Source organism: Pelobates fuscus, chromosome 11 (assembly GCF_036172605.1).
Source record: "Pelobates fuscus isolate aPelFus1 chromosome 11, aPelFus1.pri, whole genome shotgun sequence".
Lineage (NCBI taxonomy): Eukaryota > Metazoa > Chordata > Amphibia > Anura > Pelobatidae > Pelobates > Pelobates fuscus.
The window spans coordinates 134,651,588-134,795,766 of record NC_086327.1 but is presented as its reverse complement, the minus strand read 5'-3'; the positions used below and the strand labels follow the sequence as shown (position 1 = coordinate 134,795,766).

General features: G+C 42.6%; 2 protein-coding genes across 5 annotated transcripts; both read right to left on the bottom strand.

Annotated features, from left to right (window-relative positions):
- Window positions 1-22,668: 22,668 nt before the first annotated feature.
- Window positions 22,669-58,065, bottom strand: ST14 (ST14 transmembrane serine protease matriptase). Its single transcript, XM_063437219.1, has 19 exons — window positions 57,712-58,065; window positions 40,313-40,472; window positions 39,108-39,235; window positions 38,011-38,081; window positions 37,698-37,849; window positions 37,444-37,479; window positions 36,296-36,536; window positions 35,907-36,046; window positions 34,971-35,068; window positions 34,471-34,580; window positions 33,693-33,823; window positions 32,690-32,794; window positions 28,981-29,091; window positions 26,532-26,645; window positions 25,882-26,010; window positions 24,804-24,990; window positions 24,059-24,333; window positions 23,428-23,564; window positions 22,669-22,905 (listed from the first exon to the last, which is right to left on the bottom strand). Exons 1-19 carry the CDS (start codon window positions 57,754-57,756, stop codon window positions 22,744-22,746), a joined length of 2,532 nt encoding a protein of 843 aa, XP_063293289.1. The 5' UTR covers window positions 57,757-58,065; the 3' UTR covers window positions 22,669-22,743.
- Window positions 58,066-68,498: 10,433 nt separating this feature from the next.
- APLP2 (amyloid beta precursor like protein 2) lies at window positions 68,499-140,825 on the bottom strand. Of its 4 annotated transcripts, XM_063436155.1 has the most exons (18): window positions 140,706-140,825; window positions 91,165-91,338; window positions 90,830-90,959; window positions 87,775-87,887; window positions 86,656-86,837; window positions 85,718-85,932; window positions 81,320-81,487; window positions 76,578-76,708; window positions 76,411-76,485; window positions 75,385-75,543; window positions 75,086-75,214; window positions 74,653-74,752; window positions 74,144-74,317; window positions 73,223-73,258; window positions 71,669-71,751; window positions 71,169-71,243; window positions 70,882-71,037; window positions 68,499-70,016 (listed from the first exon to the last, which is right to left on the bottom strand). In XM_063436155.1, exons 1-18 carry the CDS (start codon window positions 140,775-140,777, stop codon window positions 69,915-69,917), a joined length of 2,274 nt encoding a protein of 757 aa, XP_063292225.1. In that variant the 5' UTR covers window positions 140,778-140,825; the 3' UTR covers window positions 68,499-69,914. The 4 variants fall into 4 exon arrangements, with proteins under 4 accessions (XP_063292225.1, XP_063292226.1, XP_063292227.1 ...); XM_063436156.1 differs by lacking the exon at window positions 73,223-73,258; XM_063436157.1 differs by lacking the exon at window positions 81,320-81,487.
- Between the last annotated feature and the right edge of the window lie 3,354 nt (window positions 140,826-144,179).

The window sequence follows — 144,179 nt, the reverse complement described above, 5'->3', positions numbered from 1 at the left end:
TTATTCCAGGATCGAAAAGTTTCCCAGATTCTGTGATAGCAAGCCAACACAGAATTCCTTTTGAACTTCAGAAGAGTTTCAACCACTGATTCAGATAATCCTTGTTCCAGGAGTCTTACCCTTTCAAGAACCAGGACCCCAGTTTCAACTGGCTGGGATTGGGATGAACTGCCAAACACTGAATCAGTAAATCCGGTCTCCGAGGAAGTGGCCAAGGATGATGCAGGCATTCTGTTTAGAAGTGAAAACCAAGGTCTCCTTGGCCAAATGGGGATGATGAAAATCACCTTCCTTCCCTTCTTCCAAATTTTCCTCCGTAGTGGTGAATCATCAGTAAAAGAGGAAATTCATACCCCAGAGTACATTTAGAAACATAGAATGTGACGGCAGATAAGAACCATTCGTCCCATCTAGTCTGCCCAATTTTCTAAATACTTGGCCTTATCCCTATCCCACGCATGCTTAAACTCATTCACTGTGTTAAAGGGAAACTCCAGTGCCAGGGAAACAATCCGTTTTCCTGGCACTGCAGGTCCCCTCTCCCTCACACCCCCCCCCCCCCCATCCCCAGTTGCTGAAGGGGTGAAAACCCCTTCAGTAACTTACCTGAGGTAGCGACGATGTCCCTCATCGCTGCTTCCTCCTCTGCGCCGTTCCTCCTTCTGACTCCATCGCCCACCGGCCGAGGAGACCTATTGCGCATGCGCGCCAATGCCGCGCATGCGCATTAGTGCTCCCCTTAGCAAAGCATTGAAAATGAATTTCAATGCTTTCCTATGGGGAAATGAGCGACGCTGGAGGTCCTCACACAGCGTGAGGACGTCCAGCGACGCTCTAGCACAGGTTTTCTGTGCTGTGGACAAGGAAGTGCCCTCTAGTGGCTGTCTAGTAGACAGTCACTAGAGGTGGAGTTAACCCTGCAAGGTAATTATTGCAGTTTATAAAAAACTGCAATAATTACACTTGCAGGGTTGAGTAGTGGGAGTTGGCACCCAGACCACTCCAATGAGCAGAAGTGGTCTGGGTGCCTGGAGTGTCCCTTCAACCTTTACCACTTCAGCTGGAAGGCTATCCCATGCATCCACTACCCTCTCAGTAAGTAAAACTTCCTGATATTTTTAAACCTTTGCCCCTCTAATTTAAGACTATGTCCTCTTGTTGTGGAAGTTTTCCTTCTTTTAAATATAGTCTCCTCCTTTACTGTGTTGATTCCCTTTATGTATTTAAATGTTTCTATAATATCCCCCCTGTCTCGTCTTTCCTCCAAGCTATACATGTTAAGATCCTTTAACCTTTCCTGGTAAGTCTTATCCTGCAATACATGAACCAGTTTAGTAGCCCTTCTCTGAACTCTCTCTAAGGTATCAATATCCTTCTGAAGATACGGTCTCCAGTACTGCGTACTATACTCCAAGTGAGGTCTCACCAGTGTTCTGTACAATGGCATGAGCACTTCCCTCTTTCTACTACTAATACCTCTCCCTATACAACCAAGCATTCTGCTAGCATTTCCTGCTGCTCTATTACATTGTCTGCCTACCTTTAAGTCATCAGCAATAATCACCCCTAAATCCCTTTCCTCAGATGATGAGGTTAGGACTCTATCAAATATTCTGTACTCTGCCCTTGGGTTTTTTACGTCCAAGATGCATTATCACCAGAGCACGTTCAGCGGTGTTTGGTTGTCGAGTGCCTGGAACTCAAATCGGCTACTTGATTTCCAAACACCGCTGGACTTCCATAGTGTTTGGGAAACTCACTCTTTCGGTGAATTAAAGCCGTTGGTGAGTTTTCCCTTTCTAGACCCGGTTCACTAACAATGGTTTTCTCTGTGTCGTTCGCCTATTTCTGCAGGGATCTGAGCGGCAATTCGTGAGATTGTTCATTCAGATCCCTGCAATCTAATGAGGGGTCATTCTCTTGGATTACTTTATTCTACCAGCAGAGATATTGGGATTTAATATTGTAGCTCCGCTACAATTGGTGGCAAGCGACACGATCCAACCTTATAGCCGAAAAGCGTTTTTCGTGCAATTGAAACTGCCGAACGGGAAAGTGAATGGCAATTCGTATGCAACAAAGAAGTTAACGCAGAGGTGAATGGAGACAGATTTTACTGTATTGAAACGGCAAACATTGAAAGAACTATTGGAAGCCAGGGGTAAGATAGCCAGCAATAAGTCGAAAGCTGTACTTATTGCCAAACTGATGGAGGGAGACAGAGCTCTCAGTGCTACACCCCCACCAGACTTGGAAGAGACCCCATTCCAGAAAGAGATGAGAACCCGGCTGGAATTCTTACCCCAGCCAGTGTCTCTGGAAATGCTGACAGCACTAATGGCAGATGTGCAGGAGTATGTGATGGCACACAGACCGCAGGATTTACCCTCCAGAGCAGAATCTACTGCTGCTTCCATCACCAGCCAGGTAAAGCCAAAGATACCGCATCATGCTTTAAAAAATGTTTGTGAGGAGATTGATGGGTACCTACAAGATTTTGAAAGACTGTGTCACCTGCATAATTTGAAGCAGGCAGTGTGGGTACCATTACTGGCAGGCAAATTATCTGGTCGGGCAGCAGAAGCATACCGGGCCATGCCCAGAGAGGACAGCAAAAATTCTGCCACGGTAAAACAGGCCATATTGGAGAGATATGGCATTACCCCAGAAGCATACCGGCGCAAGTTTAGAGGACTGCGCAAACCAGAGAAAGATTCCCATGCAGAATGGGCACACAAGCTAGATCAAGCCTCCCCAGGGGTGGATACAAGCTATTCAAGCTACCACCATGGAGGAGTTCCGCCCTCTGCTATTGTTGGAGCCGTTTTTCAACGGTCTGACACCAGAGGCACAAGAATGGGTGAGAGATAGAAAACCCCCCACCCTAACAGAAGCTGCATGGCTGGCAGACCAACACTATGACGCTAGGAGGCATCATGGCAACCCCAAGCGAGGGTATACTCGACCCACCACTCAGCCACTTACAGCTGCTACCACCGCACCCACAACAACACTCCTACGGACAGCGACTGGGGGACAACCTCCACTGTCTCGATATAATGGCTGGTCCAACATTCAGTGCCATACCTGCAAACAATGGGGCCACATAGCGAGAGAGTGTACCCAAAACCGGAGTCGTCAAGCCTGGAGCCAAGTAAGGCAAAATCCAGTGCCACGAGCTGCCGCTCACCACTACCAGGCAGAGCTCGCACTCCAGGAGCTAATGTTTAATCACACGGAAGAGGCCCTGGGAGTACCACATGACGTGATGTCTATAAAGGCTACAGACAATCGGCATCCTCATCGCCAGATGGTAACCCTGGAGGGGAAAGAAGTGCAAGGACTCCGAGACTCGGGGGCTACTCTGACCCTAGTAGCCCCTCATCTGGTTCCAGGCTCGGCACACACAGGCGGATCCGTGGCAGTCCGGGTAGCAGGGTGAGCGATGTACCGATTGCCAACGGCCAAAGTACACTTGAATTGGGGTGTGGGGGAGGGTATGGTGGAGGTGGGCCTGATGCAAAAACTGCCTGCAGATGTTGTATTGGGGAACGACCTAGGCAGAATGACTTCGGCTTTTGTACCTCAAGCCCCTCTCCAAGGGGCACATCCTGTAACCACAAGGCAACAGGCTCGCATCATTCACCACACACTCTGAGGCTCAGGTAAGAGACAATGTACCCCCTATAACTCGTGTTCCCTGGGATACCCCGACTGAATTTGGGACAGAGGTTAAGGTAGACCCACGTTGAAGGTATATCGAGATAGGGTGACATCTGATCAGGCAGGATTAGAGGGGAAGCGGAATGCCTGGGAAAAGGGGTTATTATACCGTATTGCTGAAAGGGTGGTGGGGGATCTGTAAATGTTACTACTAAACAGCTGGTAGTACCTCAGAAATACCGACAGGAACTCCTTAGGATTGTTCATGATATTCTTTTGTCAGGGCATGTAGGTATGACCCAAACTAGATACCGACTGACCCATGCATTCTTTTGGCCAGGTATATCTAAAGATGTTAGGCAGTATTGTCAGACGTGTGAGATCTGTGAGAGTAGGCAAAAGAGGTGACCGGCACAAAGCCAAATTATGCCCGCAACCCATTATAGAAGAGCCGTTTAGTAAGGTGGCAGAAGACATAGTAGGACACCTACCCAAACCCAGTCCATCCGGCAAGAAGTGCATCTTGACTGTGGTGGATTACGCCACCAGGTACCCCGAGGCAGTGGCCCTCTCTAATATTCACGCAGAGACGGTGGCAGAAGCCCTAATATAAGTCTTTTCCCGTGTGGGGTTCCCACAGGAGATAATCTCAGATAGGGGTTCTCCAATTTACCAGGGTACACTCCGCTGGCCACTAACCGGTAGAGACCCCAGGACAACTACTGATGCGCCAGACCCCATATCGTATCCCTGAAGCAGTCAGAGAACATATGCGGAAGGAGATTGAAGAGATGTTGCAGCTAGGATTTATTGAACATTCCGATAGCCCCTGGGCATCGCCAGTAGCGCTAGTACCCAAGAATGATGGCACGACACGTTTCTGTGTTGACTACTGGAGGCTAAATGACAAAACAGTGTCTGATGCCTACCCAATGCCCCGGATAGACGAGCTGCTAGATAAGATGGCACGAGGCCAGTACCTCACTACGATTGATTTGTGCAAGGGGTACTGGCAGATTCCTTTGGCCGAGGATGCCATCCCCAAGTCGGGTTTTGTCACCAATGTTTGGCCTGTACCAGTTTCGAGTCATGCCATTCGGGATGAAAAATGTTCCGGCTACTTTTCAAAGGATGGTAGATCGGCTACTGGAATGGTTCCAAGAGTATGCATGTGCATACCTGGACGATATGGGCAACTATAGCCAGACGTGATCAGACCATCTGAGACATATTGGAGCTGTCATTGACCGTATTCAGGGCCGACCTTAGGAGTGTGCGAGCTGTGCGGCCGCACAGGGCGCCATGGAGCAGGGGGTGCCCTGCGGCCGCACAGCTCTCACATGGCCGGGATAAAAAAAAAAAATTATCATAATTTGCGGCGGGGCTTACCGTGCGGCGGGAGCAGGGCTTACCGTGCGGCGGGGGCGGAGCTAAAATGCCTTCTAACTGCTGCAGGGGAAGCAGGAAGGAGTCCCTGCTTCCCCCAACAACCAGAATCCACGAGCTGCACTCCTGTCTGCCTCCACAAGGAACAGAGGTAACTATGTGATTGTCTGCTTGTGTGTGTGTCTGTGTGTGTGTGACTGTGTGTTTGACTCTGTGTGTGTGACTGTCTGTGTGTGTGTGTGTGTGTGTCTGTCTGCCTGTGTGTGACTGTGTGTTTGACTCTGTGTGTGTGTGACTGTCTGCCTGTGTGTGTGGCTGCCTGTGTGAGACCAGAGGCGGCTCTCTAATTAGGCGATTTAGGCGGCCGCCTAAGGCCTCGCGCAGTCAGGGGCCTCGCGGCCGCCTAAATCGCCTGAGGGCAGACTGACATGTCGGGTTCTCGGTCTATGACCGAGGACCCGACACAGGAGGGGGCCCGGCGGCTTGCCCTTTGTGCCGCCGGGTGCGAGGCCCCTCCTGTCAGTCCGCCCGGGGAGAGAGCCAGCCTCAGTCTGCAGCTCCGCCGGGTGTGAGCTGCAGACTGAGGTCTCGCGATCTCCAGCCAATCAGAGCGTTGCCGCGGGTTACCACGGCAACGCTCTGAATGGAGATCGCGAGACTTTGCCCATGTGGTCTGCAGCTCTGCATCCGGCGGAGCTGCAGACCGGAAAGCCCACTGGACCACCAGGGAGCCATCCAGGACACTGGACCACCAGGGACAGATTGACCCCACTGGACCACCAGGGATAAAGGTACATTTTGACCCCCCTCACCCTGCCACCCCACCTGTCACCCCCTGCCACTTCACCCTGTCACCCCCTCACCCTATCTCACCCTGTCACTTCACCCTATCACCCCCTGCCACTTCACCCTATCTCACCCTGTCACCCCCTCACCCTATCTCACCCTGTCACCCCCTGCCACTTCACCCTGTCACTTCACCCTATCTCACCCTGTCACCCCCTCACCCTATCTCACCCAGTCACCCCCTGCCACTTCACCCTATCTCACCCTGTCACCCCCTCACCCTATCTCACCCAGTCACCCCCTTCACCCTGTCACCCCCTCACCCTATCTCACCCCCTTCACCCTATCTCACCCTGTCACCCCCTCACCCTGTCACCCCCTCACCCTGTCACCCCCTCACCATATCTCACCCTGTCACCCCCTCACCCTATCACCCCCCTTCACCCTGTCACCCCCCTTCACCCTGCCACCCACCTCACCCTGCCACCCCCCTCACCCTGCCACCCCCCTCACCCTGCCACCCCCCTCACCCTGCCACTTCACCCTGTCACCCCCCCTCACCCTGCCACTTCACCCTGTCACCCCCTCCTCACCCTATCTCACCCTGTCACCCCCTTCACCCTGTCACCCCCTCACCCTGCAACTTCACCCTGTCACCCCCCCTCACCCTGCCACTTCACCCTGTCACCCCCTCATCACCCTACCTCACCCTGTCACCCCCTCCTCACCCTACCTCACCCTGTCACCCCCTTCACCCTGTCACCCCCCTCACCCTGCCACTTCACCCTGTCACTCCCCCTCACACTGCCACTTCACCCTGTCACCCCCCCCACCATGCCACTTCACCCTGTCACCCCTCACCCTATCTTACCCTGTCACCCCCCTCACCCTGCCACTTCACCCTGTCACCCCCCTCACCCTGCCACCCCCTCCTCCCCCTATCACACCCTGTCACCCCCCTTCACCCGGTTACTCCCCCTCTTCCTGCCACTTCACCCAGTCACCCCCTCCTCACCCTATCTCACCCTGTCAACCCCTCTCAATCTGCCACCCCACCTGTCACGCCCTTTCACCCTGCCACCCCACCTGTCGCCCCCTCTCACCCTGCCACCCCACCTGTCACCCCCCCTCACCCTGCCACCCCTCTTGTCACCACCATCTCACCCTGCCACCCCACCTGTCACCCCCTCACCCTGCCACTTCACCCTGTCACCCCCCTCATCCTGCCACCCCACCTGTCACCCCCCTCTCACCCTGTCACCTTGCCACCCAACCTGTCACCCTGCCACCCCACCTGTCACCCCCTAATACTGTCACCCCCTCTCACCCTGCCACCCCACCTGTCACCCCCCTCACCCTGCCTCCCCTCTCACACCACATCTGACCCTGTCACCCCACCTCTCACCCTGCCACCTCACCTGTCACCTCCTCTCACCCTGTTACCCCACCTCTTACTCTGTGACCCCCCACACTACTCTGTCAACTTACCTTGTCACCCCACCTCACACTGTCACCCCACCTCACACTGTCACCCCACCTCACACTGTCACCCCACCTCACACTGTCACTCCCTCCCACCCTGTCACCCCCCCTCTCCCACTATGTCACCCTCCCTCCTCACACTAGGTCTCCCCCCTCTCACACTAAGTCTCCCCCCCCTCACACTAGGTCTCCACCCCTCACACAAGGTTTTCCCCTCCCTCTAGGTCTCCCCCCTCACACATTAGGTCTCCCCCTTCTCACCCTGTTGCCCGCTCTTACTCTGTCGCCCCCTCTTACTCTGTCATCCCCCCTCTCTCTGTCACCCTCCCTCTCATGCTGTCACTCTCCCTCTCACGCTGTCACCCCCTCTCACTCTGTCACCCCTCTCTGTCTCTTCCCTCTTACTCTGTCACACCCCTTACACGAATGTAACCCTCTCACACTAATGTCACCCCCTTCTTACTCTGTCCCCCCCTCACACTATGCCACCTCCCTACACTATGTCATTTTCCCCACACACTCTGTCACCTCTCTCCACACACACTGTTACCTACCTCCATACACTCTATCTCTCCCTCTAAACAAACAGGCACCACTCTCCGCACTCTGGCACCCTCCTGCTCTTTTACACTCACCCTGCCACAGTTACTCCTTTACTGTCATAAAACACAGCTTCGCCATGAACTTAATGCCAAAGGCCACAGGCAGTACACAAACATACACATGCTCAGAGAAACATACATACATGTACAAAGATACTCACTGCCAGACACACACTGGTAGACAATGCAACGATGTATACAAAGACTAGTTCTCTATATCCAGTGCTGCATGCTCTCCCTTCAAAATATCTACAGCTTCTTATACACACACAAGTTAACTGCAATTTTTTTCCAATAATGGTGTTAGTGGGGGCCTCATGGATGAGTTTCGCCTAAGGCCTCACCAAGTCTAGAGCCGCCACTGTGTGTGACTGTCTGGGCAGACTAGATTGGCCGAATGGTTCTTATCTGCCGTCACATTCTATGTCTGTGTGTGTGTTTGTGTGTGGCTGTCTGTGTGTGACTGCCTGTGTGTGTTTGTGTGTGGGAAGGGGGAAGGAGTGGGGAGGGGGGGACGGGAAGGGGGGACGCTGTGAAGATTTTTCGCACAGGGCGCACAAAGGCCTAAGGTCGGCCCTGACCGTATTGGAGAGGCAGGGTTGACACTCAAACCCAGCAAGTGTTACATAGGGATGGGGGAAGTACAATATCTTTGTCACAGGGTAGGGAGTGAGCAACAAAAACCAGAACCCGCCAAAATAGAGGCTGTAGCCAAGTGGCCTGCCCCCGGACAAAAACCCAAGTGTTAGCCTTCCTGGGTACCGCAGGGTACTACTGGAAGTTTGTACCCAATTAGTGCCCTGGCCAAACCCCTCACTAACTTGACCCGTAAAAATCTTCCTCAACAGGTCATCTGGGCCCCAGAGTGTGAGCAGGCATTTCAGCAACTCAAAACTGCTTTGACCAATGCACCTGTACTTGCTGCTCCTGATCCAACTAAACGATTTCTTGTTCACACAGACGCTTCAATGTTTGGATTGGGGGCAGTACTGAGCCAAGTTGGAGCAGATGGCGGAGAACATGCCGTAGCTTACTTAAGCCGGAAGTTATTACCATGAGAAGTAAGCTAAACCGCCATTGAGAAAGAATGCCTGGCCGTGGTGTGGGCCCTCAAAACGTTGCAGCCTTATTTGTATGGACAACCTTTCTCCTTACTCACAGATCACAACCCGTCGGTGTGGCTGGACCGTGTGGCTGGGAACAATGCCAGGCTGCTGCGCTTCGAGCTTGGCGCTGCAGCCATTTGACTTTACAATTCATTACTGCCCTGGAAAGCAAAACGGCAATGCCGACAGGTTATCCAGACAAACTAAACTTGAAAAGTGATCTGTGAGTACTCTGTGAGTACTCCCCCGGACATCCCCAAGCCGATCCGTTGGGATCAGACTGTGTATGCCGGCTTGGTTCTGGGGGAGCATTGTGGCAGACCTAGCCACCTGGGACTGTAAAACACTTTATTACTGTGAACTGTGTTCGGGACTTTAAAATGGCCGTATCCCCTATTGTTCGTCTATGGGAATACAGCATCCGTTTCCCGAACAGTAATCTGCAACACTGCTCGGGAAACTACCTAACGGGAGACCACCCCGGTGAGGTCGTGTGTCTCTCATTAGCCAAGTTGCAACATTGTTGCAAGCGGTTAATTGGTTTTGTGTGTGTGGCCGCCGTTCGTGTACCAAACACATCTTTGTTCTCTAAGAGTTCAGTGGTGTTTGGTTGTCGAGTGCCTGGAACTCAAATCGGCTACTTGATTTCCAAACACCGCTGGACTTCCATAGCGTTCAGGAAACTCACTCTTTCGGTGAATTAAAGCTGTTCGTGAGTTTTCCCTTTCTAGACCTGGTTCACGAACAATGGTTTTCTGTGTGGCGTTCGCCTATTTCTGCAGGTATCTGAGCGGCAGTTCATGAGATTGTTCATTCAGATCCCTGCAATCTGAGGGGTCATTCGTGGAAATATGTTGGAAATTACTGAAGTTATATATTTTAATGTAAAATACCAGATTTCACTGTACCAACTGTTAACATAATTATTTGTGCTTGATGATGTCATTATTGTCCCTGTACAGCAGGGGATGCTGGGAAACGACCTTGCATGGTCAGTTTCCCACACAGTCCACATGAGTAAAACCCCTGCTGTCCCAGTCTGGAAACCCTGTGCAGGGACAACCGTATACATTTGGTGACTTTTCAATAAAGCCTCAATTGACTCCCAGAACTGTGTTTCATCCGGTTACTGGGTGATTTGGGATATTGCCTTCATTCAGCGCTTCTCTTGGATTACTTTATTCTACCAGCGGAGATATTGGGATTTAATATTAAAGCTCCGCTACATTACCCAGTCCAATAAATCAATAAGATTAGTTTGGCATGATCTCCCTGAAGTAAACCCATGTTGTCTCTGATCTTGGAATCCATGTGATTTTAGATGTTCAACAATCCTATTCCTTTAACATGGTTTCCATCACTTTCCCCACTACTGAAGTAAGGCGTACTGGTCTATAGTTGGCCAACTTCTCCCTACTACCTTTCCTGTGAATGGGCACAACATTCGCTAACTTCCAATCTTCTGTGACTTCTCCTGTTAATGATTGGTTAAATAAATCTGTTAATGGTTTTGCTAGTACACCACTATGCTCTTTTAATAACTTTGGGTGTATTTCATCAGGTCCCATTGACTTATTTCATGGAATTTCAATGGAAGAGCTGCTAGATGGTCTGCTTGGAGAGGAAAATATATGGGGACTTGAGTATTGTTGCTCTGGGCCAAAGCATAGCCTTGTAAATTGCTCTGAGCTCTCTGAGATTCCAATTAAGCTCCCTTTCCTTGATAGAGCATATTCCCTGAATCCATCTCTTATCGAGATGTGCACCCCCATCCATGCAGGCTTGCATCTGTAGTGATAGTCTGATATATTGGTTCCTCTAATGGGAATCCTAGTGAAAGGTGTTACTCTGGTCCAACAAGTCAGATTGTCTATTATGCATGAAAGGAGATACCTTTTCTGATCCCAATCACAATTCTTCCTTTTTAACTGGCTTAAAAACTCCATCTCAATTGGATGTATATGGTACACTGGGCACACTTTACCAGTCCTATGGTGGACATGAGTGAGCCCAATATGCTTATAAACTCCCTTGCTGAAATATATTGTTTGAGATGAAGATTTGTGATCTTTCTTATAATTCTCTCTATCCTTTCTGGAGATTGTCTCCATGACAGTGTCTATTATGGTGTATTAAAAATGTAATTTTCTGGGATGGAACCATAAAGCTCTTTTCAATGTTTATCTTCCACCCATGTTCTAGAAGACAATCGATAGTCTGGGTATGTAGAGATTATCGCAATATATAGACACACATCTACAACAGATCGTTCGAGAGTGCCCGAGCTATCTGAAAGACACGATTAGTATCTTACAGATACTCGAAAACATCAAGTGGGATGACGACTTTTATTTAGTCACATCAGACATAACCTCCCTCTACACCATTATCCCTCACGATAGGGGTTGCTTGGCGACCAGGGAATTTTTGAGTAAATTCCAGGGTCTACATCCTGACCAGGTTAATTTCATAGTTGAAGGGATTGAGGGGATACTTCAACACAATTATTTTTGGTTTGGTAATAATTTCTACCTCCAGACATGTGGAAATGCGATGGGCACGAGGTTCGCTCCCAGTTATGCCAACCTCTTTATGTCCCATTGGGAACAGAGGTACATCTATGAGGATGGCAGATGGGAGTCGAGCCTCGTGACCTATCGCAGGTATATTGATGATCTATTTTTTATATGGAAGGGAGATGAGGAATCTCTACAGACATTTCTCTCTCACCTGAATTCGAACGACTGGGTTATTAAATTAACCACACATTACAGTAAGTCACATGTTAACTTTTTGGATTTAAATATTTATGTAGAGAATCAGACACTCAAGACCAAAACCTTTTTTAAAACAGTAGATGTGAATAGTTATATACAGGACAACAGCTGCCATTTTTCACCGTGGCTTTTAAATGCCCCAAGAGCACAATTACTCAGAATAAAGCGTAATTGCATGGAGGAATCTATGTTTCAAGAACAGGCACAAATTATCATAGACAATTTTAAAGAAAAAGGATATAAAGATGAACTGCTTAACGCAGCATACGAAAAGGTTAAAACAGAAGACAGATCCTCCCTTATACGATATAAGGATAAAAAAGATACTAGGAATGAACCAGTTTTTGTGTGTGACTTTAATTGCAAAAGCAAGCAATTAAAAAGGATCCTAAATAAACACTGGCCCATCCTAAGAAATAATGATTCATTGAATTCCATTCTCCCTATCAAACCCATTATAATATATAGAGGGGTTCCAAGTCTTAATCGGACTCTAGTACATAACCATATAAGAGCCAAAGAAAACAAAATTTTTTGAACAAAACAAGAGGCTTTTTTGGTTGTGGCACTTGTGGAGCATGTAGAAATACATAAAAAAAAAAAGACACATCTACCTTCAAACATCCAATAAACCCAAACAGATTTTTAAAATAAAAGAACTAATTACATGCTATTCTAAAAAAGTTATAATAAACCACAAGGGCATGTGATTATGTATATATGTGGGACGCACTATCCGCCCCCTCAATGTACGTATACAAAAACATATTAGAAATGTAAAAAATGGGTTTGAAAAGCATAGTTTATCATCACATTTCCTGAAAAAACACAATAAAGATCCCAATAATTTAAAATTTATGGGTATATACAAATTAACATCAAATTGGAGAGTGGAATATCTGACAAAACGCTGGGGACAGATGGAAATGGCCTCAATAATGATTTCGAACTTTGCCATTTGTTATGATCTCTCCTTGTTTCAATATTCCCTTTTTTTATATAATGGTTTGTCCATTATGACTGTCTATATTTCCTCCCTCTTTCTTATGATACCTAAGTGATTTTGTCAGATGTTTCACTATTGTCACTGCTGTAAACACAAAGATTTCTACCTGTTTTTTTATATATATATATAACTACTTATTGCACTTTACCATATATACACATCTAATGAATTCACCCATTTAAGGGAATATATTAAGTTATTTTAAAATAATAACATTACATTGCTGTATTGATGCAACTATGTCACTGTATATCTATTTCAATCTGAAAAATGATACTCGTTTTTCTTTTCTACTATTGCCCTTACTTATCTGTTCCACATCTCTATTGAACTTCATTTCTATATATTAGACTTTTGCCATTGAGTAAAATGGCGCCGGTGGACTCATTTGGAAGGAAAACGGCACACGCGCGCTACGTCACTTCTGGTTGAAGAAACCGGAAGTAAAGAAACTCAGAGCACAGCTGTCACCAATCAAAAAGGCGGGAATTTGCCCACCAATCAAACGTACAGACACCATGTAAAAAAAGACCGGGAACGTGAATGCAGACACCGATTGAAAAAGCCGTCAAGGTGAAACGCGTCTCGGAACCATACACAGGACTGGACTTTTATTATATATTACCATTTGTTTTTATTGTTAATTTTATATTTAATAAATTTATTTTTAACTACAACCCTACCTGTGGAATCCTACATTCAACAATCAGAGTTCCTGCTGCATTTAAAGAAGGGTATGTGTCCTCTTAAAGACACATAAGCTGTGTAAACTTAGAGCCAAGTCCTAGGCTCTAGATAAGGTGAGCAATTCCATTTATTCACTTACATACATTGGTATCTCAAATTTACTACACTAGAAGTTGGCATTTGTCGTTTTTCCAGAGAGTAAATCAAAGTTATCTACATCCAAAGGATTTGTGTCCTCGTATATACACGTCTACTAAAGTGACCTGAGCCTGTCCTTTTAGGCTCAGAACCACGTGAGTGAATCCTTATCAAGCTATTTCACTCAATTCTTCAAACATCCTACACTATTTGCTTTCTATCCCCCCCCCCCCCCCCCAGGTCACTGAAAGTTCCAAGGGGGGTAAGTTATAAATGGTCTAAAGCGCTCCACCTCACACTGGGATTGGTTTCATATATCACTCAGTTTATCTAATTAACTGGGTATGAAGAGATACTGTATGATTGGATAAGCCTATAATCAGGAAGTCGTCTAGATAATGGTAGATCTTGAAGGTTCTTTATTCAAAGAAAGGGGACCAGGGCAATAATGAAAATGTTCTTGGAGCCAGACTCAATCCAAATGGGAGACCCTTGAATTGGTAATGCTTCCCTGTAATCCAAAATATTAGGAACCTGCATTGATTTTGTGGTTAGGGATCTGATAATATGCGTCCTTTAGATAGGTGGATGTCATCCACTCTCCAATCTTTATATTGGGCAGAATTGTAGCAATTGACTTCAAGTTCTTAATTTCAATTTGGAATTCACGTTCTTTAGGTCCAAAATGAGCTTCAAATTTTCCCTGTGGTTTGGGAGCCAAAAAAAAACTGATTAATGGCACCGTAAGTGTTCTCTGTAAGGGACTTCTATATCTTGGCTTTCCAGAACTTGTGAAATACTACTTTTCATGGCCCTTTCTTTTTCATCTTTTGAGATCTGAAAATGACCGAAGAAATTCTGAGTAGGGAATGTGTTGAATTTTATCCTATAGCCTTCTTTTAGAATCTATAGGACCCAGGAATCTGTAATGCTTTTGGCTCAGCCAGGACAGAAAAGATGACGTCTCCCTCCTATAACTCCGGGCTGGACCTGCAAACATTCAGAAATTCTTATTTGGTCTGGATCCTCTTTCTCTAGAAGTTTTGAATGCGCCAGTTTGATAATTTCTCCAATTAGAGCTTCTGGAATACTTCTGTCCTGGCCTATATGCTCTTTTCGAAAGGAATGATCTATTTTTTTGTGTTTCCAAGTTGATTAACCAAATCTCTGCTTTTCTTGAAGAAGAAATTACTTTTTCCCCCCATTAGCATAAATCTCCACCGGGAGGCTTTCGGAGCATAATCTGCTCCCCAAGAGTGTAGCCATAATGCTCTTCGTGATGCCAGAGAAAGTGCACTATTTTGGCAATGTCCAAGGAAGCCTCAGAGGTTCTTTTTGCAAATTATTGCAGAATTAATGAATGTTTGGAACAGTATTCTATGACTTGCAGTACTCTACAGCATATGGATATATCTTGAACGCTTTGTTCTTTAGAGTAACTTCTCTCTCTGGTTTACTTCATTCTTCATTGAGGATTTCCTTAATGGTAGAGTGTACGAGAAACGTGGGTATGTTTGCTTTGAGATCTTAAGAGATCTCTTTTAAGGTTTAATCAGTTTATCAACTGCTCTTGAATCCAGACATTTGGAAGAACAACCTATCTCCTCTTTTTCTTCTAATATGTCCTTTATCATGTGTGAGTTTTCATCAGAATCTGCAGTAATAGTCTCAATTCTGGGACATTTTGATGATCCTAATCAGGGCCAATGGCCCCAGGCAGCATTTTAACAGGGGATGAATTTTGCCCCTGTTAAATCAGGCGATTTAGGCGGCCACCTAAAATAGCCTTTGGGCAGACTGATCCATCGGGTCCTCGGTGCAACCCCTCCAGCAGTCTGTCCTGCAGAAGAGAGCCTCCGGTCTGCAGCTACGCTGGATGTGAGCTGCAGACCAATGTAATAGAAGGCTGGCGAGCTGCCAGAACGTTGCTGCGGGTTACCACGGCAACACTTACTGGACCGAGCGAGAATGTGGTGTGCAGCTCACACCTGGCGGAGCTGCAGACCAGAGAGCCAGCCCACTGGACCACCAGGGAAAGTAGCACAAAAAAAAAAAAAAAAAGGGTATGCGAGTGTGGGGAGGCGCTCATGATCCTGTCACACTAACATACCTTTTTTTTGTGTGTGTTTCTTTAAATAAAATACAAAAAAATATTACGAGCTGGTCGCACTTTGTACATCTATTGGACCTTTCTTTTGTATTTCCTGGGAGAATCGCCTTACAGTCTATTTGGGCTAATGGAAAGGCCAATATAAAATATAAGATGGGCCTAAAGCGTCACTCCTTTCCCCTCCCCCCCCCCCCACCTTAATTTTTAAAGAGGCTCACCTATGTTTTCTGGACTGAGATCTTGAGACAGAGGGAGAAGCCATCTGACAAAATAACAAGTACTTAATCTAGGAAGAAAAAGCGCACAGAAAGAGAAAATAAAAAAAGAAAGAAAGTATTAAATGGCACCGAATGTTGAGGAAAGTCAGATCTGAGGCAGCTTACTACAGATCCTTTGATATTCCGATATTTTCACTTTAAATCAGAAACCAAATATTGAATCACACCTTTGATACATTGTGATTCAGGTTGGATAAGACACAACCCCAGTTTAGCCCGGCTGTCGCTTTACTTCCATTTGAATGGACCACGGCAAGTTAGCGAAATGCGTAAGAATGCTGAAGACGACAGAACCGTCCTGGCTTACAGAAAACACAACACAATCACGTAGCTTTTATTTTTTATTCATTTTACACACAAAAATATATATATATTTTTTTAAATGACCTTTTAGACATTTAGAAAGCAATATACACACAGTGTTCAGATGTGAGTTATTAAGCAATCTGTAGACACATAGGAAACATGGGAGGCTGGAGGTTTTCATGATGTGCTTAATTGTTCATTACAACTATCAGGGGAAAAAACAACCTATTACAACATGGAGAAGTAATCATTGAAACCCTGAAAAAGCTGCCATCCCACGTTACAAAGCTTCCATCCAGTCGTTGTAGGACAACAATCCTGTGTTTCGTAAAGTTCCACCCCCCGCCCAACCGGTCACAGGTGGGTTTTATAGTAGATGGACAAGGTACGTCACACAGATGGACAATACGAATGGGTGTCTTGGCCATTGTAAGTGTGTGTGATTACAGGGAGAAACATTCAAACATCGTTCCTTTAATGGAAAACTCAACTAGTTACTAAAAAGTGTAAAAGATTCTTTAATGTGGTCTATATATTGAATAGATTTATGCCTGATGCTACCCCTCCTACCCCCCCAAAAAAAAAAAACACAGATCGAGCATTTGTTCCTCTAAGAACTCATCGAAGGTCAATGGCAGAAAAAAAAATACACAAAATCATTATTTAGAAAAATACAATGACTCCTCTCCTGCAACGGTTGAAAATAACTTACTAAGTTCCAGTGAATACTTTTCTAGCAGTCTATTTCATTACCCCTACTTACGGTATATCCTTTGTGTTACTATAGCCTACAACCTCTAACATGTAAACTCACTGAGCAGGGCCTCAATCCCTCTGTTACTGTGACACTATACCCTACTCCCTCTAACATGTAAACTCACTGAGCAGGGCCCTCAATCCCTCTGTTACTGTGTCACTATACCCCACTCCCTCTAGCATGCAAACTCACTGAGCAGGGCCCACAATCCCTCTGTTACTGTGTCACTATACCCCACTCCCTCTAGCATGTAAACTCACTGAGCAGGACCCTCAATCCCTCTGTTACTGTGTCACTATACCCCACGCCCTCTAGCATGTAAACACACTGAGCCGGCCCTCAATCCCTCTGTTCCTGTGCGTCCCCTTGTCTGGGTTCAACTACGAGTGTTAATCCACCCATTGTACAGCGCTACAGAATTTGCTGGCGCTATATAAATAAAATAATAATAACAATAACAAAGTGGGACAACGAAAGCAGCCAGAAGATTTCTAGGTCCAGGACGAATGTATATACATGGCCAACATCTGATAGATCTAAAATTCTAATGAAGGATCAACTCTTAACCATCATTAGAGGAGAATTTGTTACCATTACTTTAGTCAACATTTTAATGTTTCCACTTGGATGCACATAAGATAAAGTCGTCTAGCAATGTAACAATTTAGATTAGAAATACAATAAAAAAAGACAAACTGATTTAATATAATATAGAGGTTCAACAAAACTAAAAAAATGGAAAAAGGAGAAAAAAAAGGCACAAATCGGCAATGCCAACCAACTTTAGAAAATATGGATAACAAACATCATTCTACAACAAGAGAATCAAACATCTGAATGTAATGCAGTCTGAGACTCACTTTACATATACAATATATATATATATATAAAACATATAAACTAGGGGGGGCGTGGCCGGCAGCACGAGAGAGCAGACGCGAGTCTCAGGAGCTCCGGGCCCTAACAGGCAGAAACAATCAACAATTCCCGGTTCGGAATCCAAACAGCCCAAGCAGGCCAGAACCCCCACCAGAGACAAATATGGGGCGCAAGAACAAACGTTTTCGCCCTCCAGAGACTCAAAAACAGCCTGATATCAGGCTATCATTCGAGAGGCCAGCGGCTGCGGCCCAAACCAAGATGGCGCCCGCAGCAAACTGTGCGGAAGATGACTCGGAGGCATCCCAAGAAGATAGGGAGCAGCTCACATCCCCAGAGTCGGAAGATCGCACTTCAGAAGTGGAGTCTGAGGATGATTCTGCTCCAGTCACCAAGGGAGACATGAAGGACCTAATACAGGAGATACGCAGAGTCTGGAAGGCAGACCTCAAAGAGGCTCAAACTGAAATAGGGGAACTCAGGCACAAAATCGTGGAAGTACAACAGAAAGACTGCACCCGTGAAAAGCAAATAACAACAACTCAGAGACAAGTGGAGGACCTGGCACAGCAAGTCAGGGACCTCTCACGATCAGTGACCACCTTAGAGACGAGACACAGAAGGAGGAACATACGGGTAAGAGGGGTGCCAGAAGGTGTTGGGGAGGAGGCCCTGCTCCCATATATATACGGGGGGTAGTAGCTTCACTCCTCGCCAGAAACGACACCAAGGACCTGATAACAACGGCCTTCAGGATCCGTAAAGCCGCGACTGCCCCCTCCCAAGCACCGAGAGATGTTATAGCCACCACCAGGGACACCACGGTGAGAACCGCCATCATGTCTAGGTCTAGAACCCTTGGAACGGTCACCTATGAAGGCGGAGCGGTGTCCATATATGGAGACTTACCATTTGGAGTGTTGGCAGCAAAAAGACACCTAGCCCCCACTGCAAGGCAACTGAGAGACGCCATGATCCGGTACCGTTGGGGAGACGACGGATCGCTGATAGTACCACGGGGACCCGAGACTTTCATACTAACCCCAGCAGATGATCCAAGAGTCTTCTTGCAGAAGCTGGACCTCGGAACCACCAACTCAAAAGAGTCGGGACCTACCCGTATGCCAAAGGACACAGGGACACGAACTACTCCACATCCGTGACAGAGACGACCTGGACAGATAGATCCTGCACACACTTAGACGACGGCAACACCGTGCCGAGCACCTAATCCCTAACAGCACTAACAGACAAGACTAGGACACACAAACACACTAGTGACACATAAGATGACAATCTAACTGACACACTAAGGCCACAATGTGAATACAAGCCCCCGACAGCAAGCATCGACCGCAGCCCCCTCACAGAGGCTGATACGTACAAAACTTACTAATATTGTATTTGCTATGCTAAAATAAGAACCATTACAAGATATATGTTGTAAACATACCAGTTATCATACTACGAACCAGTTGTATAATGTGGAATTATTTCTAATAAAATAATTTAAATATTAAAAAAAAAACATATAAACTATCATTATTTAGAGCAGCCATTTTACTTATACAGCAGACAACATCTAAGGTAGCTTTGGTCATTACTACATTAGAATTAGCAATGCTGATAATGTATGTAAAACGTTGATTGATATATCACAAGGTGCTCTATTAGAAAAATAAGATGGCTGCTGTGCATCCACGTTCATGCTTTAATATCGGGCATACTGAAATGAATATTGCCATCAAGAACATTGGGTACAATATCTTTATTAAAAATATGGTCAATATGAGGCACATTGGCTCGACTTATATTTCGGATATAATGACAGAGCGATTGTTCCTAGGAGATTGATAAAATTGACAATTTGGTTGTACCAAGACATTCCTCAGGCGCGACACCTGTTCACAGTAGAAGAGATCAAATCCTTGGCTAAGATGCTTAATGTAGACACCCCTAACTTCATGCAATGCTTCAGTTATTAACAGCTGACAGAATTCATCACCTCTGTTCCACAGAGACCTCTTCTGACCAGGGACCTTAGCACAATGGAGGCGATCTGTACAGACACTGACCCCCCTGGATCATGGGATATCAACTATATATAATATAATCCTTACACTTCAGAGACCACCACCACCACACTTTATGTGGAAATGGGAGGAGGCCTTAGGTGAAACACTTACTACCACACGGTGGCACAAAATCTCCACAATCCCATACAAAAACTCACTGATACAAATTCTGAATGTCACCAGAGGGGCTTACGACACCACCTGTAGTGAAAGAAAGATAGACTGGACACTACACAACTAACAGAGAAAGAAAAAAAAACTTGACTAAGTGAAGAACTCGCGGAAGTAATGGGAGGGGGATATAGAGAGGTGAGAGACGGAACACACAGGAACACAATGCAGCCCCCTTTTTATACCTGAAAATACTAAGCACCTTTAAACCCCCTCCCCCTCCCCCCTCCTTTTCCCTGTTATTTAACTTGACTTGTCACCTCCTCGGACCTATTTAATACCATGCTTCTTTGTAGTTGCCACTGGTGAGTAAGACAGTGCCCCTCCCTCACGTAGAGAGACAGACACATGCTGATACCACACAGACAGCCATCCGACTGATCACCAGGGCAACAACCTAGCACAAGCATTGTTACTGAAATGCTGTACTTCTGACGTCATACAGTAATTGTGATATTTCTCTGTCAAGTAAATAACATGCTGGTAACCAACTCCATAAAAATTTAGACCTGCGTGTCTCACATGTTTAGATGTTCACGGAACCTGCAAGTTACACAGTTTCACATTTAACTGATACATACCTGCGTGTCTTGTACTTCTCTGTTAAAGGTTGTATTCAATACGAAAAATGTTTTTTTTTTTTTAAATGACAAGAGGATCTCTTGTTGAAATAAACAGATATTCACAAAAGTAAATTTGACAATTTGGGGCACAAATAAATTATATTTTGCAGAGGAAAATCAATAATTCAGAATCCCATTATACATTTAAAAGTTAAAGGATAATAGGGCAATATTTACACACAGGCTATTAACGTTCTGTGTCCCACAGTCAGGAGGTGCCATATTTGTGTGATGCTGTACCCATCTTCTGTAGGGATGAGTAACATTCACTGCGTGAATCTGGTTCTATCGACCCAACTCTGTTGCGTTGGTGCTAAAACCTGGAAAGACTTGGCTGTAAAGTAAATCATAATGGACGTCCCTTTCAATATAAAATTTATACACGCATGTTTAGCTTTGGAAAAAATGGTCTCATCCTTTCCATCTACGGGTTTATAAACGTTCCCTATTGTATCATTTGCGCTGGACGTTTATTTTACAGAAATTTACCTGCGAGGAACTGAAAAATGAAAATTTCACATATTCTAAGTCAGCTGGAAGGGACAAAAAAATTGGAAATTCAAATATGCATAGAATTTAGCTTGTTGGAGCAGGGGCTTCTACTCTTGTATCTGATATACAAGTAATTTAAATACAGAATATAACATTCTAGAATTGTAAAGCGCTGAGGAATATGCTGGCGCCATATAAACGATGATAAATATTCTATCGAAAGTCAGCTGGAAAGGTTGAAAATGAATGGGAATATTTTTTAAGAATATAAATGAAATTCGTAGTTTTCATAAATCGCTTTATCAATATTTAAAGTGATACAATTTCCCTTTAAGTTAACTTTACTATAATTAATCTTTGTTCTAAGAAATACAAATTCTTGAATTGCATACATTGGTTAATTTATAAAATGGGGGGGAGGGAGGGAAATAAAATATTTGCTAGCCATAATTATTAGTTTAGCAGAATTTCTTTTCTGTAGCCCATCGGTTTGCAATGTGGTAAGACGACAAACTGATTTAACATTTTATTTATGAACCACAAATATTATAGGATTAACAACTTTGTCCACATATACTGAATGTCAGTGCTTTAAAAAATAATAAAATGCCTTATAGAGAGAGAACTTGAGAATCAAACTTTTTTGTAAGAAAATTTCCACCATTTTTTTTTTATATATAGTTCAGCAATTCGGAATGGAGTGTTTAAAACCCTAAAAAGACAAAAAACTAAAAATATCACACAATTATCAACAGCAACATTTTCACCGATCACACAGACATGATACAGCAAACATATAAAAAAAAAAGTCAGATATGTTTTAGACTAAGAGAAAAATGTTCCACATACAGATTGTCCTCTTACACAGACTTTCTTTTGGCCAAGCCAGTTTCAAAATGGTAGAAAGACAGGAGAAAGCTTGTTCAGGTTCAGAAGGCAGAGTCTTAAGACCTTAAGTGCTACTCAGACATCTGGTCCACCTGAGGAGCGTACGCATTTGACGAAGGACAATGAGAACATTGGTCTATTGCACAAAAGCCATCTCACCCGTATTTCACGTACAGAAGATTCAAGAGAAATCCGCTGGTTTTTCAGATAGCTGCTTGTTATCTCCTGGCCTTTCTGGTGAGTATATTGGCAATGAGAAGTCCAATATTAAAGTCCTCAACTCACTTGATATCGTTATAGGTCCGAGGAGCCAGCAAGATCAGGCAGAACAAAAATAGGCTCAATAGTTTCTACCGATCGCCAGTGCAGTCACGAGGAGCGTGTCTTTTATAATCTCGAAATCACAGATGGGCTATACGTCAATATCCCTAAAAAAAATTTTTTTTTTTTTTAAAATTCCAAAAATGATTTAAAAAAATATGTATAAAAATCCAGAAGCCTTAAATCCTTCATAGTTTGGTTAAAGAGCCACTACAGGCCAGTGTTTATTTTGATCCAGTCTCTCATAGCAGTTACATTTGTATAGGCGCCGGGTTTATTCCTACGGGCGCAGCCATCACCCCAGCTTACGACACCAGCCAAGTACATTTTATTATTACTTTCCAAACTGGACAGGGGTCCACCCGAGTCACCCTATAAAATGTAAGGAAAGACATAGTTACAATGTGTTGTGTATAAATGTAAAAACTTACAAAAAAAAAACAACTTTACAAAATAAAGTTGTGCCACCTACCACTTTTTCAAAGTGACACTAGGCTACACCCTTGAGGTAGGTACCCTGGAGGGAAGGGGGGGAGGGTGGGGGAGTGGGAGGGCAGAAGGAAGGGGAAACGTGTTAAAGCACCCGAGTGTTCTGTGGACTCTAAGGCAGGCTGTCAGCATAAGGAATGCCAGGACCATGGGCAAACAGACAGCATGGTGTATGATACAATCTACTAATGGATATATTTGTAAAATAGACTGCATAGTTATTACATATATAGTTTGAAAGTTTGTTTTGCTTTTTTTTTTACGGTCTATTTTTACAAAGAATGAATTAGGCCATTTAAGATTAATATTTGGTTTAATTTTTTTGTCCTCCAGCAGAAAGCTGTACCATGGCACACAGGAAGGGCTAGGACGAAAAGGACCCCCCTAGTTAAAGTATCAAACTACCTGACAAGCGTCGATTCCTCCAGAGACAAAACCAGCGCAGATCATACGTTCCGTCAACTGGTTTTCAAGGAGCTGGTTACATTCATTATAGTTAATGATACGGATGTCCGCTTTCTGTAAGACAGATGCGCCAGTTCCTAAAAAGGAAACAAACCATGATGAATACAGTGTACTCTTCTTCATTTCTGCAATTCATGGCTTTTACCTTAAATGCCAATACCCCGGTCCCCTCATTATCCTCATCCTTTCACCACTGATACTTCGGTCTTTAAACCTGCCGATGTCCATTTAGTAGTGGTTTTAGTGACCCCTCCTCCCCCAATAACCAGGTGCCTTAAACCTCAGCCAGTGATTGCATGAGGATGCTGGGAGTTGATCTTTAATGGTTGGAGCGTTACTTAATTCTATTTTCTTCGTTGACATCAATATTTTATCTCTGCATTTCTGGACTGTTAACGTAACAGCAGAATATGACTGGATCTACTGATTTTATAAGATTAAGATTTGAGGGATTACACATTCTGATCAGGCACCTTCCACATAGCAGTAAAGGATATGCTGTCTATTTGGATGTGTTGGGTTAACGGATGGACACAGAGAGAGAGACAAAACATGCAAAACGCCTCCTTACCCCCTTCAATTAGCGCTCCCCATCCTGTCACCCACAAACTTTTGCCAACAGGAAAAGTACGTGTGCTGTCTGGGATGCAGATCGGTTGGATAAAGTCCGTGTAGGTCACTGGGCTACTTAATTCCAACACGGCGATGTCATTATCGTAGGTATAGTCACTAAAACTTTTATGTGTCACAATGCGTTTTATTGAGCGCTGCACAATATCTTGGCTGGTGCGCTGGGCCTGGTTGTGGAGTCCCAGGTAAGCCGTCCACAAGGAGGGGTCAGAGTACCTGTAGATATAAACAAAGGGTATTCACATAACTAAACTCTTATTTAAAGCAATTCCTGTGGACATTAAAACATGTTCTGTGATTTTGCACCCTCTAAAAGACACTTACCAACGAATTCTCCATGCTGTGTTGACTACACCACTAAGCAATTACCCAGGTTTTATTAAACTATTTCTATATAAATGTTCTTAACCCCTTCACTACCAAATTATCTGCAACAAAAGACAAATATATTGAATACCGTTTTTCTGTGTTTTAGGACATTCTTTTGCATCTGTATGCTTAAATAGGACATTTAATGACCGGGAAAAGCTCAGATGTCATAAAGATCAGAGACCAATAATAATTTATTTGATTTGCAAGTTATATAAATGATAAAAAACTACGTGTATATAAAGGGTTAGGATATAACACTGCTGCTACCGGTGGGTACACATTATTGGGAATGACCATTAGAAATGGCTGCATACCGTATTCCTTGTATGTCCTGAAAGCAGTGAGCAGCAGATAATAAAAGTGTGGGGGAAACCAGCGAGGCCCCACACGCGTGTCCCTCATTTCGGGCGTGTAGACTGACTTGCCAAGGGAACTCGCCAACATCTGCATTCACCCCACCCACAATCCTGGTTTTGCGGGAATATGGGCGCTTGCCACAGTCTGAAGGAGAGAGGAAAACCAAGACCGTTAATTATCTGAGGTTAAACATAATGCAATGGTTTTGTGTGGCAAGTCCACTAATCTTTTTCTTTAATGTTTTCCAATATTGCTTAGTTACATCTCTGTGTCTTAGAAACTGATACTCAGCATTCTGCATGTTTTTAATCAGGAGAGGAAAAAAAATATATATATTTATTTATTATTTTTTAATTTTTTTAATTAAAAGAACTGTTTTTATAAATGTTTAAAACAGAAAAGTTTAAACGTTTTGGAGAAAATAATTAGATAAGATCAACGAACTCTACACAATGCTCAAATGCGGTGTCTTAATGTGAGATGATAAAAAGCCCAAACCAGTATTTAAATTATTGCTATATAGAAAGGAATATAAACCTAAAAATCACTGTAACATCAGAGTGCTCCAGAGCAGTAATGGGTAGATTTGGAGATTCGGCTTCTCTAATTCCGAACTAAACTTCACCCAACCCAATAAGCTGAGCGGTTCTGGTGGATTCAGAATTTTGATTTCAGTTTGTGGTGCACACTGCTAGTATCCACTGCCACTTAACACCAATTCTGAACCACTAACATTCAGTTTGAGTGGTTCTTTTTGGTTTGTTTGTTGTTGTTTTAAGAGTCTCTAAAGCAACTTTTTCCTCAATTTTATTGCTTAGTGAAGTTTCCAACCAAATCCAAATTTGTAACTGAATCGTTAAATAGAAATTCTACTGTTCACAAAACGTTTTGGAAATCAGAAATGAATTAACTGAAAAGAACCGGACATTTTGCTGAGCACAAGTCAAGTAAGGGGTTCAGTGTGAACAAAAAATAAAATAAAGTTTGAAAAATGGGAGAGGTCAAATGAAATGACCAGAGAATGGCACAACTTACTGCACATATTTGTGTCCTCATCGGAGCCATCTTGGCAGTCCTTTACGCCATCGCAGTCTGGGTTGGTCTTTGTGATGCACTGATTGTTCTTGCATTTATAGGTAAGCTTGGTGCAGGTGTTGGCAGGAACTGAAACCAATTCGACAAAAAGTGAGAAAATGTGGAAACGTTTACTGAATGATTACACATACCCTTATCATTTAAATGTATATATTAGTATTATAATTCAGCATTTTATTTGATATTAGAAACTTAAATTATGCTTTAAGTACGTACAATTAGTTCATTGTAAATAGAGATGCACAGAACTATAAACTATGCGACATCACTAATGTAACGAAATGACAGACTCGACCTATATTACCCAGATAAACATCTCAGCACATGATCACCAACTTAACAGATGTAGCTGTGCCGCTAAGATTTACTATTACTACTGTAAAGGTGACTTTTTAAAGTATGCTTCGTAACACTGCTGCAAAGGTACCATGAGGTCTCTACACGCTGCTGACGTGATAGGTACATTCTCTGTAGTGCAGGTCCACACACACACACAATTTTCCATCCAAGTCCCATGTTCGTACAATTAAGCATTAATAGAATAAAATAAAATAAAAAAGGCGTTGGAGCCTGGAAGTATAAACACTCACCCTCTGGACAGCCAACCTCATCCGAGCCGTCTCCGCAGCTATCGGTTTTGTCACATTTCTGTGCCTCGGGGATACACTTTTTGTTCGTGCATTGAAAGTTATTATCAGGACATCCTGAAACAAAATTGTCAAAGAGGCCAGTGAGACTCTGGATGCTTTAAAAACACAAATATCTCATATGCTAACCTCATATGATTTAATCTTAAAATCGATCAGAATCTTCTGTGTGGCCTTAATATGGCAGAAATAGAAGTTTGGGAGGAAAATGACAACCACATTTCCTGCGTATTCAGGAAATAGAGCCATATTGAGATGCACAGGAATTTAGCTTTTTTTTACACCTCTGTTGCATGATAAAAGGATGCATTACCCAGATATGGAATAAGATCTGTCGAAGCAGCAATGCATTGGACGCGCTCACTCTATAGCGAGAGCGCGTTCAGCATTGCACATCCAGACAGCTAAGGGATTTCGCAGCGTCTTCAATTGTAACATTTCTTATTTATTTGAGTTATACAGATGGATTACTGATATTAAGATTATAACTACAGAGTAAGTGTGCATAGCTTAATGGGTCAGCCAGACCGGATTCTATAATGCACATATAAAGCACCGGAACAGTCATCATTGGCAGACGCAGGAAGTTATATCTGTGACACAAGGCACAGACACTTCCTATAAATTCACTAGCAGAATGTCTACATACAGAGACATTTAATAAAAAAAAAAAGAATCCATAAAATGTGTGTAATAGACCTCCTTAATAGAATAATTAAAATATAAACTGCCTTGCTCCAAGTTAACAACCCTTTCTGTTATGATCAGAATATTATTACCGTATATACTCGAGTATAAGCCGACCCGAATATAAGCCGAGGCCCCTAATTTTACCCCAAAAAACTGGGAAAACTTATTGACTCGAGTATAAGACTAGGGTGGGAAATGCAGCAGCTACTGGTAAATTTCTAAATAAAATTAGATCCTAAAAAAATTATATTAATTGAATATTTATTTACAGTGTGTGTATATAATGAATGCAGTGTGTGCGTATGAGTGCAGTGCGTGTATGAGTGCAGCGTGTGTGTATGTGTATGAGTGCAGCGTGTGTGTATGTGTATGAGTGCAGTGTGTGTGTGTATGTGTATGAGTGCAGTGTGTGTGTATGTGTATGAGTGCAGTGTGTGTGTGTATGTGTATGAGTGCAGTGTGTGTGCGTATATATTAATTGAATATTTATTTCCAGTGTGTGTATATAATGAATGCAGTGTGTGTGTGTATGAGTGCAGTGTCTGTGGGTGCAGTGTCTGTGGGTGCAGTGTCTGTGGGTGCAGTGTCTGTGGGTGCAGTGTCTGTGGGTGCAGTGTCTGTGGGTGCAGTGTCTGTGGGTGCAGTGTCTGTGAGTGCAGTGTCTGTGAGTGCAGTGTGTGTATATGAATGAAGTGTGAGTGATGCAGTGTGTGTGATGCAGTGTGTGTGATGCAGTGTGTGTGATGCAGTGTGTGTGATGCAGTGTGTGTGATGCAGTGTGTGTGATGCAGTGTGTGTGATGCAGTGTGTGTGATGCAGTGTGTGTGATGCAGTGTGTGTGATGCAGTGTGTGTTTGTGTATGTGTTGGTGGGGGTGGGCATTTAATATATTATTAATTATTATTATTTTTTTTATATTATTATTTATTTTTTGTATTATTTAATTATTTTTTTTTAATTTTTTTTATATTAATTTTTTTTGTATTATTATTTAATTATTATTATTTTTTTTTTTATTATATATTTTTTTCGTCCCCCCTCCCTGCTTGATACATAGCAGGGAGGGGGGCTCCTTCCCTGGTGGTCCAGTGTCATTGGTAGTTCAGTGGGGGGGAGAGGGGGGCTGGCAGAGCGTTACTTACCTGTTCTGCAGCTCCTGTCAGCTCCCTCCTCCTCCGCGCGGTCTGTGCAGCTCCCTCTGTCAGCTCCCAGTGTAAGTCTCGCGAGAGCCGCGGCTCTCGCGAGACTTACACTGGGAGCTGACCGAGGTGCTGAACGGACGGCGCGGAGAAGGAGGGAGCTGACAGGAGCTGCAGGAGAGGTAAGTACAGCTCTGCCAGCACCCCTCTCCCCCAGTCTGTATTATGGCAATGCAAATTGCCACAATACAGACTATGACTCGAGTATAAGCCGAGTTGGGGTTTTTCAGCACAAAAAATGTGCTGAAAAACTCGGCTTATACTCGAGTATATACGGTATATACTGCAGAATATAAACCAGGGGATTGGCAACCTTCTGTAGAATGCATATTTATTACAATCTCCCCTGATACTTTGCCGCTTTTTGGGAGGTTTAGTCCACCATACCTGGTGTGCCTACCCCTGATAGAGAAGATCCAGGTAAGTACAGATAGGCATCCCGCTGTAACATTGTGTCACACAGCAGAATATGTTAAGGTTATAAAAATGACAATAGAAATTACCACAATCCTTTTCATCGCTGCGGTCCCCACAATCGTCCACGCCATCACACAAGAAATATTTTGGTTTGCAGATTTGGCTGTTCTTACACCGGAATTGAGTTTCAGAACAAGCTGAAAAAGGAAAAAATGTAAATAAATAAAAAAAAAAAAAAAAAAAAAAAATAGCATTTTTAAAGCGCGTTACTGGAATCCACAGACCATCCAAAACTCAACTAGACACCGGGCAGGTGGTGTGAAATATAAAGGTCATGTAAATATGGAGACTGGATTGGAGTGCCAGACCTTTTTTGAGGCTAAAATACAAAAGTTGTTTTTCCCTACACACTAGCGCCCTCTTATTTCTTGCATTAAAGGGACACTATAGTCACCTGAACAACTTCAGCTTAATGAGGTTGTTTAGGTGAGTGCTACAGCTACCCGGAGCCTTTTTCTTGTAAGCACTGTATTTTCTGAGAAAATGCAGTGTTTACATTGGAAGCTTGGAACACCTCTTGTTGCAGTCAATCAGACGGCCACCAGAGGGACTTCCGAGTTCAGAGGCCCTAAAAAGGCCTCTCGTCCGATGCATTCTGGGTGAATGCATCAGACGGGCTATCAGCACACAAAGCACTGTGAACGCGCTTTGTGTGCTGACAGCCTGTCAGCACTGCTGTGGGCGTGGCTTCAGCTGACAGCTGAAGCCCGAACCCACAGGGATGCTGTCTGGCCACAATAGTGGTTGAAGGGAGGGGGGGGACGGACCTACTCTCCTCCCCCCCCCCCCCGGCCCCCACCCCTGAGCGGTGAGTGGGGGCCCTAAAAATAAGGGTGGCACATACTGCCCCCCCGGCCCCCACCCCTGTGCGGCGGGTGGGGGCACTAAAATTATCAATAAGGGGGGACCTATTGTCCCCCCCCGGCCCCCACCCCTGTGCGGTGGGTGGGGGCCTTAAAATAAAAAATAAGGGGGGGACATACTGCCCCCCCCCGGCCCCCACCCCTGTGCGGCGGGTGGGGGCCCTAAAATTCACAATAGGGGGGGGGGCCTACTGCCCCCCCCCCGGCCCCCACCCCTGAGCGGTGGGTGGGGGCCCTAAAATTCACAATAAGGGGGGGGACCTACTGCCCCCCCCCCCGGCCCCCACCCCTGAGCGGTGGGTGGGGGCCCTAAAATTCACAATAGGGGGGGGACCTACTGTCCCCCCCCGGCCCCCACCCCTGTGCGGCGGGTGGGGGCCCTAAAATTCACAATAAGGGGGGGGGACCTACTGCCCCCCCCCGGCCCCCACCCCTGAGCGGTGGGTGGGGGCCCTAAAATTATCAATAGGGGGGGACCTATTGTCCCCCCCCGGCCCCCACCCCTGAGCGGTGGGTGGGGGCCCTAAATACAAAGGGGGTGGGGACCCTAGTTAACCCTCTCCCCCCCCCCCCCCAAAAAAAAAAAAAACTTATCTCCCTACCTACCCCCTCACCCTAAAAATAATGAGGGGGGACCCTTTAACTAAAAACCTGTAAAGAAAAAAAAAATAAGATAAAAACAACTTACCATTCGATGTTTTCTTTCTTCTAAAATCTTCTTTCTTCAGCCCCAAAAAAGGCCAAATAAAAATCCATAATAACCGACGCAATAAAAAAAAAAAAAAAAAAACCCGAGCGCAAAAAAAATAATCCATCTTCACCCATGGAGGGCTCCGCGCAGACTGAGCTCCGCAGGGCGGGGGAAGGCTTATAAAGCCTTGCCCCGCCCTGCAATTAGGCTAAGAACACTGATTGGTGGGTTTAAGCCAATCAGAGTGCTCTTTGTCATTTTACAAGCGTGGGAAAGTTCTTTGGAATTTTCCCACGCTTGTAAAATGACACAGAGCAATGTGATTGGATGGATTTCAAGCCATCCAATCACATTGCTCTGTGTCATTTTACAAGCGTGGGAAAATTCCAAAGAACTTTCCCACGCTTGTAAAATGACAAAGAGCACTGTGATTGGATGGATTTCAAGCCATCCAATCACAGTGCTCTTTGTCATTGGATGGATTTCAAGCCATCCAATCACAGTGCTCTTTGTCATTTTACAAGCGTGGGAAAGTTCTTTGGAATTTTCCCACGCTTGTAAAATGACACAGAGCACTGTGATTGGATGGCTTGAAATCCATCCAATCACAGTGCTCTGTGTCATTTTACAAGCGTGGGAAAATTCCAAAGAACTTTCCCACGCTTGTAAAATGACAAAGAGCACTCTGATTGGCTTAAACCCACCAATCAGAGTGTTCTTAGCCTAATTGCAGGGCGGGGCAAGGCTTTATAAGCCTTCCCCCGCCCTGCGGAGCTCAGTCTGCGCGGAGCCCTCCATGGGTGAAGATGGATTATTTTTTTTTGCGCTCGGTTTTTTTTTTTTTTTTTTTAATTGCGTCGGTTATTATGGATTTTTATTTGGCCTTTTTTGGGGCTGAAGAAAGAAGATTTTAGAAGAAAGAAAACATCGAATGGTAAGTTGATTTTATCTCATTTTTTTACAGGTTTTTAGTTAATGGTCCCCCCTCATTATTTTTAGGGTGAGGGGGGTAGGTAGGGAGATATTTTTTTTTGGGGGGGGAGGGTTAACTAGGGTCCCCCCCCCTTTGTATTTAGGGCCCCCACCCACCGCTCAGGGGTGGGGGCCGGGGGGGGACAATAGGTCCCCCCCCTTATTGATAATTTTAGGGCCCCCACCCGCCGCTCAGGGGTGGGGGCCGGGGGGGGGGACAGTAGGTCCCCCCCCCTTATTGATAATTTTAGGGCCCCCACCCGCCGCTCAGGGGTGGGGGCCGGGGGGGGGACAGTAGGTCCCCCCCCCTTATTGATAATTTTAGGGCCCCCACCCGCCGCTCAGGGGTGGGGGCCGGGGGGGGGACAGTAGGTCCCCCCCCCTTATTGATAATTTTAGGGCCCCCACCCGCCGCACAGGGGTGGGGGCCGGGGGGGGGACAGTAGGTCCCCCCCCCCTTATTGATCATTTTAGGGCCCCCACCCGCCGCACAGGGGTGGGGGCCGGGGGGGGGACAGTAGGTCCCCCCCCCTTACTGATCATTTTAGGGCCCCCACCCGCCGCTCAGGGGTGGGGGCCGGGGGGGGGGGGGCAGTAGGTCCCCCCCCTCATTGATAATTGTAGGGCCCCCACCCGCCGCTCAGGGGTGGGGGCCGGGGGGGGACAGTAGGTCCCCCCCTCATTGATAATTTTAGGGCCCCCACCCGCCGCACAGGGGTGGGGGCCGGGGGGGGGACAGTAGGTCCCCCCCCCTCATTGATAATTTTAGGGCCCCCACCCGCCGCACAGGGCGGGTGGGGGCCCTAAATTATTATTGATAATTTTAGAAAGCGAGCTGAGCTGTCAGTCAGACAGCTCAGCTCGCGAACGCGCATTCCGCGCACATGCGCGGTAAAGCGCTCAGGTTCTTCATAGGGCGGCATTCAATGCCGCTCTATGAAGAACGCGATTGGTCCAGCGCGAAGCCGTCCCATTGGGCCCCGCGATTTCGTCATTTTGACGAAAAAGGGGGCGCGGCCTAGCGGGGAGCTCGGCGCTGGAACGGAGGTAAGTTTTTAATATAAAAACACCGATTTTTTTTTTTTAATGAATGAAAGTTCATATAAAAGCAAGAAGGAAGGCTGGGGGACCTGTCTTTCTTGCTTTTATATGGTGACTATAGAGTCCCTTTAACATAGCTCTCAAATATACCTTGCATTTCAAACTTACTGCAATTAAGTTCATCGCTGAAATCGCTGCAGTCGTTCCAGCCGTCACATTGCTGCGCCTCGTTAATGCACCTGCGGTCTTTACACGTGAACTTGCCCGGACAAGCTGCATTTCATAAATTAAAAAGTGGTTATAGTCCTTCCCCATACAGGAACAGTCAAACTACACAACATTTGAGATTAGACTTTCAAGAAATGACACCATTTTCCCACGATTCCCTGTAACACATTGAAAACGGTGTCTGCTTTCAAACTGTGGCAGAAATAAACAGCAGTTTTTATTATATAAAAAAAAGACACAAGCAAAAGGAATATATTACACTGTGTCAACACCTCCAAAGAGTCAGAGAAAGGACCATCCTAGGAGGGTCAGAGCAGCATTTTAATATGACTGCATCTTTGTTCTTTATGTAAAATGTGTCTCTGATTCAGCAGGTTTTTTTTCGATCCAAGTTTAAAATGTTTATCATCACCTGCGAGATCTCCGCACAACTGTCATCCCTTAAAATGCGTGAGCTGGTGTCGGAGATGCAGTACATGGAGTAACAGACCCAGAGATTGTACTATGTACAACTGTTAAATATAGATCTTTTTCATTTTTTTTTTTATATATTTCTAAAGGGTTTAACTTTTGGCTTTTTCTAACGTTTTAAAGGTTATTTTTAAAGGATTGCAAAGCCCGATTATTTTCTCATCTGATTAGTCAGTGTACATGGCTTGACTTCTATCAGTCTTCTGATTGGTTGCTCGGTGTGTCTGCCAATCATTGCACAGCATTAACCTTTCCTTGTTACATCTGTTTCTGCAATCCTTATTCCCTACTTTCTCCTAAATTCAGAGACCCGTACTATAGTAAAACGAAGACTGCCATATCTCTGACTTTTTGGGCATCGCAGGAAGCACGACTTTTAAATGAAATGTGCCGGCTCTGATATAGAACCACCTGCGCATACCCAGCACACTTTAAGCCGCTCCCATCACACAATGTACTTTGGAATACTCACGGTTTTGAGAATCGTAGGAAAGATAATCCGCAGTAAATCCGGTGTCCGTTATAGACTGGTCCGAACGGAATCGAACCGTCATTTTATTGCTGTTGCTTGAAACAACAAATGGCTTTTTCTCCCCGCAGTACCTGAGAAAGGACAGCGATGGTCAAAGCGTCAAACATTATTGCAATTCAGAATAAAACCTGAAAACACCCTTTGCCTATAGAATACAATGTGCACCAGTCTTTAAATGTCCGAACCCAAAGCCTACAGCAGACCTATGTGAATTCAGAAAAATCTGCATATTTTACACAAAATATTTAATACCTGAGCTGGTATTTAGTGACTATGAGCCATAACACAGGTGTGGGTAGTAAAACTTGCTTCTTTAGAATTCTCTGAGGGTATTTAATATTTGCATTTTTAATAATTCTAGATTAAAAGATTAAACACAAAAGTAGTTCAAGGGATATTTTATATCTGCAATATTCCCACAATTCCATGCAGCAATATGCAAATATCCAGAGTGCCACTCAAATTCAAAGCTCATATTTATAGGAGAGGAGCAGATCGAGCAAATCATGGATTTAGAACTAAATTATCCAATCGTTTTTAATTTCTAGTTTTCACATTTGGTTTCACTCTGTGAAGCTTGGTTTAAGTTGGATGTGGTCCTAATGCAAATGGTTTGGTGTAGAGCTTCAACACCTGCAGAGATATTGATTTACGTTACTTTATAGAGACTTCATAGGGTGTAGATACAGGCAGACATTGGTTGCCAAACTGAACTCACTTCTGATTATTGATTTCCACAAAATCTTTAGTGCAGGAATTATCTGATGCTCCGGTCTCCAACAAGTAGAACAGGTTAAAGCGGATTTTCACATATTTATCTCCAGGAACCTATGGAAAATGCGAAGAGTTACACAGAGTGCAACAGACTCACACGCGATATGACTGCGCCAACAAAACGAATAGGAGGGAACAGAGGGAATGGGGGGGAAAGCATTAAGGGGTCACTAAATTCTGTAAATATATCTAGCCGGTTTGGACATTTGTATTCAAAATGTAATTTTAAATTAAATGTTTTGTTGTTAAATATGTTGCTTTGATACACAAGGAGATACAAACGATAACACAAGAAATAATTGACTATTTGTATATTCCTTACAATATGGACAGAAAACCTGATAATGTTTAAAGCATCTCAGCAGCCCTGCGCAGAAAATAGCGATATTAATATGTACCGACATGGTACATATTATATACATCCCTGGAAATAGAGCTACCTACCTGGATATCCCAGATACACTCTCTGTTCGCCTGGTAATGAGCTGGGTAGAAGGGGCTAGTAATTACTCCTTCAGAATTACGAATAATACCCCCACACACTGCAAAACAAACAAGGACATATTTATAAAACAAACTGCGGTAGCTGGGAGGAAGGATTTGTTAAGGATAGATAGACAGACAGAGACAGAGACAGACAGACAGAGACAGACAGAATGATAGATAGATGGTGTCAATGCCACAGTCCTGGATGAAACACAGAGCATCCACAAGTACATCACGAAGATAGCTCCCAAAGATAAACTGCTAAGGGAATGCCTGAGACGTCAACAGAGGATGCAGAAAAAGAGGAGGTTCCTTGGCAAGACAAACCTCTCCATGGGGTGTACCACCGGCAGATAGTGGATGTGGCTCACATGACAAAATCCTACCAGTGGTTGGAAAAGGCAGGACTGAAAGACAGCACTTAGTAGCCGGATGCAAGATGTTAGCAGGAACAGCTCACACGGAGAGACACAACCAAGTTGCGGGAATTGTGTACCGAAACATCTGCACAGAATATGGATTGGACCTGCCTAAGTCCAGATAGGAGATACCACAAAGGGTAGTTGGAGGAGTGGCTTCAACAGATTCCAGGTGGGACATCCGAGATCGCTGTCCAAAAGAGTGCAGTTCTAGGAACAGCTAAGATACTGCGCAGAACCCTCAAATTCCCAGGCCTCTGATAGAGGACCCGAGAATGAGGAATAAACATACCACTCAGGAGGAGAGAGAAAAACTATTTTTTGTATAGATAGAGAAATATATATCTAGATAGATAGAGAAAGATATAGTTTTGCATCTATCAATCAGTTAGATTTCCATGTATCAGTCGCACAGAGAGGAGTAATTTAAGATCTCCCTGTATCCGTGGCATAGAGGCCTATTTAAGTATCTTACGTGTAGTCTGTGGGACCTGCACGAATCGAGCCATGAATCCCGGCTGTCTTCCCTTGCCATCTGTAACAAGTGTCACCAGCATTACGTTCTGAGATGAAAAGAAGGTGAGGTTGTAGGAAGGAGGATAACTGCCACACAATCTGGGAACAAGAAGCAGTAATACTGTAAATACAGGACAAAAAAAAAAAGCCAAAGCAAAACGCGTTGGCTGTATGAGTTCATTGATTAAAATGTACTAAACACTTGATGTTTTTAACTACAGATAATATTTGTCACTAGGTTACGCAGACATCTGTCAGTACAGGAGATGTTTAAATACGTGTTTTAAGAAACTATTGAAATAAATCCAACCAATCAAAAAGAACAATATTGACATACGTTTCACTTACGTCATCATACGTCGATTCTCTGCAATGCTCAGAGAGTCGTATAATTTAACATAATCCCCTGTTAGATCTTTACAAATGTCCATTTTGAAGGTTTTGAAGTGCAGACGGATCACATGTCCAGCGTCTGCACGTAGCGACCACTGACATCGCATGTTTGGTGGGTACGGAGTGTTGGGAAAGCCGGGAGTTGAAAATTTTGTCACTTCACCAGGTTTGGCATGCAGAAAGTAACTACAACTGTCTACAAAAGAAAACAATTTTTTTTTTAAAAATAAAAGATTTATTTCCAACACAGAACCAGTGTGACTAGGGATCTGCAGCGGGACACAGAGAAACCTCTTCCCCTCCTCCCCCCGCAAAAAAAATTATAATATGAAACTAGAGGCAGCAGAGACATGCCCAACGTGCCAGAAGCATGGGAGGTAATCCTATGGCCATATAAAGTCTCACATCATTCACACAGGAATATAAAGATACAGATAATATAAAGATACAGATATATATATACACACACACACACACACACACACAGTTCCATTCCAGAGTTTAACCTTTCATACATCAAGATAGTAAGGCAACACACACACACACACACACACACACACAGTCTTTCATGTGTTGTTACTTACATTCACTAAATTATAGATGAAGCTACACCCCGAAACGCTGGATACATCATATTTAGATCACTTACAGCTTATTTTTGTATATACAATAGTTTATGTGCCTGTGTATGGGAGGGACTGTCATTGTACAGGTTAGTTTTTTGGGTTCCTTTATTATATTCATTCATTCTATTTCAAAAGACCTAAATGTAACAAGTTAAATTTAGTAATAATTTCAGCTCCCACATGTGGTCACTGAGGGTGCAGAGCGATCACATATCTCCATTCTCAGTCAACACAAAAGTAATGGAACACGGATATTGAGGAGCTGACTGACTCAATTTAATGAAAACATGGCGGGGTAAGATGGGTATGCGAGGGTGAGTGAGCAGATCATCGGGTCTCAGAGATTTCAATATTCCAAACATTTATATTGGGATGTAGACTAACTAATGCACCAGGCACACAGGAATGAAGACATCTGGTTAAAATGTTCCCTGGGCGTTAGAGTTCACATTCAAATAAGATGCTAAAAACACTTACTGTTTCTGAAACTTCTTGCCAAGTTAGCATCGAGAGCTGTAAAGAGAGAGAGAGAGAGAGAGAGAGAGAGAGAGAATGTGTAAATATCTTCATTCTGCATAGAATACATTCACATCAAGAACATTTCTGATTCAGTAGACAGTCCTTATTTTCTGGGACTGGTTTTGAATGAGTGTTTTAAAAAAGTATCGTAATTTATTCTGTAAAGCACGTTTACTAAAAATGTATCTCAAGTTCAGGAGCAAATCACTTACGATATGCTTCGAAGGAATCCACAGACAGAATTTGCCGCATCCGCAGATTGACAGACTGGATCTTTAAGTTGAGCACGGCGTTATCCAAAACTTCTGCTTTATAAGATGGCACAGAGAACTCCGACAAGTAATATGCAATAACACTGCCTTCACTGCAAAAACAGAGCAAAAGAGGTTCGAGGAAAGATAAAATCTAACTCTGGTTTAACTTCACAGCGTAGATTATACAGTATAGATATACACACACACACACACGTACGTCATGGGGAGACATTTAGATCTAGGTTACATATGTCTAGATGGTCTGTCTTACCTGAACGCAGTTACGTAAGCTTCAGTGAAATGAGGGCCAATATCTTTCTGTCCTCTGTACAATTCACCGAGCTACAATGAGAAGAGAAGTTATTAGCATTGCTTGTAGGAATACACATACTAAAATTGTTAGAAAAGGGCCAGCAAAAACTATTTCAAACAAGAGATAAAGGTTACTGGACCACATGTATCCAAAGAAAAAAGTGACAATACTTTTCAATACCTGTGATATAAATTCCAGAAAGACATGCCAACCTCTCTCCCCTCCCCCCCCCCCCCCAAAATAAATATATAATACAAAAATAAACACATCAATGACAGCACTTAGCACTAGTAGAAATTAACCATTCCAATATTGAAGGGAGAATAATCATTCCCTTCAGGCTTTTTGCAGTAAACACGATTTTCAAAGAAAATGCAGTGTTTACATTACAGCCTAGTGATAACTTCACTCCTGGTGATAACTCCTCAAATGGCTACTAGAGGTGCTTCCTGAGACAGTGCTGCACAGTGTGACTGACATTCAGTGTCTCCACCCTCTGCAATCACCCTTGATTCAATGTATCTCTATCAGGAGATGCTGATTGGCCAGGGCTGTGTGTGGTTTGTGCTGGCTCTGCCCCAGATCCGCCTTCTTGACAGTCTCAGCCAATCTAGTGCTTTCCTATAGAAAAGCATTGTGATTGGCTGACAGAATCACTTTTGATGAAGTCAGCCAAGCAGGCAAATTAGAGGAGGAACAGACTGGAATAAATTTAAGATTTTACTATATTTAAGGAGGCAAAAAAAGAGGGGGGGGGAGGTCAGGTGGCCTAGATAGTGGTTTTAACACTCTAGGGTCATAAATACCAGTGTGTGTTCCTTTAAAGGGATAAGAAATCTCCTCTTCACATTGGCTGTTGTGCCTGGTGTGTACATCAAGTTTATTAAGACTAACAGACTCCTTTCTTTGTAGTAATTAGTGTGAAAAGCCTGAAATTAAAATGCCTGCACCCCAGAATCCATTTTGCTGGAACCATTACCGGCAATTATCAGAGATAGGGGAGATATATATTGTTCCCCATTGAGAAAAACAGAGAACACTGTTGCTCTTTTTACCATATCCGTGACTTTATTTGCCAGTTGCTTAAATTCAGGCGTGGAGGAATTTTCATAGGCATCTACAAATACGTAATTGTTGATCCTTACGGAACCGGTGTACACCTTCGGCACTGGAGCCATGCGATCTAAGAGCAACAATTGGGAGAGGAATAGAAACTCATTAAATAGCAGCATACCCTCGCCTTGTCCATTTACTCTACAGGAAGGAAGGGTCAATAACACAGTGCTCTCCTGTGCGGATTTTGTGGGGTACAAATATTGGGAGGTGCATTTCAAGAGAATAAAACTCGTTTATTCTGGTGGAACGGTCTCAGAGTTAGAGTTTCGAACAATGAATGAATTCCACTTTGAGGTCTCTTCAATATTACTATATTAATAATACCCGGTTGCGTAAAGGGACAAACCCCATTAAAACCGACCAATATATTGTGATATTATGGGTTCTGAGAGATCACAGGAAAACCTTAAAAATGTTCTTTAACAAACTGCTTGCATTCAATGAGAAGCATTGAGAGTATTTACTCAGCTTTAAAATGGGCCTTCTGGGTCTTCATGAGGAAACTGGAGATGGCAATAAAAGTGCAAAGTCCAATAATTGCCCAATACCAGGCTGCATCATACAGAATTGGTGGGAGGGGTCCTACTGTTCTGCTTTAGTTACCGAAAAAAAGGTCTCAGTTTATTAATTTTGAATAAACGTAAATTTACCCCCATAAAAATATTCACATATAAAAAATAAATATATATATATATATATATACACACACTTAGCGAAAATGATTAAATTGAGGCCAAACACTGAAAAGGTTTGTTTTAAAACTAAAGGATATTTTGTTTCTCTCTCATCATTCAGTTTGTTTTCCCATTATCTTGCAGATCTAAGGAGGTGTTAAAACATGTGGTTTCCTTCTTTTTTGTGTGATGGAAATGCTTTATACAGAATCTTGTTTTGTTTTTTAATAAATATTTATACATAGAAATTACACCAAAGTACTTTGCACATCTAAAAGTAACACAAATAAAAGCAGTTTGCTTTCAGTTGTTAATATAATAAAAAAATAACTTCTAAAATTGATTGAATCTCTCTGACCTTGTAATTTAAAAATATAACAATGGCTTGTAGCTCCCTTTAGTAAGGGGCGTTACACACAGCTATACGTAGCATCAAAGAGAGTCCACTGATTGGCGCAGGACGTACTCACATGCAAAGTGCCAAACGAGGAGACCTACAGCTAGCGAGATCACGGCGGCACCAATCACCACTCCAATGACAACGAATTTCCATCTCGGATCCCTCTTCTCCACCTTCTTGGTGTCGGTAGCTGGAAGGAACTCGACCGCTTCCTCGTACCCATTCATACTCTGAAAGGACAAAAAGAACCGTGAGCCACTGCACGCAATACAGAGATACACAGCGAGCACTGCGCCAAGATTAGATCTCTCATTATTTCTCATTCATTAGCTCAGTCAAGCACAGAGCAGAATAGAAAGCACAAGCTTAAAAATCATCAACATTTCCAAAACCATTATGTGAATCTGTACAGGCGATTGCCAAGTAGAAATGAAAGCAACCAGGCAGATTTTGCTGAGCTGCGGAGATGAGGTCCGTTACTCTGTATCAAAGACAAGGTGCGCAGAGTTCCAGGTTTGTCCTCCATCGCTGTATGTTGTGTTATTATAGCTAATGACTAAACCGAGTGAAGAGGCTCTAACATCAAATGGAAGCGATAAAATCCAGCCCAAAAACTGCTGACATTGCAAACCGCAGTAACACAAGTCCCAGCAAGATCCGGGTGAAAACGATTTGTGCCCATGTGTTGCTTAGCCATAGACTTTGGTTGGACTGCCCCTTCCATTCATAATAAAATAAATAAATGAACACTTCCTCATTCCCTCCCCCTTCATCCCATCATTGGGTCTGTCCAGGCCAAAAAAAAAAAAAAAAGGTTCTGCGAAGAAGACACTATAATCCAATTTATAATAAAATTATTATTATTTTAATAGTGTTATATATTCATTTAGTACCTGAAATCAATATCGGGTTTACTTGTCTATTTTGTCCTAAATTTTTCATCTAGGTTTTGATTTTTATTCACAGCACTTGGTTTTATGAAAATAATTAACAAATAAAGGTTCAGAAAGGGGGCATTTAACATGTTTGGATTTTTGGAGACTTATCTTTTAATTTTGGAAAGTTAGTGCTATACATGCAGTCAGGAGTTCAGATCTATTTCCGCCGCCGTTTCATAAGATTCTTTTTTACACATTGTTGCAAAACATTTAAATATTTTGTGAGAACACGTAATGAACACAAAAGGGAAACTCTAGAATGACAGCATCGTGCTGATTCAGAAGGTGAGAGATGGAGTAAACGTGGCGGGAGGAGGCCCGGTATCAGCGAGAGGGGACAGGTAAGAAAGGTTTCAACCAAAACAGAGAGACTCACTTTTCATTTCCTCGAGTGAGCCATTCCACACCCTCCCACCTGTCACAATGTGAATCATAACTAAAGAGAACGGAATAATATGCAGTCTGACCCTAAACAGGAACAACAAGAAACGGAATACACAGTAATTCGGCTATAACAAGGTTTTAGAAAGTGTCTAGCATTCTCTATACACTATAGGCACCAAAACAACTTTAGCTTAATGAATCAGTTATGATTATTATTTTATTATTTATATAGCGCTGTACAATGGGATAGTGTATAGATCATGTCCCTGAAGTTTCACTACTCAGTTAACTGCCATTTAGGGGTTAAATCACTTTGGTTTCTGTTTATGCAGCCCTGGTCATACCTCCCCCGGCTGTGACTCACTCACAAAAAAAAATATTGCTTTAATTTTCAGAAGTTCACTAAAATCAGAAGTTCACTTTAGAAGTTTTTATCTCCTTTAAGGTGTGACAAAGAACTGAGCGGTGAGACCAAAGGGGTTTAATTTAGCTAAAGCGTTTTTATGACTCAAGTGTCCCTTTAATACTTTAAAGCCCAAGAAATTGGGGGAAATTATTTTACAAATAGGTTTTTTTCCCCAAACAAACCAATTTTCTGGAAGAATTCACTAAATAACAAATTGTAGTAAATAACCCGTTCGCTGCATTATAAATATATGGGTTACATAAATTAAAGAGAGTTAATCAACTGCGGGGAGTCAGAAACGGATTTATTTACTAAACTGGAGATAATGGAGAAATCTAAATTAAATTTTTTGTTTAAAATTGACTACAATTCTTTTGTCAGTTTTTCGTCATTCCCAATTTACTGAATATTTCCATAAATTGCTCTCTTCGGTTTTACCAACTCGACTGACCTAAACTTTCCCAAGTCTGTTTTAATTCGTGACCATTGTTTACAGCTCATCAGATTTCCCATACAAAATGATAAAGGGATACAGCTGCGCCCAATAAAGGAATAAATATAACGGTGTAGTAAAAGTTAGAAATGTACAGGACAGTGCGGATTAAATTGCACTCACAGAATATAATGGTATTGAAGGTGCCTCCCCTGGTATAAAATATTCATCCAAACTCCTTAACACAACTTGTTACAAAGACGAGGTTGAAACAACGGATTCCAGCAGAAAAATGCAGTGTAATGGCTTCTAATTAAAAATAAACTAGAAAACCAAAAAGAAGGTCTATGTGTTTCCTCCCTTGGGACTTCCTCAGGGACCAACAATAAAAATATACAATCAAGGGGGCAGGGCCTGACCTGCATGGCGGTCGGACACATTCTGAAAGAGCTCCCAACTTAACTACTGATTTACTCGTGTTTACTGTCCCTTGGGACTCTACTTTTGCAGCTACAAGAGATTTACTACTACCCCCCTATACTGGGGCTCTCCTAAACTTAAAGGAGGATGCGGTGAGGCCTAGTGTGGATGCTGGGCGGGAGAGGCAGCCACTCTCCCAGCTTGTCGGATACTGGACTACCGTTGAATCCTACTACAGCCCTGTCTCTCCCCCCCTCTGGACCGGTGAGGGTGATCCCGGTCCAAACCCCAAAGGCTCCACTACAACGCTGTGCCCAAGCGACACATACAAGCAGTACCAACCCTACCGCTACAATGGCTGTTGCCCCATGCTCGCCTGACCCATGCAGTGGGAGATGGGATGTTGAGAGCAGAGCTATTCGACGCCTTCTTTGTGAAGCTGACCGCTCGCATGTGGACGCTGTGGTATATTACCAAACTCTATAAATGATGCACGCATACACATGTAAATTGGGTCCGTCTACTTTAACAAATATTTATTCAGAGACAAAACAACAACATACAAATAATGACACACAATCTTACTATACCAACAACAATCTAACTAACAATAACAACTAAATCTTATAAAGTCACCAGATCCCACTCACAGTTCACCATTATAAAAATTAGCCCGTGTCTGCTCACGTGTCTACTCAGCAGCACAGCCAAGAAGGAACAGGGAGGAATGGCAATAGGAGGAAGTGGTTCTCTCTTTCCTAACGTGTAAAGGTATTTAATTACCTAGTTACCATTTCCATGGGTAAAGCTTATCCCCCTGTAAGAAAGGGGTACTTGAGCTTGGTCACCATATTAGTTTGAGGACTGACGCAGCTCCTGATTTCAAGCCAGACCTTGTGTCTCACAGTCGTGCACATCCAGACGGGCTGGGAGAAGAGGAGCCCTTTTCTGATCAGACCGGTCCTGTATGCCAGCACCTAGAGAGACACATCTTGGCGTATACCAAGAACAACCCCTCTGAATCCCTGATGCTGCGTCTACATGCTTCCTGGATGGACGGAACGGCTTGGGTGCTGTTGCCTTACGGCTACTGTCTCCAAGCCATGCTGTTTCTCAGGCTTACCCGTGAGCCATCATGCCTACTGGGGCAGTTTATGGTGCAGGACTCTACCTGGCCCTTACAAGGCATAGGCTGAGCTGACTTCCTTTCCCTCCTCTGCCTCATTACTAGCGATTGGGCACAGGCTTTGTTTTATGGCTTCATTTACTTTTTGCATTCTTATAGAATATAGTATATATTGCAGTTTACTCATATGTGACCTATTTACATATTTTAGTTCACATGGGGCCTTTTGGGGGGTAACTTCACTGCCACGTCACATAAGCGTCTTGTATTCCTGTAGTTTAAAAAAAAAAAATAGTGGCGTATCTCAGACATGTCTTGTAAACGCTTGCTTCTCTCTTAAGCCGATCACTGCATTGTCTCGGTCTTTATTTTTGTATTGCATTGCAAGATAACAAGGAAATATATAAAAATTATATATATGTATATTTTAGATACACACACACACAAAAAGACTGCAATATCCCTCCCCGCGGAGTACCTTATTTTAAAATCACTGTATCTTCTACCTCATTGGTCGGTCCCCCTGTGGCTGTATGAACCTCCTCAATTCAATCCAGTATTCTGCTAATACAAGTACAGTCAAGGCAGGTTCTATAGTTTGTGATTTGAACTCTGATGTAAAGCGAGATCCCTTTACTTTGAACAGATATATATATATATATTATATATTTTTTATTTATTTATTTTTTTTTAAATTTAGCTGGTGTCTGCTAAAAAACACAATAGGGCATATTTAATTATTCTTATTGCATTACTTCTGGAAACATGATCCAATGCGGTGTAGAATCTGTGCACCAGATTCTGCACTATAAGACAAAATTAACTTTTGTGGACAATTTTCAATTTAAAGTCATTTGTGACTTTTTAAAAAAATGTTTTGTTTGTTAAATTAAAAAAAAAAAAAACACACACACACCACTCCCCCTCCTCCCTCCCCCTTTGCTTTGTTTGATTTATAAAATTAAAAAGTAGTAACATTAACCCCGGAATAATATCCGTCTTTATATACACACCCAAGTAATTCACCATTACAGGAAGCCACTGTCTTACTAACCTAAGGGGTTCATTTAGCATATGGCCACACAGTAGGAATTACAAAGTAATGAAAAGGTTACTAATAAAAGCCCCAACATACTTTGCAGAGCTGTACAAAGGGTTAAGACAAGGGTAAGAGAAATGATGAAGGATGCGGATTAGGCTTTCCTTTCTGGAATCCACTTTGGATGTATGAAGTCCTACGGTGAGCCCTGACCGCTACCATATAGGCAGACTCTACATACAATAACACATGCCATCAAAAATCCCTGGTCTTCTAACCAGCTCAGCATTCTATTAGGAATTTTGAAATGATTGAAAGGAATGTATAACTGTTGTATGTGTGACTTATATAAGGTACTTTTACCCTTCCCCCTGTCCCGGGTTACGAAACAAAGGAAAGTTTCAAACGAGAGTTGGCACAGCCCGATGACACCTTCCTGTCCAATCCGAATTTTACTCCTTTATAGATATCAAAGTTCAAGTCATGTGACAAACTAATAAACACCTTTTCTGCATACCCAAGAACGTATCTCATAAAAACATTTGTTAAAGTACTTGGCTGAGAAAAAAAATTAAATTGTGTGAAAACAAAACAAAACGTATCTTACAAAAAGAATCCAGCATTTCCTTTGGATCCCAGGAGCCCTTAACATAAAATGGAAGGGATGAGTATGTTTTTCCCCTCAATGCCGACTCTGTACATATAACTCAAGGAGAAATCACACAGGAACACATTATAAAAGACAAAAGAATATGTCGGTTCTAGTGGGTCACAAAGGCGCTGATACAATGAGTCTCAGCATCCAATAAGGAGTCATGGACAGAAAACGTTTAACTGTCGCCCTTTTCCTCCGTATTCCAACACCAAACTTATCAAATATTTTGCTTTGGAGAAACATTTGTCTTAAATTACATTAAACGGGCCAGCAAATAAATTAAATTAAATTTTTTTGGCAACCACGTACAGAGCAGCTTAAACAAATGAATAAACACGTTGCTGTGCGTCATGCAAACACGATCATTATTAGAGCGGTACAAACAATCTTCATTCCACAGCAACGATAACGTTGATTAATAAAGTGTTAGAGTACCAGAGTGGAGTATAATCAGAGAGACTGGAGCAGATTACAGGGGCTGTAAATAAATTATCACAGCTCTTTTGGAGGCGATTGGATGGGGGCCCCTTCAAGATATCCCTTGTCTGTCTCCCACCAAATCATTATTTGAAAGTGTGATCCTTTCTTGGATTGGCCAGAGGTTAGAAGTTAAATAAAAACCTCACAGTAACAGCTTAATGATAAACAACAATAAAAAAAAAAACTCATTACATTGCATATTTTTATAATATATAACTAAAATACTACTGTTAATCAGTTACCGATTGTTGTCTCCCTATCAAACAAGTAGACCGAGACAAGATAATAAAAAATAGATAAAATGGATATAATGTCAAAATGTAATATTAAAAAAACAAACAAAAAAAATACTATTTTTGTATGCTTCATACGTTCTGAATCTTCCATGAGAGATACAGTCTGTAGAGTGCATCCGCCTCAAATATTTCCCAGCTTTGGCTGTAGAAACATGGTGGCAGAAGTGTGATTTCATTTTCTTTGGCCATTCACCGGACAAGAAGTTGTTGAACCTCTTTAGATAAATAATCTACATTATCATAAAATTGACAAATTCTAATCCAAACAATTAAACAAACGAGTTGCTAAATGCTAGCATGTGAGCTGGTACAAATGGCTTCCTACGGCTTCTCCATCAGTTAATCTGTGAAGACAAGCTTTGTGATTGTAGAATGTACTCAAAAGTATCCAGAGCTGGAGAATGTTCTGCTGCTATACAGAAATAGATAAATAAAATAGTCAGCAATCTTACTAAACCGCATAATGAAAAATATATACTACAATATCAGGAGTAGGCAACCTTCAGCACTCCATGTGTTGTGGACTACATCTCCCATAATGCTGGCAAAATATCAGGGTAGATGTAGTCCACAACATCGTGCCAAAGATTGCCTACCGTAATCCAGACCTTAATTTGCTCTCTTTAGGTAGACTGGACACAAGATGCATCTGTGGGTGGAAGGAGGAGGAGTAATATTAGGAAATACTACTTTACCAAAAAGGTAGTAGATACCCAGAATAGCCTTCCCGTGAAGCAGTAAATGCCAACATTGATATAGAAAGTGTAGTAGATGCATGGAATAGCCTTCCAGTGGAAGCAGTAAAGGCTAATATTATAGAAAGAATTACAATCATGCCGCACCATTGACACAGCCATAGGCCTAATTTCGCTTACTGATTGGGCAGAAAAAAAGGTGGCTAAAAACAGGTATTTTCATTTTAGTAAACGCTCTCGGCGAGTGACAGTGGGAAGGGTTTCAGTGAGTTAAAGGTAGAAGTCACCGCAGAACCTGGTAAAACTTGTTCTACAGCTTAATCTCCGGAGCAGGACGAGACTCATCCTCTAAACTCCACCAGGAATGTAACAGGAGGATGGGTGACAACTCAAAAACAAAACTGTGAAAGACACTACAATGTAACCCCACGTCACATAATGAAATAAATAGAGGTTGGACATGATCCCCATGTTGTACTGCATTACGGCTAGTAATTCAAATTTAATACACATGTTGAGAGTTAATCCTATTGTTACAAATCCTCAGAATTTTCCACTTCCTGAAGCATTCTCTGTCAGGCAACAAAGCAGCCGACGCGGGTTAGCCAATCATAGATATTCAGAATATTGTTTTCAATGGGTTTATCCACAAACTCTGTGCACATGAGGGCAGGGGGTGCAGTAACACATGGCAAACACGGATTCCTTAAATTCTCCACTCTAAGTTGTATATATCAGTGTCTGCTCCCAGAGGCCTACACCAAGACATCAACAGACGCCATCTCCTTCTCCTGTACTGAGCGCCCAATGTAACACTCAGCCATTAGAGAAACAGATTACTCCCAACATTAGAATACATGGCTTTTGATAGAATTTCCGTTGACGCTCTCCAATTCTTTTACTTTGAGTCCAAGCAATTAAACCAACCTGGGCATTTTAGTGGCTGTTTATTTTGTGCATACTTAATAATTCTGTCTTGCAAGATGTATCACCGGATTACAGATACAAAACAGAAAGAAAAACAAAACACACCACGATTAAAATCCACACATTTATGGTAAATGTTATGCCAGGCTCCAGTTACATAGCAAGACACGGGAGTATTTACTTAGAACACAAACAGAATCAATTAATAGAAGCACCCACTTTAGTTGGGATTAAGATAATTGCGGGAAGCAAACTTCTTTTCCATTTCATTTTACTCCAGCAGATTGCATGATATATTAACCCTTCAACTGTTAAAAAACAAACCAAAAAAAAAAAAAAACCATAACATTTAATTCTTCAACATTATCTGCATTTTTAAACTTTTATAAAAATGTATGAACCTCATACATAACTATGGAAAACAATGGAAAAATGGCAAAGTATCTATTAAAATCACCCTACAGTCAGACAAAGGCTCACTCAAAAAACATTGTTAAATAGAGCTGCATCGTTTGTTACAGCAGTATTCAATTTCTTGAACGCGTTCTACTCGCCCATACCTGCATTTAAACATTTTATTTATTTATTTTGGTGTGGTGTTGGTGATAAAGGGATACTCTAAGCACTAACCCTTTAGCTTAATGAAGCATTTAGGAGTTGAATCAGTTTGTTTATGCCGTCCTTGACACACATCCCTGCATGTGACTCACAGTCTCCCTACACATTCTTAGCTTCCCTTATTACATTCTGTTTAATTTAGAATTTTGTGGCTTTGTTAATTGTCTGCTAGAGTCTTCAACGGCCTCCTGTGTATGATTAAAGATCAACCAACAGAGTAGGAGATAACTTCTAAAGTAAACACAATGTACTGTAAGACTAAAGAATGTTTTTTTTTGTGGCAGCTGTACTTATGTCCTATATATTTTGTCTACTCAGGACCGGACCTGATGCGCTGGTTATAAAAAGTGGCAACTTAAAGGACCACTATAGGCACCCAGACCACTTCAGCTCAATTAAGTGGTCTGGGTGCCAGGTCCATCTAGGATTAACCCTTTCTGCTTTAAACATAGCAGTTTCAGAGAAACTGCTATGTTTGCTTTAGGGTTAATCCGGCCTCTAGGGGCTGTCTCATTGACAGCCGCTAGAGGCGCTTCCGCGCATCTCACTGTGATTTTCACAGTGAGAAGACGCCAGCGTCCATAGGAAAGCATTGAGAATTCTTTCCTATGGATTGGCTGAATGCGCGCGCGGCTCTTGCCGAGCATGCACATTCAGCCGATGACGTCCAAAGGAGGAGGAGAGTCCCCAGCGCTGAGGGAGCACGGCGCTGGAGAAAGGTAAGTGTTTAACCCCTTCCTCCAACTTCAGCCCGGCAGGAGGGGGGCCAAGAGGGTGGGTGCACCCTCAGGGCACTATAGTGCCAGGAAAATTAGTTTGTTTTTCTGGCACTATAGTGGTCCTTTAAGGTAACGGATTAAATGAGTAGTCTGTATATCAATAGGAAAACATTGGAATGCTCATTAATGTAAATGTCAAATGAAACCTCACATAGCTTGGACTGAAATAATTAGCGCTGATTTTAAGCAGAAGAATACAATCTATGCAGAGATTCATTTTGTGAGGCGCTAACCTTGCGATGTTCTGTATTGATGTATTGTTCGTGTGAAATGAAGGGTGATCATAGATAAGTTGCTTTCAGTGGCGTTAACATGGATTTAAATGGGCACGCCACTGCCCAAATACAAAATAAATAAAAATCACTGTTTAGTTTATATACCCCAAAGGAAAACTTGCACGCATTTAATTAAATATTTTTTAATTGGAGTTATATCTAAAACCAGCTTGCAAAATTTGCAGATCTCTTATCAGCAGCCTTTGCAATCCCTCCCCTTCTAACCCCGCCCAGACTTTCTGTGGCTGTCCAATCACAGACTTCCCAATGCAGCTCAATGAGAAGTCTTTGCAAGGCAGGTGCTCTGGGCAATTGCTGCCTCTTGAGTTTATCTCCACTGAGCTAAACAAACCAGGAAGTAACAGAACCTGTTGACTAAAGGGTTGTAACCAGCTTAATTTAAAAAAAAGAAGAAAAAAAAGGGTCAATTTCTATCAAAATCTGCACGTTTTTTTCAAGATGGGAAAAAAAAATGAGGACACGCTCTTAACACACGCTTTTCAGTAAGATAAAGTGCCCCTTTAAGTGGCTCTGCATTCAATAGGCCATATTAAAATGCAATGTTATGGTGTATAAACTTGTCATATTTGAAGTCTTTTTTTATTTAATTTTTTTACTGCGTTGCCCGGAAAATGTAAACATGTTATTGTCATGTATGTTTTATACTGTAACTCCTTGTGTGTATACCCTTTTAAGGCTACCATATTCTTACCATTTAAAATGAAAAAAGTAGGACATTCATGTGACAAATGGGAAGCACAGATAGTAAACAAAGTTAAAACCAGCAATTTTTGTGTATAGGCTTGCTATCCAGGGTTACCCAACACAGTCCCATTTTGTAAATTCATTTCACTTAACCACTAAGTGTATAAAAAGTGTAACTATGCAGATCCTTTTTGACCGGATGTAAATTTGCATTGAAGCTGACGCAATGATTGTGTTACATGTGGGTTTGGTTTTTGTCAATAGCTGGATGGAATGTATATGAATGCAGTTTTCTAGACAACCCGCACATTATAAAAATGTCTGGATACGGACATTTACCAAATACCGCTATAAACCTATAGGGAAATAATGGGGTAAATGTAAGCAACAAATCAGATATTTATTCTTATATTTTTTCCTCCCTTTGTTTGTGAGTCTCTCAGCTTATCTGAAAGAATATTAAGCAGAAATGGGTGCATTTTTTAATGGTATTTCTACTGTCATCTTACGAATAGTCGTTTCTATAAAAAGAAAAGTATTAACTTGCAAACCTAGTTGTATGTTTACCCTGTCAGCCTCTGCGTAGAATGGAAGGAGTGGAATGTGATCTGACATGTTCAAGGTGTGACTTCATCAAAGAATGCACACAAGGTATCGGGCAATTATACAGCGAGAGCTTGCTCACCTTTCATGATCCGATACCATTTTATATCCTCAGTTCACTGTCTGTATTCATATATAGCCCCTACCAGCGGCACTAGATGTTTTTTTTCCAGAATCGTAACATTCATAACCAGGATTAAAGTCTGTGTGTGTGCGAGAGTCTGTGTGTGTGCGAGAGTCTGTGTGTGTGCGAGAGTCTGTGTGTGTGCGAGAGTCTGTGTGTATGCGAGAGTCTGTGTGTGTTTTCTTAATTGCCCAGAGGGCTGGCGATATTTAAATGCCTTTTTGACACTTAGCTTTTAACAGGGGGCACAAGGCTCAGGTTCTGCATTTGTTTTAGTGCAGAGACTAGAGCACTACAGGATACCTCGCCTTGTACAATCTTACTGCAGGTAAGTAGGGCTTCATAACCCCGGAATACTGAGGGAGAGGTACCCTGGTTATTGGCTGTATATACGGTGTGTCTGTGCGGATATATCCAATAAGCAGACGGTCTGCCCGTGTACAGCTTTCCTCTGGGATCCTTCTGACCGTTACATCACATTAAAGGGACACTATAGTCACCAGAACTACAGCTTATTGTATTTGTTCTGGCAAGTTTAATCATTCCCTGCAGGCATTTTAATGTAAACACTGTTTGTTTCTGAGAAAATGCAGTGTTTACATTACAGCCTAGGAGTACCTCCACTGGTCACTCCGCATATGGCTACTAGAGGTGCTTCCTGGGGCAGTGCTGCACACTGTGACTGACATTCACTGTCTCCACCCTCTGCATGGAGACACTGAACTTTCCTCATAGAGATGCATTGATTCAATTCAACTACATGAGGAAATGCTGATTGGCCAGGGTGGTGTTTGGCTCCACCCCCGGCACACCTCCATGGCTGAGAACATCAGAATTGACAATCTCAGCCAACCCAATGCTTTCCTGAGGGAATGACAGGGGGCTAGATAGTGTTGTTAACACTATTGGGTAAGGAATACAGGTTTGTGACCCTAGAGTGTTCCTTTAATACATTCTCCTGGTTCATTGGAGTGTCTGGTGTCTACCTCACCACAACAACGCACAGACACCTACTCACATCACTGTCAGCCACTTCATATTTTGCCCTCGCATGCACAGTAAGTAAGTTGCAATCCATCAAATCAATAAAGCAGACTAATGGTTAAAACCAATGCAGCAAGGGGGGGGGGGGGGAGTAGCTAGCGCTTCTAAAAAGATGTTGCAGTTACTCAGAGAACTGGCATTCTAAGCAAATTACTGACTAGAAACAGCACTTAAGGAAAATGTGTATTATTTTAGAAAACCATGGGGTGACGATCGAGGACAGCGAAAAGTAACACTTACACTAAATCCCCCAATATCAAGAAATGCAGAACATTACACTCACAATTCCCACCAAAATTCCAAATTTAATGAATAAACCTCAATGCATTGTTGGCCTTCACAAAAATAAGTAGCTTTGCCCCGCAAGGTGCTGAAAATATAGAATGTCTTGTTATTGTGCCGTTAGTGTGTTTTACTCAATGAACAAAAACGTTATGATATAATCCGCTCCTAGTACAAGTAATAAAAGCAAAGTAAAATATTAGGAACATTCCACCAGTTGCCACGGTAACTACTTTCCTCTTAGAATGTTGCCCCAGATTCTAACCATTCTAGATACAACTCTGGAAATGTTTCTCCACTTTGATGCAGGTTGGCAACATTACAGCAAAAACATCCTCAGCATTTAAACTACGAACGGTAGCGGGATTCACAGATCGGATTAAAATCTGTGTCTGTTATCCATGCAGGATTCAGGGATAAAGACTGGGACAGTTTTATATACCATATATTAACAATTTCACATCAGTGAACCAAGCAAAAGATTTTCCCACTTGTACCTTGTTCATTGGTAATTGACAAATACAAGTATCATGCCAATAAGGTATTAATAAACTATACACCCAGCCCCCTTTAGCAGCTCAAGGACCTGTGCCATTCCATTATATCTTCCGCCAAGTTTAATAATAAATTTTAAAAAAAAGAAATTATATATATATATATATATATATATATACATACACACACACACACACACACACACACACACACATATACATACATACACCACAATAACAAATTATTATTGGTCATTTGTGATTCTGCATATTATTCACTTTTTTTTTTATAATCCAATACCGGGTTTCAGAGTTTGTAAAAGTGTTAATAATGGTTCCCAACCAGATTGTGCTGTTACCAAGGTGATATCACTCCGTACTGAATTCACCTAAATTCCAAACCATCGCCTGTAATATTTTACTGACACATATATAGTAGAGCGAATGATTAATTGTGACCTCATTACCCCGATGCCTTCGCATGGCCTTAATAACCGCCTATGACTTAACAGGAAACATCTGAACTGCTGCCAAATGACTCAATTACCCATAAACAGAGTCATAAACTCCCCGGACCAGATCTGTGGCTTAAACATAGAGCCAATAGGCTGAGTTATTCAGTAAACCAGAATTTACCAGAGGGCTGAAGATTTTAGGCAAAAACAGCCGATAGGGACAATTCTTTAAATTACATGACTAAAAAAAAATTAAAAATCTGTTACACGTCCAAAAATGGATTTCTTTGTAGGATGGGAAGAGACAGAGCTCAAGGGCACTTTCTGATAATTTGTGACGTGTGCTAGTAGTTTCATTCATTGTATCTCAGTAAATAAAATGTGTTCACCCCAAACTATCAATGCAGCATCTCTACAAAACTCCCATAGAAAACCTGTCTGAGAATCAGACATTTCCAGATAAAGTGGAATTGGTGGTAAAGTGGGAGGAGTATCCCCCAATATCATAAGAAATTGTATTGAAAAATGAGAATAGTTGAATGCATTTTTGCCCTTAAGGTTCCTGAAGGATTTCAGATGATTTCGGAAATGGGTTCTAGAACACATTCGGTAACCTTTGGCACTGCAGATGCTTTTGCTAGTATTATGGGACATGTGGTCCATAACACCTGGAGTGCCAAAGGTTGCCTACCCCCGGTCTAGACGTAGTATACTGGAAGCGCCATCTGTTTGACAACAACAAGGTTATTTACCAAAGTGGGAACTCAAAGTGTATTTCAAAGAAGTTACCAAACAACTCAGACGACTTACAGTTTTTTTTTACCGTTTAGTTATTATGTCCATACATTATTAACTCACTTTGAATTCTCACTTTGGTGAATAACCGTGCAAACCTATAAAACAGGGCATCTTTCCTCCTTTACGTTTGTTATAAATGTGGCCAACACAACGATTTATTCACTAAACATTAGATTGGAGAGAATAGAATGTGGAATTCCAAAACAAAGGCTGAAACGGCTGATTTGCAAAAATGTTCCAATTCGGCAATGGTCACAGACTATTTTAGGCTAAATTTTACAGTTTGGTTCAGATCTCACAATTCAGTGTTCAGGGAATAAACCGTGTTTGCAGTTTAGACACAGTTTGTAGTTTGCAATTAAATGCACAAAATGTATCATGTTTTTGTCAAAACTTCCCTTTAGCATTGATTGAAAGGATAAATAGCTTGCAGGAGGTTTGCTGTCTAATTTGCTGAATATTTACGACATATTTAAACTATGAGTGTTAACGTCCAAAACAGAAAACATTCAAGTCAACGAAAACATGAACCAAAAAACAACAACAACAAAAAAATCTAGTATTTTCTGTCTCAAAACCGTAATATAGTCTAATAAGCAGCATGATTTAATAGATTTTGAAGAGAAGGCAACTGACTACATGTAGAACATTTAATCTCTTCCAAATTCATTAAAAAAAAACAAAAAAGCAAACCACGGACTCTGTATTGGCTGATACGTCTCCGACAACCGCGCTTGTTCAGTAGCATCATTGAAGAATGACATTAAGTCAATCTAGGCACCATAACCACTACAGCGCTGACAGTTCCTACTTGCGCATTACTGATATCAATGCCTCCTCTGTTTAGACTGAAATCATTGGATGAAGAAATCAGCGGACGGTCTCAGCCAGTGAGTTTTGTCTAAATAGTGACAACATATTATAGATTATATTATTACATATTGCGGAAGAAGATCTTCTGCTTTGGATATAACATAATAGGGGGGCCTGGATGGTGGCATCAGTCAAACTGTTTGATAAAAGGTTTGAGTACTTACCATGAGATGGCACCAGGGATATCCTGACACCATAGCCATTACAGAGTGCTGCAGTGGCTGTAAAGCGCTGCTGAGCATGTTATTATTAATTATTATTATTATTATTAAGGCAGAAAATACAAGAGAATCAATTTCATCTGTAAAATTACTTTTTGCAATAACAGCAGGACTTAGAGCGCAGAGAACAGATATAGACTCCGTATGCTGCCCTTCAGTAATCTCCACTATGGGCTCAGATGAGTGTTAGCTCATATGCGCCATTACAGAAGGGAACCTCTCCTAACAGCATATCAGACTCATCTCCCCCTCAACGGAAACTCAGAGCTGACATGCGGGCAGACCCCTAAATAGGAAAAACCACAATGGCAATATGTATGGCTAGCTGACCCAGCAAGTGCTAGGGGCACCGTGCCAGAGAGACGCATACATCAGGCATTTCATGTCATAACTACGTCAAAGAGCATAGTGTGATGGAACGTGATGTCCTCTAGAATGTAAGCTCATCGAGCAGGGCCCTCAACCCCCTCTGTTCCTGTACGTCCAGGGGTCTGATCTCAATTATGTGTCTGTTAGTCCACCCATTGTACAGCGCTACGGAATTTGTTGGCGCTATATAAATAATAATAACAAAGTCTATCAGACAGTGTCAGAGAGAAACTTCGGCAAGAACAATTTCTTATCTCACACTGTAGGAGTCAAATAACCAGCAAATGTATACATCAAAGGACATCCTGTTTGTAGTATTTTGACACTGGCCTAGAGATAGTAATGCATTTTATACAGGGAAACTTGGCACGGTAACAACCGTCAATAACATTTATTTGGGCATACAACCTCCCCCCCCATCCAGTATAGCAATTTGATCTATACATAGGCTAGTACTTTGCATTGCTCAGAGTCCAGTGATTGTTTCACTTTAACCCTATATTAAATGGCAAGTAAAAAATAAAAATGAGTCAATAAATTCCGTTAACCCATTTCCTGCCGTTAAACGTAGATTGCAAAACACATGAAAACCCAAGAAGACAATAATTAAAACAAGACACTGCTGATTAACTCCATACGGTTTCTATGTCCTGTATAGCGTAACTCAGTGTTTTACAAAGTACATCAACAATCAGCCTGACAGCTCAGGAACAATGCAGAGGTTAAATATTTTATATGTTGGTGGCTGGTCACATCTCACACTAGGGGCATGCAGTGCAGATACTCCATACTAATCTAGTAAGAAGCAGATTGCTGGAAGAAGCTAAACTTTGGCCTCAAACCGGATTCTGTGGGGTTTATTCTACAGGAAAACATTATTCGGTTACACAATAGCCATATCTATACAAGCAGCACATGTGAATTTACACAACAATACACAGGATTAGTGTAATCACCCCAGGGGTTAACTAGCCATATCAAGCTGTATTGGTTATGGAGTATCAGCTCTGATAGATAATAACATTAACCCTGTCCTGACCAGAGGCTGCTTTTACCCAAAGGCCAGCTTGTTGGATTGTTACAGGTTTCAAACAATTCTAGTCAACAAAGGATCTAATGGATAATAAACCAGATTAAGAGCACAGAACTGGTGACAGGTAACCCAGTAATAACACAGGTAAACAATATAATATACAGCTCACACCTGCTGACAGACAGACAGACCCCCCAATCCCACATACAGGTAACCCAGTAATAACACAGTGTAATATACAGCTCACACCTGCTGACAGACAGACAGATCCCCAATCCCCCATACAGGTAACCCAGTAATAACACAGTGTAATATACAGCTCACACCTGCTGACAGACAGACAGATCCCCAATCCCCCATACAGGTAACCCAGTAATAACACAGTGTAATATACAGCTCACACCTGCTGACAGACAGACAGATCCCCAATCCCCCATACAGGTAACCCAGTAATAACACAGTGTAATATACAGCTCACACCTGCTGACAGACAGACAGATCCCCAATCCCACATACAGGTAACCCAGTAATAACACAGTGTAATATACAGCTCACACCTGCTGACAGACAGACAGATCCCCAATCCCCCATACAGGTAACCCAGTAATAACACAGTGTAATATACAGCTCACACCTGCTGACAGACAGACAGATCCCCAATCCCACATACAGGTAACCCAGTAATAACACAGTGTAATATACAGCTCACACCTGCTGACAGACAGACAGATCCCCAATCCCCCATACAGGTAACCCAGTAATAACACAGTGTAATATACAGCTCACACCTGCTGATAGACAGACAGATCCCCAATCCCACATACAGGTAACCCAGTAATAACACAGTGTAATATACAGCTCACACCTGCTGATAGACAGACAGATCCCCAATCCCCCATACAGGTAACCCAGTAATAACACAGTGTAATATACAGCTCACACCTGCTGATAGACAGACAGATCCCCAATCCCACATACAGGTAGGTTAGAGACTTACCTGGGGTCTGTGACTGTATCTGGGGTTAGAATCCATGTCCTTCATGTTCCCCTGAGCCTGGGTTTTGTATAAAGCTCACTGACTCCCTATTAGAGACTGACTGCCACTTCCTGTCTCAGCAGCCTGACTCTGGATGAGTTTCACTTGAAACCAGTGAGTCACTCCCACTCCATACAGTGCAGCCCCCTGAGGCTCACACTGAGGGTCTCTGGGACTCAGACTGTGTGTGGGGAATTCTGCTAGTTTGCGATATTTTCTGTGTCTCCTCACCCTGTCAGCTCTCTCTGTGTGTCTCTATCCTGAGTGTGAGTTTCAAGGTGTGTCCTGGCCTCTTCCCACGAGATCTGCAGAGTCCCTCCCCCTCTGCTTACCTACAGACAGGTGAGGCCAGGGGAGGAGGGGGGTCACATTGAAACTGGATTCCCCTCCTCCCATTACCAGTCCCTGCCCACATGTGGCTCAGGCATGTTACCAAAATAGCTTAAAGCAGAAAATGGAAGGAAATTAACTGACATGAGAAGTGAATAGTGTCTGCCAAGCCGTGCCAACCACACCAAGCCCCATTCTCAAATAAAACACTGATATCAGGGGAAGGGCCTGGTCACAGCTTTATTAACCATTTATATTAAACAACTATTAACGTCCAGAGCCGGCTGAACAGGCCGGACCCAGGCAGGTATTATTCACCTGCTCGATTACCGAATCCCGATTCGCAATGGTCGTCCCCGAGCGAAACCTTTAATCGAGGCGCTGGCCAGGGAACATTCCGCTGCTGTGACATTAACTGCAAAACAACCACAAACACCACGACCAGAGAAATGAAAGGAGGGCAGCGATATGCTGCAACAATTTATACAATTTCTAAAACATCCAAATACCTATAACCGCCTTGTACAACCGTCCGTGGCCCGTATCACCTAAACGGTGCACTGCGCTTCCTTTTATTGCACTGTGTATGTAGGGGAGTGGGAACCCAGACTTTGTAAGCGAATTCTAGTAAACAAAAACAAACACCTTGTTATATTTGTACTATATATCTATATATATATTACATTTAATGTGCACATGTGTATGAATGACATTCTAATCTACAGTGAATTTTATCACATTTTGATGTGTTATGTGGAATATGAATATATAATATGTGTATTGCATGTTTAGTGTGTGACATATAATGTTTCTCCATGTGATGAATGTATGTGTGTGTCATGCAATGTATGTCTATATAGTGTGTGTGTGTCATGCAATGTATATCTATGTTGTGTGTGTGTGTGTGTGTATGTGTATGTGCGTGTCATGCAATGTATATCTATATTGTGTGTGTGTATGTGCGTGTCATGCAATGTATGTCTATATGGTGTGTGTGTATGTGCGTGTAATGCAATGTATGTCTATATGTAGTGTGTGTATGTGCGTGTAATGCAATGTATGTCTATATGGTGTGTGTATGTGTGTGTCATGCAATGTATGTCTATATGGTGTGTGTGTGTGTGTCATGCAATGTATGTCTATATGGTGTGTGTGTGTATGTGCGTATCATGCAATGTATGTCTATATGGTGCATGTGTTTTGCACTGTATGTCTATGTGACGTGTGCAGTGCTAATACAGACAGACATTTTTGACTTGGGATGGGGGAGATGGATTAAAGGGACACTATAGTCACCAGAACAACTACAGCCTATTGTATAGCATACAGCTTATTATATTTGTTCTGGTGAGTGGAATCATTCTCTTCAAGCTTTTTGCTGTAAACACTGTGTTTTCGTTGCTCGTTCCTGTTCCCGACCACCACCTATATGAACGATGTTCGGGAGATATAAAGTACCATACAGGGGGAACATTTGTATCGTGAAAGCAAGAGGTTCCCTTCTATGGTTTTCGTACAGGAACCTCACGAACAGAGACCGACCAGGGCACCTATTCTCCTGGAACTATTTTTGGGCTACCACCTCGTGTCTGGCTGGTCAAATCTTCCACACAATGCCGTTCCCGTTCTACAGAACCAATCAGAGTGATTCTTCAATGTTGGTATAGTGCAAAGTATAGTGCAGGGCCCATAGTCCTGAGGCAGGAGGCTGGCAAGCAGGCCCCTCCAAGAGCCCGTGACGAGGTTCAGTTTGTCATAGTATTCTTGCTGGTATAATATTTTATATTAATAATAATACCCATTTACCCCAGTGTATAATTCACTAAAAGACTACCTATTCACCCGAGTACCATTCACTAAAAAGCTACCTATTCATCCGAGTACCATTCACTAAAACGCTACCTATTCATCCGAGTACCATTCACTAAAAAACTACCTGTTCACCCCAGTGTACCATTCACTAAAACATTACCTATTCACCTGAGTACCATTCACTAATGGTACATTGGGGTGAATTCACTAAACCACTACCTATTCACCCCAGTGTACCATTCACTAAAACACTACCTATTCACCCCAGTGTACCCTTCACTAAAGCACTACCTATTCACCCCAGTGTACCCTTCACTAAAACACTACCAATTCACCCCAATGTGCCATTCACTAAAAAACTACCTGTTCACCCCAGTGTACCATTCACTAAAACACTACCTATTCACCCCAGTGTACCCTTCACTAAAACACTACCTATTCACCCCAATGTACCATTTTTTTAAAACACTACCTATTCACCCCAATGTACCATTCACAAAAACACTACCTATTCACCTCAGTGTACCATGCACTAAAACACTACCTATCACACCCAAGTGCATCATTCACTAGAACACTACCTATTCACTCCAGTGTACCCTTCACTAAAATACTATTCACCCCAGTGTACCCTTCACTAAAACACTACCTATTCACTCCAATGTACCATTCACTAAAACACTACCTATTCACCTGAGTACCATTTACTAAAACACTACCTATTACACCCCAGTGTATCATTCACTAAAACACTACCTATTCACCCGAATGTGCCATTCACTAAAACACTACCTATTCACCTCAATGTGCCATTCACTAAAACACTACCTATTCACCTCAATGTGCCATTCACTAAAACACTACCTATTCACCCGTGTACCATTTACTAAAACACTACCTATTCGCCAGAGTACCATTTACTAAAACACTACCTATTCACCCCAGTGTACAACTAAAACTACCTATTCACCCGAGTACCGTTCGCTAAAACACTACCTATTCACCCGGGTACCATTTACTAAAACACTACCTATTCACCCGAGTACCATTCACTAAAACACTACCGATTCACCCGAGTACCATTTACTAAAACACTACCTATTCACCCCAATGTACCATTCACTAAAACACTACCCATTTACCCCAGTGTACCATTCACTAAAAGACTACCTATCCTATCCCAGTGTACCATTCACTAAAACACTATTCACCCAATTTTACCATTCCCTGAAACACTATTCACCCAGTGTACCATTCACTAACCCACTATCTATTCCATCCCAGTGTACCATTCACTAACCCACTACCTATCTCATTCCAGTGTACCATTCACTAACCCACTACCTATTCCACCCAAGTGTACCATTCACTAAACCACTACCTATCTCATTCCAATGTATCGTTCACTAACCCACTGCCTTCCCTTATAGTGCATCATTCAATAAATCACTGCCTATCCCACCCAGCATGCCTTTCACTCAGCCACTGCCAATCCCACCCCCAGTTTACCATACACTCAACCTCTAGCTATAAAAGTTTAACCCGTCTATCCATCACCATAACCACTACCTGTATCACACCTGATAATGAGCTGTCGATGAATGTGTCATTACCTACATCTACATCTAAGGAGACTGAATAAGTCATGTAAATAATCCCAGAGCCGACAGGAGTGTGTTTTGTATGCATTCAGACAAACTCCGTTTGTGTAAATAAATATATATTGTCTTTTTAAACGTTCATTGCCGGGCACAGTAAAGCCAATAGGTAATGTGTGTCTATTGTGAGGAATAAAGTGAATTTAGAATTTTAGGCCTAAATAGCAAATCTGTCTCCATGTTCGCTTGTAGCGTAGCCAGGCCAGCTTCCTCTCTGCTAACAGGGATTGGAGCGCTTCAGACCCTGTTGCAGAAGGTCTCTGAGGACCTCTTCCTCCGAACCAGGCTGCAGCTCTCTCCTTCCAGGCAACTACCTGCCCCTCTGCCTCTTCTGTTCCTCTCCCAGACAGGTATCTGCCTACATTACCTCAGACCTAGCTCTTTCTTAATAAATCCAGGGATCAAGGACACCAACCAAAAGGTCAGAGAGCTCTGTTACTGGGATCCCCAAACAAACCCCACACGACACATAGCTCCCTATGAAACAAACATAATGTTTTACTTTCACTGCCCCTCCTATAGGACTAGCCCCTATCCGCTTTATGTTAAGCTTATGGCGACACATACAATACATATACCAAAATCATATGGGGAACACACAGGCACTGATAATACAATAACAGATTTAAAAAATGGTGGGGAAGACAAAAACTAACAAGAAACCCTTTCTCTGTCTGCATAAACCGTAATATTCAAATATACCTGAATATGCTAATTATCTAGCCTTGCCATTCAGGTAGTGCACATAATTGTATTAACCAAGAGGTGGTGCTGCTAAGGCTTGCAATATCTTTCACAACCAACAGATGGCGATGCACAGCTAAATCCACCTTGTTGGTACAGAATGCTAGCAAGACATGTAACAATTACCACACCCTGCATCTATAATAGACACAGAGTGACTTGGAGTCATCCGGGGGCCTACATGACGTTTCCATCTTATGCTCCTGTTGATGGGTCTACAGTCACAGCTATGTATTCAGTCTGATTATTGTAGCCAAAAAGTTAAATTCACTTTGAATTTGTGACAGTTCACATTTTAGTGAATAATCCTGAGTTAATAGCATGGTGTAGGCGGTATGATACACAGGACAGCCGCTGTCACTTAATACAACTAATTGTGAGAGCCCAATATCCAATAATAATTAGGTTTAATAAATTAACCCCTTGAGGAAGCGGTCCTAAACGCCGGTGGGCAGCATAGCACGTCTTAGACATCCTTCCTACTCACTTGTCTGCCGGCAGTCTCCCAACGCTAAAATAAAGTTTATAAAACGTTTTAAAACAAAAAGAAAAAATCATTTTGAATACAATGGGTTGTATACTTTTGCAAATGATGTGCCATGATGGAGGTAATTCTCATTCCTGGGCGACCAGATGGTCTCAAAGGCAACTAATCTGGCAAACTGCAATGGGCAAGCCCAACATTGATTCTGTAACTTTCTAAAACACCATCAAATCTGTACATTGGGGGCTACGGGTATACTCAAGAGACATCGCTGAATACAAATATGTGTATTTTATTGCAGTAAAAGCAAATAGTATTATGACATTCACAGTTAAAGTGCCATGCAGAACTAAGACATTTTTTTAATTTATTTTTTTATTCCTCACGTTTTGTAGATTTTATTCATATAAAATTAGGTTTCATACATGAATATTTGATGTGAAATGAAAATTCTGTTTCTCCTGAACAAAATGATACACTGCTCAAAAAAAATAAAGGGAACACTTAAACAACACAATGTAACTCCAAGTCAATCACACTTCTGTGAAATCAAACTGTCCACTTAGGAAGCAACACTGAGTGACAATCAATTTCACATGCTGTTGTGCAAATGGGATAGACAACAGTTGGAAATTATAGGCAATTAGCAAGGCACCCCCATAAAGGAGTGGTTCTGCAGGTGGTGACCACAGACCACTTCTCAGTTCCTATGCTTCCTGGCTGAGGTTTTGGTCACTTTTGAATGCTGGCGGTGCTTTCACTCTAGTGGTAGCATGAGACAGAGTCTGCAACCCACACAAGTGGCTCAGGTATTGCAGCTCATCCAGGATGGCACATCAATGCGAGCTGTGGCAAGGTGGTTTGCTGTGTCTGTCAGTGTAGTGTCCAGAGCATGGAGGCGTTACCAGGACAGGCCAGTACATCAGGAGACGTGGAGGAGGCCGTAGGAGGGCAACAACCAAGCAGCCGGACCGCTACCTCCGCCTTTGTGCAAGGAGGAACAGGAGGAGCCCTGCAAAATGACCTCCAGCAGGCCACAAATGTGCATGTGTATGCTCAAACGTATGTCAGAAACAGACTCCATGAGGGTGGTATGAGGGCCCGACGTCCACAGGACGTTTGGCATTTGCCAGAGAACACCAAGATTAGGAAGTTTGCCACTGGTGCCCTGTGCTCTTCACAGATGAAAGCAGGTTCACACTGAGCACGTGAGAGAGTCTGGAGACGCGGTGGAGAACGTTCTGCTGCCTGCAACATCCTCCAGCATGACCGGTTTGGCAGTGGGTCAGTAATGGTGTGAGGTGGCATTTCTTTGGGGGGCCGCACATCCCTCCATGTGCTCGCCAGAGGTAGCCTGACTGCCATTAGGTACCGAGATGAGATCCTCAGACCCCTTGTGAGACCATATGCTGGTGCGGTTGGCCCTGGGTTCCTCCTAATGCAAGACAATGCTAGACCTCATGTGGCTGGAGTGTGTCAGCAGTTCCTGCAAGACGAAGGCATTGATGCTATGGACTGGCCCACCCGTTCCCCAGACCTGAATCCAATTGAGCACAGCATGTCTTGCTACATCCACAGACTGTCCAGGAGTTGGCAGATGCTTCAGTCCAGGTCTGGGAGGAGATCCCTCAGGAGACCATCCGCCACATCATCAGGAGCATGCACAGGCGTTGTAGGGAGGTCATACAGGCACGTGGAGGCCACAAACACTACTGAGCCTCATTTTGACTTGTTTTAAGGACATTATATCAAAGTTGGATCAGCCTGTAGTGTGTTTTTCCACTTTCATTTTGAGTGTGACTCCAAATCCAGACCTCCATGGGCTGAAAATTTTGATTTCCATTTTTTTATTTTTGTGTGATTTTGTTGTCAGCACATTCAACTATGTAAAGAACAAAGTATTTCAGAAGGATATTTAATTCATGCAGATCTAGGATGTTATTTTTGTGTTCCCTTTATTTTTTTGAGCAGTGTATATAAGTGTGGGTGCACTTAATGTGAAAAGGGTGGATTATGGTGGTTGAAGAGACATATAATCAAATTAAAGAATTTGTTTTGATCACAACTTGTGCAATTGTGGTTGAAAGCAAGAAGAAAAGGAACACTGCCTAAAAGAGATATATAGATATATATATATATATATATATATAAGTAAACTTTCAATAGTGAACGAAATACAGAGTGATTATTTTGCACATTTACTCTTAATACGTCTAGGTATGTGCATACAAAGGCATCAAGAGATACTATGCAGAAATGTAAGATTTAAAAGAGACAAACACTTAAATAGCGAAGATGTTGTTTGAAGATTATCTGCTATGTCTGCTGTGACAGTTTATCTACTGTTACAGTTTGTAAAGAGTACTCTGTTAAAATTAGTCAGGCTCTAAAAATAGATACTGTCTGTAGCTGCAGTTTATGCAGAATACTCTGTTACAATTATTGATAAATACAAGTTTGATACTGAAATCGTGTGACAACACAAAAGTATATGCTGTCTGATGTTACTATTAGATACAAGCTGTAGTCAAGGTATATCCTATTCCTGAGAAAGCACCTACTATGGTTAGTTAGTTAGTTAAATATAACCCCAGTATCGGTATAGAGAGAAAACAGATGGAAAAATTATTACTGTGCCTTCAAAGGCACCTACCAGGTAGGAGAGCTAACTACAGGTAATAAAGAGAGGAAAGGAAAAGGGGAGAGAGAAGATATCCTCACAGTGTAACTGTGCCTTCAAGGGCACCTCTCTTGTAATAAAACAGACTAGCTAGCGTCTAAGTAACTGTAGTCTTGATAAATGTAATGTGTTGTTTGATACACATTAACTGGTGTCAGTGCACTGAGAGCGCTGAAAGCGTTAAAGCCACAAACGATGTATGCGGCTAAATCCTTAATTCCCCTCCCGACGTACCCAAAACCTATATGGCTATTAGTTGCAATAGGGATATCCAGAGGTGATCACTGCAAGTGCAGAGGGTGTAGTACTAGGAGGGATCAGAAAAACCCAGACGCGCGTTTCGCCGGTAAGGCGGCTTTTCAAGGGGAACCTGATCGTGGCAGATTAGGCTTTTAAATAAGGCGCCCATTTACAGTATATACAGCTTAATGTATAATATATAGCGTAATGTACAGTATATACAGCTTAATGTAGAATATATAGCGTAATGTACAGTATATACAGCTTAATGTATAATATATAGCGTAATGTACAGTATATACAGCTTAATGTATAATACAGTTTAATGTATATTATACAGCTTAATGTAGGTATTCTGGTGAGTATAATAGCTCCCTTCAGGCATTTTCATGTAAACACTGCCTTTTCAGGGACACCTCCAGTGGCCACTGGAGGGGATTCCTGACTAAGGGCTGCGCAGTAAGCAGCCCTGCCATTCAGCATCCCCACGCTCTGCATGGAGACAATGAATTTTCCTCATAGACATGCATTGACTCAATGCATCTCTATGAGGAGGTCCGACTGGCCAAAACGGCATTTGGCCCCATGCCAATCCAATGATTTCCCTATTTTTCCTATGGGAATGCATTGGCCATATTGATGGTGTCACAAATGGGGCAGAGCCAATGTGAGTTTTAAACTTTTATAGGTGGGCTAAGAGGGGAGGAGGGGGGGGGGGGGGGGGGTGTAAGCCACCTAAATGGTGGCTTTAGCACTATAGTGTCAGAAATACATGTTTGTGCTCCTGTCCCTATAGTGATCCTTTAAATCACTATTTATACAGCTCTGGTCACACCTCCTTGCTTGTGACGGACAGCCTTTCTAAACACTTCCTGTATAGAGTCATCTAATGTTTACACTTCCTTTATCATCCATATGAATTGCCCATTCTGTATTAACTCAATGTTTTCGTTACTGTGGTTCCTCCCTCCCCATGATCTACTTCCAGGTGTTGCTCTCCGCCCATTTGTCACCTGACCATGTTGTGATGAAGCATTGGAAGGGACATGGCTTGCCCAGGATAGCCATCGGTGTTAAATGTCCACATGCCACCTAAAAATCCTATCACTGGTGGAGCCGGAACAAAGCATGTGATAGCGCAATCCTCGCGGATCATCAGTCATTAAAGGGTTAACTGATTCTTTATTCTATGAAGAATTAGGGGTGGTGAGCCAAAGGGGATTTGCAGAATTCCCCCCAAAAATTACACACACCAGCTCTCCACACCTTTTACAAACACTACCTGAGCAGCACGCCCACTGCAGCTCCCCACACCTCCTATAAACCACACTACCTGAGCAGAATGTATAGGTCTATGGCTCAATGCATATCCTACATTACGGAACACGGTCCCAGAGACTGTCTATATAAACGCAGTGAATACACTGCCATATAAAGAGGTTTAATGTTTTTCTGATGTAGAAATACCGGTATAAATCTCTACATATAATGCTGCTCCTACCTCACTAACACACAGTATGTCCCATCCTGACCCCTACACGTTGCCGAAGACCTGCATCTATATTCACTGTTAGCACTCGCACCTAATGGCCACCTTTAAGACTTCTCTAGGGTTTTACCAATTCTACGGAACTCCCTTCCCTGCTCCGTTAGACCCTCTCCAGTCTTCCTTAAAAAAAAAAAAAAAATTAAATTGATCTCACTTATTCAGGATAGCATATAAATTAAACTGTTCATAGCTTTCTCCCCTTGCACCTTAGTAACCCACCCCGCTTTCGCACTTGCATCTGTCACTCAAAAAAAACTAAAGGATTTGGCGGCAACATATTTCTTTCAATTATAAGGGGGAAATGTAACACTGAATGAGAATTTCAAAAGGTTACAAAGACAATAGGTTGGTGGGGACCCTGCTCAAAAGCGCTTACAATCTAGAAATAGAAAGGTATAAATTCCTCTATCAACCTCTTACTTTACATGAAATACATCATACTCTTCCCTCTTGTGCCACTTTCCCCAACTCCCTCTAGATAGAATGTGAGCTTGTTTGAGAAGAGTCCTCACCCTCTGTTCCTGTGCGTCCAGCTTGTCTTGTTAGGAATGCTCGTCTGTTAGTCCACCTGTTGTACAGCTCTGCGGAATGTGTTGGCACCTTATAATAAATATAATTACTTGGTCGGTCTAATTGGTCAGTGGATAATTAGGACTTTGTGCATTCTATCCACAGGGACAGGTATTTAACCCCAGGGGAAAATGCAAAATACAAGGATCTCCTATTAGGACAAAACGGTGGGTAATCATGGACTGTGTTTCTATTCTGCTCAGACATTAAGTTGCCATCACCTGAATGGGTTATTTGTTCTAAGCTATTGAAGGACTCTAGTTCTCTAGAATTGTATACCAGCTCTTCACTTGAATCACATTTCTGAATAAAAGCATAATGAATTCATTATCCTTATTTGTGATTTAGGATTAGTGCCCTTAGGTGTGACACGCGTCAGGGACTGTTTTCCTTCCACCCTGTACTCGTCCTGCTCCTCTTCAGTTTTTTTTAATAATGGATTAAAGTAATATTTAAATGGGAATATCGGAATTAAGGAGTTTCCGATGTTCCTGCTAAGGGTGCTGGTTTGTTGATCTACCATTGTAGTGGATGAGAACACATTATACACAAATATTGACTGGCCTAGGTGAGTGGTTACTTCAAAGTAAAATTATATTGCACTAAAATAAAAACAATTTCTTATGCGATTAAAATACATATACACCCAAATAAAGTGGAAGAAAAGTTCAGAGACATGTCTTCTATGGAAGTTAGAGTGTTTATTAATGTGTTTTCCAATTTTTACATTGCCCACAGAACACACAAAAGGATTTCGCAGGTCAAGGTCAAATCTGTGCATAGTGCGAGAGAAATTATAAAGGTTAAAACAAAAATAAAAATATATAATTATGAAAACATCACAGTATAGTGGAGGGAGAAGCAATAATAATAAAAAGGAAAACCTCGAAAGACACACCACAGGTTACCAGAACCTTAATATTGAGAAAATAACCGAAATCTGATGATGCAGTGACGGCTAACAAATTTACAAGCGATACAGAGACAGGGTGGGGGATCTGCAGACAATCTCGACTCCTCTAAAAGATAGGACACCCCATGTTTTCTGGATTATACACGGGGGCGGTGTTCACCAATTGCTCTCTGCCACACAGTGATTTGTTAAATGGCTGTGGCTACGAACGCCACACAGGTGGAAAGCTGCCAGGTTGTGCTTCGTGGTCATGCAATGATGCTATCAATGATCTTGTTCTTGGTACCAATATATGACGGAGGGGGCTTCCTAAACTGTTACAGTACCTATTTGGCAATGCTGAAAAAAAACAAAAAACTATCCTTTTGGAATGATTCGGGTTCTGGAATAAAATGGGCACTATGGCAAATTGACAGATATTGATATCAAGAACAAGACTACACTGGCTCTACCAAGCTTGGGGGGAAGGTAGAGGATCGCCATAAAATAAAAAATGAATACACCAGCCCAAGCAGGTAAATACCTAGAACAAGATCAGTAGTACACATAAGCGGTTTATGAACCTTAACGTTTGAGAAGCAAGTGGAACAGCTGCCCAAACACTAACAGGTCAGGTGCTACGTCTCTTCGGTATTAAGACTTCAACCTTAATTAACCTGTATTGATTGAAACCCCCTTCCCAAAAAGCCCTAATATTCCGCTTTGCTTCTTTTTCATCTTTAAATAAGCTAGTAAACTATGAAGATGCAGCATAAACAAGCATTCTACCAGAAACTCAGAACAGAAATTAACATTTTTCCATTTATATATATTTTTATATATATTTATATTATTTGTAGGAGACACACAAGTGATTGGAATTTAATCTTTTTGATAAAAAAAAAACCAAAATAAACAAATAACTACATCTTAAAAAGATCAGCAATAAAATCTCTTGAATGATTCGTTTAACTCTCTCTATTCTGTCACCCGTTTAAATGAAAAATGAATCTCAGAAGGGATTATTAAAAAGTCCAGGAGTTGCCCAAAGTAACAGGCTAGCACTCTCTTCAATGCAACGAATGATCAGTCGATAAACCAAAATCAACTCCCCTTTCTTTGGCCCCTTTACCCATTACATACCCCACCTGGGCTTGTGCAACCCAACCCTCCCTCGCCCCCTTCCCGCCCATTCAACGTGGCATTCAGATCTGCATCTGCTCGAGGTATTTATATGTGGGGTTTTCATAGCCGTGGTTCTGCATTTTATTCAGGTGACGCTCCTCGGGGGTCAGCATTGGGTCCACCTAGAAACACAAGAGTTAATGGTGAGCAGGTGCACAAAGGTAACAGCAGGTGTAAAATGTGTTTGGATGCGGAATCTGGTACATTGTAAGGGTTGGGGACCACAACAAAGTAAAAATGCTTCATAATTAAAAATCAGGAAAGTTTTAAGAGACACATTATATCAAACCTTACTGTACATTTACACTCCACGTCTAGAGCACAGTACTTTACACGTTATGCCACTGTCACTATCCTCCACTATACCAAACTCAATATTCCCTGAGGTCAGTTAGACCTACGGATAGCAGGCGCAATAATGGGAAAGATTCCAACAAGGAACATACAGATTATAGATAGGATTATAGTTACTGGAAGTAAGGGTTAGGTCCTAATCTACAATATAGTGCTTTACCTTAGACTTGTGCAAAAATGAGTTTGAGTCGGTTCAGTTTCTGAGATTTACCAGTCTCATTCAATAAATAACACACTACAGGTAAATGTCAGGTGAATTGATTTAATCTAATGTGGATTAAAATTATTTTGATTTAAACAGACAGACATATCTTTGCACAAGTCTACTTCACATATTCAATGGAATGGAGTAAAATTCAATGATATAGTGCCGACGTTAGCAGGACACTAGTCCATACCCTATTAAAACATTAATTGTTCTTTGTTGTTATTACTCCTTACACAAGTTATATTTAAAGCATTTAAAAACGGGGACCCTCGATTCTCTAGAGGGTACACCACTGAACAAAGCATTTTCTTGCGTTAAACATTTTTAATGTGATGCACTCTTTATATTAAAGATTTAGCAAATGGAATCATAATCAAGCCACATCCTAGCACATATGCTATATATAAAATGCTACAATGTCTCACCTCCACGATTCCATGGCTAATGGTTCCATATTGCCTTCTCCTCAGCAGGACAAGGCTAACCACAATTATTGTAGCTATGGCAACAGCAATAACGAGCAATCCAATGAGCGTCCCACTGCTAAAGCTGAACTCGTTGCGCAAGGATCCCTCAGATTCCTTAATGGGAATAGAATAATTTTTAAAATAAATTCAGCACATCAAGTGGAGGGGTATAGATTGCCCCCCAGATTGCAAAATGTTAAAATCCATAAAGACGTGAGGCTTATGACTGCTTCTGACATACATACCGGTTCATCCACCAGTCCTCTGACTCTCTCTGCATTGAAAATCATCTCCTTCACATCCACGGTCTCATCGATAACCTAAGCATAATCACGAAAAGATTGGATTAAGCAGTGAGGAATCTAGCGACCATACAAGCATTAAACAGGTGTGATGTGGAGGTCTGGGTGGATTCCAAACCTTACAGAGGTAGCATGTGCACACTCAGTAGAAGAACCCCCTCCCGATATTTAGCCCTGCAAACCACCACTTGATTACGAATAATATGAGATTACCAAATCTTGAGTCAGATTTCAGACAAATTATTCACTAAACAAGAAACTCCTAATAATTAAACTGGAAACATTCTCTATTTCTTATTTTTCCAGCTTGGCTAATTCAGATAAAATTCACAGCGAACTTCCGAGGACTAAACCAATAGTCATCCTGGAAGGTCCAATCCCAGTTTTGGTTCTCTACGGAGATTAGGTCAGAGTGACAGATTTCGGACAGAGAAATGTCTCACCACTTTCTGGTCAGCTTTGCCCTTGCTGTTGATGAGCTTCTCCTCGGCACCAATCAGTGTGTTAAGATTGGCCATCCCGGAACCTGAATAGAAAGAAATGCGAGTCAGGTGGGGGAAAGCTCCAAAATCAGGAGAAGAGATGTAACGAGTGCAATCACATGGGGCGTGAGACTGGAACAGGACAATGTGCGGCCAACTTCTTACAGGTGCAAAATGATGAGACCTGATGATTAAATGCTTCCCATCCTTTACATGGGCAATCCCAAATACACTCAAATTAGAGCTGTTCAAATATTGCAGTCCCAGCAAGAGTAGAACACCCTTTAAATGATGTGTTACCGAATTTCCCTTAGACTTTAACAGGTTTAACATCCATTACCATGATATAAATATAATTTACGTCTCCCATTCACTTGCAGAGTTGTTTAGACTGTCAATCAAGAAGTGGAAAATGTTTCTGGGGCAGTTTAGTGCCACACAGTCCACCCCCAGTAACAAGTATCAGGCATGGTTCAATGGGAAATGTATAAATCAGCATTGAACACTTTTTAGAAATACATGGAGGTTCTGCACTATTGCATGGGATTAGTTTATCCTGACTTCATTCAGTAAACAGTCGGCTTTATCAGTGTTTACTTTGCAGCATTTGACATAGCTTAACACTTGCCAAACCTGCAAGTACACTGTGTAAAGCATTTTCAGCTTTCCTTAAAATTAAAAATAACCTCAAATTCTCTCTCCATGTATGTATATTATTGTGCAATTTTTTTTATAAGCTTCTAAACCCGCAGCATGTGCCTTTCATGTACCCATCAGCAGAGTATTCTACGATTTCTCACCCTAGATAAGGATTATCTAATACTACTCCCCCATCCCTAATATTTCTGCAACGTACGACCGACTAAAACTAAAATGCTAGTTTATTTACTTCTATGATTTCCCTGAACAGCTGGCTATACAAGAAATGGCCGTTTTATGCTCCGTTAATTATACATCCCATTTTCATTCCCAAGATGTTTATCCCCACAATCAATAACCGGATCCTCCCAGGAAAAGGTAGGGAAGCTGCCCAAAACTTTAGTATCCATGCTCGAATGAATGAATGATTAAAATGGAGGGGGAGGGGGAGGGGAAGGAATGATATCACGGTTGGCTGCGTCCGTCTGTCTAGGTGGACTGTTTCCCCATGCGATTGCACCGTACTTTACATAAGAAACAATTCCTGGACTATAAATCCTACACCATCTAATGATTCTAGAGAATAACGGAAACCAAAGCAATGAGAAAGGAAGTGATCCCCATTCACCAAAATATACACCAGCAACTCATAGGTGATAAGTCTTCCAGAGACGCAATTAGGCGTCTGATCAGATCAGAAGGATATCGATTTGAGATTTTCTTTTTACTTTGAATCAGAAAGCTTTTCGTAATTAAATGAGTTGCTGCCCTAATCAGGCATTAACGATGGTCGTCTGACCCGAAACAAAATTGAAGGAGGAGAAACAGAGATGGGATGGGGAAGAAGCAGAGAGACGCGGCAAGAGCAGAACCAACCTTTTCTCACTGGAGCATACGAATCCGGTTGCGTGTCTAAGCGGGAGTATCAGGGAGTGAGGTGCAGGAGGACAGGAGGGGTGGCGGGAGTAAGAAAAAAAAATAAAATAAAAAGATAGAAAAGCAGAAAAATAAAGATTAAAAATAACTAAAAAGCCTTGTGAATGTATTGCAGGCTTGTGAGCTGGGTTAGTGCAGCACAAATATTACAGTTTAAAGAAACATTCAGTTTGGCACAGGACATTATATGCATATATATTATGCATATGTAGTGCACAGAATATGGGAAAAGTGAGACAATTGGTGCTTTATCACTATATAAACCACAGCAATCGGGGCTCCTACCTGCTGTAGGAGTGTGTGACCTACAGGGGGCAACATTAAGCTTCATCTCACACATTGCATTCAACTGAATACCATAGTAATAAACAGAAGATTCTGTTCAAATAAAGGTATTTTTGTTAGACAGTGAGGGCCCATGTCTATGTTTAGAGGGTGTGCACTTTAAGGCCCCAATTAATGGATGTCCACACAGCCATGGTCAAACTAGCCGGATTGAGCTGAAAAATACTTAAAAAAAAAAAAAAATGGACTTTGTCACAGACCGGCCTTTCTGACAATGGCCTAGTAGAGAAAGCAGTCTGTTGATCCTGTAATGTAATCATTCATCAATTAAACTCCTAAAACAGAAAAATACATTCTCAGTAGACAAAAATGTATATAATAAATACATAACTTCCAGTAAGCAAGGCTAGAGAACAAAAATATGCAGTGCTGGGTGTTACTACATGGCACGTGACAGATACAGAGTCTCTTTAAATATTTTCTTTGTGTGTGAGACTGGGTTCCCATAGAACGTCATCGTACACTGTATCGTGTGCAATGATTCTGCTGTTCAGGTAAAGCCTTTCGTTAACTTACCTTCGGCCTCTGGAATGGCTGGGAAAGTTTTCACCTGGAACGGACGAAAAGGGCTACCTTCTTTCAGAGAGACCTCCTCGCTCTCTTCCTCACTGACCCTCACATCTCCCTGCGATTCCGAGAACGAGGACGTGAACTGATCCATGTCCGCTTTCTGCTCCTGGAAAAGCTCATCTAGATGGGAAAAGGCCAGCAAAATAGTTAAATAACTCCTAATTCATGGAATGATTTACAAAACATGGGTTTATCAACCCAAACAAAGACATTTCATGTTCAGAAACATCAGAAAGGAGTATCTTTAGAATTGATTTTCACTGGTTTTGCATAGAAAGGTTACTGCATTACTCTATATAAGGTAAGGTATATTTCCAAATTTGTTTTAAACAAATGATAGCAAGGTGAATGTTCTTGAATAAACCACTTTCAGATTTCTGTGTTGCTCAGGGTGGATAGGTGCATCACAAAACAAACAAAATCACTTTCAGAATATCAGGCGTCCGGATACCAACCAATCTCGTCCTGAATCTCATCGGCAACATATGGGATTTTGTAAAGCAGAGAAAGGCTCTGATTCATTCTTTCCTCAATCACATGAAGATGGGTCATAACCTGAAACAAGAACACAGTGTCTATTACCCTGCAGTCTTAAACCTCTTTATTTAAACCACTGGATGGCCGGAGTCAGTCCTTCGACCATCACAAGGTCTTTCTAAAACGGTCTTAAGTTATCACAAACAGACAATATATTTCATGAAGAGATGTTTCTAGATTTGAAACAAAGACAACATTTCTGTAGTAAAACTATTTATACAAATTATATACATGCTAAGCGGAGCTATTTTAAGCCATTTGTATCTGCTGAACAAAGTTTTCGGTAGATCTAAACTGGGCTTTGTTTCAGTTAAAAGTAAAATTATAAGGATGTTGGGCGCAACCTGTTACCTGGGATCTCATTTGTGCCGCCTTTTCTGGATCGACAACTAGAACGTGCTCGTAGTGGCGGACGGTGTGAAGTTTATCTTTATTCTCTGCTCTGACGTAACGTTTCAGGGCCTGCAGGATGCGGTGTGGCTGCCGTGCACAAAGTGACAATAATTACTAGTTATCTTTGTATAAGAGTTTTTGGAACATAATTAAAACAACCTCTTTCCATGTGCTATAGCAGTTTGTCAGTTATTTCTGTTATAGATTGAGAATGATACGTTGATGCAATATAAGCAATAAAACAGATTATTACTCACACGAGGAGGACTGGCCTGAAGTGCAAAAAGATAATTCTCCAGCGCAACGCGGCGTTTGTCATTCAACATGGCTTCTACGCGCTCCAGGTGAGTCTCCACCAATTGTTGCTTTTCATGCGCAGTCTCCTTCTCGAGGGCTTTTATAATGGCATGGAAATGCTGCAGAGAGAGACATTGTCCCTTGGTAAGGCAATCTATTTACATCAAATGTTATTATGGGTACAATAATGGTTTAATGTATTTACAACACCCGACAATTACACCTGTTCACAGGAATGAGTAATTGACAAAGCAGGGGTCGCCATTTCATGGATTCACGTTCTATACAGGGTATTCAGATAGAAAACATTCACTCACATTTTAGGGTCGTAAGCGCAATGGTTATTTATGGCTCTTCACTACCAACACGTAATCAGATTGGGTCTGCACTCCCACAATCCTGTGCGCAGTTCCCACTGCATTGTGGGATAATTTGCTTGGTGTTGTGTAAACGCTCTGCATCATTCTTTTGGATTATAGAGCTGCGCAGAAAGCGGGTGGTAAAAATAAAATAGTATCTATGCTTTTTGTAGTAATTTGGCTATGACATACAGGCGGCTGCTGTGCCCTCTAAAAAAGCAACAGCGTGTTTCATCTGCACGACAAACGCTCAATAAGAAAGAGCTTAAGGTTTAGATTAAAAAAATAATAAATTACTTCTGCAGGCTTTAGTTCACTTATCATAAAACATGACAAAAGCCTTTTCTTTCAGGGGCTGTTTAGATGGTAAAATTCTAGATCGAGTTGAAGCTGGTACTTCTCTGGCAGCTCCTTGCTCCCACACTTTGTAAACTCTATTCAAGTGGGTAGTGGAGGAGTGGCGCAGTATAGATCAGCATAAGACACCATAAGGACTGCAGCCTGAGCATATGTGAACACACACATTCCTTTAACAGTGCAGTACACAAGCAAGCGATGTGTCAGGATCAGATGACACGCAGTTTAATGTTTACTCAGCACCGTTTCTGATCCAGACTGCACTCTTACCTGAGTGAGCGTCTGTTTTTCGGCCTTTGGCAGATTTTTAGCTTGCAGCTCAGCCTCTTCCCATTCCTTCTTAACCTGGGGTGAGACGTAAATAATTAAAAAAAAAAAAAAAAGGTGCAGTGCAAACTGGGGGAGGGATTAGCCATATTTAAAGTCTGTAAGCTTACCCGATCCATGCGGTTACGGTGTCGAACCTCCAGCTGTTCTTTGGCTTTTTGGAATCGTGCGTGCTCGTTATCATCTGCAGGAGTTTCTAAATAGATGTCCACGTAATCTGCAGGAGCAGGCGTTGTTGGGACTGGAAGGGTTAAAGGACATGGTAACCACTATTTGGAATTTATTGATATTTATATTAACAAAGTAACCATCAAAACAGAAAATGAGGAGGCCTAAAAATGAAGTGCTGCGGTTACACATCAGTAGTGAATGTGACTGCATTCATAAAGCAGATTTAGAATGTTTAGATTGACCAAACAAGCTGTTAAAATTCTGATAATTTTTTTCTGAATTTGAAATTCTGATTTTTTATTCACACAGTGAAAAGCATAATTTCAGACTGTGTAGGAAGCTGCCCCCCATTCAGCCACAAAAATTGAAATATATCTTAATGCAGCATATGGGATTGTTTTTTTGGCAACGTTTTACACACTGCCTGGTGCTGTTCATTTATTCCACCTACTCACAAGCCAGAAATAAAAAAATAAATAAAACCCTGAACACGGATTAAAATAAATAAATAAAATCGATAAAAAGTTTGATGCTGCAGACCCTGAGATCGCAAACATGGAAGGGGCTGAGATGCACAGAGTCCGTAACCTCTTCCACTGGAATCTGGACTCCTTTTCCATTATTTATGGATAAATGAAAAGCAACCAGGAAATTAACTCGTTTTGGTACCTTTTCAAAAATAAACTTCATATTATGTTCATAATTTAAAACATTTATGTAAAAATATAACCAATTGTGTTCAAGAATCCAGATGAAAAAAAGAAAAAGAGGGAGTGAGTGGGTGGGAATAAAATAATTCCGGCCTTTTCCTACGCTCCCATGAAACCTATATATTGCCAGCAGTATCGACATGTAGTCCTATCCTCACTGACTGTGCAGAATGAGGTCTCGCAGAACAGAAAGCCGACACATTGTCACAATCCGATCCTTTTACACCATAGTTCGACACATGATCAATCCTGTATTATTTACAGACATATCATGCAGCAAACAAACCTTTTTCTAGTCGGCGGTCGGAAAATGGCTGATTGTGAGGAAAAGTTTCGAAAGGCTGCTGAGATTTCGGATTTGGCAATCTCAATAAAAACACATTCTCTGCAAAAATTTAGCTTTTAGTTTCTACAACTCCAACTCATTGGCTGCCACTGAACTCCAACTCTCAAAGCTCAGGCAATATGCCGTTGCAGCTGGCTGCTGCCGTGAAGTAGTGAGAGGCAATGTAGACGTACTGTACATGTTCCAGCAGTGTGTGGTATGTGCGGCTAAAGTAATTCCAGCAATAGTGCAGGGACTCTCGTATGACCAGCATTAACCTCTTCTTAACCAATGGCATTCCACGTATGTCAGTAACTGCATAGAGGGATTTCCAGTACTCATAAACGAGTGACGCTAATGTGGGCACTTGCTTACTCACTTAACGTGAAAGAATTCATAGTGAGAGAAGTCGCTAAGTTTAGGGAGACTGGGGAACATTATATATGGAGGGAGAGAGAATGGGGGTGCATAGATAAAGGAAAGCTTTGGAGTGGAAACAAATGGACTAGTAACAGAAAGCAAGACTGTGCATTATTAATAAAGTAACGCATCCTCCAGAGTGTCTCGTTAAACAGACCTCACAGAAGACAGCCACGACTAGCCAAATGAGAACATTTCCCATTAACCTCAGGCTGCCTGAGGATGTCCAGGCTACTCATATCTGCTTTAGTCTATTTTTTTTTATTTAGCAGCCGGATTATAAAAGTACAAATCCTGTACTGTAGAAACAAAGGCTGTCTCTGTTACGATAGTTTCACCAGTTTGGTCATGTGATGGGTGCGTTTGGCACGGTCTTTTCCTCTCCACGGTTCACAGGAGCGCACAAATCGTAAGATCAGGACATGTGGCCAGCCCTACACCCATATCCCAGGAGATAAAGGGATATGAAGGAGGCAAGGAGGGGGATTCGTTATTTGCCAGGGGACAAAAATACAAATCACGAAAAAACATCACTTAATAAAACCTGTTGGAGGAGATAAAGTATTTACATCACCATCGAATACTTGTGTCACAGTGAGAATTAACCTGTGTGTTTGCGGAAAATTACCTGTGTAAATCAGATTCTTTGTGTTGGCTACAACCCAATGTGACCACATTAACCTGGGGAACAATATTTCCCTTATAGAATAGGGATGGCTTTATGCGCTGAACTCCATAATGTAAAGATAGTTTAAGCCGGAAAAGCAAAAATCAAGCTACCAATTGCTGACCTGGAAGAATTCTCCACTATAGTCACAGTTTGATCATTTTAGCAAGTTAGAGTTCAATAAGAAACAACTGACAGTTTAATATCCCGACCCCCTGCCCTCCATTATGTTTAGTGAGTAAGGGGTCTTTGAAGGTGAAATGAAATGAAACAATGAAATCCAAACCCCTCCCAACGTTCACAAGTAGGAGCTTGATGTTGGACCTCCAATTTCACTAATAAAATACTGGGAAGTCAACGTTCACACAGGTCACAGTACAAGTTTGTTTCATTCTGATTGGCTCAGCATAGTCACTCACATTTTTATTTGGGCCAATTGTATTATTTGGCCAGTTACATCGATTAAATCATTTGATTTTATTAATCTAAGACAATGCAGAGCATTTCGGTATTTTGTTCTAAATGAAAGAACAGCATGAAGCAAGAACAAGGATAAATCTATTGCAGTGAGTGATAAGGCAGGAGACAGGCCCGCCATATCATCTCCTAGCTTATTACAAACACCAACAATAGTACAAATAAAAATATAAGCTGAGACAGCAAGAGGTTTACATAAGAAATTCCATTTAGGGGAGAAGACAGACAGAGCAGGGAATGTAGCGCAGAGGATCAGACTGCAGGTTTGAATTTTCTTGATTTTGAAGCATAGGATGTCACATTAGTAAGAGAGTGTAATCACAGAAGCAGCAAGTTATAATGAGACACACAGGATACGGTAAATATATACTTATGGCGTCCATATATATTTAACCAAAAACAGCAGACAATGTGAACGGGCGCTAGGCTCAATTAAAGGCGAAAGACGCGAAGCAGACAGAAGGAACACGGAAAAATAGAATGGGTTCCAAAATTGAAAAAAATCACACAAACAAGCAAGGACGCTTTACAGAATTCAGGTAAAGATTCTGGCAAAACCAAGCAACGACGCAGAGATAAAACGAGAGGAGGACAAACTCTGCAGGAAACTGGGAAAGACGCAATGTACAGGAGTTAACTCTTTCATCCACAAAAGCTGGGGAAATAAACATCCGAACTCCCCAAGTACTTTTTTTGTCTATGCAGTTTCTGATTTTGGAGGATCCCAGCTCTCTGGAAGGATAAATGACATCTCCAATTAGTGCAACTCCTACTGGTGGAGACCAATAACAGCCTCGCAATATGAGGGTCAGTAATGTAAGATTTTTTTGTTTTTTAACCCAGAACATGTCAGTCTAATTCAGAATAGCACAGATAGCCAAGATTTTATATATTTTGATATATAAAACATTCAAGTGAACTCTGAAGTGGCACAGACAAGGCTTTTTATGCAAATGAGCTTATCCTGTGATTCTCCCGTACAGTAATATTTTCGGTGAGCATGATGATTGCTAGCATAGACGTCAAACTCACAAAGATTAGTGAAGTACTGACAATTTCATAGGAAAATGTTTTAATTTGCATGAAAGACGGTGGGGATAACAATCATTACTCTGCTCTACTGTATCTATAAAGCCAGACATAAAAACTATAGTCTGCATTAATTTGCTCAAAGTGGACTTGTCAGGCCTGAGCAGACATTAATTTAAATAGTGTTAAAGGTCATCTATATATCATACTAACCACAAATCGAGCCATGTACAGAGACAAGTTTAACATTCTAGTATTCTGACCTAGAGAACATTACCGCAATACCACTGGTAAGCAAGACTGCAATCCAGTGTGTATTGAGTGGCCATCTGAACATGCATTTTGCTCACAAAGCACTTGGTTAAATCCCGCAACTCTACCTGCGCACCAGTCACCAAGGATGCAGAGATTTAAAGCGGCAGCATTGGGGTGAGCAGCCATTGTAGTTCAGAGTGTGAAGGGAGTCTGGAAGGAGCAATCTACACATTTGTTGGTGATTTTTCGAACACTGTGTACATATTACATGGACTACCTACACAGTGTCACACACCGTTCCTTAGCACACTAATACTTACATATGTATTACTTATCACTTTGTGCAAAGCTGTGGAACATGTTGGTGAATTAGGACAAAAATTGTTGCACCTATCTACACGTAGAACTAATACGCAGACTATTTATAATTTTTATTATAAGTTTGTTTTTCTCCTTTGTGAAATTAGACCATTTGAGTTTAAGCGCCTGGTCCAACGCAGATATAAAATATATACATTGAAGCGCAGTTGTAATTGGAAGTGGACAGTCATGCACGTTGACCAAGTTCAGCATGATTTTGTTAGAACAGTAAGGAAACGGGGGAGTCCCTGTCACCTTAGAGATGTCATTTATCCATCAAGCACTATAGTGCTATGCTATATGTTAACAAGCAGCTGTGGAATGAAAAGAGTTACGCACATAGAACGCAAGGACGCGCCAGAATCAAAATGGCAGATCAAAGCTTGCAGATCTCATTGGGCGGCAGAGAGGACGCAAACTGGAAGAGTCCAAACTTACTCATTATTCTACACACAGCCATGCAATAGTCCTCAGACTCAAAATTGTTCCTGTTTCCGCCGCAGCCGCCATATATAAACCGGACACATTTTTTCTGTCGGATGTCATAGTACCATCGCGGCATCATGGCCCGGCAAGGACCCGTCATGGCCTCTTGGGAGCAGACAGCTGTGAGAAGATGGGTTAACTGTTAAATGGCAACATTCATCACAAGTTCCAAATGAGGTTTGTGAAAAAAAAAAAAAAATCTGAGAAATCAGCGACTGTTCCATTGCTGGAATCAGGCGAAGGAAGGGTTTCTTCACAGAGACTAATTAATATGCATTACAGGAACTAGACATTAGGGTGCAGCACAAGTAGTTAGTATGTTGATAGATCAATGCAGTATTATGTTGATTAGCTTTAAAATCATTTCAAAGAACTGAAAATTTAAATAAGGCAATCGCCTGTTGGCATAGAGAATGTCTGAAGAAACATTGTATTTTCTAAACTGATCATGTGCACGTTCTTCTCTTAGCACTGCATATCAGGCTGCTGTCAGTGTTCTCCTCTAAGCACTGCATATCTGGCTGCTGTCAGTGTTCTCCTCTAAGCAGTGCATATCAGGCTGCTGTCAGTGTTCTCCTCTGAGCACTGCATATCGGGCTGCTGTCAGTGTTCTCCTCTAAGCAGTGCATATCAGGCTGCTGTCAGTGTTCTCCTCTAAGCACTGCATATCTGGCTGCTGTCAGTGCTCTCCTCTAAGCACTGCATATCTGGCTGCTGTCAGTGCTCTCCTCTAAGCACTGCATATCAGGCTGATGTCAGTGCTCTCCTCTAAGCACTGCATATCAGGCTGATGTCAGTGCTCTCCTCTAAGCACTGCATATCAGGCTGATGTCAGTGCTCTCCTCTAAGCACTGCATATCAGGCTGATGTCAGTGTTCTCCTCTAAGCACTGCATATCAGGCTGCTGTCAGTGTTCTCCTCCAAGCACTGCATATCAGGCTGCTGTCAGTGTTCTCCTCTAAGCACTGCATATCAGACTGCTGTCAGTGTTCTCCTCTAAGCCAGTGTTTCTCCCCCCAAGGATTCGAGTTCTCCCAGCTGCTCTGTCTGTGGGAATTATCTGCAGTCCCTGGCAATGTCTCATGAAATTGACAAATCTAGCCGGAGAGATTCAGCGAGCGCTACAAGAATTGATTTTTGTCCTGTGCCGCCTCCTCTCCATTAAATATTCCCAGGCATTTGTAGCTGTCAGACTAAAAGCATTCAGGTAAAAGCTCTCCACAGAAACACCCTAACAGGTTTTCTATCTTTCTGGCTAATTGTTTTATTTTCCTGGGACGGAGCCTGCAGCAGTGAGCACGGACAGCCATATTAACGAAACACCAAGAATCCATAGGGAGTTTACAATGAACGTGTCTTCCATCTCCCAGCGTTAGCGTCCAGCCCGATAGGCGATCAGGTCATTTACATAACGGACCAAGCAATTATTTCACAAGGGAGACTAGTTACTTTTAAAATCTTGAAAAAATAAATAAATAAAATGTTTAAATTCTTTCCCCATTCTCTACACTACGGTTTTGTAATTTTTTTATTTTTTTTAAATGAATAAAAACTCATTAACTGGTTAAATGTTGCATTATGTTCCTAGCTAAGCATGTTCAGCATTTTAGTTAAGCCGAACACATACTGTAGCTACGAAATCCTACAAATATCCTGATGCCATTTGTAAATAAAAATAAAATTATATCAAATGGCCTCTTGATAAATGCCCTATGGGCTGAAGTGTTTACACATGGACTGACTGCCCAGCTAAGGAAGCCCAGGAGAATTTGGCAAAATGCGTCCTGGGGACAGATAAGACTTGTGGACTTGTGGATATAGTGTGTTTATTATATATAGCTAGTACGTTTTAAATTATTGCTTTTATTCTATGTTGGGATAGACCCTTTAATAAAATAGTGCTCTTGTACACACTTTTGGCATCTGGTTACACATTGTGCTGTTACTGAGCTTATTCCCCATGATCATTCTCCTTATATTGGATATACAATATTGCACTATATACTTACTTTCTTTGAGCCTATATTTAGGACAAAGGAAAGGATCACACCTAAAGAAAGGGAAGGTTGCCTAAACGGACCTACTTGCTGTTCATCCTTGAGCTAGGCTTTTAGCTCAAAAGAATGAGTGGTTCCATATACTCTTTGTACTGTTTTTTTTTTTGTTTTTTTTTAACTATTGGACTTTTTAATCTGTTTAGGCATTTCATCAGATATACCATAACCACTGCACTATACAGTTCCTATAAAGCGCTACACCACATTGGCTATTTGTATTTTTGAGGTTTCATCTATAATTAAAGGGGGATCTATTTCAGTCACTTAATTGTAACCATCTTTAAAATATTAAAGAAATGCCTTAAAGTATATCAGATAGTGGTTGGAAAGCAAAAAACCAAACCCAACCAAAAAAGGAATTCTGCAGGATTCAAATTAGCATCACACCGCAGATTCTCTCAGAGTACCAGTCTAGACCCTCTTCCAGGATTCTGTTATTCCCGCAGACAGACTGCCGTCATTCCGTTTGTAAATCCTTACCAAGGACACTGGCACCCAGTTTGGTGGCTCACACTACGATTGGAAATGGGAACTTTTGGGATGAAAATTTTTTTGAGTGTTGTAGTGACCAATGACTTTTAGCAGACTGGATCAATTTTAAGATTTGTAAACCTGATGAGTCAAATGTACAGCACAGGAAAAAAAAAAAAATTTCACCAGTTTCCATGTGTAAGACTGATTAAAGGGACACTATAGGCAACAGACCACTTTAGCGCATTGCCCCAGGTCCTTTAAGCAGGTAATTTAAGCAGTTTTTTTTTTTTTTTTTTTATTGAAATCCTCCTGTAGTCTACCAGAGTTTGTTTTTCTGGCACTATATTGGTGTTAAAACAGGGCTTAATCTCTGTGTGTTTATATATTACATAATATACAATTATGATTATTTTAATTCTGGATGAGGTCTGTCATAGAGAAACATTAGAAGGATTCGAAGGGAAAGATGTAAAATTGTGAGGCTGACTGAGAATGAAGAAAAAGAACCCCATACTAGGAAAACAAAGCAAATAATTCAGAACCCAAAACACACAATTGGAAGGTCTAAACTGTTAAATCATTTCCTGGGGGAAGGGGATGCATTCTGCTATTTTGCTTTAAATGTAGAAAACCTGTTATTAAGTCACCACAATTTGCCATTTAGTAAAACCCCTCCAAATACTCGTTAAACCATATCTTGCAGTGTAAAACCACCACTGTCCCCCAGCCCCATTATGTATCTTCCTTTAGCAGCTGTGGGCACGGGTCCCTGATTGTGAGCGGATGGGAGCAATTGCTGCCTCTTGAGTTTATCTCCACTGAGCTAACCAAACCAGGAAGTAACAGGACCTGTTTTCTGATTGAAAAGCCAGGGGGGTGTAACCAGTATACTTTATAAAATTGTCTATTTCTAATGTAATCTGCACCATTTCCAAAACAAAAATAAATACACTCTTCATACACAAAGCTTTTCAACAAGCTAAATTGCTTTAAGGGTCTGGAATGTCCCTTTAAACTGTACCAGATTTAATTAACAGAACCTCAGAATTCTCCATTATATATTAAAAATTAAATTAATAATTAAGCCTTGCAGGCCCTCAGCATTAGTGCAGAAATACAAAGCTTGTGATCGTTTTTTGAAGTTTGGGTCAGTATTAATAGGGTCAAACTCTCTCTGACAAAGACACTGAAGGATAAACTAATCTGCTTTTGAAAGACTGATCTGATTTCTAATCACATTTTGAGATCTTTAACAAGAAATTCAAACCGGATTAGAGACCGACTGTTTGCTCATCAAAAGCAGACGCAAACCACCAAAATAGGCTAGAACACCGATCTATACAGTCTGCATATGGCGTACAGCGCCACCCAAAATCTACAAGACATGGGAATTTTATCCACATGTAGATTTAGGAATTTACAAATATTGGAGGTACCACTTACAAGCAATTCATGCACGGGAACAAATAAAATAAAAATAAAAAAAACACAAACATACACACTCACATGATTCAGTGAATGTGATCTGCTTAAAACAGTAACATCATACAGGGAGTGCATTTAAAATTTTAGGCCAAGTTCGAAGACATTTTGGCCCAAGATGTGAAATTTACAATTCAGACTTTGTGTAAGAATTCGGAGAGCCTTAAATTCAGTCGTTCTAACCCGGGGCTAGCCTGTCCAAAAACTGTGAAACACTAAACACAATGAAAAACAAATAGAGGAGGGTGGGGGTGATAATTTTAAAGAAAGGGGTCTAAAAATTGAGGAGTGTAAAAATGTCATTGAGTGATGACTAGTTAAGCCCACCCAATAATACCTTTGACGTCTGTGATTACGTCTTTCCCGGAGACTGTTCTCTCATTTGTGGCCTCTGTTGCAGTTTCTTCATTGTAATCTTCATCCTTATAATTATCATAGTAATAATCACGGTCTTCAACTACTTCATCTTCATCTTCCACCTCCTCGACCTCATCTTCATCCTCTTCCACAGCAGCCGTGAAGTCCTCTATGTCCGCCTCGGTGGGAAATTCACTGGGAGCAGGAACACATGGGAGAGATGTCAGTATGCAAAGAGCAACGGCAAGAGATTTAGCGAGGGAAACAGGACACAAAGGATATTGCAGCAAACGCTATATATACAAAGCTTATAGGAGAAGGACTAAACCAATAAAATACATTTAGCTTATCTCATACACTGACGTAAACAAAGATAGACTTGCAAAACGTTATGCTAAAAGCAAAGTTGAAAAGAGGGGGAAGCATATCAGACAAGGATAAAGGGAGACTGGGGGGTTTATTCACAAAAACAACAGTCAAGTGAAAACAGATTTCGGTGACTTTGGGCCAAAACATTGTTTTCAGTAAAAACACGAACGTGGCCATTCGGTTACCTGGGCGGATTTATGTGGAAACTAGACTTCCAACATTAAGAGGCATACAGTTTGAAATCCACAGGAAATTAAAAGGGGCAGCTTTCTAACACCATGACCCCTACAGTAAGATCACTACACAGTAGTTATAGTACTTTGAGAGTGTCCCTTTAATGGCAGCAGGACCTTCACCTACTTAAGGGATTCAGGACTACTCCTGCAATATTGATCTGATCTTCCTCTCTTTCTTGCATGGTTTCAGGTGATTTATCTGCTCTTCTGGAAGAGTGAGGCAGATCGAGCTTTACACAGATTTTCAGCATTAATAATTAAACACTATGAAGTGGCTCCCAAGAAATCAGACAGAGCAGTGGAACGGACTGACCTCTTGTAAGTGTCATAATCCTCTTCATCATCTTCGTCTTCCTCCTCTTCCTCTTTAGAGAGAGCTTCGTCGAGGATCTTGGCCTGAGGGCAGCACACGTACTCTGTGCCACGGAACTGGTCGACGGCACATGGCAGCAGCATGCCATAGCTGTGTAAGACCATGACTTCGGTCATACAGGCCTGGGAGAGAACAGGATTCGGTCAGGTAACGGATTGTGAAATAAAAAGCTGCTACACTAAGAGAACACTTCAACATTTCCATCTCTTGACATCATCATGATAGCAATCAGATTAATATATTTACATTATCACTAGAATTATATTCGAGATTTTAGTAAAAAAAAAATATAAAAATTAAAAAGGCATGAATTCTAACCAACTCCCTTTTAAAATGCTTTATTCACACCAACTCCAAGGGAACCCAAATTGTACGTAGAGGACAACAAGCTGAATCATTATTTTAGTTTATAGATAAGGTTTTCAGAAACAGAAACTAATTCCAAACAAACGTAATGTTTGTGAATGATATTTCTAATGCAGGCTGTCAGGCAGTGTTAATTTTGGCAGCAAATTTCAGTTTAGTTTTAGTCATAGTCTTTTGTCGTATTTTAGTCATCGGAATTGTTTTAGTCGACTAAATCCCCAAAACATGTTAGTCGACAAGACTAAAATCTAATGGGTTTAGTTAGAGCGTCTGTCTCTTTTGCCCCTTCCCCAGACCCTCTGCATCTCTTTGTGCGTCTCTCCCAAGCCCAGGTCTGTCTCTTTTGCCCCTTCCACAGACCCTCTGCATCTCTTTGTGTGTCTCTCCCAAGCCCAGGTCTGTCTTTTTTGCCCCTTCCACAGCCCCTCTGTGCAATGTTAATTTTAGAGGCAAATCTTAATTTTGTGTTAGTCATAGTCTTTTGAGTAAAATGCCGTTTTAGTTTTATAATTTAGTAATCTGAATTGTTTTAGTCTAGTTTTAGTCAACTAAAATTAGTCGACAAAATGAACACTGCTGTCAGGAAATGGTGGGGTATGTAGTTAATAAGATTGCCATTGCTCTGATTCAATCTATTTAGCGAGTCTGACAGGAAAGGTGCATAACCTGACTGGGCAAAGCGGGTCTCATTACCTCCTTGGCGATATTATGCCAGTGCTGATGGCTCTCACACAGGTCCATCTTCTCCTTGTGGAAGAATTTGCATCTCTCCGGAACCAGCAGAACGTCGCTGACAAACTCGCCCACTGAAAAGCACAATGTTCTTCAAATGGTTAAACGGTATGACACGCAGACACAAACTGAACACAAACAAAGCACCCAAGAAAGTGTGCCACGTACTGCCCCGGCACACACTGAAATTAAAGCTTAAACCTTGAGAACATCTCTTGCTTATATTCCTCCACGATAACTGCGCAGACTGGACAGGAAATGATTAGTTTGTGCATTTAGCAGGGATTTTCTTATAAAAACCTCTGCATTCCCAATATGTAAAGCAAATCATGGCTACAACAAGTTTGTTGCTTCCCCCGACCAAACATTTTTTTTTTTTATTATTATTTTTTTTTTTTTTTAATTGTATGAGCAGGGAAGATCTCCTTTGGGTTGCTTTTAAAAAAAAAAGTCTAATCCAATATTTTTTTTTTTCTTTTTTAAACTGCAAAGAGACATTGAACCTTCAATAGATTTTGATTTTCTAAGAAGAATAAACCCTCTGCTATTAACACAGTCTGCTGGTGAAATACATGAGAGGTGTAAATTACATTTAAATTAACTGCCTTAACCCCACCATTAACGTTCAGATACCAGAGTCCTACCTGGGTCAATGACTCATTAACAGTCAGTACCCTCTTTGACCCGAATGCTGATTTGGAACCAACTACATGATTTGCGAAGTGTCTGTCAGGACCCCAGGTCAATTTATAATAACCGGTTGTACACAATTCCTGGGAGCATAGATAATCCCAGCCAGCATTCACGATAGCAGGTCAGTAAGGGCAGCTATTATTCATGGCGACACTGATAATGCCAGGCGTGATCAATGTCCACAGTAATTTAAGACAATGCCTTTCATACGCAATGGTCTACATTTAAGGCTTTTTAGTTTGCTGAAATCTACAACTCAAATTCCAAATTTGTACAAAGGATTCATTTTACATTCTCTAAAAGTAGTACTATCACTTTGAGGTCTTTGTACCAATACCCCTCCCCTCTGTCCGCGTACATTGTAGCACCCAGGGGTAGATAAACGTTGCTAAACTTCTCGTTCCTCTGCATCCTCAACAGGGAATGGCAGGATGTGGTGGCGGAACCTCTGCCCATTTACACATTTTATCCGATAGGAGACAAACTTAGTTCCTCCATCGAAATTTGTAATGACTATGTTTAGCACTGAAACACCCATGAGATTCTGGGAGTGGTAGTCCCAGAAGGTATTTGCCAAGAGAAGGAGAGTTGTTCTAGGATTATAGAATTAAGCAGTACACAGTCACAAAATCTTTTATTTTAAGTCTTAAATACAACAGCATGTGCAATCTGTAAAATAAATGTGAAGCTCTCAATGACTGGTTTCTATGGTAACGGATATCAATACGAAAGTGAACGATGCAGATATTTATAAGAAGTGGCTAATATGACAGTTCTATAATGATTCAGTGAATAAGGGGCTTTGATTCATCACAGTATAAAAACTATGGCTGGCGTCACATTTGGAAGGCCATGTACACACCCAGAAACATGACAGATGTATTGTGCTATTTAATTCACTCCAACACATTGAACCTGTGCGAGATGTCACACAGATAGCCCTGCAAATAATTCCATTAGAGAGCTAGCTGTCGAGACTCAGGGAGAGGACTCAGGATGTATGAGGCCAGTCTACCACAGTCACTTGGCAGCACTCAAGCCTCAAAAGGGTTAAATGCCAAAATAATATACTGACCATAATGAGGAAAGGATACCATTAGCATTTTAAGACACTAAAAATAAATGGAGGATTATACTGGTTAAATGTTTTATCTCCTTTCCTAACCGGGTCTAAACGGTTGTTATTCTGTGACGATTGGTAATAAGAGCTTCAAGCAAAGCGTTAAAGGGACACTATAGTGTTGTAGTGGTTCCGGAACATAAAACCAATAATAAAAATAGTGTTTACGTTGCTCCCTAATGCCAGCTGCAGTTACTGGACTCCCTTTGTTTGGTCCAAGGTTCTGCGTCTCCACGCTCTGAGAGCCGTCTATGAGAGCTCCAATTAGAAATGGACTCAATGTCTCTCCGTAACGTGATGCTGACTGACACCGCACACTAATCTCCCAATGCTTCCCTATAGAGACTATATTGTCTGAGATCATCATGATCGATTATCTCAGCCAAGGAGGTGGGGTGTCCGGAGAGAACTGCCCGCCACGATAGGAAATAGGAGAGCAGGACACTATAGCTTTAAGAATACATGTTCATATCCCTAACACTATAGAGTTCTTTTACTACATTAGAAATATCCAGATGTATCGATACAGAATGGCTGACCCGAAACTGTATATATTCTGGGAAGGAGACAGGACATTCACACATTGGGATTACACCAGTCCCCAGCTGTACACTGACAATTCAGCCACCAGTGTGCTAGGATTGTACAAAACTCACCGGTAATGCGTTTTACAATTATCCAGCGGTTACGGGTAAATTGCCCCTGTCACAACATAACCAGGAATATTCTCTACAACGATTCATTACAGAGCTCTGCTGACATCTCAGAGTCTAGACACACTTTGTTTCACGTTCACTTAATTAAACCCATTACTTTATACAAGAAACCGTGTCCTTGTGGACAGCCACTAATGCAGACATCGGTATCTGCAGGAAAATATTCACAATACACTGGCTGGCTCTCGCCACACGTAACCTCCAAATACTACACACTGCGAGACCCCCCCCCCCCCCCCCCACTAATGAGGCAGGGAGGGGATACAGGGGAGACTGGAAGATCAGGGACTTCAAACACACAAGCAGTAATAGCGTCACAAATTACAATTAATTATGACAATCTTCAAGGACAGAGTGACTGAGATCAGCACAGCCACAGAGACATGGAAAATGGCGATTCAGAGTGTGGAAAACATTAACTAAAGCAAACCGTAAACTGCAGTCAGTCATTCTCAGTCTTGCTGAGCAGCTTGAAAGATGGACATACCCAGACACTTGAATGGTACCACGATGTGTGAATGGCCCTTGCATTGCTTTTTCCCCTTCTTGCACCAGTTATCGATGCTCACAGGCTGATTGGCTTCCACCACGTTGCTGATCTGCAGTTCTGGGTAGACCTACCGTAAATAGGAAAACAGGTTAGAATAGAGTATGTGAGAATTTGCCAGTGTTAACATAATCTCATCACCGCACTCATGTCAGGAAAATGCCAAAGCTTTCTATTATTACATGTTTATCTTTGAGTTTTATTTAAACCGGTTATTTATATACAAATGCATTAAGTTGTTCACCATCAGTGGAGTTAGCACGTCGGCCGCTCACCTCTTGGCAATACTGCAAGACCTCTTCGTTGCTTCCAAAACAGCTTTTGCTTCCAGACGGATCAGGCTCCCATTTTCCAGTCTGTATATTTACATGCATGTTCAATTTGCCACAAAACATGGCTACTTGTGGCTCTGCCACCGCAAATCCAATACCGGCATTGGCCGCAAGTGCCTGAAAAATAAAAACATACGAGTCAAAATTCAGAAAGCTCATCCAATAACAGACTGTGCAAGAAATAAACAAAGGAAAGGATTGATGACATGGCTTGTAAAATGAACGTCAATAATCAAATAGAAATAGGATTATCCAACATTCAGAATGTAAAGCTGGATTTTACTGGTTAATTCAAGCAGACAAATCAAATAATAGAAAGATCCGAGTTTATCCCACTGAACAGCAAAATGATGAAGTCAAAGATAAAATAAGAGTGGAGAGCCATCAGTCAAGGAGAACCGAGCTACAATCAGGACCCAGCGTGTTTTCCTGGACTCATCCTTTTTACCAGCTGATGGGCAATTCATGAGATGTTGTTTCATCGGTGGGGAGGCCGCCTCGCTGCTTGCGAGTGACCAACACAGAGGTCTACGGGGACACATTAAAAAAAACCAAAAAAAAAAACCCCTAAAACTATGGGATACTTTGTCAACTAGCTCCAGCAATGTGAGCGAAGATACTTCCTACAGCTGCTGCTAGCAAGGGGTGTTAGCGGACACTGATGGCAGGAAAACCTGAACTTTGTCCATAAGGCAAAGCCGCCCCTTTTTTGTCTCATTCGATATTTTTATTTTGGTGACATTACCACGTAATCATTATGGCCATTTCTGGAGTTGCTTTAGTAAATACAATTAAGGAGAAATGGCAAACTTCATTCAGTTGTATAGTTAACATCACGGACGGCTTGTGACCTAAACCCTAATCGTGTTACTGTATGTGGACATTCCAGCTTACAAAGCAGGTGATTAATCACGTGGGAACTGAACAGTCGTCTAATCCCAGGTTATAAACACCCAAGTGTTATCTGGCTATCAGGAATAGAACATTCAAGAATGCGCAAGTTAAATCTGCACTGCAGGCAAAGCCTCCTCGGTCCTTTACAAGGAAACAGTCTGTGCTTTCTGTAGTACCATTCACAAACACACAGGGGTTGTTCATTAAACAGCAAATTGGAACATAGCATTGCCAAATTGTGGCTAATTAAGCCAGGTGATTACTGTAAACAAGTTGGGAGATTATTTTTTTTAATGCAATTATTTTAGCATATATTATGCAATTCAGTTCACATTCGTATTTAAATAATGAAACCCATGTGTAACCTGCAAAGCAGTCTCCATAAAATGAACATTTCCTTAAGAATAGTGATCACTTGTAAATAAATACAGAGCAAAGCAAGCCCCCCCCCCCCCCCCCCGGGCTGTTCTTTACAGAGGGGGCGCTCGGTGCAAACACAATAGCAGGATCCAGGGATATTTGTTGATTTTGCTGGTTGGCTCGAATGAGTCCAAAACACAGTGATCCGTGCAGCTAACCAGGCACCTATGATTACATGGAGACAGAGGAATGAAGTGCTCATTGGAAAGGGTCCCTGGCACGCAGTCCGTCCCCATCGGCCCTCCTTACACAAACAATGAAATGCTGGCGTTCTGCAGAAACCCTTTGTATAAAGCAAACACAACACAGAGCATTGCAGTGTCAATGCATCGCATGCAGACACTTCACCCTTTTGCTGTGATTAACAAAGTTCACAGAGCGAAAATAGGCAAATATTTAACAAGCAGGACTTGAAGAAACTCAAACACAGAGGAGGAAATTGGCCCCTAAAAGATTAAGCATGGGGGCAAATGGCACTAGCAACATCCTGGCAATGAAAGGATCAAAATCGTTATTTGAAAGGGCCTGACCGAAGTGGCACTGATGGTGTGCCAGGAGGAAGAGAATGGTGCAGAGGGAGATTTCCATTTTATATGAAAACAAAACAATGCTGGTCCATACCAAGGTTAGAACGGAAGACATGAGATCCGATGAACTACGGCTTCCTTTTATATTAGTATGGACGAGTTTACCCACCCAGTTATCAAGACATTATGTCAAAGGTGTGCCAAGCTACCAACACAAATGCCAACCTGCCCCTCCAATACACCCACCTGTAAAAATCCCACCACTGCCCCTCCATCCAATACACCCACCTGTAAGAATCCCACCACTGCCCCTCCATCCAATACACCCACCTGTAAGAATCCCACCACTGCCCCTCCATCCAATACACCCACCTGTAAGAATCCCACCACTGCCCCTCCATCCAATACACCCACCTGTAAGAATCCCACCACTGCCCCTCCATCCAATACACCCACCTGTAAGAATCCCACCACTGCCCCTCCATCCAATACACCCACCTGTAAGAATCCCACCACTGCCCCTCCATCCAATACACCCACCTGTAAGAATCCCACCACTGCCCCTCCAATACACCTACCTGTAAGAATCCCACCACTGCCCCTCCAATACACCCACCTGTAAGAATCCCACCACTGCCCCTCCAATACACCCACCTGTAAGAATCCCACCACTGCCCCTCCAATACACCCACCTGTAAGAATCCCACCACTGCCCCTCCAATACACCCACCTGTAAGAATCCCACCACTGCCCCTCCAATACACCCACCTGTAAGAATCCCACCACTGCCCCTCCAATACACCCACCTGTAAGAATCCCACCACTGCCCCTCCAATACACCCACCTGTAAGAATCCCACCACTGCCCCTCCAATACACCCACCTGTAAGAATCCCACCACTGCCCCTCCAATACACCCACCTGTAAGAATCCCACCACTGCCCCTCCAATACACCCACCTGTAAGAATCCCACCACTGCCCCTCCAATACACCCACCTGTAAGAATCCCACCACTGCCCCTCCAATACACCCACCGGTAAGATTCCCAACACTGCCCCTCCAACGCTCCCACCGGTAAGATTCCCAACACTGCCCCTCCAACGCTCCCACCTGTAAGATTCCCAACACTGTCCCTCCAACGCTCCCACCTGTAAGATTCCCAACACTGCCCCTCCAACACTCCCACCTATAAGAGTACCAACACTAACCCTCCAATACACCCACCTGTAAGAGTACCAACACTGCCCCTCCAATACACCCACCTGTAAGATTCCCAACACTGCCCCTCCAACACTCCCACCTGTAAGATTCCCAACACTGCCCCATCAACGCTCCCACCTATAAGAGTACCAACACTACCCCTCCAACGCTCCCACCGGTAAGATTCCCAACACAGCCCCTCCAATACGCCCACCTATAAGAGTACCAACACGGCCGCGCCTATTTGCCCACCTGCAAGAATACGAACAGTGCCCCGCCAATACCCTTCCACCTGTGAGTACCAACACTGCCCCCACTACCTCCAACTGTAAGAGATAATGCTGCCCCCAATTATTTTCACACTGAGTAGCTGGAAATATTGAAACAAAACGGTACCCAAAAATAAATACATTGAAAAAAAGGATTGTCAACCTAGCAGCATATGAAAGATCTACCACTAGGTGTCAGCATATACGCAGGCTGTATAACGAGGAGAGCCTGTTTAGTGCTTTGTTCAGTCACGTTGTATAATCAGACGGAAGGGTCGGGCCACATACCTTGCCTGGGGCAGCACGGGCGTGGAAACTTTCACCTACACAAAAGACACGTGGCAGAGTACTGGTAAAACATGCTGTCCAAGGCTGCCAATAAAAACAAGCCTGTTCAGGTACAACACCAGGTGACAAGCCAAGTTTTCATTTAACACTTTCATGGTTAGGCAAATCCTACAGTCCCAAAGATTAACAGTCGCCATCTCCAGCGTAGAAATGTCCTCAGGGAGGAAAATATATCTTGAATCTACACGAAATAGACAGTCACCATGTTACACATTTACCATGCTTGAATGACGTATTAAAGCAACTCGTCAACAAAAATAACTTTACTTACTCTGTTTCTCTGTAGCTTCCCGTGTCTGAATACGTTTAATCCATTTAAACTGAGCGCTTGTTTTCACAAAAAATACATAAAGAAAAGTTATGACTAGTACGTCCTCGTGTAAAGCAGAGGTCGAGAAAATGTGTCATTGGACGGAGCTTAAAGCAAGGTTCTGTAAACATGCCGATTAGATCTACCCATAATCCATCAATAGAACCATTGTACAGCGCTACTGAATCTGATGGAGCTATATAAATAAAACAATAATAATAATAGTTATAAGAACCAATTCCCCAAAAAAGGAAAATGACAGACATTACAGACCGAGGAGAACAAAACGGACGCCCCCAAATATGAGATTTGGCTCAAGAAGAAAAGATAATTTATAATAAAAGCAAGTGGCAAGGGAGGGAGTATTATTAAAATATAAGGAAAACAGGGCCACTTTAACCCCTTTAGTGCCAATAACAAGCATGTCACCATGGGAATAAGGGCGGCGACACACTTCAAAAACTCACATATCCAAGGCACACCTGCTTCGCCAGCTTCTAAATGCCACATGGATCTGAACGCTTTCTAGAAAGTCAGATATCCACATTTCTGTCCAGACGGTCTAGTTTTATTAATTGTTAGATGGGATTCCCAATTTTAATGCTGATCTGTCACAGCCAGAACCCAATGTATTCGTGGCCCACTTTGCTTTGCGTGCATGCACAGGAAGTGACCTCACAGCCCTGCTGGGACTCCCAGAGACACGCTGTGCATGCACAGGAAGTGACCTCACAGCCCTGCTGGGACTCCCAGAGACACGCTGTGCATGCACAGGAAGTGACCTCACAGCCCTGCTGGGACTCCCAGAGACACGCTGTGCGTGCACAGGAAGTGACCTCACAGCCCTGCTGGGACTCCCAGAGACACGCTGTGCATGCACAGGAAGTGACCTCACAGCCCTGCTGGGACTCCCAGAGACACGCTGTGCATGCACAGGAAGTGACCTCTCATCCCTGCTGGGACTCCCAGAGACACGCTGTGCATGCACAGGAAGTGACCTCACATCCCTGCTGGGACTCCCAGAGACACGCTGTGCATGCACAGGAAGTGACCTCACATCCCTGCTGGGACTCCCAGAGACACGCTGTGCATGCACAGGAAGTGACCTCACAGCCCTGCTGGGACTCCCAGAGACACGCTGTGCATGCACAGGAAGTGACCTCACAGCCCTGCTGGGACTCCCAGAGACACGCTGTGCATGCACAGGAAGTGACCTCACAGCCCTGCTGGGACTCCCAGAGACACGCTGTGCATGCACAGGAAGTGACCTCACAGCCCTGCTGGGACTCCCAGAGACACGCTGTGCGTGCACAGGAAGTGACCTCACAGCCCTGCTGGGACTCCCAGAGACACGCTGTGCATGCACAGGAAGTGACCTCACAGCCCTGCTGGGACTCCCAGAGACACGCTGTGCATGCACAGGAAGTGACCTCTCATCCCTGCTGGGACTCCCAGAGACACGCTGTGCATGCACAGGAAGTGACCTCTCATCCCTGCTGGGACTCCCAGAGACACGCTGTGCATGCACAGGAAGTGACCTCACATCCCTGCTGGGACTCCCAGAGACACGCTGTGCGTGCACAGGAAGTGACCTCTCATCCCTGCTGGGACTCCCAGAGACACGCTGTGCATGCACAGGAAGTGACCTCACAGCCCTGCTGGGACTCCCAGAGACATGCTGTGCGTGCACAGGAAGTGACCTCACAGCCCTGCTGGGACTCCCAGAGACACGCTGTGCGTGCACAGGAAGTGACCTCACAGCCCTCCCAGACTGCTCTTACCCTTTAAATGACTATTGTAAAGCAGATAAGTGAAGGAATGATCATAAAACTTCTTCAGAGGCTCCAAAATGAAGTTTATTAATCTGCCATAAAGCATTATGCCAGAATGGCCATTATATGCGAACCATCGTGTGCGCAGGGTGAGCGGTGTGAACTGCTTGGCATTCAGATACAGTCCGACTTATTGCCCTTTCTGTATACACATCATTAAAATAACCTTGATACGGAGCAGCGATATGTGGATCAATAATACGGGCTGTGAAGTCATTTTCCATCAGTAACTCACGGCGCTTAGCTGCAGCAGATTCTTATCGTCAAGAAAATTAAAAAAAAACGAAGAAAATAAAAAAAAAATTTACTACAGGAGAAACAAAAACTTAATTACAATTCCCAGAAATCCCTGCGCTACATTTCTTTGCAGGGAAAGATATTGGTGAATAACTTTGTGGTCTGATGTGCAGCTCACTGAAGAAGCTATAAAGTCTGGTAAGCACAGAAACTTGATTTTCTTAGGCTCTGGGCAGCGCTACAGTGGCAATCTAGCCAGCTGTCACCAGTGACGGCTGCATCTATGGAGGATCCCTCGGTCTACTCCAGGAACAAGATGGTCACGCCCACGAGGGAAAGGTTCTGGTAAAAGACCCCACACATTGACAGTGCCACCTAATTTACAGCCAGTAATGGGCAAGGTCCTCCTCGCTTCAATTTCACCTGCTGTCTGTCGTCAAGTCTTCTCAATCGTGGTCCAATCAAAATGCTTATCACAGAAGCATTCGATTTTGTTTCACTGGCTCAAAGAGGATGCACTCGCTCTGGACCAATGAGGGGTGGACAGAGGGAAAGCTTTTATTACAATAAAAAAAATAAAGTCAATTTTGAAAACGGAGCGAGGGGAGATACACGTTTACTTTCGCAGGTCTTGCTGCCTGCAAGGGAGATGCTCATCATATCTGTCGCAGTGTGCGCGGACGATGTCATTTTTGCACAGAATTTATATTGGGTAATGTGAGACTTGTTTCTGGCCGCCCAATTTACATATCTGAGGAGTGGAACTAGCCCCAGCACAAAAGTGCAGCTTGCTCTGCATATGTAGCATTTAACCCCTTAAGGACCAAACTTCTGGAATAAAAGGGAATCATGACGTGTCACACACGTCATGTGTCCTTAAGGGGTTAAAGCAGAAACTCTGTACAGATTCCGAACACTATGACCACTTCTAAAAACAGAAGTAATCGTCATGGTGGTTGGCGAGGCCTTTTAAGTTTGGTTTTAGATTTTTGAATATATTTTTAAGTGTCATAATGGAAAACAAAAAATGGTTTGACGGCAGAGAATGGGATATATGCAAAAACAGCATCTGTGGAAATTACCCAGAAAATTAAATTAAAAAATAAAATTAAAAATCCATTTACTAGGCTCGGGGCCTTATTAGGCCAATGGATGAATTTCAGTCATAACACAATACACAACCTGCACGAACACCAGGACCAAATATACATTCACTGCCAATAAAACAGGAATCCTTCTACATAAATCACAATCAAAGCAAAACATTCCCAGATTGTAATTTCAAACATACAGAAAACAAAACACCTTTCTAAAAGAACACAGAAAAACAAAAAACACAAATCTTGGTCTGAGACAGGGATTTGAAAAGAAAGAAAGAAAGAAAGAAAGAAAAGAAAGAAAGAAAGAAAGAAAGAAAAAAAATTCAGACAATCAGCGGCTGAAATAGATTTTTCATGGTTTATCAATGCACACTTTGTAGTTTCAGCCGCCGACTAACAATAACGTCTGAAAAAACTTCCTCCCGCCCTGGAATAAACTATCACATGGACTTGTTCCCCCGAGCCTGCCGTGTAAAATGATTCTCAATGGTGAATGTGGGCAAAACCCTTTAAAAACTGGTTAAAGGTGTTACGCTGCAGACTTCGAACTGGGGCAAAAACATCTGACTGAATGCTTGCCAGAGATAAAGGACAGCTAGCTACCAGCATGCAAACAGACGCAGCCTCTCAGCGATTTCTGTGCAAAATGGATAAAAAAAAATTAAATAAACTTTGTTAAAATGGTAACTCCAAGCAGCATGACCAGTTCAGGGATCAAGTGGTCATGGTGCCTGTAGTAGGCACGCGCAGCATTGTGCTGTGAACGGCTGCAAATACAGATATTAACCCATTGGCTGAAAGAGGATTAACTAGATCTCCGGCAGCGTTATGGAGTGCCATGGGCTGGCTAATATCAATTCTGTGCCATTTTTGCCGCATAGTATGCCATTCATTGGCCGAGAGCAGTCACCTGATTAATGGCGACTGGATCTTTGCCAGGGAGCCCAGTGGGGACACAGGAAGAGGGTGAACCATTGCTAAAGGATTTAACCATTACGGGAAACTGGGTCACAGTACTCCCAGCCTCAACCACTACGGTGTGCTTTAGGGATTTTGATTGTTTGAGTAATCCTTTAAAAAGCAAAGGGCTTTGTCAAAAAGTACCCAATGTTTACTCAAAATAGTAATTCATGCATATTAAAAATCTGATCAGTAAATTTGATTAATCACTTAAACATTAACACAAATCAGGTCTCAAACCAAGACACTAAAAGGCTTGCATATGGTACTTTAGTCTTGGTAATTGTTTGCCCAAAATAGCTGCAATGGTACAGTCCCTAAGCGAGCTATGTATTCAGAATAGCTAGTCTGTGCTTCTTACTTAATTCTTACTCTTCGTAATGAACCTTGGGAGATTATCAAGAATTCAGAATAACTTTTAGGCCAGACTGGTCTTATCAGCTTTGAATGCCCATTGCCCTCTGGTGTCAATATCCGGGTCTGCTCAAATCCACCAAGCGATGATGAGCTCTGTTTCTCCTGGATTCGCTGATCAATCCCATTTTAAAATTACCTTATCTAATTTCTCCATTGAACACACAAAAAAAAAATAAAAACACAACAAACCTTCTACAGGAGCACATTAAGTGTACATTATAGCGGAGAAAGCCAGGACCGGAAAGCATTTAAGCTTCAATTAGAACGAGATATTAAATCAGAGGAAACTTTGCATCAAAAGGGAAGTAATGTTCATCATTCTACTGAAATACAAACCGAGAAAGTGGAAAAAGGGAACAAGAGAACATCTCTAAAATAAATAACCATGACATTCCCAATATGAACCTTTACAAACAAGCTAAACATTACAAACAAGCTAAACGTTACAAACAAGCTAAACGTTACAAACAAGCTAAACGTTACAAACAAGCTAAACGTTACAAACAAGCTAAACGTTACAAACAAGCTAAACGTTACAAACAAGCTAAACGTTACAAACAAGCTAAACGTTACAAACAAGCTAAACGTTACAAACAAGCTAAACGTTACAAACAAGCTAAACGTTACAAACAAGCTAAACGTTACAAACAAGCTAAACGTTACAAACAAGCTAAACGTTACAAACAAGCTAAACGTTACAAACAAGCTAAACGTTACAAACAAGCTAAACGTTACAAACAAGCTAAACGTTACAAACAAGCTAAACGTTACAAACAAGCTAAACATTACAAACATATGCTTGTTCGACATTTTGGACTAAAGGGTCTCTTGAATAAGGGGAGAGAAACTCCCAGGACTTTATATCAGGATGATCAATCTGTAGATCAGTGATTACTATACACAGCACTCGGGAGATTTGAGAAAGAACACCCCATGAGTCTTGCAATGGTAGCAATGGCTAAACGCGGCACCCAACACGACGCTGCCAAAGCCAACTTTGATGTCCTAGATCAGAGGTGCCAAAAAGGTAGATCCCCAGATGTTTTAAACCTACAGCTTCCACGATGCTTTGTCTATCATTCTAAAAGCATGCAAAGCACTATGGGAGTTGTAGTTCTACAACATCTGCGAATATGTTTTGGGAACCCCTGTCCTCGAAGTTACCAATATGCAACAAAATGAGACTATCGCAGGCTTTTTCCTTTATTGAATGGTCTTATGGGTTAACTAGGCTCTTAATTAGTAGAAAACTATAAGAAAGTGCCTTGAGGAGAGCTACAAACCATTCACGATGGCTCAAAACCAGCCTGATTCTACAACTCATCAGCAAAACATGTCAAGTATTTGTTAAACCCACTGGATGCACTAGTCTAATTAACGTGGAATGCGCTCAAGTATTGGACCCATAGGACCTTCTAGAGCAGGGATTTGAAGTCTTGGCTACTGTCTGTGGTAGCCAATTCTCAGTACCAGTCACAGAGGAAGGGCCACCACTAGACAGCATTCCTCTAGTCCATTTTCATGTCAATCCTCAAGGTAAACAAAATGTTCGTGATTTGAGCTGTCCCTAGTTCAGTTCTTATTGAGATACTAACAAAACCAGGATTGTTGATGTTCTTTGCAACCTGGGTTAGGAACAACTAATCTCAGGTCTCCAGTCTCAATCTCTCGACCCCAATTCCTGACCGATAAATACTCCCTACCAACAGCAATCCATTCAGGATGAATAATCTCAATCACAAACTGGTCCATACAGACCGTGCCAGCCTGGAATGGCTGGTATTTACTATGAGAACCTTAACATCCAGTTAGGATTACTTCAACTAAGCACCTAAACCACTACAACTGACCACATTCAGTTCCGAGATGGCTGATGACACCCTATGACACTTCCGGAGGTGGAGTTACACCTTCAGTTACAAATCTGTTAAACTCTGTGCAGTATCGCATTGCTAAACACTACACATACAGACTCCAGATACCATGACCACTTCAAATCACTGAAGTGATCATGGTGCCTGAAAAATCCCTTTAATGCCATATGTGAAGAGCAACGCAAATTAGAGTGGGTACTCTAAGGACCAAATCATTACTCACCAGTGATCCTTAATGTGTTAATGCAGCGCTTCACATGACTTGACAGACATGACTCACATGAGCATTGGGGTACTATGCGTGTGCAAGTGTGACTAATAGTTTATAATCTTCACCAGCACAGATGGGAGCAAATCATGCGAACAGAATATACACCTACATATAAATTCACTTTTTTGTTTTAAACACTTAAGCCAAGTGATAATATATTAATAGCGAATGTACGTTTTTTGTTTTTGTGGCTAAACCTTTAAAACCGTACATACTGTGGCCGAGGTTCTAGAATAAGTCTGTTCTACTCTGCATTATTAGGCCGTGATACATCTCCATTTAGTATGTATGCAACATACAGTTCTGGGCTGTTATAGAAATGAGGGGCAACGAGACGCAGAAGGAGGGGTGTGGTTGCGGCCAGGATACACCCAAATTGATTTGCTGAGGCTGGTGTAAAAAGAACACGAATCTTCATGGCTCACAGGAAAATTTCATTAGCAAAATGACTGTTCAATTTCCCAACTCAGGGGAGCTCAACGCATGGTGCAAATCCTAATCGCTTTTGCAATAGAGAGTAAAAACAAAATACATTTTAAAAAGAAACAAATTACACACAATGGGATAGACTAAAAACATAGTAATTCCATTTTCTTCACACTACCCATAGCTTCCTCAAATACACATTCATTCTAATGGCTCAAGTATTAGAAAAGAAGAGGCCAACTAATTAAAGGAGCACTATGGTCACCAGAACAACTACAGCTTAATCATTCATCAGTATAATCATTCACTTCAGGCTATTTTCATGTAAACACTGCCTATTTTCAATGCTTTCCTTAGGTGGAGCGCTAATGCACACACGCAGCATTGCCGCGCATTAGGTCTCCCCGGCCGATATGGGGGGGGGGGGGGGGGGGGAGATCAGCCTCGCCCACCGGCCGAAGCAACCAGAGGGAGGAGCGGCGGAGGAAGAAGCAGCGACGTGGGACATAGTCGCTGCCTCAGGTAAGTTACTGATGGTGTTTTCATGCCTTCAGCAACCGGGGATTGGGGGGTGGGTGGGTGGGAGAGAGGAACTGCAGTGCCAGGAAAACGGATTGTTTTCCTGGTACTGGAGTTTCCCTTAAATGGAACACAGCCATACAGTGGCTACTATCTGCGTACGGACGGCCCTGTTCACAGTTTCCATAAGAGGTGTAATATTGAGTTCTCCATGGCTCTACCCTTTAGGAAGATGGGATGTAAACACATGAACAGTGCGCAACAATACAGGGGACAACATACACCATAGCAAAGTGAACCTTTAACCCCTTAAGGACACATGACATGTGTGACATGTCATGATTCCCTTTTATTCCAGAAGTTTGGTCCTTAAGGGGTTAAAGCACGTCACTAAACACAGATGCTCCATACATAAGTCAAGTGCGGAATTAAAATACAAGACAAGTCACCTGTGTACGGGAGACAACTAACCAGACTTCTATTATGGTTTCCAAGAGAAGGTTCAAAACAAATATATCCATTGTAGGAAGCATGGCGAACAACTGCAAGATTTGTATAAATGTATTCGGCTATATGGGATGAACATCATAACAAAGGGTCTGTAAAACCATTGTCCATTTTGAACTTCACTACTTTTGTGGCTATCATTTCTCCGATTAGTATGTATAAAGAAAGGGATTTTTTTTTTAAAGCGGTTTAAAAATAAAATATGAAAAGTGCATAAAATTACATGCAGAAATTGCGAGGTAAATCATGAAAACAGACCACTCGGCAAGTCAGTAGGTGGAAGGGTTTTTGTTAAAAAAAACGCAACACCTACAACTTCTGCAAACACAGCGAGGATGCTGGTAAAACAAAACCACACTTCTGTCTGAATTTTTTGTCTGTCTGGGTAGCTTTGCAATGTTAGCTGTGGATTCTCTGTCATTTAACCATTCTGAAAACCCAAAGGTGTCCCCAAAGAACCGCTATGAAGGTTACGGTTGAGACCCGTTTCTTTAGCTTAGAGTCTTTATTAGTGTGAGGTTAAGTGTTACCGGTAGATGGGAGACCAACCAGTATCACTTTTTATTGGTTAAAGAAACCTTTTCTAATCCCAATAATGAGAATTTCTAGTGTAATACATTCTGAAATCTCGATAGAATTTCTTTATACCAAATATTTTCACATTAAAATTAAAACAAAATAAACAAAAAACACATTTGCACAAATATAATTTTCACCCATTAATAAGAAAAGGAGTTTAAGCCATTTTCTAGTGATTACGGCACCACTGATCATTCTTTCTCCAGGGGAAAAAAAAAAAAATATAGAAAAGGGAAATAAAATGGAGATTGCACATAGGCTAGAAATATTCTCTCCATAAAACAAACTGTGCAGTAAAGGCAGGGAGCTGGCAAACCGGGCTGAATGCACCTTGAGTGTGGGTTATTGAACGCTGCTCTGCAATTTGCATAACGCTTGAAGCTAATAAGCATGCAGAGCGTTCGGTGAGCAGCAATCCGCCAAGGGCACGACCAAGGACTTTGAAGTGTGAGGCTGCTTTGGGCCGTGAGAGAGAGAAAAGATTTAGGGCGAGATTCGTTCTTCCTTCTTTGAAGGTGAGGAAGCACAGTCTGGCGTGATCCCAAATGGGCTTCCTGTGATCAAAAAGAAAGCAATCATGGCGTTGGAGGGGAGGGGGGGTTATAAATGGAGAGATCTGAATGGAGTGCACACATTTTTTTTTTTTTTTTTTTAAATACATTTCCCTTAAGGTATTGGGGGGGGGAGGGGGGGGGGAGAGGGGGAGATAATGGTGACAGATATTTTTAGTGATCTGTGATTCACGTCCCTTTGAGGAATTTGATAAGGTGGGAATTTCAATAAGCAACACTTTTATAAGTTGTGCATGACAGTGAAAGTGACAGCAATCATATTACCCTATAATTGGCAAGTCCCGCCCAGCACGCCTAACCCTCGCCATTATCAGAAAGTAAAGGGACCGGATGCTCTACACCAGTGAATTTGCTCTGTAAGCACTGCAGGCACTGTGGACCACATTTCCCATCAGGCAAATTCAACCACAATGGAGTGTGGGTCATGAATAATACAACCATCAGCTGCTGTATGTCCCAGCATTCTTTACATTGGTCTAGTGCTCATCCAGAATGGCGAGGGCGGGAGAGGAATTCACAGTTTCAGGTCAAATCGATCCTTATTTGGAGGGAAAGAAATGATCTGAGCAGGTGTGATGTTATAGAGTGGTGAAAACCTTGGTCAGCAGACTGAGCTGAGAGATTTACTCATCCGCAGGAGACATGGTATAGGACATAACGAACACACACACACGTAAACCGAGACCACGACAGCTACTTTAATTAAACTAACCCTAAAACAGAACCTGTCTCGCCAGCAACTAGCTGATTAGGCAAAAGCAATCCGTAACTATGCTGCACAGCTGCATACACACCGCAAAATGGAATGTATGCTGCGCCCTGTATGATGTCAGACAGCCGATCCATGGTCAATGAAATCGCATTATTTTCAAACATCAAGATTCTCTTCGCGGTTGCATCAGCAACAAACAGAAATCAGGTCTAAAATCAAAATGCATTTTTAGTAAATATATACAACAATAATGATAGGAGGGACCAATTCATATAAAGTCAACAACCACTCGTACCTTTATATCTAGCCCTGTATAGACTAGCAGCACTGCACACTACCAGAGCCGTTTTAGAAAAAAAATACAAGATTTAAAGGATCACTATAGGGTTAAAGCGATCCATCTAGCCCCCCTGGGCCCCTCATGCTTCCATAAATATAGCAACATCTTACTGTATTCAAGTCTGAAGCTGTAACTCTGCATGCTGTTAGACTCAGAAAAACAAGCGGTCTGCTGATATCATTACAAGTGGTGGCCTAATCCAATCACAATGCTTCCCCATAGGATTGGCTGAGACTGGCAAGGAGGCAGATCAGGGTCAGAGCCAGCGTGATTCAAACACAGGCCTGGCCAATCAGCATCTCCTCATAGAGATACATTGAATCAATGAATCTCTATGAAGAAAGTTCAGTGTCTGCATGCAGAGGGAGGAGATACTGAATGTTTGGATGCATTTTAGGCAGCCGTGACCCAGGAAGGATCTCTAACAGCCATCTGAGGAGTGGCCAGTGAAGTTATCACTGGGCTGTTATGTAAACACTGCATTTTCTCTGAAAAGACAGTGTTTACAGCAAAAAGCCTGAAGGTAAAGATTCTACTCACCAGAACAAATTCAATAAGCTGTTATTTGTTCTGGTGACTATAGTGTCCCTTTAAATGACAACGTCGCCCAAACTTTGTTGGTTTTGATCATTTTTTTTCTGTTTATTGTGCAAGTAACGCTTCGAAGAGCACCGTGTGAGACGCCAGGTGTGCTTTATACAGAGCCGGGAGGCAGCCATTGAGAGTCTAAATCCTGAGTCCACATGTTTTTTTTTTTCCAAATTAACACAGGATAAAAAAAAAAAAAAAAGCAGTCACAACACAAAAGGCTTTAAAACAAACAGAAGGTAACAAGCGGCTGATTCAGGATGTGGGTGGCAGAACGCGGGGAACCAACATAAAATACAGGGTTAGTCACAATGGGGAAAAAATAAATGGTCACCGCGAAAAAGCAGCTGAAACGATAAATTGACAAAATGTCTGCGGCCAGGTTTAATAGAGGTTTTAAATCGTTATAAAAAACACTAAATACAATAATTGGCTTGTTCACTAAAAGTGTAAACTGTGTTGGGGCCAGCAAACCATTACACAGACCAAACTCCTATACGTTTATCAGAACCTATATTATAATGTATTGATTATACAATAACTACATATTGGAACCAATGGACCTTCTCCCCAGATCACTGCAGACATTGCCTGGATATTTAAATCCCAAAAGCTAAGCCATTATTTAATGTTCTGTCTAAACAAGTACGAGTATGTTGTGTGGCTCCCCTTGTAAGCACCTCCAAAATGGCTCATTTTTTCCCCAAGTATCCTGAGCTGTAGTTTCACGGGAGCCGCAAGGCAGCTGCAAATGGAATTTTCAGTCTTATGAATGAAACGGCTGACCAGTTTTGAACTACTTATCATGGAGGGTGGGTGGAATCAAATTACTGCCCAGTTTCTACCCAAAGAAATTGAATATTTGATTATTTAAACAAAACTAATATTGCCAGGTGGTTTATAAATTACCCCAAAGAACCTTTGTATCAATATTAATAGTACACGTCAGGCCTCTTCTGCTTCATACAGCAGACTGTCCATTGTAAACAGCCTGTAAGAAGTATTTGCTGAGCTGGTAACAATAATCCGAGACCCCCTGGACAGACTGTGCCGCATGATGCAATTAACAGCAATAATCAGTAGGGTGAGGCTGCCAAATGGCATGCACAGGTAAAGCAGAAATTGTTAGCCCCTGGAGTACAATACTCCGTACTCTCTGCCCCTCTGCATAGTCAGCCAAGATGGATTCCATTACACTGCGCTGCAGAATATGTTGGTACTCTGCAATTTATGTACACATTTACTCCAATAGAAAATGCAGGGCTCCTAAAATTGCCAATGTGCTTTAATGCATAAGTAAAAACCTATATTGTAACAGTTCTAATATATTGACTAAACTGAACATTTACATTTTATAGACTGCATATTTTAGGACAAACCGAGAATACACTCGGCAGATGAAAAGGAATAGTGAAGGATGCCAAAAAAATCATGCAACTAAATTACGCAACCTCCAGTGCAGCTAGGAATCACGGGAAATGTGGTTTAAGCCCACCATGGATGCCACGGTTAGAGACCACCGAAATAAGCATTGCCATGCCCCGAAGGAATGTCCACATCAAACATACAGAGCTGGTCTATGCAGAGCCAGCACACCGTGTGGAGCAGTCCTGTTTCACTCTGCTCCACCGTTATGAACATTACAAACACGTAGTTAGCAGGTTTTCGATTAGTATTCCCAGCTAAAAGCGATATCTCTATGCAAACTACTTCAAAATAGGATAAAAAAAAATGTATGTTTCAATAAATTCATGCAGTGTGTAACCCTTTGACTAGGTTCTGCCTAGCAAGGATTCAAGACATTTTAAGCAAACGATGGGATACAAGTCTAATCAAGACACACATAAGTGGATTAATCTCCGGGAAAATCTTTAATTTGCTAAAAAAGGCAATACTTGTGGACTGTCTGCATGTTAGATTCACACCTGAGGCCCTGCCAGTGGATCTGGCAGCCTGCACGAATTCACAGACACCACCCCTCACAGTGCGGGTACATCGCATTCATTATGCACAAATGTTAGGATCTACAGTTTATTTCAAGATGGAGTCAGATAGCAAACGTAGCTTTCTAGTGGGATTTTTGTTGGTTTTTGTTTGCGGCACGGAGCTGTTCAAACTGTCTAAATGATGTATATTTTTAATCAGCGTAGCAAGGACTTTGGATTCCTAAAACACTCCCCTGGGAATAGTTGCCATGCAAGATTCAGTGCAAGTATCTGGACGACAGCACACTAATGTAATCTTGGGCCTCATTAAGACTTTTCTTTTAATTACTTTGTGCGCGGTGGGGTATAACATACGTTTGGATCCAACAGCAGCTTACAACGAGGCACAGTAAGCCAGATATAGACAACGAGGAATACATACCGTATTAGTTACTGTGCCTTTATAATCTCCATACTTCTATTAAACAGAGCGTTGCTCATTCCATCAATAAAGCGACCATCACATCTTTTTACGACTCTTGGCTTCGGCCAATTAATTGATTTTAATTAAAGATATTGTCTGATCTGATAATAAGGTCTTTAGGTTTTGCTGGTGAAGGTGATAATTGAGCCTGTTCTAAGCTGGTTATTTCTTTTTATAATCATTTGTACCTCTTAAATGAACGTGTCATAAAATGCCAATAGTGTTAAAGGACCACTATAGTGCCAGGAAAACACTCGTTTTCCTGGCACTATAGTGCCCTGAGGGTGCCCCCACCCTCAAGGACCCTCTTACGCCGAGCTCTAGGGGGTGAAAGGGGTTAAACTTACCTCTTTCTCCAGCGCCGGGCAGGGAACTCTCCTCCTCCTCCGAATGCACGGCACGAGCGCATTCAGCCAGTCCCTAGGAAAGCATTCACAATGCTTTCCTATGGACGCTGGCGTCTTTTCACTGTGAAAATCAGTGAGAAGCGCAAAAGCGCCTCTAGCGGCTGTCAATGAGAAAGCCACTAGAGGCTGGATTAACCCTATTATAAACATAGCAGTTTCTCTGAAACTGGTGTGTTTATAGAAAAAAAAAGGGTTAAACCTAGCTGGACCTGGCACCCAGACCACTTCATTAAGCTGAAGTGGTCTGGGTGCCTATAGTGGTCCTTTAATCATGAAATTTTTTAATACAAAATATATAAAATCCATCAAGGGCATAGACATCTCAACCATACAAAAAGAGGAATCACGTTCCTCAGGGGTGGAGTCTGTATATGTCAAACCTCACGGATGGCACCCAAACCCCAGGTGTGGATATTAAGAGTACAGTAACATTCATTCATCAAATGTGTGAGCAAAGGAGCTATAAGTATGGGATCATGGACCGCTCGGAAATCCCAGATCCATTTAAAAGGGCAGGGCAATGTTTTGCGTAACTGGTCATCCAACAAAAATCATTAAACTAAATTAACCCCTTAAGGACCAAACTTCTGGAATAAAAGGGAATCATGACATGTCGTACATGTCGTGTCCTTAAGGGGTTAATCTCACACTTGGCTCATTAGGAATCGTGTGTTGTAAACAAATTACTAAGATGGGCATGAAAATAGAATAAAAATCTGCTCTATTCATATAACACGAGTCATACACTATGACGGGATTGAAAAACCAGGCAGATCTTGTCTACATTCTTTGCAAGCCCTCCCCTTCTACCCTTCAATCACAAACTTCCCAATAAAGCTCAATGAGAAGTCTTTGCAAGGCAGGTGCTCTGGACAATTGCTGCCTCTTGAGTCTAGCTCCACTGAGCTAAGCAAACCAGGAAGTAAGAGGATATGTTACAAAAACTATTTCAGTTCAGCTTCCTAAAACACTGTGTGGAGCATTCTTTTATGGTTTGACATTGTGACATCACTCTCTCACAGATGTAAAATAGCCCGTGTAGCAACGTAGCTTATTTGATTAGGATTGTGTTGAGATACCCCATGAGCGATCAGGCTGAATTAATTTTTACTCCGTTACATTGTGTTAATGTGTTTACCAGGATCTGTCAGCCCTCTGCTCTATATAGAGCCTTGTACCGCAGTGAACTCGAGATGGAAAGATTTCCCCAAGTGAGTAGCTCATTTAGCAGACAGAGTAGGACCTGCCAAAGATGGGGTACATTGACGTTGTGGCAGGCTTATGCAATGTATCATAAATCGTAACTAAATCCCCATTATTTTTTGCCTAGATTAGGTGTTTTTAATAAAACTAAATCGGTCAGCACCAAAATAGCGGTTTAGTAGATAAGGGAGTGCGCTGGATTTTCATTTTTACGATATAGAGTTAACAAGCAGCAATCATTGGAACTGGCCATTAATTTTCTACGAATACAAGGACAGGATGACACCAAGTCCCAGTCTGCGTTGTGAGAGCAGTGTCCGAGACGTGTGCAGGGCACGAGGGACCTGGTGGCCGATGGCCTCTTAATACCACACAGAGAAGCCATTACACGGCGGCTTTTAGCAGACATTACTATAAATACTCCAGACACATCAGATAAAATGAGGATAAAGGAAATTTGAGGAAACATCAAAACGGAGCAGAGGTAACCAGACTCGACAGGTGTCAGCATCCAAATAATAAGTAAACTCATCAAACTGCAGCCTCCTGCCGAGTGAAACGCTCAGCGCTCCGCACAGCATATGGCGCGAGGAGGTAAGCATAGCTCAGCATATGGCTTTATAATCCACATCACCAGGAAAATGTATGGAGATATGGACAGAGCTGGCAGGGGGCTAAATGCAAATTCTCCCCAATTATGGAGAAACGTTCACTGGGGCACTCTGCCTGATGAGAATGGTAATGGGATTTACAATTGCAGCACAGCATAGTCACAGATAATATCTTCATAGACAGTGAGGCCTACAGCGCCCCCGCAAACTGGGCAGGTAACAATTTAATAAATATGAACAGATTCAAACATGGCCATTTGTGTTACATATCTGCATCAATGCACAATAAATTCTTTATCTATTCTTAATGTTTATAAACCACCAACACATTCCATAGCGCTGTGCAATTGGGGAAAAGCAGAAAGTATAAAGACAATTACAAAAGGAACGCTGGACTAAAATACTTTGTTACTCAGACTTGTGCAAAGGAGGGTAAATACTGGAAAATCCACAGTGGTGGGACTCTAAAGCAAGTGGTGGAGGGGGAAGGGACCTGCCTTCCCTCAACGAAGATATATGACTCAACTCTAACTATTACAACACAATGTAACCACACAATTACTCAGTGAAAGGCATCAATGAGCCAAGTTCGCTTTGTAATCTGTAGAACAAAGGAGAAAGTTTGTTAGGCTGTTTTTTTTCTTGGACGGTTATTGAGAAAAGCATTCCAGGACGAATAAATAAAGTTTTAAATAAAAAAATAAAACAAACTTACACCACCTCGGGAAAGCGAACCGAGAAAACAGCACCTTATGCCTCGTTTCCACTGAGCGGATCGGTTCGGGTTGGTACAGTTTGGAAGGTTTAGAATGGACCAGCCCATTCTGGTGAGCGTTTCCACTGCAAGTCAGACCTTCAGGGCCATGCAGGGTTTAGAAAAAATGCTCTTCCTGTCCACCAATCAATGGATTGTATAGTAGTTCCGCCCTAACCGAACCGATCCATTTTCTATGGCCCTACATCTGAAGCAGGACCCTGAATGGATTGGTACGGTTCGCTTGTATGGACCACTTTCATAATGGAAACACCCAAAATAGCGAACCGTACCAAACCGAGCCGATCCGCTCAGTGGAAACGAGGCATTAGTGTGCAGGCTGCACCTCAAGGTAACCTCCATATTGGATATACAGTATCCCAAAATAGAAGCATCATTGTGAATGGTAGCCCATCACCTGCAGTGCCGCACGCCAACCACGAGGGAGCTTTAAGCTTGAAGGAGCATTTTTAATTGAGTAAGGCCATTCTACGAGAAAACTTAATTAGTTCAGTAATTAGGCTTCAATAAAAATGGTCTCTTCGCTCCGGGGGTTTTAAATCTCATGTAAGCTGCATTACCTAGCCGCTGGGAAGTAATAGCCCTTGCAGATTTCATGGAGCGGGGCATTGGGTAGATTTTTGCTGCGATAGGATATTTAACGTCTGCAAGGAGCGAAGCACCAGAATTTGGAAAACACCATATGGAGAAGAATTCCCAATTGCGCTAGATTGGATATAAAAAAAAAAAAAATGTAAAACATTTTTTTTTTAGTAAAAAAGTATTTCTACAAAACCTGTTTAAGAATAATCGGTGTTTGCATCTGAACTTCAGTAACACCTACGAAATACACAAAGTGCAGCGTACAAAGCTGGAATCAGGACGCCAATGAAATGCTCCAGCTGTATAGCACAGGTGTCCAACTATGCCAAACGTAGTCTAAAAATCCCTGTAACCACGGAATGCATTTTAGGAGCTACCTGGGAAACTAGCGGGGAGCACGTCCAGGGAAAATGGCACCCAATGTGGAAAGCAGTACTGTGTATGACAAAGAAGCATTATATTTAACAACCAGATTTTTTTCAGTTTCCTCTTAAATATTATTCAAGACGCCCTAAAGCCATATGCAATGTAAAATCTCCTACCACCAAAAACCATCTCCTAAATGTTTTTTTTTTTTTTTTTTTTAATAAACACTTTAAGCAAACTCTACAGGGAGAGAGACATTTTAATTACATTTTAATAATTCCAATAAAAAAAAATGGAGCCAAGGTTGGAAATGTCAGATCGGTGGAATTTTTACAACTTCTCAAAAAGATTAAATGCCCAATAAAAAAAAAAAAACGCAAACTGTTGAATCTGTTGGGTCGCAAAGGGTTTCCTTAGAGTTTAAATAAGAAAATTATCAAAAACGCTGAAGGTTGGGGACAAGACACCCCCAGAAAATGAATAGCTCTCATAAAAACATGGACAGCAACACTGCCCAATATTGCATCAACGCCACATGTACAAATTGGCTGGATTATTTAAACAATCAGGATCTTGAATAATTAAATCACTTGCTGTTAACAGATCGAAAAGCAATAAATTATTCACATCTCTGTCACCCCACCATAATAAAATTACACATACAAGATAAAAGCACATTGATTTGCCCAAACTGGCTCCGAATGATATCCGTAAAGTGATACTTAAAAGGCAAAGTGTAATCTCAACCATCAGTCAAGTGGGTGACAGGTAATAAACACGGTTAACTGGCAATATCACAGCTAACCCTTTTCGGGGCGAGAGTTTAGGGCATCATACTTTTATTTATTAATAAAATGAACCCCTTGTTTATCATGAGTCACAGTTGCATACCTCACATGCTCCGCAAGTCAATGTGTGACTCCATGAAAATAGAAAAGAAATAAATAATAAAAATTAAAAAAAAATCTAAAATGAACTGCAGATCGAAACAGGGTAAACAGTGAAACCGTAGGTAAAGACCCCTGTTCCATGACATGGAATTCAAGCCATTTTCATGTCATTACATCTGTGAGCCACTGAAGACATGCAGAGAATGGGTTAATGATTAACCAAGTGCACTAAACCTACACACTCCAACACATGAGCAGGTTCAATTATTTATCACACAAATGTCAGCTACTACATGTAGCTATAGAAACAGAGCCCAGAGCTCCCCCGAGCACAGACACAAACCTAGCAAGGCAAAGACAGACATTTATACAGCGACAGGGGCCGCGTTAAGATCCAGGTGACCATTAACCATGAGAAATGGTAATTCAATCCTTTATATTGCACAGAGCAAATCTATAGCATTTCATTCGGAACTATACTACTTACAGCTTGTGTAAACCCCCTTTGCCACACTGATTTGTTTTCCTTTAAAATTAAACATTAAATATTTATAAAAGGAGACTGAAATCCAGTTCAGTAAAAATGCATTGCAAAAGAGAATAGAAACATTGTTTCCTATCTTTCCTTCTCTGTCTGCACGCTCCTGCGGACTGCAAGGTGCAAAGGACGGAGCTTAGAACAATGGCTGACAGGGAGCCAAGATGGAGGCGCCCAGCTGCAGAATAATGGTGTGAATTTCTACATTTAATTTAAATTTTTCATAAATATAGCGGATACGCAAATAGAATATAAAATAATCCTGAGAGGGGAAAGATCCCCTTTAAAAAAAATATAAACAGTTCTATAACGTGTGCAGTGATTTTCAGTTCTGCCATTTCAGCCAACATGTTGTAGTTAATTCTCAGTCATTGTTTGATAAATCAGGTTTGGAAAGAGCATTCCATGTGGCTAACAAAACACACTCTTTATATACTGCAATAAAAGTCTCAATAAGAATCAGCACAGAGACCAAATTCTTTTTCGGAGTTCTTTCAGGATTTCAGAATCTCACCCTTAAAAACACCGAACTCCAGAGAACTGAAAACCAAAATTAAAGAAGCTAAAAATGGCCAAGGTATTGCTATAGCACAGTTGGAGAATTAAAAAAAAAAAAAATATATATATATATATATATATATAAATATATATATAAATATATATATAATTATATAAATATATATAAATATATATAAATATATATATATATATATATATATATATATATATATATATATATATATATATTTTTTTTTTTTTTTTTTTTTAAACTTAATTCTGTGTAGAATGAACAAACCCCACGACATTTATTTACAGTTCCTTAAATATCAGAAAGTTTGTTTCTATGTTACCTGCACTACTACAGGCAAAAAAACACACACACATACACAACACCAGCAAATGAGCCAGCTCTTAATATTCCAATGAAATTACTCTTCTTTTGCCTCCTTCTATAATCATCAACTTGTGTTACTCACAAAAAACACAACTCCTAGACAGATAAAAGTGTACAAGTCAAATCACAAACATTTAGCACAACACTGCTACATAATAAGGGGTTAATCATATCACATCCTGAAAAACACCCTATTAATAGCAGGCGCAGTCTTCGCACCTGTTTTGGGGTAACTTCCCCTTTAGTTAAAAAGGTTTAAAGTTATACAAACATGAACAAAAGAACTTCCTTAAAACAATGCCAACAGTTAGGCAACAAAAAAAGCAAGAGTGGCAAAATAACAAGCAGGCAGAAAAACGGTTAATTATTACCCTGGCCAAGGTACTTGTACGCAAAGGAGACCGTTCCCAGCATTGTTTGTACCTAAGACAAAAAAAAACGAACATCACAAGACTAGTGGGTCACATTTGCATTCCTCCCCCCCCCCCCCTCCACCTGAAAAGTGAAATAATTGCCAATATTCCTACAAACAGCCAACAAATGCTCTGAAAATATAAAGTGTAAAATCAATCCAATTTATATCCTACACGCACTGAGAACTTAGAAACAGGCCAGGTTGAAGGATTCTGTGACCAACGTATTACACTTGAAGGAGCCTTCGAAGATTTTCCACATCCACAGAGCAGGAGAAGGGGGGAGGTGACGGGGGGACGACGACAAAAAGAGGATTAACAACTAAATTTGTCAGAACTGCTGGAAATTAAAGATCGGATAAAGTAGCCGGCCACAGACTGAGCGTTTACAGCCATGTGAAATAACCTGCATGAAAAGAACACAAAGAACCAATTGCTTGCGCTCGGTCGGCTGCTAATGAGTCCGAAGGCGCGCGAATACCAAAACGCAGCTCAGAGCCTGGGGTATTCCTATCCAGTGAGATTTGAAGACCGTTCTATGTCACGTGACGAGCACCTTTTCTGACATACAATACTACCTTATAAGAGGGAGACTGTAAGGTGATTTAGCACTACAGTAGTATTCGATGAAGGTAGGCAGCTCAAACATCCGATTCAGAGTTTCTCCTCTTTCTGGATAAATGTAAATGACTTGCACAGGTATGGAGAGTAACGCCTAATGCCTCGTTTCCACTGAGCGGTATGGTTCGGGTCGGTACAGTCCGGAAGGGTTAGAATGGTCCAGCCTATTCAGGTGAGCGTTTCCACTGCAAGTCGGACCGCCAGGGGGCATGCAATATTTAGACCAAATGCCTAGTGTGTCATTTGTCGTGAGCATTCACGTTTTCCTGTCTGCCAATCAATGGATTGCATAGGGTGACACCAGTAGCTCCGCCCTAACCATACCGTACCATTTCCTATGGACCTACATTTGAAGGGGGCCCAGGAATGGTGCAGTTTGGGTCGGTTGTATGGGCCACTTTCATAATGGAAACACTCAAAGTAGCGTATCAGACCATACCGACCCATAACGCTCAGTGGAAACTGGGCATAACAGTATTTCTCGATGATATATGCAACATAAAATGGAGAGATACAAAGTGCAGTATTTGTAGTAACATGGAAGGATAAGTAAGGAATACACAGCTTCTGGCAGCTCTTGTGGGGAAGCACCAGTTGAATGAGCGTGAGTGGCCCAATCCCCGCTTCTGGATTCTTGTGGGTTCCCTTGGACTAAGTCAGCAGTATAAAAAGATATAAACATACAGATAGACAAATGTAGTGTAGTATATCTAGATAAAAATAGATGAGAACCCTCCCTCAGCACCGACTACTGGGGACACACTCGCCCCGGGTTCAATCATCTTACCAAACACAAGAACATCTTCTAACCTACCTGACAAAGACTTTTCACCCATACCTTTCTGTCCCTCCCCTCCCCCCCCCCCCCCCCCCTTCCCGTTTTCTTACCTTGATCTATTATCTAATGTGGCAAGTGGAGCCAAGTAACGGCACGGCATGAAAAAGTCTTATACACTTCAGCAACTACAACACGCGCCCGGACAGATGTTTACCACGTTCATCTTTATACTTTATGTGTTTTATTGTTTTTAGTTACAATATACATTAAAACCGACAGCTTATATTCAAGATTGCTTCAAAAGACGCGGACGATAGCCTTGAGACACAGACATCTTCTTTTATAACATGGAAAGTGGTGTACTAACTGTGCATATCTTGTACGTGTTGATTGATAGTCTATATCTACTATTTTTCCCCACAATATAGATCTGTCAAAGCAAAAATAAAGATTTTTAAAATATTTTTTTAGTAAAAGGGAAAATTCACTCTCATGATATGGAGCCTGTGTGACGACTCCTAAAATATAGCATTGAATGTCATATTCCCAACTCTGGGATGCATGAAAGCAACCGTCCAATTGGGGACAACACATTCGTGTTACTTTTTACCAGATTTTTTTTTTAGCTTGGTTTTAGAATAAAGATTCATTTGTTTAAGACACCCTGGACCCTCCTGTGTTTAATTCATCTTATACTGGACAACACTTTCCTTGGCGGAGAACGTACCACCTATGCTGTATTAAGCAAAATCCCCCCTTTTCCCACACTTGTAAGTGATTTTCCCTCTATTTGCACCAATAGATATTACAGTGTGCACTATATTTCATATTTCAGTTTTATTGCATACCCTATATACAGAGATTATAGTTGCTCACCAGTATCCCTGAGTGGGGAGTATAGGACTCCATACTACATTTTAGGAGTCAACACACAGGCTCCATACCACGTGAGTGCATTTTCATTTTATTACAGATTAATTTTTATCCAGCTATACTGCACTAGATTACTCTAATCGGTTTTATATTTTTTACATAAACTTCCAGACTGCTGACTGAGACCAAGTCAACCTACAAGAATACTGAAGTGGGGATTGTAGCATTCACGCTCATACAAGTGAAGCTTTCAAGAACTCCCCAAATCTGTTTATTCCGTACTTATCCTTCCATTTTATTAGAGCTACTGCATAATATATTTCACCATCTCTGTTAGATATATCATGGAGAAATACTGTAAAGCGCTTCCCCTCCCTTCCTGTACAATACTATATAAGTCCTCAGCTACCAACCTCCAATTCCAGGTCACACTTTCCATTGCCACCAGTCATAAATGAACTCAGACACCCACACGTTAGATGCACTGTGTAGGTTAGGTTACAGTTATACCTGGTGGGTTTATATTATTAAAGGGACACTCCTGGCTCCCACACACGTGAGGTGCACTGTCTAGGTTAGGTTACAGTTAGTTATACTGGGTGGGTTTATATTATTAAAGGGACACTCCAGGCTCCCACACACGTTAGATGCACTGTGTAGGTTAGGTTACAGTTGGTTATACTGGGTGGGTTTATATTATTAAAGGGACACTCCAGGCTCCCACACACGTGAAGTGCACTGTGTAGGTTAGGTTACAGTTATACTGGGTGGGTTTATATTAAGACAGAATTTTTATCCCATACTTTCAACCAAAACCCCATCAATGCAATATTTGGGCCATGACTTATTGACTATATGAAATCTGTTAATTTTTTCATGAATGGGGCAAAAGATTTTTTTAATTGGTTCTAAATAATGTGCGCTACCATTTGGACAGAGAAGAGAAACACCAAAATCTTTTATCTTTTGTTCGCTTTTTAGAATCAAAGTGAGGCTCCCCTGAGCTGGAATTTAGGTCAGCCAGCAGAGGATTAGACGGACTCACAGCGCATGCTATTCTGTACCGTTATTGTTCCCGGCTAGCAAAGAAATCTCTGCATTTGCAAAGGGAAAAAAATTAAAATGAAAAGCAGATGAGCCATTTCTTCATTAATATAAATTGAAATCATGAGAATCACAGCGGATTCAGGCAGAACCAGGTAAAAATATATATATTCAAAATTATTTAAAACATGTACATTCATTAACCCAATGAATATCAAAATGGTGAACGCAATCAAGGGCCAATGGAAATTAAACAGAATATCCCTCTAAATACATTGAAGGGACACTTTCAGCTCTTTCCAAAGAGGATGGAATAATGTAGTGTATTATAACTTACGGTGAAAGGAGGTTCTCTGTCCCGGTCTCCCCTCACACAGTGTATTATAACTGCAGCTATAAGGTTATGGTGTAAGGAGGTCCCCTGTCTACATGGTGTAAGGAGTTCCCCTGTCTCCCCGCACACAGTGTATTATAACTGCATCTATAAGGTTTTGGTGTAAGGAGGTCCTCTGTCTGCCCGCACACAGTGTATTATAACTGCAGCTATAAGGTTATGGTGTAAGGAGGTCCCCTGTCTCCCCGCACACAGTGTATTATAACTGCAGCTATAAGGTTATGGTGTAAGGAGGTCCCCTGTCTCCCCGCACACAGTGTATTATTACTGCAGATATAAGGTTATGGTGTAAGGAGGTCCCCTGTCTACATGGTGTAAGAAGTTCCCCTGTCTCCCCGCACACAGTGTATTATAACTGCATCTATAAGGTTTTGGTGTAAGGAGGTCCTCTGTCTGCCCGCACACAGTTTATTATAACTGCAGCTATAAGGTTAGGGTGTAAGGAGGTCCTCTGTCTGCCCGCACACAGTTTATTATAACTGCAGCTATAAGGTTAGGGTGTAAGGTGGTCCCCTGTCTCCCCGCACACAGTGTATTATAACTGCAGCTATAACTTTAGGGTGTAAGGAGGTCCCCTGTCTCCCCGCACAGTGTATTATAACTGCAGCTATAAGGTTATGATGTAAGGAGGTGCCCTGTCTTCCTGCACACAGTGTATTATAACTGCAGCTATATGGTTATGGTGTAAGGAGGTCCCCTGTCTCCCCGCACACAGTGTATTATAACTGCAGCTATAAGGTTAGGGTGTAAGGAGGTCCCCTGTTGGACTATGTAATTACACCTATAGTGTGCATACAGTGGATAATTGCACCCCTATCAACAGGACCATTCAGAGCTTCAAGGGACACTATAGTCACAAAACAACTTCAGCTTAAAGCAGTTTTGGGTATCGATCATGCCTCCGAAGTTTCACCACTCAATTTTCTGTCATTTGGGAATTAAATCCCTTTTGTTTCTGTTTATGCATCACTAGCCACATCTCCCATGGATGTTATCTGGCTGTTACCAACACATCCAGCATGAAAACAAAATGGTTTCATTTTCAATCAGATGTAACTTACTTTAGAAGTTTTTATCTCCTGCTCTGTACATTAAACTTCTTCCATACAGGAAATTCCTGCAGGGTCTAGCAAGCTATTCACAGAGCAGGAGATAAATGCCAAATTTAAACCTGAATTACACCCCCTAAAACATACAATGTTAATTTCGCTATGAAAACAAGTACCTTCCCGATTGGCTGAGCTACTTCCTGGTTTGGTGAGCACGGATTGCAAAGCTGCAAGCACAAGTATTGAAACGGTATCAATGTATTTTATTTTATGTGCAATATTAGCATTTTAAAAATAAATAAAAAATAAGTAGTTGCTAATTCTATCTTGTCCGTTAGAGTGCAATATTATTCTCAACTCTGTACAAGGAATATGGTTAAACAGACTTCGAAACACACTGAAATGCAGATTAACAGAAGCTACAATCTGAGCATCGTAAACAATTCCAGCCACGTATCAGCAAGTCCGCAGGATAAGGAGAAACCAGATTGGGGCCTGGGGTACAAGGAAGCTTGTAAAACACATTCACGCACAAAGTAAGAGTGTATGGATTAATGGGATACAAACAGTAAAGGCAATGGGAAAACCAGACCGGGCTCAGTGCAAACAAGGAAGACTTATCAATCAACATCTTATAGAGCTATTAAAAACATATTTAAAGGGTTACTACAAGCCTTAGTACCTCTACAGCCCACTCTACCCTGGCCTAGCTCCCCGATAATGGACTATTTAGCAAAGGTTCGCCCTTTTAGTTGGGTCCCGGGCAGAACTCAGAGGCTCCTATACTGTAAGGAGATGCTTCCAATCTCTGGTGAGCTGCACCACCTGATCAAGTCATCATTCACTAGCTGAGTGTTCGCTGACAACTCTCCGCCAATGAATGGCACACCGCACATGTAGACTTGTACAGAACTGACATTAGCCAGCACAGAACTTGTTACGGGCTGGCTAACTACTCTCCAGTCAAGCTGTCATAGGTGGAGTTACACCTCACAGTCTTTGGGTTAAACTCTGTAAATGCAGCGTTTCATACCGCAACGCTGCCCAGACACCAAGACTTTAAATCATTAGAGTGGAAAGAGTGCTTGGAGTAGATAAGAATAAAAAATAAAAATCGCCAGCCCAGAGGGTCCCGGTAACCGTGGTAATTTAACTGAGCTGATCCTGCAGGCTAACCAGTTTATTCACCAAGTCTACAATGTGAGGGTCTATCGGCAGTAAGTGATGGTAACGGTGTCCAAGCCATGCTAAAAATTCTCCAATTACGATACTTTTCCAGCCAAGATATTTTGCCCCAAAAAGTACCGTTTTCTAAGCAATCTGAAAAAAATTTGGATTCACTGGTGAATCAAGTACGAGAGGGGAAATTTTTTTATTTTTATTTTTTTTAAGTATCAAAATATGACAATTCGGGGGCGGGGCATGGCTGCCAAACTGAAAGGCTGCATGCAGTGTGGGCTCTGTACAAAGTGACAATTAACGCCTAAAAACAGTATTTTGAATGCAAACAGCTAAATTTGCGCTTATACCTACTTATACCTACCTACTTGCAAGCTACTCTGCTACAGCACAAGGGTTTCCAGGCGTCCGACAAGCAGATTGAGCCCACACCGCCACTGAGGCCTACCTCTAGGTGAGAGCCTGGGAGAAGCGGCCGATCTCCCTACTGCCTCTCCGACCGGAACAAGCTGACGTTATACGGGTCCCTGCTCCCCCCCTGCCGGTGGGGGTTATCCCGACACCATCACCACAGCCAAGCTTCATCCCTGACAAGCACATTGTCTTAAAGTAAAGACAAAGGGGCGCAATCGGCCTCAAAATGGAAGCTACTGCACCAGCTGCAGACACACTGAACCGACTGCAGACACTCGAGCAGCGCCTGGACAACCTCCTCAAAAACTTCTGGCAGAGAATGCGAAACAAAGGGGCACAGACCCAGAGGAAGCCTCTACACCCTACACGACTGCATTACTCACCGCCAGAAAAACTGCCTGGAGTGGCTGGCACGACGCCTGGGAAACGGAGACCAGCGAAGTGGAGAAGGCGGCCCATAAAATCCGAGGCTCGAATCTGCCTTCCTGGGCTGAAGGCCCGAAAAAGAAACCCTGCTGCTTACCCCACATGCCCGGACGGGACTTTTCCATCACACAACCGCCCGGGACCTCGCTTGCGGTGCTGAAAGTGACCGGAGCGGTGGAAAGTGCACGAGGGCCCTTGAGAAGGCCTGGGGCCGGCGGAGTGGCCAAAATTGGATGCAGCCCATAGACAAACCTGCTGGCAGCTTCCCGATCGTGGGCATAGGATGAACGCATAAACACACTCCTGGGCAGTACCACAGCGTGCACACCGGGACTTACTCACAAGTAGCAGAAACATGTTGCCTCCTGAATGTTACCAGCAATGCCATAAATGTATATTCTGCTTTTGTTTTACTAGAAAAGTATGATTTTTCTCTTTTTTCAGTCCAATGGTCTATTTCTTAACATGCCTAGCTTGATGCAGACACGCCCCAAAAGCCTAGTGGTTTACAACTTTTAAGCCTCCTACATATAAGTCTTGCCGAACCCTGCAGAATATGCGGCCTTTAGCCTTGATGTATGTTTAGCCTGAAATAATTTAATCTAAGAGTATGCTAGACACACTTTTCATGGTAGTACTCCTTTATTATCAACCAATAGGTCTTATTTTCACCTCACTTTTACCTAACTAGTACAGGCTATAACTTAAGACATAAGTACCTAACCTGCATTTACAAATTCTTATATCTGTTCCTATAGATCCCGGCAATTACCACTATTCAATCCTAAAAGGTTAAAAAAATAAAATAAAATACATACACACACACACACATTAGCGCGTCTTCCTTAAACATCGCTAGAATACTGGGCTCCCCATTTCAGCAACAGACCTTTATTCCAACTGTGGGAGAATCTCTCACTGCATCTGGAAGACGTGTGTCCAATCAGAGGCTTCTCAGAGAATTATACTGACCAGCAATGCATCGAAACCGGTAATTATCTCGGAGAAGCAATCAATATCGTTCTGAACTACAATTCCAAGTAAGTGAGGCAGGAAAACTTTGTCAGTCTGTTGACAAGCATTAACAAAATGATTTATAGAAGTTCTGAATTCTTTTGAGGGTACGTCGCTAAACCTTAAAACATAATGTTAACATGTCCCTTTCCTATTTCAATATAGTTTAAATGTATAAAAAAAATATATTCAAAATTAAAAAAAACAATTAACTCTATTGCCTTTAGCAGAAAAGTTAGCCTCAACACTGCAGACGCAGTGAACCTTCTATTTCCAATGACCACCAACACAGTCAGCCTTACAATATAAATGGTGACTATGATACAGACTGGTCGTCTGCTACCTGCAAGAACTTCGAGCCGCTCAGTCTGAAATCACCTAGACAGAAGGATGGACGTACTTTGGGATAAAAACACTAAAAAAAAAAAAAGGTTTTAGCTGGAAGTGACAGGTCCTCTATCACAAGCATTGTTGGGGGAGGTTCTGCTAATGGCTGCGTGCACTTCATTTAACAATATCAGGATTCTTGTTCTCTCTGCAAAGCTAAGGTGGGGTTAGCGGCGCCATGAGATGCGGATCCAGAAAGGTAGGGAGATTGTTACCACGTGACTTTCATTAAGATCTCTGCGGACTAACAAGGTCAGAGCAGAGCAGCTTAGCGAGCGATAGATCAGACAACAGCCGTGCCTTGTTTTTATTGGCCTTACATAACCTCGCTTCCTTCCCCACCCCCCACATGGTTATTCTTCTGGAAACTCAGGAATTTTGACAATGAAAAGTTTCCCCTTTAAGATTTCCAACAATTTATGTAACTTTTACAAAGGCTCACCTTAACACACATTTCTCAACTAAAACAATGGGATTTATTTTATTGAATTTAAATGAAAAAAAGACTGAGTTGATTCTGCAGGGACTGGAACCTGCGAACCGGACATTTGGACAGGTTCTCTCCCACCAAGTAGATCAGCATGTCTGTCTGTCTAGGCACTGACAAAAGGAATGACAATTTCAGATGAGCGACACTGGATCGCTCATGTCGAAAGTTTTGAAACTTTGTTATTTAAAGAGACACTCCAGAGTGGTCTGGGTGCCAACTCCCATGACCCTTAACCCTGCAAGTTTAACTATTGCAGGTTTTGTTTTTTGTTTTTTATCTACCAGACAGCCACTAGAGGGACTTCCAGCTTCTTTGACTACTTTTGGTAGTCTAAACAACGCTGGACGTCCTCACGCTATTCATTAGGACCTCCAGCGTCGCCGGAATCCCCATAGGAAAGCATTAAATGATTCTTTCCTACGGGGAGGACTAATGTGCGCGTGGCCATTGCCGCGCATGTGCATTAGGTCTCCCCCGCGGCTGATATCTCCGGGGGAAGAGCGTGGGCGAAGCCTGACCCAACGCCAAGGAACATCTCGCTGGATTCAGGCAAGTCAATGAAGGGGTTTTAACCCTTTCAGCAAAATGGGATGGGAAGGAGGAGGGCACTGCAGAGTCCTGCAGTTACAAGAAAACGGGTTTGTTTTCCTAGCTCTGGAGAGTCCCTTTAAAGATCCGCATTAAGGAAATTTTGGGCCATTGATAAGGGAAATGCAAGATTTAGGAATCCGAGCTGGAAACGTAGGAGACAGAATTTTTAGCAATTTACGGTTTAGTGAATAAACATCAGATATACTTAACTATTCAATGTTTAGTCATCAGAAATGGATCACGTCTAGCTGTGGCTGTAACGCTTATCGATTTGAATCGCTGCACACGGCTACCAATTTGCCAAGTATGTTGCAAAAGGGAGCGGACGACAGATTTAATTCTCCAATACACACTTTTTAACAAGTATGTTGGGAATTAAGACCGTGTTTTATGTTCCTGCCAAATCAGACAATTCTTTTTTTTAAATTCAAAATTGCTTGGAAGAAAAAAATGTTACAGATCCTAAAGGCTCCCCAGTGTCTCTCTGGAAGGTTCCATTTTGATGGCTGTCACGATATGAGGAGCCATCGAGGTCCAGTCTGGGAAGGTTTCATGATTCTGGCTTTATTCTACACAGCGTATATATGGATTATGAAAGATGAAGTCAGATACACCGAGGTCTCGGGAGTTAAACTGCGGCGAATCCAGGATATAAAACGCAGCGCCTTCCATACTCCATGCATGCTGTGTGGTTCAAGTGGAGATAATTTAAAGAAAAAAAATATATATTTTAAATGTATATGGAGCCAAGCATCCCCCCCATTTTGCTGTCGCTTTATTCACTGGATAGATCGGGTTAAGTGGGGGTGAAAGAAGGAGAGCATATCACTTCTCTAGATAGACACAGTACTACTTAATACCTTTATTGAAAGACAAAGGAAAAATAGCAGCTCACTGTAAGCAAATTACAGCGTGATTTCCAACAGAAAATGAACCTATGCTGGTCGACGGATTTCCACCAATAAAAACAAACATTCAGTAACGCAATCAATAAACCCCAGAGTACGCTGATTTATAATCTGCCACATCGTGCTTCCGTAAAAATGGCTGTTGTAGTAGAAGATCTGAATTAATCGATTGCCTGAAACATTTATGGGTGAAATTAATGAAAATTGCACGTACAAATAAGTCCCTATGTCCTCATCACTCCCACTTTCTCTCCACCAGCAGTCCAGCGCACTGACACAGACGGGGGACCTCACGGGATCAATCCGTGGCAGGCACAGCATCCATTACAGAGTCGCGGCAGGCCTCCGTTTACAATGCGAAAACTTGTTACAGATTACAGTGACCACAAATCAAAGCCATTTATTCGTTAATGAATTAGAATTTCGAGTGTCTGCATAGAAAGTTTATTCACTAAACTGGATTGTGTGGAAAACAGATTGGTGAATTTTATGCCAAAATATGACTGCAGAGAAGGGGTTGGTTACTTTATCTTAAAATGTGATTTTTTCTTCTCAGCTCTCCATACTAACAGGGCTATTCACTAAAAACTAATTCAAAGTATATTCAAAATTTAACATCAAATTAGCCAAACTGGAAAAGTCCTCCAAGTTAGCAATGCTTTCAGTTTGGCTACTCCGGCCTTACATTTGACACTCTTTGAATTCTAGCTTTAGAGAATGAGCCTGCAATTATCATTTTGATTACACAGCAAATGCCAAGAATAATCGTTAACGCAATTAATAAAACCAATATGGCATTTCTCGGGAGTACACCCCAAGCATCCCGCATCAATGACATCACCACTGACATGAAAATGTCCTATTATACCCACCCCAGTCAATGCTTCAACCGTGCCTACTGGGGTGAGAGTACACAAACGTTTACTTCGAAATCAGCGACGGGTAAGACCTGTTAAAAAAAAGTTTAAAATAAGCAGAAAGCGATAATTAGATTTTTCTAAAGTAAATCTTATCCAAGCTTTAAATTCATTCTACAGGCTACTAGTAGGATTACTGCTCAGCATAAAGATACATATTCCGGACATTGTTAAACACAGATCTGCTCACCAGCCAAGCCATAAGACTAAGTTTGCAGTGATGTTACTACTGCAAGGGATTCTGGGTGGGTATATATACACAAGTTAGTTCATCATTTTTGCAGATTCCTTGAAGTTTGTGTTTTCTGTGTACAGCAGCTTTTAAAACCACTCAGGGAGAGATGCAAAGCCAGTGAAGCACTCATGGACAGCGGTTTAGTTGTTAATGCAACTCATCAGCAGGAGTTTGGTTACTGGCTTGCTATTGAGGCTTGGCGTTACTTGGAGTACAAACCAATAACGTTATGGTAGAGGAAAAAAAGTGATTGAAAACCCCCTTTCACCTGAAGTCCGTGGATAGTCCATACATTGTTAAACACAGAAACATACACACACACGTGTGAATTTCAAGGTTATAGTAGCATTCCATTAGCAGGTTTTGAAGATTTCATCTCTGGATAATATAACTATCCATGCAGTAACTTGCTTAGACTCATAGGTCTGTCCTGTGTGAACACATCAGCCACCGATTCATTTTGAGACCTTAAAGCAGAAGTGAATTTGACCATACATTTGCTAACACCAAGTCTAGAGAACATATTATGCTCTATAAAATATCACGATGCTCAGATCACGTTTATAGCCTATTTATCCAGGAAAAACATTGCCAGTATAAAGCAAAACAAAAGACAATTATTAAAGACATAGGATCAAGTGAATTTGAACAAAATATCAGATGTGAGGGCTGAAGGCCAACCTTCTTACATAGCGAATTCATTCCCTAATAGATACAATTAGCGGTTACATAAAGATGACCCTAACACAATCTGTAACAGGATGGAAGGTGAAAAGAATTGAAAAGTAGGATATTCGATTCAGTGAAGACAGAATTGAGCTAAAGATTGTTGCAAGATTATGTGTGTCTAACAAGGAGAGATCGTTTTAAATAAAATAAAATCTATGATGTGACAGTCTTCAGCAAATTGGGCTGTTAAGACGGGTGACCAGGTTCCAATCTCTGTTCTTGGGAAAAGCACTTCGAAGAAATTTGGGCAGGTTGCTTCTGAGAAATGAAAAATGCTGACAAAGTGAATTGTTTCGAGTACTCAGGCGGAGGGACGGTCACATTGCAAAATAATGTGACTACAACCCTTCGCACAAGTGGCTGCTCGAATCCTACAGCAGTTATTGCTCGTCACAGTGATCAGTCCCATATATAGGAAAGAGATAAGAATCTTATCCTGGCAATACAAGGGTTAAAGGCATTTGTCCCATGGCAGTGCGCGATCTGTTCTCAACAGTAACCAGAAATCGAGAGATCTTTAGACATAAAACTTGTAGCAGGCAGATCTGAAAATGCATCAGCATTGTCACTTTATCGGCTGCTAATCGTATTATAGAATGACTGAGAATCAGATGGATACCAAATGCAATACCAGGCGGGACTGATGGGAGGAAGTCAGCGTGTCGGCCATCATTTCACTTCACTACAAGAACTTCAGTGCTTCTAATGAGAAAGGGAAGTTTTTAATTTAGTAACACAGTGTCCTCGCTGGGACCCACAGGAGCACAGGCTGCAGGAGGCTTAATCTGCTTATGATCATTAGTGGCGGTGCGCAGGTGCAGATTATACAGACTCTCCAAGGTGACCCCCACGGTCTGTGTCATAACTACAGTCACAGAGGGAAGGAAGAGACCAACAACAGTGCCGAAAATATTATAATCCTAAAAGCAGTCATGTAGCATTGCTAACAGTACACCAGGAAGGAGCCGGTGACCGATTAGGAGTGAGATTTGAGGTTTACTGGGTTTGTTTAATTGCTGGTAACTATACAACTATTGTATGGGCAAATGTTACATGGTATCACCCGTTCTGCATGCCACTCAATGCAATGCCATCGTTTCACTGACAGAAAGAGGGATGTAAAAAAAGGACCAGCAGAGCAAGGGTCTTTACCGAGCCACCATTAAACATGGATTAAAAAACAAACCAAACAAAAAAAACACGCACTTTATACTGTGATAAAATAAAAGGTAAAAAATAAATATGACAGATCATAGTATAAATCAGCCATCTCTGCCTTGCTCACACTTATTCACTGGCCCTATATTTCTAAGCCTGATAGCATGCACCAGTCACTCCTCTGGGACTGTAAGGGTTAGATTTAAAAAAAAAAAAAAAAAAAAAAAAAGCCAACGCAGCCGCAGGCTCTGAGTGGACAGGATGGAGGAATTCAGGGCCAGGAGGGTATTCTGATGGCCTCGCTCACATGAAAAGAAAAGGCTGAGCTAGCTTTCCTCTGGAACAACATCTGCAAAACAGACAGTGCGGGACGGGACCAGGTCCTGACCTGCGGTTAGCACAGACCATAAAATTCCAAAAATAAAAGTCGCACCCTATTGTCAAAGCAAGGAACGCTCTCATTAGCAATCCCTGTGGCCATGGCACCAGCTAGAACGTGCAATGTGAAACCTGTCTACTAAACCTTCAAACTGCAGCGAACTGGAAATGACAGCAAAATTCAGGCCAAAACTGCAGATTTAGAGAAATTGTCCAATTCAGATAGTCACAACTCCGCAAATTTAGACTACATTTTTTTTTTACTGCTCAATTTCAATTCCATAGAATCCAGGTTTAGTGAATAAACCATGGGATTATAAAGACAATCTGCAGAACAGATATATAGAGATACAACTGTATGCTGTGCAAACTGAAAAGAATGTGTCTTTTGGGAACAGATTGGGGCAGGATGGTTAAAAAGGGAGATAAGATCCCTAGCTATTGTAGGACAACTCCCGTGATGCTCTGTCGGCCTAGCGAACTGTCCAACCCAAGCATTCGTAGACTGACTGCAGTCCCCTGAATTGAGATTGGCTGTCGCCAACACAAATCGCCCCATTATCAGCAATAAGCCATTTCACATTTTTGGGGATACCATGATACCACCTTCTGTAGCGGCCATTTAAAAACTACACAAGTTTGGGGTAATATCACCATAACGCAGAGGAGCAGACCATATTACAAGAGCCAGGACCATCTCCAAGTCAATACGCACAAGGCACCAGATTCAATGTACGGACCTGAAAAGTAACTTGTTAAAAGATCTCAAACCACATTGTAAAATTCCTTTAACCCCTTAAGGACACATGACGTGTGTGACATGTCATGATTCCCTTTTATTCCAGAAGTTTGGTCCTTAAGGGGTTAATCAATAACATTAAAGTTTGAAATTACAACATGCCATCTCTGGATAATAAATTGTCACGATAAGATCCCATAAAGATTTAATCACGATAAGGTCAGCATTACAACAAGGTTTGCCAGACAAACAGAACATAATAAAAAAAAAGAGAAAAAATTAAACATTTTATTTTACAGCAGGAGTGGAGCAATTAAATCAATACCGAAGGAAAGACATTTTATAAGCGTAAGAACAGAAAAGTGAGCACGCAGACATCTGCTAATTTAGCAGACACCCCAAGGCTGCTATTTACAATTATATCAGTTTTCGTGATGGCGAGGGTGCGCCTGACCTTCCCAATACTCAGCGAGAGGGGTCAGCGAGACTACACAAACTGCCGTAAGATGCAATCCTTAAATTCCGCATGCCACAGATAGTTCACAAAACGCAGCCCTGACAGGATACCATTCTTAAACATGCAGCAGGTAACCGAAGGCTGGAAATGCCCGCACAATAGGCCATCTTTCCAGATTTAAAGGGACACTATAGTCACCTGAACAACTACAGCTTAATGTATTTGTGCAGGTGAGATCTATAGCTCCCTGCAGGCAATCTAATGTAAACACTGTATTTTCAGAGAAAATACAGTGTTTAAATTGATTGATTGATAGGAATACCTCCAGTGGCCGTCACTCAGACGGCCACCAGAGGGACTTCCTATCATGCAGGGCCCTAAAAAGGCCCTAGACACGTCAGACATATTAAAATACGTCTGACGTGTGCAAGAGAGAAGGCACTGTGTGCGCGCCTTCTCTCTCCAGCCTGTCAGCAGAGGAGGGGGGCGGGCAAAGACCGCGAGCTGAGCTGTCAGTCAGCTCAGCTCGCAGCCGCGCACACCGCGCGCATGCACGGTAGTGCGCTCAGGACTTCAGAGGGCGGCATGAATGGAAGCGTCTGATTGCTCCCTGCTCGCGCCCGCCTATTTCGTTATTTTGACGAAATAGGGGGCGCGGCTTCACGAGGCTCCCGGCGCTGGAACCAGGTGAGTAATTTCGGCTGCCTGGAGAGTCCCTTTAAGAGAAAGAGCTATTTTTACAGACTTGCACATAAAACACTGAACAGTAACTAGCCCCTCTCAGTAGTTGCCGCTCAACAGCTGTGTTCATTTTACAAGTCCCAGACAACAAATATTTAGGCAGGAGTTTATCATGGGATGGACCCGTACAAATGGCTAAATTAGTATTCAGATTTGGAAAAGGAATGTGTGAAGGATTACTGGAAACAGTATTATCACCGAAGCATTCTGTATGGTGTCATAATGTATCAACAGGTGGAAACCATGCAGTTTATTCAACAGTGAACTGAAAACAAAAATGCAAAATTAAGGTCAAAATACTGCACTGGAAAAATCCCCCATGGTCACGTCTGTTATTTTGTAACAATTTTTATTCAACAGTCTTGTGAATAAATCCCAATATTAGAAATGTGCCCATATTGTGCTACTGGGACTCTTTGATACTGGAAAAAGTGAGATGTAGACACCAGTTGTTTAAGTACTACAATTCCCATAATGCCTTGCCAACCTTAAGGCTGACAGCATTAAGGGCATGGTAGGCAAGGTCCAGCTGGTGATCTATTGTTTAGTATGAACTCCCCTGGGCAGTCCATAGATAGAACGTACAGGTAATGTTCGTAAACCTGCAGCCTGCCACATGTTCGGAATCAAATCAATTAATACGTTTCAAAAACTCACATTTGTTACCGGGGGAGGAGTAAGATTTATATAATGTTTAGAGATTAAGAGGGGGAAAAAAATGAAAAAGCTGCACACACCACTACTGAAACCTTGGGAAAAGGTAACGTTTTACAAACGTTCTATCAGACATCCCAAAGTAGATCACGTGTCGTCATGAAGACACCCATCACTTCACAGACTGCCATTATAACAAAACAGACATTTTCAGATCAATTAAAATGGAACGAAGGTTAGTACAGTCTCTGTAATGCCATCGCTACATACACAGGAATCAGACTGCAGAGAGATCATTAAGATAGCCGTGGTTCTCAATGGGTCAAACCACAGGAATAGAATGTTCTTTTAGCGGTTACATACACAGGCCTAAAATAAAAATAACTGTTACAGTAGCTTTCTCTGCTTCATGCACTGAACAAGTTCAACTGTGCCGACTTCAAACACCTGCGCCCTTAGAAGTTCCTAATCACAAAGGAGACGATGACTTCATCACATCCACAAAACCACAGAGAGCCACGTGAGTGTGCAGATCAAAGGATTCGCACCTCACTGGCAGGAAAAGGGTTAAGTGGTATGAACATGCTCACATGGTGCAGTCCGGACACAGGGACTGGGATATTGTTTGCAGCCAGTACAGAGTATATAGAACATACTTTGAAAAGCTTTGTCCTGGGGGGGTTTCCATCAATGAATGATGACGGATGCAGGTATTGTATTCAGACAGGTGCACCAATACAAACCCTTACGGGACGGGTGCCAGGGGCCAAATACAGCACATCTCGCTTAATGAAAAAGGATTAAATAAGGCAAGAGGCGCGGACCACTCAACACGATCATTATTTATTATGCAGCAACATACCAAATCAATAGAAACCACCTGGGTCTCCTACTCAGTGTGTGTGGGGGGGGGGGGGGGGGGGGGGGGGGGTACCTGTGCTTCCCGGGTCTGTAACGGTTTGCATTTACAAGAAAAATAATAAAAGGAGCCGAGCTTGGTTATAGGAAGCAGCAACCCAAATTCAAGGCTTTCTGAGAAATGTATCAGCTTGTAACTAGGTGTGCGGCTAATGCAGGGGCTTTTTGTTTGGTTTGGGGTTTTTTTAAGGTAATTTTATTTTTGAGTCTGCAGAATATTTGCTTAAAAAACAAATTAAATGCAGCCATAACAGCTCTCATTTAGCAGAACAATGAACAGGAAGGAGCCTATTAGAATAGCAATTGGACAGGCAGGAAACGGCATTGACTCAGCCATTGTCCTGCTTAAAGGGAGAGCAGCGCTAATCTGTATTATCAGGTAAGTGACAAGGTGTGCTTTGTGACAATGCAGATTAAATCAGGGACAATCAGCCACTGTAACGGGACCTGCTGCAGTATTTAACTTTATATTGTAAGCACGATTAGGCACGGCCTTCTTCACTCACAGGGATATTCAAAGTAAATTTCAAATTTAAGGTCAAAATAGCTGAAATAGAAAACTTCTACAAGTCATTTAAAAATCTCTGGCCTTCAATCTGAAATGCACTACGAATTCTCACTGTAGTAAATAACCCCAAACATCATACAGGTTGTTAGAATTAAAGTGACACTATAGGCACCCAGAACACTAAATCTCAATGAAGTGGTCGGGTGCGGCGACTCCTTAATCCTGCAATGTAAAAAAATGCAGGATTAAGAGCCACTAGAGGCACTTCCTGGCTTTTCACAGAGTTTAAAGAGACACTATAGTCACCAAAACAACTTTAGCTTAATGAGGCTGTTTTTGTCAATAGATCATGTCAATGCAGTCTCACTGTTCAACTCTCTGCCATTCAGGAATTAAATCAATTTTGTTTCGGTTTAGTCAACCCTAGCCACACCCCCCCTGGCTGTGACCGACACAGCCTGCATGAAAACAAAATGGTTTCATTTTCAATCAGATGTAACTTACTTTAAAAAGGTTAAAATTATCTGTAAATTGAACTTTAATCATACACAAGGCTGCTGCAGGGTCTAGCAAGCTTTTAACAGACCAGGGGATGAGAAATTCTAAATTAAAAAACTGAATTTGCAATAAAGGAAGAGTAAACATTACATGACTTTACAGGAAGTGTTTAAGAAGGTTGTGCAAGTCACATGCAGGGAGGTGTGACTAGGACTGCATAAACAAAGTGATTTAACTCCTAAATAATAATAATTTTAACCAGGAAAGGTACATTCAGATAACCTGGTTTTCAAGTACGTCCTTGGGATGTTACCTTTGCCCAACATCCAGGGGTTGTTCCTGTTACCCAATTTAACGTACTCATTTTATCTACCTCGGAAGGATGAAGGGCTGAGTCAACCCTACCGGGATTTGAAACTACAACCCAAAGGTTGAACAGATTCTACTGATGATGCATTAGCCCAAAGACCTCTCTCACCGGCTAAATTATAGAATTGAGCAGTGAGGCTGCAGAGGCATAATCTATACACCAAAACTGCTTCATTAAGCTAAAGTATTTGTCTTGATTCCTATTGTACAGAGCTGCAGAATATGTTGGCGCTATACTAATTGCAGTTGTCCTGGGCACCTCCATCTTGGCTCTGTCCTTTGCACCTGGCAGGCAGTATACAGCGAGCAGACAGAGGAGGAGAAATGAAGACATTTGCCAGGACTAAACTGGATTGATATGCCAATTCATGCGAAGCATTGGACACGTCTGGTGTCATTATGCCACGTGTGAAAATACTGAACAAAAAGCCTTCAAAAATTGAAGGTGTTCACGGAGGAAACGTCTCTAGCGGAGGGGTCGTGATTTAGGCAAATGGTAAACATTAGCAATTCCCAGGAACAGTAATGTTTTACATTGCCAGATGCACCAAACTACTCCAAAATTAAGATGAAGTGTGGTTTTGGTGCTTAGAGCGTATCTGCTTGTTGCAAAGGAGTGAAGCAGGCTGAGTAATTACACGCACGTGTCTGTACACCGTTGGCATTGTAGTAGCCAACGTGCCCCCGCCTTTTAGGGTAGAATCCTTTGCGCTCTATACATAGTAGCACTCGCGTGTTCAATTATACGAGCAGATTAGAACAGACTATTGACAAGGAGGCCTGTGATATGGATTCCGGTTACGTAACAGGTGTACAGGTGTACGGGGGGGGGGGGGGGGGGGGAGACAACTTTCAGACCTTCTGTGAAAGATAGTCAAATGGCGTGAAGGCCAGTAAATCAGATATTGGGAGAATGGGTGCTGTAAGCTATAGATCCACGTCGTTTAATGTTTGCAATGACAGCTGTCTATGTTTTATCAATATCATGATCGCCACCAACTAATCACTTAGCCCACGGAGACACAGCTGTGTGCACAGCACTCCCATCACCCCCTCCCCTGTGGGAAGCTAATTTCATAGGGCCGCACCGCGCATACTAAATACTGCTCCGAGACTGATCTCTATCACACACCATGTACCAGTGACCTTCACACAGATACAAACGGTCACAAAAATAATGTAAAACCTTAGCCCAGCAGCGCGATCATATCTTGTTGTGGATCTAAGTTCACCAGATTAAGTGTTTTTCTGGAGATTTTACTTGATGTGATGGGCGATGCATGAAAAGTGTGTTGTATTCCTAAGGAATTACTTGGTTTATATCCTGCATCATATGAATACCACATACTACACAGTAGCACTTGCTCTATTTTGGTGAAAATGAATCTTGAATTTCTGCATACATTGCTTCTCTTGCACCCAAATCTCTCACTTTAATAATTATGAGAAGGGTTTCTGAAGTCAGAAGCATTTTCGATTATAGCTCTCTATTTTCTGCCACTCTAAGTTTTGGTGGTCTTCTGAAATAGATAAAATGTGAAAAATAACAGAATTTAAGAAAACAATATCCAAAAAATTTTCGACCATTTTTGGAATTTAACAAATGGGAAGAGAACAGGTGACTTGGTGCATTGAGACATCTTCCTGTATGTCCGGGAACACATGGACAGGGTAGAACTGTACCTGCTTCAGAACAAAAACATATGCAACTGTGTCAAATCCCAGTAATGAGATGAAAAGCATACCGAGGAACCATCAATAAGGACATATTAAATGGGGGGGGGGGGGGGGTCATGGTTCAATAAATGTATTCAAATCAAACATAAAAGGAGAAGGAAGACATACATGATAAAAATCTTCATACCTAAAATGTGCAACAATTGCCTTTCATGAAAACGTCATTACACCCCCACGCAATTGGCCAGACTTTTGAATAATTGATAATCGGATTTGAAGGCTCCATTCCTGGCTGCATCAGGTGGACCATTTTTTGGCCTATTCAGGGTTAAATGCACTCTTTGCTCATAGGTTTGATTTATGTGCATGGATGTTTGCGAGTGTTTGTTTTACCCCTTATTAATTATGTGGATGGTTTGAATAAATGTATCCCTCTAGAATGTAAGCTCATGGAGCAGGGCCCTCCACCTCTCTGTTCCTGTACGTCCAGTTGTCTGATTACAATTTCTGTTAGTCCACCCATTGTACAGCGCTACGGAATCTGATGGCGCTATGTAAATAAAATCATAATTGTGCCATGATCTTTTTATTTCCCCATTTTCCGACCAGGTCTGTATTGATGGTTACTTAGTATTAATGGGATTTACCGCACTCTTGTTTTATGGCTCTGAATGTAAAATCCAAGACAGGTTTATTAACTAAACAGCGAGCTGGTATAATCAGAGATCTAGTCCAAAATAACAAGCGGAGGGGAAAAAAAAAACAAAAAAAATTCTAATTGAGGTGATTTCTGCTACTTTGACGTAAATGCTGAATGGCCTCCACTGCAGCGACTCAGTTGTAGAGAGAAGAGATGGGGCTTATCCCTTAAACCTGGAGTTTGGGGAGAATTACCAAAGGCAACTACAATTAATATGCCAGAAAATTAAACTTTGAAAAATTCTCCAACTCATATTTCTGCCTAAATTTACTCAGATGTCAGGGGTGGGATCAATGTTTCATATGCTACAACAATAAATTAAACGTCAACCGTGTGATTAATCTAAGAGGCAAACATGCCACCAAGCAGCATGGAGTGAAAATATCCAGCAATTGTTTGGATACCGTCAAAATAACAGGGCACCCCCCTGCACCAAGCAGATAATCTCAGTTTGCAGACCGCAGCGGTTAAAGAAAGCCACAAGGTGTTAGCAAGAGATGACTAATAGGGTAGTGCCGCTCGAGAAAACAGACAGACCCTTCTGCTCTGCTAACCAGTTGGCCCGTTCAGAATATAAACAGGTTTACAAGCAGATGTTGTGGCATGACAAAAATGCAGAGGTGGGATCTTTACAATTGGGGGGGGGGGGTGCTCGGAATGGGTCAGCCCCCTGTTCTCCAAAGGCAGGTGTGGGAACAATCAGATTCCCAGTGTGATGAGACGCCAGAGGGATTCAAAGTGTACAAAATAAAAAATACTATTTACTAAAGCAAAATGGAAGTGGAAAAAATAAATAATTTTTTTTTTACCCCAAACATATGTAGTGGGAGAGCAGCTGAAAGCGGGTGACTGTCCTGTACGACCTTGGGCGCATTCTGTATTGGCGTACAAAAATAAATAAATAAAAAAATTTTTAAAAAAGGATTGTTTGCTCAGCAAGTATAATGTTCCACTGCGTTTGCCGATGGTATTCTAAGCCTGAAATCTGACAATTAAATAGAGGATAGCTAAAATGGATTTAGTTTCATGGCTGTGTCTCATAAAGCAGGATGAATTCAGCATCCCCCCCACCATGCAGCAGTGACTCATTAGCAGGCGGATTGGAGATGTATTGTGCAGGGACAACGTATCAGTGAATATTTTAACAGATTACTGTACAAGGTGTTGGTTACATTAGGCACAATGTTACCACAAGATTATACCCCACACCCCAACACAATACAAGGGGTTAAAAGTAATTCTAGCAAGGCAAAGTCTTGCTGGTGATCAGGGAAGAAAAACAGACGCATTCCTACGGGAATGACGGTGACCCAGATTTTATGCCATCTCTCGATTCATCTTTATGACGGCCACACCTGGATGGAGAGTTTTAAATATCCTAATAGGTTTCATGGGACCTGCGCACAGAGCTGATCTCCCAGCAGAGGAAGGGTTAATAACCACCGGCGTAGCTGCAGGCAGTCCGTAATCTGTAGGGGAAAGAGGCTGATGGCAAGCCTATGGGACACAGACAGAAATAGACTATCTGCGCATTATTCTCACCTACAGGGATGGGCGACCTGCAGCTTCCCTACTGCACTGCATTCCCCATAACAACAGATACTATCCGAGGCTGATGGGTGTTGCAGTCCAGAGGACAGAGTTTGTTTTTGTATCAAACCTTAATCATTAATTAACATGTGGGACTTTCCACGGGCTAACTTATAATGTAATTCTTCAACCACTGAACGAGTTAATGGAAAATAAATAAAATTATCTGTAGTCAGTGATCCGCCCCACAGCACAGCCATACCACGCACAGGTAAATAACCCATTTACATATCTATTCTTTCAGCCTCTGCTTTGCATTGATAACAGCCTGCTTGACACTGAAGGCAGTCTATAAAGACCCACTTAAAAATTTAACCCTATACCTCAGTGACTCGCCAGATGTTTAACAACTATATTTACCATAATGCTCTGCCAATCTGGTAGCGGAGCATCATGGGATATGTAGATTACATGGTTAAATAGCTGAAAAGAGACATGCGTCCAGCAGTTCACCAACACCTGGTTTGTTCAAGGTTAAAAATCAGAGTGTTACATTGCCCAAAACCAGTGAACACCTCTGGTAAATAATGATTCAATCCGCATGCCGTCACCTTATTTCTAACAACAACAACAACGTAACCGACAAGATAAACCACAGTTCCTGTTTCACTGCCAATCATCCCAGGACATGACCACAAAGGGTTAAAGCATATCCCATCCCAGACAGGCAGGGTGGAGAGGGATTTCAGGATATCCTGAGACAATAAGGGAAGCGTTAACCCTTCTCCTGCCAAGAAGCAATATCCTCCGCCAAAATCCAACAAAAAAAAGGGTTAAATCTGCCAGAATTGATCCAAACATCGGCATATGGGGCAAACCCTGATTCCAGCCAAATGGGGCGATTTGACCTCCTGAATTCTCTAAAAATGGTGGAGCTGTGATAGCAGCTGGGGGCATAAAATATACAAAGACCACATCACACAGAAAAAAACAAAAACAAAAAACCTTGAGGGCAATAGGTTTACCCACAGGGGGCACAATGCCAAACATACCACCTTACACAGAAATGGATATTAGTGCACGAATACCCCAAATAGCACCTTACACAGCATTTTACATAATAACAGCAAGGAGGGCAACAGAAAGGTAATATGCCCCACACAGTAATTCACATAATTACAGCAAGGAGGGCAACAGAAAGGTAACATACCCCATACAGTAATCCACATTATTACAGCAAGGAGGGCAATCGAAAGGTAATATACCCCCATACTGTAATCCACATTATTACAGTAAGGAGGGCAACAGAAAGGTAACATACCCCATACAGTAATCCACATTATTACAGTAAGGAGGGCAACAGAAAGGTAATTTGGGGTATATTACCCATTTACATTACAGAGAGGGCAATAGATATTCACCAGGAGAATGTAAAGGTAGGTAAGAGAGGACACCAAAGGGCTGATGGCAACCCAGGGGAAAGGGGGCTCTCATGGCAACCCAAGGGAAAGGGGGGGGGCTCTGATGGCAACCCAAGGGAAAGGGGGGGGGGGCGCTCTGATGGCAACCCATGGGAAAGGGGGGGGGGGCTCTGATGGCAACCCATGGGAAAGGGGGGGGGGGCTCTGATGGCAACCCAAGGGAAAGGGGGGGGGGGCTCTGATGGCAACCCAAGGGAAAGGGGGGGGGGGCTCTGATGGCAACCCAAGGGAAAGGGGGGGGCTCTGATGGCAACCCAAGGGAAAGGGGGGGGCTCTGATGGCAACCCAAGGGAAAGGGGGGGGGCTCTGATGGCAACCCAAGGGAAAGGGGGGGGGGCTCTGATGGCAACCCAAGGGAAAGGGGGGGGGGCTCTGATGGCAACCCAAGGGAAAGGGGGGGGGCTCTGATGGCAACCCAAGGGAAAGGGGGGGGGGCTCTGATGGCAACCCAAGGGAAAGGGGGGGGGGGCTCTGATGGCAACCCAAGGGAAAGGGGGGGGGGGCTCTCATGGCAACCCAAGGGAAAGGGGGGGGTGCTCTGATGGCAACCCAAGGGAAAGGGGGGGGGGTGGGGCTCTGATGGCAACCCAAGGTGAAAGGGGGGGGCTCTGATGGCAACCCAAGGGAAAGCGGGGGGGGGGCTCTGATGGCAACCCAAGGGAAAGGGGGGGGGCTCTGATGGCAACCCAAGGGAAAGGGGGGGGGCTCTGATGGCAACCCAAGGGAAAGGGGGGGGCTCTGATGGCAACCCAAGGGAAAGGGGGGGGCTCTGATGGCAACCCAAGGGAAAGGGGGGGGCTCTGATGGCAACCCAAGGGAAAGGGGGGGGGGCTCTGATGGCAACCCAAGGGAAAGGGGGGGGCTCTGATGGCAACCCAAGGGAAAGGGGGGGGGGGCTCTGATGGCAACCCAAGGGAAAGGGGGGGGGGGCTCTGATGGCAACCCAAGGGAAAGGGGGGGGGGCTCTGATGGCAACCCAAGGGAAAGGGGGGGGGGGCTCTGATGGCAACCCAAGGGAAAGGGGGGGGGGGGCTCTGATGGCAACCCAAGGGAAAGGGGGGGGGGGGCTCTGATGGCAACCCAAGGGAAAGGGGGGGGGGGCTCTGATGGCAACCCAAGGGAAAGGGGGGGGGGCTCTGATGGCAACCCAAGGGAAAGGGGGGGGGCTCTGATGGCAACCCAAGGGAAAGGGGGGGGGGCTCTGATGGCAACCCAAGGGAAAGGGGGGGGGGCTCTGATGGTAGCCCAAGGGAAAGGGGGGGGGCTCTGATGGTAACCCAAGGGAAAGGGGGGGGCTCTGATGGTAACCCAAGGGAAAGGGGGGGGGGCTCTGATGGTAACCCAAGGGAAAGGGGGGGGGGCTCTGATGGCAACCCAAGAGAAAGGGGGGGGGGGCTCTGATGGCAACCCAAGAGAAAGGGGGGGGGGCTCTGATGGCAACCCAGGGGCAAGGGTTAATATATAAAGGGTTAATGTCAGTATATATATATAGAGAGAGAGTTAATGATCTAGAGGGTTAATATATATATATATATATATATATATATATATATAGGGTAAGTTCCCGATAGCAGGCTGTATAGGGCACACCTGGCACTCTAACTGGACAGGACTACATTTCCCATGATGCTCTCACCTCGATGTACCCGGCCAGGCTGGGCACTATGACCCCGGCTATCAGCGCACACAGAGCGGTCACTCCCCCCATATCTGCGGAGCTCTTCTCCCCTCGGCGAACTCAACCGAACTGAGCCTACCAGCCCCGACCGGAAATGACGATGCAGCGTCCACGCCCACCTAAACGCCCCCTGCATCACGCCCACACACCCTCCGCGCTGCGGCTCCCCGTTCAACCAATCGAAGATCGAGGCACCGCCCATAATCTGACTGACCACGCCCAGTGGGATGCAAAAAACACGCCCCATGAGCTGCGGCGCTACTGCAGGTTGAGAAGATCTACCTAGTGAGTAATTCAGAACTGAGGCCATAGACACGCCCGCGGACACGCCCACCCTGGCTGCAGCTCCGGCAAGCTGCGGCGGCTCTCGCGCAAACCTAGAGACTGACAATAACAAATGGGCGGGAGTGGGCGTATATGTGGGCGTGGCCTATATTATACGCATGCGCAGAGCCGCTCCTTAGCATTTCCTATATTTATTATAAAAAGTGAATATTATTTATTGATCCCTCAATTATTAATAAAAAAATTACTAACTCATCAAACTAAGCTGTGCCTATCTCTTACATGTTAAACTATAAATGTGTGAAGCAGGGTGTGTTCTAAAGGCTCCTCCCACTGTGCACGCCCACAAGCAACGTCTGACAGCCACGCCCACGAGCAACGTCTGACAGCCACACATGGACTGCAGGCATTATCAGCCACGCCCACGAGCAACGTCTGACAGCCACGCCCACGTCTGACAGCCACACATGGACTGCGGGAATTATCAGCCACGCCCACGAGCAACGTCTGACAGCCACGCCCACGAGCAACGTCTGACAGCCACGCATTATCAGCAACGCCCGGACTGCGGGCATTATCAGCAACGCCCGGACTGCGGTTATTATCAGCCACGCCCACGAGCAATGTCTGACAGCCACGCATGGACTGCGGGCATTATCAGCAACGCCCGGACTCCGGTTATTATCAGCCACGCCCACGAGCATTGTCTGACAGCCACCCATGGACTGCGGGCATTATCAGCAACGCCTGGACTGCGGGCATTATCAGCAACGCCCGGACTGCGGTTATTATCAGCCACGCTCACAAGCAACGTCTGACAGCCACACATGGACTGCGGGCATTATCAGCCACGCCCACGAGCAACGTCTGACAGCCACGCCCACGAGCAACGTCTGACAGCCACGCATGGACCGCGGTTATTATCAGCCACGCCCAGGAGCAACGTCTGACAGCCACGCATGGACTGCGGGCATTATCAGCCACGCCCGGACTGTGGGCATTATCAGCAACGCCCGGACTGCGGTTATTATCAGCAAAGGCCATGAACAACGTCTGACAGCCACGCATGGACTGCGGGCATTATCAGCCACGCCCGAACTGCGGGCATTATCAGCAACGCCCGGACTGCGGGCATTATCAGCAATGCCCGGACTGCGGTTATTATCAGCCACGCCCACGAGCAACGTCTGACAGCCACGCATGGACTGCGGTTATTATCAGCAACGCCCGGACTGCGGGCATTATCAGCAACGCCCGGACTGCGGTTATTATCAGCCACGCCCAGGAGCAACGTCTGACAGCCACGCCCGGCCCGCGGTCATTATCAGCAACGCCCGGCCCGCGCCCACTATCAGCAACACCCGGCCCGCAGTCATTATCAGCAACGCCTGGACTGCGGTCATTATCAGCAACGCCCTGTCTGCGGTTATTTTCAGCAACGCCCGGACCGCGGGCATTATCAGCAACGCCCGGACCGCAGTCATTGTCAGAATCACCTTGCCTGCGGTTATTATCAGCAACGCCCGGACCGAGGTCATTATCAGCAACTCCCGGACCAAGGTCATTATCAGAAATGACCGGCCTGCGGTCATTATCAGAAAAGCCCGGAGTGCAGTTATTATCAGCAACGCCCGGACAGAGATCATTATCAGCAATGCCCGGACCGAGATCATTATCAGCAACGCCCGGAACAAGGTCATTATCAGTAACGCCCGGAATGAGGTCATTATCAGCAACGCCCGGACCGAGATCATTATCAGCAACGCCCGGACCACGGTGATTATCAGCAGCACCCGGTCTGGGGTCATTATCAACTCACACATCTCACTGATGACGATGCCAGGCAGACTTCATGCTGGTGCCCCACCTGTATAAGCAGATTGTAGATTTCACAGGCTGTTTTCAGATATAACTCAATGAAAATTGTATAATTAAATATTTGCATGTTTTTATTGAGGATATAGAAACATAGAATGGGGGGGGGGGGCGGGGGTTGCACTCACCTGAACATGCTTAAATTGGGTGCTGCTGGGAGCCATATTATACAATAAACAATACACAAGATCCAGCGCACTCTCCTATCTACTAAACGGCAACTTCAATGTTGACAGATTTTATTCGTTTTTTTGTTTTTTTTAAACACCTAATCTAGGCAAAAAATAATGGGGATTTAGTTACATTATATGATCATACATTGCATAAACCTGCAACAACGTCAATGTACCCCATCTTTGGCAGGTCCTACTCTCACAGTCTAATGTCTGCTCTTATGAGATTAACTCACTTTCTTGGGGAAAGAAAATCCATCTGAGGCTCTCTGCAGTACAAGGCTAAATAGGGCCATGGGATGACACACCTGTAACAAGGAGGGGTGCAAATCCAAGGAGTTGGCTAGACTCCCAAATATATATATATATATGAAACATGGGGGGGGGGGGTGATTTTTTCTTTATTTGGGTAGGGAGTGTTCTTTTTGTGACAAACTGCCATTTGCCACTGGGCATTGGAGAGGACTGATTGCTAGCCTCCTACCCTGCGACTATGGCCCTGGGATGTATTGCCCTTTAAGAACTGTATTTGGGCATAATGGATTTTTATATAGCTGTTCCTGGCCCTTTAATTACTTTGGAGCAGTGTTGCAACTTTTAAACTGGCACTTCGGATGCAGTCGAAGTGCCGAAGTCGTCGAAGTACAGAAGTCGCCATTTTAACTGATTCGAATGCGGTCAGCGGTGTGTGCAGACAAATCTATGGAACTGTTTTCGGCTACCTAATTGCACGAACACCGCTAACCGTACCTTCTTCGACACTACGGCTGGAGACTAAGTCCCGTTCGTAGATTCGAACGCTCGTTTTAAAGTGACTTATACCTATTTCCCGAACGGCTGAACGGATTCTAATGATTTTTGGGTATGTTTGTATTTGGAATGTGCTGATTAATAATATGTAATAATATGTTATTAATATTGGATGTATGGTTTTAGAGTTATGAAAGTTGGGTAAAAAGTATGTTTAAATTGTACGTATAATTGGGTTACCTCTCAGGCTAAGGGGAGGGAATCTGTGGGATGTAACCATTGTGTGATTGGGTAATGTATAATTGTATGTGGGCGTCTCCCTTGCAGGGGAGAATTGAATAAAAGCAGA

Coding starts and splice junctions, on each gene's coding strand:
- APLP2 (XM_063436155.1), bottom strand. CDS start 140,777: ATGGGGGGAGTGACCGCTCTGTGTGCGCTGATAGCCGGGGTCATAGTG. Junction 91,339..140,705: donor GCCTGGCCGGGTACATCGAG/GTGAGAGCATCA, acceptor TTTATTTTTCAG/GCACTTGCGGCCAATGCCGG. Junction 74,753..75,085: donor CGGCACAAATGAGATCCCAG/GTAACAGGTTGC, acceptor TTCTTGTTTCAG/GTTATGACCCATCTTCATGT.
- ST14 (XM_063437219.1), bottom strand. CDS start 57,756: ATGAAGGACATGGATTCTAACCCCAGATACAGTCACAGACCCCAG. Junction 37,850..38,010: donor GCTTACGTAACTGCGTTCAG/GTAAGACAGACC, acceptor CTGTTTTTGCAG/TGAAGGCAGTGTTATTGCAT. Junction 36,047..36,295: donor GAGAATCGACGTATGATGAC/GTAAGTGAAACG, acceptor TCTTGTTCCCAG/ATTGTGTGGCAGTTATCCTC.